Source organism: Entelurus aequoreus, unplaced genomic scaffold, assembly GCF_033978785.1.
Source record: "Entelurus aequoreus isolate RoL-2023_Sb unplaced genomic scaffold, RoL_Eaeq_v1.1 HiC_scaffold_35, whole genome shotgun sequence".
Lineage (NCBI taxonomy): Eukaryota > Metazoa > Chordata > Actinopteri > Syngnathiformes > Syngnathidae > Entelurus > Entelurus aequoreus.
In genome coordinates this window covers 294,647-438,825 of record NW_026907967.1, presented here as the reverse complement: position 1 = coordinate 438,825, position 144,179 = coordinate 294,647, and the positions used below count along the sequence as shown (strand labels likewise).

The following is a 144,179-nucleotide window of genomic DNA, read 5'->3' as shown; positions in this document are numbered from 1 at the left end:
AGCAAGTCGGTTTTTTGGCATTTTTACGACAGGGTCCCCCCTTACGACATTTTAGCAAAAAATGTTTTTCTTAAAAAATGCATTTTCTTACATTTTCTTACATTTACGGGTTTAGTCGGGACTCCTGATGACGTTTTGAGACATCTCCTACAACTACAGCACCACAATTGTGCTGCTGAAGCAAGTCTGTTTTTTGAATTTTTTTTTGTAAAAAAAAAGTTTTCCCAAAAAAAGCATTTTATGCCATTTTTAGGTTTTGTAGGGACTCCTGATGACGTTTTGAGACATCTCCTACAACTACAGCACCAGAATTGTGCTGCTGAAGCAAGTCATTTTTTTGGAATTTTTACGACAGGGTCCCCCCTTACGACATTTTAGCAAAAAAATTTTTTCGTAAAAAATGCATTTTCTTACATTTTCTTACATTTACGGGTTTAGTCGGGACTCCTGATGACGTTTTGAGACATCTCCTACAACTACAGCACCAGAATTGTGCTGCTGAAGCAAGTCCGTTTTTTGGAATTTTTTTTTGTAAAAAAAAAGTTTTCCCAAAAAAAGCATTTTATGCCATTTTTAGGTTTTGTAGGGACTCCTGATGACGTTTTGAGACATCTCCTACAACTACAGCACCAGAATTGTACTGCTGAAGCAAGTCGGTTTTTTGGCATTTTTACGACAGGGTCCCCCCTTACGACATTTTAGCAAAAAATGTTTTTCTTAAAAAATGCATTTTCTTACATTTACGGGTTTAGTCGGGACTCCTGATGACGTTTTGAGACATCTCCTACAACTACAGCACCAGAATTGTGCTGCTGAAGCAAGTCTGTTTTTTGAATTTTTTTTTGTAAAAAAAAAGTTTTCCCAAAAAAAGCATTTTATGCCATTTTTAGGTTTTGTAGGGACTCCTGATGACGTTTTGAGACATCTCCTACAACTACAGCACCAGAATTGTGCTGCTGAAGCAAGTCTGTTTTTTGAATTTTTTTTTGTAAAAAAAAAGTTTTCCCAAAAAAAGCATTTTATGCCATTTTTAGGTTTTGTAGGGACTCCTGATGACGTTTTGAGACATCTCCTACAACTACAGCACCAGAATTGTGCTGCTGAAGCAAGTCAGTTTTTTGGAATTTTTACGACAGGGTCCCCCCTTACGACATTTTAGCAAAAAAAAATGTTCGTAAAAAATGCATTTTCTTACATTTTCTTACATTTACGGGTTTAGTCGGGACTCCTGATGACGTTTTGAGACATCTCCTACAACTACAGCACCAGAATTGTACTGCTGAAGCAAGTCGGTTTTTTGGCATTTTTACGACAGGGTCCCCCCTTACGACATTTTAGCAAAAAATGTTTTTCTTAAAAAATGCATTTTCTTACATTTTCTTACATTTACAGGTTTAGTCGGGACTCCTGATGACGTTTTGAGACATCTCCTACAACTACAGCACCAGAATTGTGCTGCTGAAGCAAGTCTGTTTTTTGAATTTTTTTTTGTAAAAAAAAAGTTTTCCCAAAAAAAGCATTTTATGCCATTTTTAGGTTTTGTAGGGACTCCTGATGACGTTTTGAGACATCTCCTACAACTACAGCACCAGAATTGTGCTGCTGAAGCAAGTCAGTTTTTTGGAATTTTTACGACAGGGTCCCCCCTTACGACATTTTAGCAAAAAAATTTTTTCGTAAAAAATGCATTTTCTTACATTTTCTTACATTTACGGGTTTAGTCGGGACTCCTGATGACGTTTTGAGACATCTCCTACAACTACAGCACCAGAATTGTGCTGCTGAAGCAAGTCCGTTTTTTGGAATTTTTTTTTGTAAAAAAAAAGTTTTCCCAAAAAAAGCATTTTATGCCATTTTTAGGTTTTGTAGGGACTCCTGATGACGTTTTGAGACATCTCCTACAACTACAGCACCAGAATTGTACTGCTGAAGCAAGTCGGTTTTTTGGCATTTTTACGACAGGGTCCCCCCTTACGACATTTTAGCAAAAAATGTTTTTCTTAAAAAATGCATTTTCTTACATTTTCTTACATTTACGGGTTTAGTCGGGACTCCTGATGACGTTTTGAGACATCTCCTACAACTACAGCACCAGAATTGTGCTGCTGAAGCAAGTCTGTTTTTTGAATTTTTTTTTGTAAAAAAAAAGTTTTCCCAAAAAAAGCATTTTATGCCATTTTTAGGTTTTGTAGGGACTCCTGATGACGTTTTGAGACATCTCCTACAACTACAGCACCAGAATTGTACTGCTGAAGCAAGTCGGTTTTTTGGCATTTTTTCGACAGGGTCCCCCCTTACGACATTTTAGCAAAAAATGTTTTTCTTAAAAAATGCATTTTCTTACATTTACGGGTTTAGTCGGGACTCCTGATGACGTTTTGAGACATCTCCTACAACTACAGCACCAGAATTGTGCTGCTGAACAAAGTCCGTTTTTTGTAATTTTTTTTTGTAAAAAAAAAGTTTTCCCAAAAAAAGCATTTTCTGCCATTTTTAGGTTTTGTAGGGACTCCTGATGACGTTTTGAGACATCTCCTACAACTACAGCACCAGAATTGTACTGCTGAAGCAAGTCCGTTTTTTGGCATTTTTACGACAGGGTCCCCCCTTACGACATTTTAGCAAAAAATGTTTTTCGTAAAAAATGCATTTTCTTACATTTTCTTACATTTACGGGTTTAGTCGGGGCTCCTGATGACGTTTTGAGACATCTCCTACAACTACAGCACCAGAATTGTGCTGCTGAAGCAAGTCCGTTTTTTGGAATTTTTTTTTGTAAAAAAAAAGTTTTCCCAAAAAAAGCATTTTATGCCATTTTTAGGTTTTGTACGGACTCCTGATGACGTTTTGAGACATCTCCTACAACTACAGCACCAGAATTGTACTGCTGAAGCAAGTCGGTTTTTTGGCATTTTTACGACAGGGTCCCCCCTTACGACATTTTAGCAAAAAATGTTTTTCTTAAAAAATGCATTTTCTTACATTTTCTTACATTTACGGGTTTAGTCGGGACTCCTGATGACGTTTTGAGACATCTCCTACAACTACAGCACCACAATTGTGCTGCTGAAGCAAGTCTGTTTTTTGAATTTTTTTTTGTAAAAAAAAAGTTTTCCCAAAAAAAGCATTTTATGCCATTTTTAGGTTTTGTAGGGACTCCTGATGACGTTTTGAGACATCTCCTACAACTACAGCACCAGAATTGTACTGCTGAAGCAAGTCGGTTTTTTGGCATTTTTACGACATTTTAGCAAAAAATGTTTTTCTTAAAAAATGCATTTTCTTACATTTTCTTACATTTACGGGTTTAGTCGGGACTCCTGATGACGTTTTGAGACATCTCCTACAACTACAGCACCAGAATTGTGCTGCTGAAGCAAGTCTGTTTTTTGAATTTTTTTTTGTAAAAAAAAAGTTTTCCCAAAAAAAGCATTTTATTCCATTTTTAGGTTTTGTAAGGACTCCTGATGACGTTTTGAGACATCTCCTACAACTACAGCACCAGAATTGTACTGCTGAAGCAAGTCGGTTTTTTGGCATTTTTACGACAGGGTCCCCCCTTACGACATTTTAGCAAAAAATGTTTTTCTTAAAAAATGCATTTTCTTACATTTACGGGTTTAGTCGGGACTCCTGATGACGTTTTGAGACATCTCCTACAACTACAGCACCAGAATTGTGCTGCTGAACAAAGTCCGTTTTTTGTAATTTTTTTTTGTAAAAAAAAAGTTTTCCCAAAAAAAGCATTTTCTGCCATTTTTAGGTTTTGTAGGGACTCCTGATGACGTTTTGAGACATCTCCTACAACTACAGCACCAGAATTGTACTGCTGAAGCAAGTCCGTTTTTTGGCATTTTTACGACAGGGTCCCCCCTTACGACATTTTAGCAAAAAATGTTTTTTGTAAAAAATGCATTTTCTTACATTTTCTTACATTTACGGGTTTAGTCGGGGCTCCTGATGACGTTTTGAGACATCTCCTACAACTACAGCACCAGAATTGTGCTGCTGAAGCAAGTCTGTTTTTTGAATTTTTTTTTGTAAAAAAAAAGTTTTCCCAAAAAAAGCATTTTATGCCATTTTTAGGTTTTGTAGGGACTCCTGATGACGTTTTAAGACATCTCCTACAACTACAGCACCAGAATTGTGCTGCTGAAGCAAGTCAGTTTTTTGGAATTTTTACGACAGGGTCGTAAATTTTAGCAAAAAATGTTTTTCGTAAAAAATGCATTTTCTTACATTTACGGGTTTAGTCGGGACTCCTGATGACGTTTTGAGACATCTCCTACAACTACAGCACCAGAATTGTGCTGCTGAAGCAAGTCTGTTTTTTGAATTTTTTTTGTAAAAAAAAAGTTTTCCCAAAAAAAGCATTTTATACCATTTTTAGGTTTTGTAGGGACTCCTGATGACGTTTTGAGACATCTCCTACAACTACAGCACCAGAATTGTACTGCTGAAGCAAGTCGCTTTTTTGGCATTTTTACGACAGGGTCCCCCCTTACGACATTTTAGCAAAAAATTTTTTTCTTTAAAAATGCATTTTCTTACATTTTCTTACATTTACGGGTTTAGTCGGGACTCCTGATGACGTTTTGAGACATCTCCTACAACTACAGCACCAGAATTGTGCTGCTGAAGCAAGTCTGTTTTTTGAATTTTTTTTTGTAAAAAAAAAGTTTTCCCAAAAAAAGCATTTTATGCCATTTTTAGGTTTTGTAGGGACTCCTGATGACGTTTTGAGACATCTCCTACAACTACAGCACCAGAATTGTGCAGCTGAAGCAAGTCAGTTTTTTGGAATTTTTACGACAGGGTCCCCCCTTACGACATTTTAGCAAAAAATGTTTTTCGTAAAAAATGCATTTTCTTACATTTTCTTACATTTACGGGTTTAGTCGGGACTCCTGATGACGTTTTGAGACATCTCCTACAACTACAGCACCAGAATTGTGCTGCTGAAGCAAGTCCGTTTTTTGGAATTTTTTTTTGTAAAAAAAAAGTTTTCCCAAAAAAAGCATTTTATGCCATTTTTAGGTTTTGTAGGGACTCCTGATGACGTTTTGAGACATCTCCTACAACTACAGCACCAGAATTGTACTGCTGAAGCAAGTCAGTTTTTTGGAATTTTTACGACAGGGTCCCCCCTTACGACATTTTAGCAAAAAATGTTTTTCTTAAAAAATGCATTTTCTTACATTTTCTTACATTTACGGGTTTAGTCGGGACTCCTGATGACGTTTTGAGACATCTCCTACAACTACAGCACCAGAATTGTGCTGCTGAAGCAAGTCTGTTTTTTGAATTTTTTTTTGTAAAAAAAAAGTTTTCCCAAAAAAAGCATTTTATGCCATTTTTAGGTTTTGTAGGGACTCCTGATGACGTTTTGAGACATCTCCTACAACTACAGCACCAGAATTGTGCTGCTGAAGCAAGTCAGTTTTTTGGAATTTTTACGACAGGGTCCCCCCTTACGACATTTTAGCAAAAAAATTTTTTCGTAAAAAATGCATTTTCTTACATTTTCTTACATTTACGGGTTTAGTCGGGACTCCTGATGACGTTTTGAGACATCTCCTACAACTACAGCACCAGAATTGTGCTGCTGAAGCAAGTCTGTTTTTTGAATTTTTTTTTGTAAAAAAAAAGTTTTCCCAAAAAAAGCATTTTATGCCATTTTTAGGTTTTGTAGGGACTCCTGATGACGTTTTGAGACATCTCCTACAACTACAGCACCAGAATTGTGCAGCTGAAGCAAGTCAGTTTTTTGGAATTTTTACGACAGGGTCCCCCCTTACGACATTTTAGCAAAAAATGTTTTTCGTAAAAAATGCATTTTCTTACATTTTCTTACATTTACGGGTTTAGTCGGGACTCCTGATGACGTTTTGAGACATCTCCTACAACTACAGCACCAGAATTGTGCTGCTGAAGCAAGTCCGTTTTTTGGAATTTTTTTTTGTAAAAAAAAAGTTTTCCCAAAAAAAGCATTTTATGCCATTTTTAGGTTTTGTAGGGACTCCTGATGACGTTTTGAGACATCTCCTACAACTACAGCACCAGAATTGTACTGCTGAAGCAAGTCGGTTTTTTGGCATTTTTACGACAGGGTCCCCCCTTACGACATTTTAGCAAAAAATGTTTTTCTTAAAAAATGCATTTTCTTACATTTTCTTACATTTACGGGTTTAGTCGGGACTCCTGATGACGTTTTGAGACATCTCCTACAACTACAGCACCAGAATTGTGCTGCTGAAGCAAGTCTGTTTTTTGAATTTTTTTTTGTAAAAAAAAAGTTTTCCCAAAAAAAGCATTTTATGCCATTTTTAGGTTTTGTAGGGACTCCTGATGACGTTTTGAGACATCTCCTACAACTACAGCACCAGAATTGTACTGCTGAAGCAAGTCGGTTTTTTGGCATTTTTACGACAGGGTCCCCCCTTACGACATTTTAGCAAAAAATGTTTTTCTTAAAAAATGCATTTTCTTACATTTTCTTACATTTACGGGTTTAGTCGGGACTCCTGATGACGTTTTGAGACATCTCCTACAACTACAGCACCAGAATTGTGCTGCTGAACAAAGTCCGTTTTTTGTAATTTTTTTTTGTAAAAAAAAAGTTTTCCCAAAAAAAGCATTTTCTGCCATTTTTAGGTTTTGTAGGGACTCCTGATGACGTTTTGAGACATCTCCTACAACTACAGCACCAGAATTGTACTGCTGAAGCAAGTCCGTTTTTTGGCATTTTTACGACAGGGTCCCCCCTTACGACATTTTAGCAAAAAATGTTTTTTGTAAAAAATGCATTTTCTTACATTTTCTTACATTTACGGGTTTAGTCGGGGCTCCTGATGACGTTTTGAGACATCTCCTACAACTACAGCACCAGAATTGTGCTGCTGAAGCAAGTCTGTTTTTTGAATTTTTTTTTGTAAAAAAAAAGTTTTCCCAAAAAAAGCATTTTATGCCATTTTTAGGTTTTGTAGGGACTCCTGATGACGTTTTAAGACATCTCCTACAACTACAGCACCAGAATTGTGCTGCTGAAGCAAGTCAGTTTTTTGGAATTTTTACGACAGGGTCGTAAATTTTAGCAAAAAATGTTTTTCGTAAAAAATGCATTTTCTTACATTTTCTTACATTTACGGGTTTAGTCGGGACTCCTGATGACGTTTTGAGACATCTCCTACAACTACAGCACCAGAATTGTACTGCTGAAGCAAGTCGTTTTTTTGGCATTTTTACGACAGGGTCCCCCCTTACGACATTTTAGCAAAAAATGTTTTTCGTAAAAAATGCATTTTCTGACATTTTCTTACATTTACGGGTTTAGTCGGGACTCCTGATGACGTTTTGAGACATCTCCTACAACTACAGCACCAGAATTGTGCTGCTGAAGCAAGTCTGTTTTTTGAGGGTTTTTTTGTAAAAAAAAAGTTTTCCCAAAAAAAGCATTTTATGCCATTTTTAGGTTTTGTAGGGACTCCTGATGACGTTTTGAGACATCTCCTACAACTACAGCACCAGAATTGTGCAGCTGAAGCAAGTCAGTTTTTTGGAATTTTTACGACAGGGTCCCCCCTTACGACATTTTAGCAAAAAATGTTTTTCGTAAAAAATGCATTTTCTTACATTTTCTTACATTTACGGGTTTAGTCGGGACTCCTGATGACGTTTTTAGACATCTCCTACAACTACAGCACCAGAATTGTGCTGCTGAAGCAAGTCCGTTTTTTGGAATTTTTTTTTGTAAAAAAAAAGTTTTCCCAAAAAAAGCATTTTATGCCATTTTTAGGTTTTGTACGGACTCCTGATGACGTTTTGAGACATCTCCTACAACTACAGCACCAGAATTGTACTGCTGAAGCAAGTCGGTTTTTTGGCATTTTTACGACAGGGTCCCCCCTTACGACATTTTAGCAAAAAATGTTTTTCTTAAAAAATGCATTTTCTTACATTTACGGGTTTAGTCGGGACTCCTGATGACGTTTTGAGACATCTCCTACAACTACAGCACCAGAATTGTGCTGCTGAAGCAAGTCAGTTTTTTGGAATTTTTACGACAGGGTCCCCCCTTACGACATTTTAGCAAAAAATGTTTTTCTTAAAAAATATATTTTCTTACATTTTCTTACATTTACGGATTTAGTCGGGACTCCTGATGACGTTTTGAGACATCTCCTACAACTACAGCACCAGAATTGTGCTGCTGAAGCAAGTCTGTTTTTTGAATTTTTTTTGTAAAAAAAAAGTTTTCCCAAAAAAAGCATTTTATACCATTTTTAGGTTTTGTAGGGACTCCTGATGACGTTTTGAGACATCTCCTACAACTACAGCACCAGAATTGTACTGCTGAAGCAAGTCGTTTTTTTGGCATTTTTACGACAGGGTCCCCCCTTACGACATTTTAGCAAAAAATTTTTTTCTTTAAAAATGCATTTTCTTACATTTTCTTACATTTACGGGTTTAGTCGGGACTCCTGATGACGTTTTGAGACATCTCCTACAACTACAGCACCAGAATTGTGCTGCTGAAGCAAGTCTGTTTTTTGAATTTTTTTTTGTAAAAAAAAAGTTTTCCCAAAAAAAGCATTTTATGCCATTTTTAGGTTTTGTAGGGACTCCTGATGACGTTTTGAGACATCTCCTACAACTACAGCACCAGAATTGTGCAGCTGAAGCAAGTCAGTTTTTTGGAATTTTTACGACAGGGTCCCCCCTTACGACATTTTAGCAAAAAATGTTTTTCGTAAAAAATGCATTTTCTTACATTTTCTTACATTTACGGGTTTAGTCGGGACTCCTGATGACGTTTTGAGACATCTCCTACAACTACAGCACCAGAATTGTGCTGCTGAAGCAAGTCCGTTTTTTGGAATTTTTTTTTGTAAAAAAAAAGTTTTCCCAAAAAAAGCATTTTATGCCATTTTTAGGTTTTGTAGGGACTCCTGATGACGTTTTGAGACATCTCCTACAACTACAGCACCAGAATTGTACTGCTGAAGCAAGTCAGTTTTTTGGAATTTTTACGACAGGGTCCCCCCTTACGACATTTTAGCAAAAAATGTTTTTCTTAAAAAATGCATTTTCTTACATTTTCTTACATTTACGGGTTTAGTCGGGACTCCTGATGACGTTTTGAGACATCTCCTACAACTACAGCACCAGAATTGTGCTGCTGAAGCAAGTCTGTTTTTTGAATTTTTTTTTGTAAAAAAAAAGTTTTCCCAAAAAAAGCATTTTATGCCATTTTTAGGTTTTGTAGGGACTCCTGATGACGTTTTGAGACATCTCCTACAACTACAGCACCAGAATTGTGCTGCTGAAGCAAGTCAGTTTTTTGGAATTTTTACGACAGGGTCCCCCCTTACGACATTTTAGCAAAAAAATTTTTTCGTAAAAAATGCATTTTCTTACATTTTCTTACATTTACGGGTTTAGTCGGGACTCCTGATGACGTTTTGAGACATCTCCTACAACTACAGCACCAGAATTGTGCTGCTGAAGCAAGTCTGTTTTTTGAATTTTTTTTTGTAAAAAAAAAGTTTTCCCAAAAAAAGCATTTTATGCCATTTTTAGGTTTTGTAGGGACTCCTGATGACGTTTTGAGACATCTCCTACAACTACAGCACCAGAATTGTGCAGCTGAAGCAAGTCAGTTTTTTGGAATTTTTACGACAGGGTCCCCCCTTACGACATTTTAGCAAAAAATGTTTTTCGTAAAAAATGCATTTTCTTACATTTTCTTACATTTACGGGTTTAGTCGGGACTCCTGATGACGTTTTGAGACATCTCCTACAACTACAGCACCAGAATTGTGCTGCTGAAGCAAGTCCGTTTTTTGGAATTTTTTTTTGTAAAAAAAAAGTTTTCCCAAAAAAAGCATTTTATGCCATTTTTAGGTTTTGTAGGGACTCCTGATGACGTTTTGAGACATCTCCTACAACTACAGCACCAGAATTGTACTGCTGAAGCAAGTCGGTTTTTTGGCATTTTTACGACAGGGTCCCCCCTTACGACATTTTAGCAAAAAATGTTTTTCTTAAAAAATGCATTTTCTTACATTTTCTTACATTTACGGGTTTAGTCGGGACTCCTGATGACGTTTTGAGACATCTCCTACAACTACAGCACCAGAATTGTGCTGCTGAAGCAAGTCTGTTTTTTGAATTTTTTTTTGTAAAAAAAAAGTTTTCCCAAAAAAAGCATTTTATGCCATTTTTAGGTTTTGTAGGGACTCCTGATGACGTTTTGAGACATCTCCTACAACTACAGCACCAGAATTGTACTGCTGAAGCAAGTCGGTTTTTTGGCATTTTTACGACAGGGTCCCCCCTTACGACATTTTAGCAAAAAATGTTTTTCTTAAAAAATGCATTTTCTTACATTTTCTTACATTTACGGGTTTAGTCGGGACTCCTGATGACGTTTTGAGACATCTCCTACAACTACAGCACCAGAATTGTGCTGCTGAACAAAGTCCGTTTTTTGTAATTTTTTTTTGTAAAAAAAAAGTTTTCCCAAAAAAAGCATTTTCTGCCATTTTTAGGTTTTGTAGGGACTCCTGATGACGTTTTGAGACATCTCCTACAACTACAGCACCAGAATTGTACTGCTGAAGCAAGTCCGTTTTTTGGCATTTTTACGACAGGGTCCCCCCTTACGACATTTTAGCAAAAAATGTTTTTTGTAAAAAATGCATTTTCTTACATTTTCTTACATTTACGGGTTTAGTCGGGGCTCCTGATGACGTTTTGAGACATCTCCTACAACTACAGCACCAGAATTGTGCTGCTGAAGCAAGTCTGTTTTTTGAATTTTTTTTTGTAAAAAAAAAGTTTTCCCAAAAAAAGCATTTTATGCCATTTTTAGGTTTTGTAGGGACTCCTGATGACGTTTTAAGACATCTCCTACAACTACAGCACCAGAATTGTGCTGCTGAAGCAAGTCAGTTTTTTGGAATTTTTACGACAGGGTCGTAAATTTTAGCAAAAAATGTTTTTCGTAAAAAATGCATTTTCTTACATTTTCTTACATTTACGGGTTTAGTCGGGACTCCTGATGACGTTTTGAGACATCTCCTACAACTACAGCACCAGAATTGTACTGCTGAAGCAAGTCGTTTTTTTGGCATTTTTACGACAGGGTCCCCCCTTACGACATTTTAGCAAAAAATGTTTTTCGTAAAAAATGCATTTTCTGACATTTTCTTACATTTACGGGTTTAGTCGGGACTCCTGATGACGTTTTGAGACATCTCCTACAACTACAGCACCAGAATTGTGCTGCTGAAGCAAGTCTGTTTTTTGAGGGTTTTTTTGTAAAAAAAAAGTTTTCCCAAAAAAAGCATTTTATGCCATTTTTAGGTTTTGTAGGGACTCCTGATGACGTTTTGAGACATCTCCTACAACTACAGCACCAGAATTGTGCAGCTGAAGCAAGTCAGTTTTTTGGAATTTTTACGACAGGGTCCCCCCTTACGACATTTTAGCAAAAAATGTTTTTCGTAAAAAATGCATTTTCTTACATTTTCTTACATTTACGGGTTTAGTCGGGACTCCTGATGACGTTTTTAGACATCTCCTACAACTACAGCACCAGAATTGTGCTGCTGAAGCAAGTCCGTTTTTTGGAATTTTTTTTTGTAAAAAAAAAGTTTTCCCAAAAAAAGCATTTTATGCCATTTTTAGGTTTTGTACGGACTCCTGATGACGTTTTGAGACATCTCCTACAACTACAGCACCAGAATTGTACTGCTGAAGCAAGTCGGTTTTTTGGCATTTTTACGACAGGGTCCCCCCTTACGACATTTTAGCAAAAAATGTTTTTCTTAAAAAATGCATTTTCTTACATTTACGGGTTTAGTCGGGACTCCTGATGACGTTTTGAGACATCTCCTACAACTACAGCACCAGAATTGTGCTGCTGAAGCAAGTCAGTTTTTTGGAATTTTTACGACAGGGTCCCCCCTTACGACATTTTAGCAAAAAATGTTTTTCTTAAAAAATATATTTTCTTACATTTTCTTACATTTACGGATTTAGTCGGGACTCCTGATGACGTTTTGAGACATCTCCTACAACTACAGCACCAGAATTGTGCTGCTGAAGCAAGTCTGTTTTTTGAATTTTTTTTGTAAAAAAAAAGTTTTCCCAAAAAAAGCATTTTATACCATTTTTAGGTTTTGTAGGGACTCCTGATGACGTTTTGAGACATCTCCTACAACTACAGCACCAGAATTGTACTGCTGAAGCAAGTCGTTTTTTTGGCATTTTTACGACAGGGTCCCCCCTTACGACATTTTAGCAAAAAATGTTTTTCGTAAAAAATGCATTTTCTGACATTTTCTTACATTTACGGGTTTAGTCGGGACTCCTGATGACGTTTTGAGACATCTCCTACAACTACAGCACCAGAATTGTGCTGCTGAAGCAAGTCTGTTTTTTGAGGGTTTTTTTGTAAAAAAAAAAGTCTTCCCAAAAAAAGCATTTTATGCCATTTTTAGGTTTTGTAGGGACTCCTGATGACGTTTTGAGACATCTCCTACAACTACAGCACCAGAATTGTGCAGCTGAAGCAAGTCAGTTTTTTGGAATTTTTACGACAGGGTCCCCCCTTACGACATTTTAGCAAAAAATGTTTTTCGTAAAAAATGCATTTTCTTACATTTTCTTACATTTACGGGTTTAGTCGGGACTCCTGATGACGTTTTGAGACATCTCCTACAACTACAGCACCAGAATTGTGCTGCTGAAGCAAGTCCGTTTTTTGGAATTTTTTTTGTAAAAAAAAAGTTTTCCAAAAAAAGCATTTTATGCCATTTTTAGGTTTTGTACGGACTCCTGATGACGTTTTGAGACATCTCCTACAACTACAGCACCAGAATTGTACTGCTGAAGCAAGTCGGTTTTTTGGCATTTTTACGACAGGGTCCCCCCTTACGACATTTTAGCAAAAAATGTTTTTCTTAAAAAATGCATTTTCTTACATTTTCTTACATTTACGGGTTTAGTCGGGACTCCTGATGACGTTTTGAGACATCTCCTACAACTACAGCACCACAATTGTGCTGCTGAAGCAAGTCTGTTTTTTGAATTTTTTTTTGTAAAAAAAAAGTTTTCCCAAAAAAAGCATTTTATGCCATTTTTAGGTTTTTTAGGGACTCCTGATGACGTTTTGAGACATCTCCTACAACTACAGCACCAGAATTGTACTGCTGAAGCAAGTCGGTTTTTTGGCATTTTTACGACAGGGTCCCCCCTTACGACATTTTAGCAAAAAATGTTTTTCTTAAAAAATGCATTTTCTTACATTTTCTTACATTTACGGGTTTAGTCGGGACTCCTGATGACGTTTTGAGACATCTCCTACAACTACAGCACCAGAATTGTGCTGCTGAAGCAAGTCTGTTTTTTGAATTTTTTTTTGTAAAAAAAAAGTTTTCCCAAAAAAAGCATTTTATTCCATTTTTAGGTTTTGTAAGGACTCCTGATGACGTTTTGAGACATCTCCTACAACTACAGCACCAGAATTGTGCTGCTGAAGCAAGTCAGTTTTTTGGAATTTTTACGACAGGGTCCCCCCTTACGACATTTTAGCAAAAAATTTTTTTCTTTAAAAATGCATTTTCTTACATTTTCTTACATTTACGGGTTTAGTCGGGACTCCTGATGACGTTTTGAGACATCTCCTACAACTACAGCACCAGAATTGTGCTGCTGAAGCAAGTCTGTTTTTTGAATTTTTTTTTGTAAAAAAAAAGTTTTCCCAAAAAAAGCATTTTATGCCATTTTTAGGTTTTGTAGGGACTCCTGATGACGTTTTGAGACATCTCCTACAACTACAGCACCAGAATTGTGCAGCTGAAGCAAGTCAGTTTTTTGGAATTTTTACGACAGGGCCCCTTACGACATTTTAGCAAAAAATGTTTTTCGTAAAAAATGCATTTTCTTACATTTTCTTACATTTACGGGTTTAGTCGGGACTCCTGATGACGTTTTGAGACATCTCCTACAACTACAGCACCAGAATTGTGCTGCTGAAGCAAGTCCGTTTTTTGGAATTTTTTTTTGTAAAAAAAAAGTTTTCCCAAAAAAAGCATTTTATGCCATTTTTAGGTTTTGTAGGGACTCCTGATGACGTTTTGAGACATCTCCTACAACTACAGCACCAGAATTGTACTGCTGAAGCAAGTCGGTTTTTTGGCATTTTTACGACAGGGTCCCCCCTTACGACATTTTAGCAAAAAATGTTTTTCTTAAAAAATGCATTTTCTTACATTTTCTTACATTTACGGGTTTAGTCGGGACTCCTGATGACGTTTTGAGACATCTCCTACAACTACAGCACCAGAATTGTGCTGCTGAAGCAAGTCTGTTTTTTGAATTTTTTTTTGTAAAAAAAAAGTTTTCCCAAAAAAAGCATTTTATGCCATTTTTAGGTTTTGTAGGGACTCCTGATGACGTTTTGAGACATCTCCTACAACTACAGCACCAGAATTGTACTGCTGAAGCAAGTCGTTTTTTTGGCATTTTTACGACAGGGTCCCCCCTTACGACATTTTAGCAAAAAATGTTTTTCTTAAAAAATGCATTTTCTTACATTTTCTTACATTTACGGGTTTAGTCGGGACTCCTGATGACGTTTTGAGACATCTCCTACAACTACAGCACCAGAATTGTGCTGCTGAACAAAGTCCGTTTTTTGTAAATTTTTTTTGTAAAAAAAAAGTTTTCCCAAAAAAAGCATTTTCTGCCATTTTTAGGTTTTGTAGGGACTCCTGATGACGTTTTGAGACATCTCCTACAACTACAGCACCAGAATTGTACTGCTGAAGCAAGTCCGTTTTTTGGCATTTTTACGACAGGGTCCCCCCTTACGACATTTTAGCAAAAAATGTTTTTTGTAAAAAATGCATTTTCTTACATTTTCTTACATTTACGGGTTTAGTCGGGGCTCCTGATGACGTTTTGAGACATCTCCTACAACTACAGCACCAGAATTGTGCTGCTGAAGCAAGTCTGTTTTTTGAATTTTTTTTTGTAAAAAAAAAGTTTTCCCAAAAAAAGCATTTTATGCCATTTTTAGGTTTTGTAGGGACTCCTGATGACGTTTTAAGACATCTCCTACAACTACAGCACCAGAATTGTGCTGCTGAAGCAAGTCAGTTTTTTGGAATTTTTACGACAGGGTCGTAAATTTTAGCAAAAAATGTTTTTCGTAAAAAATGCATTTTCTTACATTTTCTTACATTTACGGGTTTAGTCGGGACTCCTGATGACGTTTTGAGACATCTCCTACAACTACAGCACCAGAATTGTGCTGCTGAAGCAAGTCTGTTTTTTGAATTTTTTTTGTAAAAAAAAAGTTTTCCCAAAAAAAGCATTTTATACCATTTTTAGGTTTTGTAGGGACTCCTGATGACGTTTTGAGACATCTCCTACAACTACAGCACCAGAATTGTACTGCTGAAGCAAGTCGGTTTTTTGGCATTTTTACGACAGGGTCCCCCCTTACGACATTTTAGCAAAAAATGTTTTTCGTAAAAAATGCATTTTCTGACATTTTCTTACATTTACGGGTTTAGTCGGGACTCCTGATGACGTTTTGAGACATCTCCTACAACTACAGCACCAGAATTGTGCTGCTGAAGCAAGTCTGTTTTTTGAGGTTTTTTTTGTAAAAAAAAAGTTTTCCCAAAAAAAGCATTTTATGCCATTTTTAGGTTTTGTAGGGACTCCTGATGACGTTTTGAGACATCTCCTACAACTACAGCACCAGAATTGTGCAGCTGAAGCAAGTCAGTTTTTTGGCATTTTTACGACAGGGTCCCCCCTTACGACATTTTAGCAAAAAAAAATTTTCTTAAAAAATGCATTTTCTTACATTTTCTTACATTTACGGGTTTAGTCGGGACTCCTGATGACGTTTTGAGACATCTCCTACAACTACAGCACCAGAATTGTGCTGCTGAAGCAAGTCTGTTTTTTGAATTTTTTTTTGTAAAAAAAAAGTTTTCCCAAAAAAAGCATTTTATGCCATTTTTAGGTTTTGTAAGGACTCCTGATGACGTTTTGAGACATCTCCTACAACTACAGCACCAGAATTGTGCTGCTGAAGCAAGTCAGTTTTTTGGAATTTTTACGACAGGGTCCCCCCTTACGACATTTTAGCAAAAAATGTTTTTCTTAAAAAATGCATTTTCTTACATTTTCTTACATTTACGGGTTTAGTCGGGACTCCTGATGACGTTTTGAGACATCTCCTACAACTACAGCACCAGAATTGTGCTGCTGAAGCAGGTCTGTTTTTTGAATTTTTTTTTGTAAAAAAAAAGTTTTCCCAAAAAAAGCATTTTATACCATTTTTAGGTTTTGTAGGGACTCCTGATGACGTTTTGAGACATCTCCTACAACTACAGCACCAGAAGTGTACTGCTGAAGCAAGTCGGTTTTTTGGCATTTTTACGACAGGGTCCCCCCTTACGACATTTTAGCAAAAAATGCTTTTCGTAAAAAATGCATTTTCTTACATTTTCTTACATTTACGGGTTTAGTCGGGACTCCTGATGACGTTTTGAGACATCTCCTATAACTACAGCACCAGAATTGTGCTGCTGAAGCAAGTCTGTTTTTTGAATTTTTTTTTGTAAAAAAAAAGTTTTCCCAAAAAAAGCATTTTATGCCATTTTTAGGTTTTGTAGGGACTCCTGATGACGTTTTGAGACATCTCCTACAACTACAGCACCAGAATTGTACTGCTGAAGCAAGTCGGTTTTTTGGCATTTTTACGACAGGGTCCCCCCTTACGACATTTTAGCAAAAAATGTTTTTCGTAAAAAATGCATTTTCTGACATTTTCTTACATTTACGGGTTTAGTCGGGACTCCTGATGACGTTTTGAGACATCTCCTACAACTACAGCACCAGAATTGTGCTGCTGAAGCAAGTCTGTTTTTTGAATTTTTTTTTGTAAAAAAAAAGTTTTCCCAAAAAAAGCATTTTATGCCATTTTTAGGTTTTGTAGGGACTCCTGATGACGTTTTGAGACATCTCCTACAACTACAGCACCAGAATTGTGCTGCTGAAGCAAGTCTGTTTTTTGAATTTTTTTTGTAATAAAAAAGTTTTCCCAAAAAAAGCATTTTATACCATTTTTAGGTTTTGTAGGGACTCCTGATGACGTTTTGAGACATCTCCTACAACTACAGCACCAGAATTGTACTGCTGAAGCAAGTCGTTTTTTTGGCATTTTTACGACAGGGTCCCCCCTTACGACATTTTAGCAAAAAATGTTTTTCGTAAAAAATGCATTTTCTGACATTTTCTTACATTTACGGGTTTAGTCGGGACTCCTGATGACGTTTTGAGACATCTCCTACAACTACAGCACCAGAATTGTGCTGCTGAAGCAAGTCTGTTTTTTGAGGGTTTTTTTGTAAAAAAAAAGTTTTCCCAAAAAAAGCATTTTATGCCATTTTTAGGTTTTGTAGGGACTCCTGATGACGTTTTGAGACATCTCCTACAACTACAGCACCAGAATTGTGCAGCTGAAGCAAGTCAGTTTTTTGGAATTTTTACGACAGGGTCCCCCCTTACGACATTTTAGCAAAAAATGTTTTTCGTAAAAAATGCATTCTCTTACATTTTCTTACATTTACGGGTTTAGTCGGGACTCCTGATGACGTTTTGAGACATCTCCTACAACTACAGCACCAGAATTGTGCTGCTGAAGCAAGTCCGTTTTTTGGAATTTTTTTTTGTAAAAAAAAAGTTTTCCCAAAAAAAGCATTTTATGCCATTTTTAGGTTTTGTACGGACTCCTGATGACGTTTTGAGACATCTCCTACAACTACAGCACCAGAATTGTACTGCTGAAGCAAGTCGGTTTTTTGGCATTTTTACGACAGGGTCCCCCCTTACGACATTTTAGCAAAAAATGTTTTTCTTAAAAAATGCATTTTCTTACATTTTCTTACATTTACGGGTTTAGTCGGGACTCCTGATGACGTTTTGAGACATGTCCTACAACTACAGCACCACAATTGTGCTGCTGAAGCAAGTCTGTTTTTTGAATTTTTTTTTGTAAAAAAAAAGTTTTCCCAAAAAAAGCATTTTATGCCATTTTTAGGTTTTGTAGGGACTCCTGGTGACGTTTTGAGACATCTCCTACAACTACAGCACCAGAATTGTGCAGCTGAAGCAAGTCAGTTTTTTGGAATTTTTACGACAGGGTCCCCCCTTACGACATTTTAGCAAAAAATGTTTTTCGTAAAAAATGCATTTTCTTACATTTTCTTACATTTACGGGTTTAGTCGGGACTCCTGATGACGTTTTGAGACATCTCCTACAACTACAGCACCAGAATTGTGCTGCTGAAGCAAGTCCGTTTTTTGGAATTTTTTTTTGTAAAAAAAAAGTTTTCCCAAAAAAAGCATTTTATGCCATTTTTAGGTTTTGTACGGACTCCTGATGACGTTTTGAGACATCTCCTACAACTACAGCACCAGAATTGTACTGCTGAAGCAAGTCGGTTTTTTGGCATTTTTACGACAGGGTCCCCCCTTACGACATTTTAGCAAAAAATGCTTTTCGTAAAAAATGCATTTTCTTACATTTACGGGTTTAGTCGGGACTCCTGATGACGTTTTGAGACATCTCCTATAACTACAGCACCAGAATTGTGCTGCTGAAGCAAGTCTGTTTTTTGAATTTTTTTTTGTAAAAAAAAAGTTTTCCCAAAAAAAGCATTTTATGCCATTTTTAGGTTTTGTAGGGACTCCTGATGACGTTTTGAGACATCTCCTACAACTACAGCACCAGAATTGTACTGCTGAAGCAAGTCGGTTTTTTGGCATTTTTACGACAGGGTCCCCCCTTACGACATTTTAGCAAAAAATGTTTTTCGTAAAAAATGCATTTTCTGACATTTTCTTACATTTACGAGTTTAGTCGGGACTCCTGATGACGTTTTGAGACATCTCCTACAACTACAGCACCAGAATTGTGCTGCTGAAGCAAGTCTGTTTTTTGAGGTTTTTTTTGTAAAAAAAAAGTTTTCCCAAAAAAAGCATTTTATGCCATTTTTAGGTTTTGTAGGGACTCCTGATGACGTTTTGAGACATCTCCTACAACTACAGCACCAGAATTGTACTGCTGAAGCAAGTCAGTTTTTTGGCATTTTTACGACAGGGTCCCCCCTTACGACATTTTAGCAAAAAATGTTTTTCTTAAAAAATGCATTTTCTTACATTTTCTTACATTTACGGGTTTAGTCGGGACTCCTGATGACGTTTTGAGACATCTCCTACAACTACAGCACCAGAATTGTGCTGCTGAAGCAAGTCTGTTTTTTGAAATTTTTTTTGTAAAAAAAAAGTTTTCCCAAAAAAAGCATTTTATGCCATTTTTAGGTTTTGTAGGGACTCCTGATGACGTTTTGAGACATCTCCTACAACTACAGCACCAGAATTGTACTGCTGAAGCAAGTCGGTTTTTTGGCATTTTTACGACAGGGTCCCCCCTTACGACATTTTAGCAAAAAATGTTTTTCGTAAAAAATGCATTTTCTGACATTTTCTTACATTTACGGGTTTAGTCGGGACTCCTGATGACGTTTTGAGACATCTCCTACAACTACAGCACCAGAATTGTGCTGCTGAAGCAAGTCTGTTTTTTGAGGTTTTTTTTGTAAAAAAAAAGTTTTCCCAAAAAAAGCATTTTATGCCATTTTTAGGTTTTGTAGGGACTCCTGATGACGTTTTGAGACATCTCCTACAACTACAGCACCAGAATTGTGCAGCTGAAGCAAGTCAGTTTTTTGGAATTTTTACGACAGGGTCCCCCCTTACGACATTTTAGCAAAAAATGTTTTTCGTAAAAAATGCATTTTCTTACATTTTCTTACATTTACGGGTTTAGTCGGGACTCCTGATGACGTTTTGAGACATCTCCTACAACTACAGCACCAGAATTGTGCTGCTGAAGCAAGTCCGTTTTTTGGAATTTTTTTTTGTAAAAAAAAAGTTTTCCCAAAAAAAGCATTTTATGCCATTTTTAGGTTTTGTAGGGACTCCTGATGACGTTTTGAGACATCTCCTACAACTACAGCACCAGAATTGTACTGCTGAAGCAAGTCAGTTTTTTGGCATTTTTACGACAGGGTCCCCCCTTACGACATTTTAGCAAAAAATGTTTTTCTTAAAAAATGCATTTTCTTACATTTACGGGTTTAGTCGGGACTCCTGATGACGTTTTGAGACATCTCCTACAACTACAGCACCAGAATTGTGCTGCTGAAGCAAGTCTGTTTTTTGAATTTTTTTTTGTAAAAAAAAAGTTTTCCCAAAAAAAGCATTTTATGCCATTTTTAGGTTTTGTAGGGACTCCTGATGACGTTTTGATACATCTCCTACAACTACAGCACCAGAATTGTACTGCTGAAGCAAGTCGGTTTTTTGGCATTTTTACGACAGGGTCCCCCCTTACGACATTTTAGCAAAAAATGTTTTTCTTAAAAAATGCATTTTCTTACATTTTCTTACATTTACGGGTTTAGTCGGGACTCCTGATGACGTTTTGAGACATCTCCTACAACTACAGCACCAGAATTGTGCTGCTGAAGCAAGTCTGTTTTTTGAATTTTTTTTTGTAAAAAAAAAGTTTTCCCAAAAAAAGCATTTTATGCCATTTTTAGGTTTTGTAGGGACTCCTGATGACGTTTTGAGACATCTCCTACAACTACAGCACCAGAATTGTGCTGCTGAAGCAAGTCAGTTTTTTGGAATTTTTACGACAGGGTCCCCCCTTACGACATTTTAGCAAAAAAATTTTTTCGTAAAAAATGCATTTTCTTACATTTTCTTACATTTACGGGTTTAGTCGGGACTCCTGATGACGTTTTGAGACATCTCCTACAACTACAGCACCAGAATTGTGCTGCTGAAGCAAGTCTGTTTTTTGAATTTTTTTTTGTAAAAAAAAAGTTTTCCCAAAAAAAGCATTTTATGCCATTTTTAGGTTTTGTAGGGACTCCTGATGACGTTTTGAGACATCTCCTACAACTACAGCACCAGAATTGTGCAGCTGAAGCAAGTCAGTTTTTTGGAATTTTTACGACAGGGTCCCCCCTTACGACATTTTAGCAAAAAATGTTTTTCGTAAAAAATGCATTTTCTTACATTTTCTTACATTTACGGGTTTAGTCGGGACTCCTGATGACGTTTTGAGACATCTCCTACAACTACAGCACCAGAATTGTGCTGCTGAAGCAAGTCCGTTTTTTGGAATTTTTTTTTGTAAAAAAAAAGTTTTCCCAAAAAAAGCATTTTATGCCATTTTTAGGTTTTGTACGGACTCCTGATGACGTTTTGAGACATCTCCTACAACTACAGCACCAGAATTGTACTGCTGAAGCAAGTCGGTTTTTTGGCATTTTTACGACAGGGTCCCCCCTTACGACATTTTAGCAAAAAATGTTTTTCTTAAAAAATGCATTTTCTTACATTTTCTTACATTTACGGGTTTAGTCGGGACTCCTGATGACGTTTTGAGACATCTCCTACAACTACAGCACCACAATTGTGCTGCTGAAGCAAGTCTGTTTTTTGAATTTTTTTTTGTAAAAAAAAAGTTTTCCCAAAAAAAGCATTTTATGCCATTTTTAGGTTTTGTAGGGACTCCTGATGACGTTTTGAGACATATCCTACAACTACAGCACCAGAATTGTACTGCTGAAGCAAGTCGGTTTTTTGGCATTTTTACGACAGGGTCCCCCCTTACGACATTTTAGCAAAAAATGTTTTTCTTAAAAAATGCATTTTCTTACATTTTCTTACATTTACGGGTTTAGTCGGGACTCCTGATGACGTTTTGAGACATCTCCTACAACTACAGCACCAGAATTGTGCTGCTGAAGCAAGTCTGTTTTTTGAATTTTTTTTTGTAAAAAAAAAGTTTTCCCAAAAAAAGCATTTTATTCCATTTTTAGGTTTTGTAAGGACTCCTGATGACGTTTTGAGACATCTCCTACAACTACAGCACCAGAATTGTGCTGCTGAAGCAAGTCAGTTTTTTGGAATTTTTACGACAGGGTCCCCCCTTACGACATTTTAGCAAAAAATGTTTTTCTTTAAAAATGCATTTTCTTACATTTTCTTACATTTACGGGTTTAGTCGGGACTCCTGATGACGTTTTGAGACATCTCCTAAAACTACAGCACCAGAATTGTGCTGCTGAAGCAAGTCTGTTTTTTGAATTTTTTTTTGTAAAAAAAAAGTTTTCCCAAAAAAAGCATTTTATGCCATTTTTAGGTTTTGTAGGGACTCCTGATGACGTTTTGAGACATCTCCTACAACTACAGCACCAGAATTGTGCAGCTGAAGCAAGTCAGTTTTTTGGAATTTTTACGACAGGGTCCCCCCTTACGACATTTTAGCAAAAAATGTTTTTCGTAAAAAATGCATTTTCTTACATTTTCTTACATTTACGGGTTTAGTCGGGACTCCTGATGACGTTTTGAGACATCTCCTACAACTACAGCACCAGAATTGTGCTGCTGAAGCAAGTCCATTTTTTGGAATTTTTTTTTGTAAAAAAAAAGTTTTCCCAAAAAAAGCATTTTATGCCATTTTTAGGTTTTGTAGGGACTCCTGATGACGTTTTGAGACATCTCCCACAACTACAGCACCAGAATTGTACTGCTGAAGCAAGTCAGTTTTTTGGCATTTTTACGACAGGGTCCCCCCTCACGACATTTTAGCAAAAAATGTTTTTCTTAAAAAATGCATTTTCTTACATTTTCTTACATTTACGGGTTTAGTCGGGACTCCTGATGACGTTTTGAGACATCTCCTACAACTACAGCACCAAAATTGTGCTGCTGAAGCAAGTCTGTTTTTTGAATTTTTTTTTGTAAAAAAAAAGTTTTCCCAAAAAAAGCATTTTATGCCATTTTTAGGTTTTGTAGGGACTCCTGATGACGTTTTGAGACATCTCCTACAACTACAGCACCAGAATTGTACTGCTGAAGCAAGTTGGTTTTTGGCATTTTTACGACAGGGTCCCCCCTTACGACATTTTAGCAAAAAATGTTTTTCTTAAAAAATGCATTTTCTTACATTTTCTTACATTTACGGGTTTAGTCGGGACTCCTGATGACGTTTTGAGACATCTCCTACAACTACAGCACCAGAATTGTGCTGCTGAAGCAAGTCTGTTTTTTGAATTTTTTTTGTAAAAAAAAAGTTTTCCCAAAAAAAGCATTTTATACCATTTTTAGGTTTTGTAGGGACTCCTGATGACGTTTTGAGACATCTCCTACAACTACAGCACCAGAATTGTACTGCTGAAGCAAGTCGTTTTTTTGGCATTTTTACGACAGGGTCCCCCCTTACGACATTTTAGCAAAAAATGTTTTTCGTAAAAAATGCATTTTCTGACATTTTCTTACATTTACGGGTTTAGTCGGGACTCCTGATGACGTTTTGAGACATCTCCTACAACTACAGCACCAGAATTGTGCTGCTGAAGCAAGTCTGTTTTTTGAGGTTTTTTTTGTAAAAAAAAAGTTTTCCCAAAAAAAGCATTTTATGCCATTTTTAGGTTTTGTAGGGACTCCTGATGACGTTTTGAGACATCTCCTACAACTACAGCACCAGAATTGTGCAGCTGAAGCAAGTCAGTTTTTTGGAATTTTTACGACAGGGTCCCCCCTTACGACATTTTAGCAAAAAATGTTTTTCGTAAAAAATGCATTTTCTTACATTTTCTTACATTTACGGGTTTAGTCGGGACTCCTGATGACGTTTTGAGACATCTCCTACAACTACAGCACCAGAATTGTGCTGCTGAAGCAAGTCCGTTTTTTGGAATTTTTTTTTGTAAAAAAAAAGTTTTCCCAAAAAAAGCATTTTATGCCATTTTTAGGTTTTGTACGGACTCCTGATGACGTTTTGAGACATCTCCTACAACTACAGCACCAGAATTGTACTGCTGAAGCAAGTCGGTTTTTTGGCATTTTTACGACAGGGTCCCCCCTTACGACATTTTAGCAAAAAATGTTTTTCTTAAAAAATGCATTTTCTTACATTTTCTTACATTTACGGGTTTAGTCGGGACTCCTGATGACGTTTTGAGACATCTCCTACAACTACAGCACCACAATTGTGCTGCTGAAGCAAGTCTGTTTTTTGAATTTTTTTTTGTAAAAAAAAAGTTTTCCCAAAAAAAGCATTTTATGCCATTTTTAGGTTTTGTAGGGACTCCTGATGACGTTTTGAGACATCTCCTACAACTACAGCACCAGAATTGTACTGCTGAAGCAAGTCGGTTTTTTGGCATTTTTACGACAGGGTCCCCCCTTACGACATTTTAGCAAAAAATGTTTTTCTTAAAAAATGCATTTTCTTACATTTTCTTACATTTACGGGTTTAGTCGGGACTCCTGATGACGTTTTGAGACATCTCCTACAACTACAGCACCAGAATTGTGCTGCTGAAGCAAGTCTGTTTTTTGAATTTTTTTTGTAAAAAAAAAGTTTTCCCAAAAAAAGCATTTTATGCCATTTTTAGGTTTTGTAAGGACTCCTGATGACGTTTTGAGACATCTCCTACAACTACAGCACCAGAATTGTGCTGCTGAAGCAAGTCAGTTTTTTGGAATTTTTACGACAGGGTCCCCCCTTACGACATTTTAGCAAAAAATGTTTTTCTTAAAAAATGCATTTTCTTACATTTTCTTACATTTACGGGTTTAGTCGGGACTCCTGATGACGTTTTGAGACATCTCCTACAACTACAGCACCAGAATTGTGCTGCTGAAGCAAGTCTGTTTTTTGAATTTTTTTTTGTAAAAAAAAAGTTTTCCCAAAAAAAGCATTTTATACCATTTTTAGGTTTTGTAGGGACTCCTGATGACGTTTTGAGACATCTCCTACAACTACAGCACCAGAATTGTACTGCTGAAGCAAGTCGGTTTTTTGGCATTTTTACGACAGGGTCCCCCCTTACGACATTTTAGCAAAAAATGTTTTTCTTAAAAAATGCATTTTCTTACATTTTCTTACATTTACGGGTTTAGTCGGGACTCCTGATGACGTTTTGAGACATCTCCTACAACTACAGCACCAGAATTGTGCTGCTGAACAAAGTCCGTTTTTTGTAATTTTTTTTTGTAAAAAAAAAGTTTTCCCAAAAAAAGCATTTTCTGCCATTTTTAGGTTTTGTAGGGACTCCTGATGACGTTTTGAGACATCTCCTACAACTACAGCACCAGAATTGTACTGCTGAAGCAAGTCCGTTTTTTGGCATTTTTACGACAGGGTCCCCCCTTACGACATTTTAGCAAAAAATGTTTTTTTTAAAAAATGCATTTTCTTACATTTTCTTACATTTACGGGTTTAGTCGGGACTCCTGATGACGTTTTGAGACATCTCCTACAACTACAGCACCAGAATTGTGCTGCTGAAGCAAGTCCGTTTTTTGGAAAAATTTTTTGTAAAAAAAAAGTTTTCCCAAAAAAAGCATTTTATGCCATTTTTAGGTTTTGTAGGGACTCCTGATGACGTTTTGAGACATCTCCTACAACTACAGCACCAGAATTGTACTGCTGAAGCAAGTCAGTTTTTTGGCATTTTTACGACAGGGTCCCCCCTTACGACATTTTAGCAAAAAATGTTTTTCTTAAAAAATGCATTTTCTTACATTTTCTTACATTTACGGGTTTAGTCGGGACTCCTGATGACGTTTTGAGACATCTCCTACAACTACAGCACCAGAATTGTGCTGCTGAAGCAATTCTGTTTTTTGAATTTTTTTTTGTAAAAAAAAAGTTTTCCCAAAAAAAGCATTTTATGCCATTTTTAGGTTTTGTAGGGACTCCTGATGACGTTTTGAGACATCTCCTACAACTACAGCACCAGAATTGTGCAGCTGAAGCAAGTCAGTTTTTTGGAATTTTTACGACAGGGTCCCCCCTTACGACATTTTAGCAAAAAATGTTTTTCGTAAAAAATGCATTTTCTTACATTTACGGGTTTAGTCGGGACTCCTGATGACGTTTTGAGACATCTCCTACAACTACAGCACCAGAATTGTGCTGCTGAAGCAAGTCTGTTTTTTGAAATTTTTTTTGTAAAAAAAGTTTTCACAAAAAAAGCATTTTATGCCATTTTTAGGTTTTGTAGGGACTCCTGATGACGTTTTGAGACATCTCCTACAACTACAGCACCAGAATTGTGCTGCTGAAGCAAGTCAGTTTTTTGGAATTTTTACGACAGGGTCCCCCCTTACGACATTTTAGCAAAAAATGTTTTTCGTAAAAAATGCATTTTCTTACATTTTCTTATATTTACGGGTTTAGTCGGGACTCCTGATGACGTTTTGAGACATCTCCTACAACTACAGCACCAGAATTGTGCTGCTGAAGCAAGTCTGTTTTTTGGAAAAAAAATTTGTAAAAAAAAAGTTTTCCCAAAAAAAGCATTTTATGCCATTTTTAGGTTTTGTAGGGACTCCTGATGACGTTTTGAGACATCTCCTACAACTACAGCACCAGAATTGTACTGCTGAAGCAAGTCCGTTTTTTGGCGTTTTTACGACAGGGTCCCCCCTTACGACATTTTAGCAAAAAATGTTTTTCTTAAAAAATGCATTTTCTTACATTTTCTTACATTTACGGGTTTAGTCGGGACTCCTGATGACGTTTTGAGACATCTCCTACAACTACAGCACCAGAATTGTGCTGCTGAACAAAGTCCGTTTTTTGTAATTTTTTTTTGTAAAAAAAAAGTTTTCCCAAAAAAAGCATTTTCTGCCATTTTTAGGTTTTGTAGGGACTCCTGATGACGTTTTGAGACATCTCCTACAACTACAGCACCAGAATTGTGCTGCTGAAGCAAGTCAGTTTTTTGGAATTTTTACGACAGGGTCCCCCCTTACGACATTTTAGCAAAAATTTTTTTTCGTAAAAAATGCATTTTCTTACATTTTCTTACATTTACGGGTTTAGTCGGGACTCCTGATGACGTTTTGAGACATCTCCTACAACTACAGCACCAGAATTGTGCTGCTGAAGCAAGTCTGTTTTTTGAAAAAATTTTTGTAAAAAAAAAGTTTTCCCAAAAAAAGCATTTTATGCCATTTTTAGGTTTTGTAGGGACTCCTGATGACTTTTTGAGACATCTCCTACAACTACAACACCAGAATTGTACTGCTGAAGCAAGTCCGTTTTTTGGCATTTTTACGACAGGGTCCCCCCTTACGACATTTTAGCAAAAAAATGTTTTCTTAAAAAATGCATTTTCTTACATTTTCTTACATTTTCTTACATTTTCTTACATTTACGGGTTTAGTCGGGACTCCTGATGACGTTTTGAGACATCTCCTACAACTACAGCACCAGAATTGTGCTGCTGAAGCAAGTCTGTTTTTTGAAATTTTTTTTGTAAAAAAAGTTTTCCCAAAAAAAGCATTTTATGCCATTTTTAGGTTTTGTAGGGACTCCTGATGACGTTTTGAGACATCTCCTACAACTACAGCACCAGAATTGTGCTGCTGAAGCAAGTCAGTTTTTTGGAATTTTTACGACAGGGTCCCCCCTTACGACATTTTAGCAAAAAAATTTTTTCGTAAAAAATGCATTTTCTTACATTTTCTTACATTTACGGGTTTAGTCGGGACTCCTGATGACGTTTTGAGACATCTCCTACAACTACAGCACCAGAATTGTGCTGCTGAAGCAAGTCTGTTTTTTGAATTTTTTGTTGTAAAAAAAAAGTTTTCCCAAAAAAGCATTTTATGCCATTTTTAGGTTTTGTAGGGACTCCTGATGACTTTTTGAGACATCTCCTACAACTACAGCACCAGAATTGTACTGCTGAAGCAAGTCCGTTTTTTTGCATTTTTACGACAGGGTCCCCCCTTACGACATTTTAGCAAAAAAAAATTTTCTTAAAAAATGCATTTTCTTACATTTTCTTACATTTACGGGATTAGTCGGGACTCCTGATGACGTTTTGAGACATCTCCTACAACTACAGCACCAGAATTGTGCTGCTGAAGCAAGTCTGTTTTTTGAAATTTTTTTTGTAAAAAAAGTTTTCCCAAAAAAAGCATTTTATGCCATTTTTAGGTTTTGTAGGGACTCCTGATGACTTTTTGAGACATCTCCTACAACTACAGCACCAGAATTGTACTGCTGAAGCAAGTCCGTTTTTTGGCATTTTTACGACAGGGTCCCCCCTTACGACATTTTAGCAAAAAAATTTTTTCTTAAAAAATGCATTTTCTTACATTTTCTTACATTTTCTTACATTTACGGATTTAGTCGGGACTCCTGATGACGTTTTGAGACATCTCCTACAACTACAGCACCAGAATTGTGCTGCTGAAGTAAGTCTGTTTTTTGAAATTTTTTTTGTAAAAAAAAAGTTTTCCCAAAAAAAGCATTTTATGCCATTTTTAGGTTTTGTAAGGACTCCTGATGACGTTTTGAGACATCTCCTACAACTACAGCACCAGAATTGTGCTGCTGAAGCAAGTCTGTTTTTTGAATTTTTTTTTGTAAAAAAAAAGTTTTCCCAAAAAAAGCATTTTATGCTATTTTTAGGTTTTGTAAGGACTCCTGATGACGTTTTGAGACATCTCCTACAACTACAGCACCAGAATTGTGCTGCTGAAGCAAGTCAGTTTTTTGGAATTTTTACGACAGGGTCCCCCCTTACGACATTTTAGCAAAAAAATTTTTTCTTTAAAAATGCATTTTCTTACATTTTCTTACATTTACGGGTTTAGTCGGGACTCCTGATGACGTTTTGAGACATCTCCTACAACTACAGCACCAGAATTGTGCTGCTGAAGCAAGTCTGTTTTTTGAATTTTTTTTTGTAAAAAAAAAGTTTTCCCAAAAAAAGCATTTTATGCCATTTTTAGGTTTTGTAAGGACTCCTGATGACGTTTTGAGACATCTCCTACAACTACAGCACCAGAATTGTGCTGCTGAAGCAAGTCAGTTTTTTGGAATTTTTACGACAGGGTCCCCCCTTACGACATTTTAGCAAAAAATGTTTTTCTTAAAAAATGCATTTTCTTACATTTTCTTACATTTACGGGTTTAGTCGGGACTCCTGATGACGTTTTGAGACATCTCCTACAACTACAGCACCAGAATTGTGCTGCTGAAGCAAGTCTGTTTTTTGAATTTTTTTTTGTAAAAAAAAAGTTTTCCCAAAAAAAGCATTTTATACCATTTTTAGGTTTTGTAGGGACTCCTGATGACGTTTTGAGACATCTCCTACAACTACAGCACCAGAATTGTACTGCTGAAGCAAGTCGGTTTTTTGGCATTTTTACGACAGGGTCCCCCCTTACGACATTTTAGCAAAAAATGTTTTTTGTAAAAAATGCATTTTCTTACATTTTCTTACATTTACGGGTTTAGTCGGGACTCCTGATGACGTTTTGAGACATCTCCTACAACTACAGCACCAGAATTGTGCTGCTGAAGCAAGTCTGTTTTTTGAATTTTTTTTTGTAAAAAAAAAGTTTTCCCAAAAAAAGCATTTTATGCCATTTTTAGGTTTTGTAGGGACTCCTGATGACGTTTTGAGACATCTCCTACAACTACAGCACCAGAATTGTGCAGCTGAAGCAAGTCAGTTTTTTGGAATTTTTACGACAGGGTCCCCCCTTACGACATTTTAGCAAAAAATGTTTTTCGTAAAAAATGCATTTTCTTACATTTTCTTACATTTACGGGTTTAGTCGGGACTCCTGATGACGTTTTGAGACATCTCCTACAACTACAGCACCAGAATTGTGCTGCTGAAGCAAGTCCGTTTTTTGGAATTTTTTTTTGTAAAAAAAAAGTTTTCCCAAAAAAAGCATTTTATGCCATTTTTAGGTTTTGTAGGGACTCCTGATGACGTTTTGAGACATCTCCTACAACTACAGCACCAGAATTGTACTGCTGAAGCAAGTCAGTTTTTTGGCATTTTTACGACAGGGTCCCCCCTTACGACATTTTAGCAAAAAATGTTTTTCTTAAAAAATGCATTTTCTTACATTTTCTTACATTTACGGGTTTAGTCGGGACTCCTGATGACGTTTTGAGACATCTCCTACAACTACAGCACCAGAATTGTGCTGCTGAAGCAAGTCTGTTTTTTGAATTTTTTTTTGTAAAAAAAAGTTTTCCCAAAAAAAGCATTTTATGCCATTTTTAGGTTTTGTAGGGACTCCTGATGACGTTTTGAGACATCTCCTACAACTACAGCACCAGAATTGTACTGCTGAAGCAAGTCCGTTTTTTGGCGTTTTTACGACAGGGTCCCCCCTTACGACATTTTAGCAAAAAATGTTTTTCTTAAAAAATGCATTTTCTTACATTTTCTTACATTTACGGGTTTAGTCGGGACTCCTGATGACGTTTTGAGACATCTCCTACAACTACAGCACCAGAATTGTGCTGCTGAACAAAGTCCGTTTTTTGTAATTTTTTTTTGTAAAAAAAAAGTTTTCCCAAAAAAAGCATTTTCTGCCATTTTTAGGTTTTGTAGGGACTCCTGATGACGTTTTGAGACATCTCCTACAACTACAGCACCAGAATTGTGCTGCTGAAGCAAGTCAGTTTTTTGGAATTTTTACGACAGGGTCCCCCCTTACGACATTTTAGCAAAATTTTTTTTTCGTAAAAAATGCATTTTCTTACATTTTCTTACATTTACGGGTTTAGTCGGGACTCCTGATGACGTTTTGAGACATCTCCTACAACTACAGCACCAGAATTGTGCTGCTGAAGCAAGTCTGTTTTTTGAAATTTTTTTTGTAAAAAAAAAGTTTTCCCAAAAAAAGCATTTTATGCCATTTTTAGGTTTTGTAGGGACTCCTGATGACTTTTTGAGACATCTCCTACAACTACAACACCAGAATTGTACTGCTGAAGCAAGTCCGTTTTTTGGCATTTTTACGACAGGGTCCCCCCTTACGACATTTTAGCAAAAAAAAATTTTCTTAAAAAATGCATTTTCTTACATTTTCTTACATTTACGGGTTTAGTCGGGACTCCTGATGACGTTTTGAGACATCTCCTACAACTACAGCACCAGAATTGTGCTGCTGAAGCAAGTCTGTTTTTTGAAATTTTTTTTGTAAAAAAAGTTTTCCCAAAAAAAGCATTTTATGCCATTTTTAGGTTTTGTAGGGACTCCTGATGACTTTTTGAGACATCTCCTACAACTACAGCACCAGAATTGTACTGCTGAAGCAAGTCCGTTTTTTGGCATTTTTACGACAGGGTCCCCCCTTACGACATTTTAGCAAAAAAAATTTTTCTTAAAAAATGCATTTTCTTACATTTTCTTACATTTTCTTACATTTACGGATTTAGTCGGGACTCCTGATGACGTTTTGAGACATCTCCTACAACTACAGCACCAGAATTGTGCTGCTGAAGCAAGTCTGTTTTTTGAAATTTTTTTTGTAAAAAAAGTTTTCCCAAAAAAAGCATTTTATGCCATTTTTAGGTTTTGTAGGGACTCCTGATGACGTTTTGAGACATCTCCTACAACTACAGCACCAGAATTGTGCTGCTGAAGCAAGTCAGTTTTTTGGAATTTTTACGACAGGGTCCCCCCTTACGACATTTTAGCAAAAAAATGTTTTCGTAAAAAATGCATTTTCTTACATTTACGGGTTTAGTCGGGACTCCTGATGACGTTTTGAGACATCTCCTACAACTACAGCACCAGAATTGTGCTGCTGAAGCAAGTCTGTTTTTTGAATTTTTTTTTGTAAAAAAAAAGTTTTCCCAAAAAAGCATTTTATGCCATTTTTAGGTTTTGTAGGGACTCCTGATGACTTTTTGAGACATCTCCTACAACTACAGCACCAGAATTGTACTGCTGAAGCAAGTCCGTTTTTTTGCATTTTTACGACAGGGTCCCCCTTACGACATTTTAGCAAAAAAAATTTTTCTTAAAAAATGCATTTTCTTACATTTACGGGTTTAGTCGGGACTCCTGATGACGTTTTGAGACATCTCCTACAACTACAGCACCAGAATTGTGCTGCTGAAGCAAGTCTGTTTTTTGAAAAATTTTTTGTAAAAAAAGTTTTCACAAAAAAAGCATTTTATGCCATTTTTAGGTTTTGTAGGGACTCCTGATGACGTTTTGAGACATCTCCTACAACTACAGCACCAGAATTGTGCTGCTGAAGCAAGTCAGTTTTTTGGAATTTTTACGACAGGGTCCCCCCTTACGACATTTTAGCAAAAAATGTTTTTCGTAAAAAATGCATTTTCTTACATTTTCTTATATTTACGGGTTTAGTCGGGACTCCTGATGACGTTTTGAGACATCTCCTACAACTACAGCACCAGAATTGTGCTGCTGAAGCAAGTCCGTTTTTTGGAAAAAAATTTTGGAAAAAAAAAGTTTTCCCAAAAAAAGCATTTTATGCCATTTTTAGGTTTTGTAGGGACTCCTGATGACGTTTTGAGACATCTCCTACAACTACAGCACCAGAATTGTACTGCTGAAGCAAGTCCGTTTTTTGGCATTTTTACGACAGGGTCCCCCCTTACGACATTTTAGCAAAAAATGTTTTTTGTAAAAAATGCATTTTCTTACATTTTCTTACATTTACGGGTTTAGTCGGGACTCCTGATGACGTTTTGAGACATCTCCTACAACTACAGCACCAGAATTGTGCTGCTGAAGCAAGTCTGTTTTTTGAATTTTTTTTTGTAAAAAAAAAGTTTTCCCAAAAAAAGCATTTTATGCCATTTTTAGGTTTTGTAGGGACTCCTGATGACGTTTTAAGACATCTCCTACAACTACAGCACCAGAATTGTGCTGCTGAAGCAAGTCAGTTTTTTGGAATTTTTACGACAGGGTCCCCCCTTACGACATTTTAGCAAAAAATGTTTTTCGTAAAAAATGCATTTTCTTACATTTTCTTACATTTACGGGTTTAGTCGGGACTCCTGATGACGTTTTGAGACATCTCCTACAACTACAGCACCAGAATTGTGCTGCTGAAGCAAGTCTGTTTTTTGAATTTTTTTTGTAAAAAAAAAGTTTTCCCAAAAAAAGCATTTTATGCCATTTTTAGGTTTTGTAGGGACTCCTGATGACGTTTTGAGACATCTCCTACAACTACAGCACCAGAATTGTACTGCTGAAGCAAGTCGGTTTTTTGGCATTTTTACGACAGGGTCCCCCCTTACGACATTTTAGCAAAAAATGTTTTTCGTAAAAAATGCATTTTCTGACATTTTCTTACATTTACGGGTTTAGTCGGGACTCCTGATGACGTTTTGAGACATCTCCTACAACTACAGCACCAGAATTGTGCTGCTGAAGCAAGTCTGTTTTTTGAGGTTTTTTTTGTAAAAAAAAAGTTTTCCCAAAAAAAGCATTTTATGCCATTTTTAGGTTTTGTAGGGACTCCTGATGACGTTTTGAGACATCTCCTACAACTACAGCACCAGAATTGTGCAGCTGAAGCAAGTCAGTTTTTTGGAATTTTTACGACAGGGTCCCCCCTTACGACATTTTAGCAAAAAATGTTTTTCGTAAAAAATGCATTTTCTTACATTTTCTTACATTTACGGGTTTAGTCGGGACTCCTGATGACGTTTTGAGACATCTCCTACAACTACAGCACCAGAATTGTGCTGCTGAAGCAAGTCCGTTTTTTGGAATTTTTTTTTGTAAAAAAAAAGTTTTCCCAAAAAAAGCATTTTATGCCATTTTTAGGTTTTGTACGGACTCCTGATGACGTTTTGAGACATCTCCTACAACTACAGCACCAGAATTGTACTGCTGAAGCAAGTCGGTTTTTTGGCATTTTTACGACAGGGTCCCCCCTTACGACATTTTAGCAAAAAATGTTTTTCTTAAAAAATGCATTTTCTTACATTTTCTTACATTTACGGGTTTAGTCGGGACTCCTGATGACGTTTTGAGACATCTCCTACAACTACAGCACCAGAATTGTGCTGCTGAAGCAAGTCTGTTTTTTGAATTTTTTTTTGTAAAAAAAAAGTTTTCCCAAAAAAAGCATTTTATGCCATTTTTAGGTTTTGTAGGGACTCCTGATGACATTTTGAGACATCTCCTACAACTACAGCACCAGAATTGTACTGCTGAAGCAAGTCGTTTTTTTGGCATTTTTACGACAGGGTCCCCCCTTACGACATTTTAGCAAAAAATGTTTTTCTTAAAAAATGCATTTTCTTACATTTTCGGGTTTAGTCGGGACTCCTGATGACGTTTTGAGACATCTCCTACAACTACAGCACCAGAATTGTGCTGCTGAAGCAAGTCTGTTTTTTGAATTTTTTTTTGTAAAAAAAAAGTTTTCCCAAAAAAAGCATTTTATGCCATTTTTAGGTTTTGTACGGACTCCTGATGACGTTTTGAGACATCTCCTACAACTACAGCACCAGAATTGTACTGCTGAAGCAAGTCGGTTTTTTGGCATTTTTACGACAGGGTCCCCCCTTACGACATTTTAGCAAAAAATGTTTTTCGTAAAAAATGCATTTTCTTACATTTTCTTACATTTACGGGTTTAGTCGGGACTCCTGATGACGTTTTGAGACATCTCCTACAACTACAGCACCAGAATTGTGCTGCTGAACAAAGTCCGTTTTTTGTAATTTTTTTTTGTAAAAAAAAAGTTTTCCCAAAAAAAGCATTTTCTGCCATTTTTAGGTTTTGTAGGGACTCCTGATGACGTTTTGAGACATCTCCTACAACTACAGCACCAGAATTGTACTGCTGAAGCAAGTCCGTTTTTTGGCATTTTTACGACAGGGTCCCCCCTTACGACATTTTAGCAAAAAATGTTTTTTGTAAAAAATGCATTTTCTTACATTTTCTTACATTTACGGGTTTAGTCGGGACTCCTGATGACGTTTTGAGACATCTCCTACAACTACAGCACCAGAATTGTGCTGCTGAAGCAAGTCTGTTTTTTGAATTTTTTTTTGTAAAAAAAAAGTTTTCCCAAAAAAAGCATTTTATGCCATTTTTAGGTTTTGTAGGGACTCCTGATGACGTTTTAAGACATCTCCTACAACTACAGCACCAGAATTGTGCTGCTGAAGCAAGTCAGTTTTTTGGAATTTTTACGACAGGGTCCCCCCTTACGACATTTTAGCAAAAAATGTTTTTCGTAAAAAATGCATTTTCTTACATTTTCTTACATTTACGGGTTTAGTCGGGACTCCTGATGACGTTTTGAGACATCTCCTACAACTACAGCACCAGAATTGTGCTGCTGAAGCAAGTCTGTTTTTTGAATTTTTTTTGTAAAAAAAAAGTTTTCCCAAAAAAAGCATTTTATACCATTTTTAGGTTTTGTAGGGACTCCTGATGACGTTTTGAGACATCTCCTACAACTACAGCACCAGAATTGTACTGCTGAAGCAAGTCGTTTTTTTGGCATTTTTACGACAGGGTCCCCCCTTACGACATTTTAGCAAAAAATGTTTTTAGTAAAAAATGCATTTTCTGACATTTTCTTACATTTACGGGTTTAGTCGGGACTCCTGATGACGTTTTGAGACATCTCCTACAACTACAGCACCAGAATTGTGCTGCTGAAGCAAGTCTGTTTTTTGAGGTTTTTTTTGTAAAAAAAAAGTTTTCCCAAAAAAAGCATTTCATGCCATTTTTAGGTTTTGTAGGGACTCCTGATGACGTTTTGAGACATCTCCTACAACTACAGCACCAGAATTGTGCAGCTGAAGCAAGTCAGTTTTTTGGAATTTTTACGACAGGGTCCCCCCTTACGACATTTTAGCAAAAAATGTTTTTCGTAAAAAATGCATTTTCTTACATTTACGGGTTTAGTCGGGACTCCTGATGACGTTTTGAGACATCTCCTACAACTACAGCACCAGAATTGTGCTGCTGAAGCAAGTCCGTTTTTTGGAATTTTTTTTTGTAAAAAAAAAGTTTTCCCAAAAAAAGCATTTTATGCCATTTTTAGGTTTTGTACGGACTCCTGATGACGTTTTGAGACATCTCCTACAACTACAGCACCAGAATTGTACTGCTGAAGCAAGTCGGTTTTTTGGCATTTTTACGACAGGGTCCCCCCTTACGACATTTTAGCAAAAAATGTTTTTCGTAAAAAATGCATTTTCTTACATTTTCTTACATTTACGGGTTTAGTCGGGACTCCTGATGACGTTTTGAGACATCTCCTACAACTACAGCACCAGAATTGTGCTGCTGAAGCAAGTCTGTTTTTTGAATTTTTTTTTGTAAAAAAAAAGTTTTCCCAAAAAAAGCATTTTATGCCATTTTTAGGTTTTGTAGGGACTCCTGATGACGTTTTGAGACATCTCCTACAACTACAGCACCAGAATTGTACTGCTGAAGCAAGTCGGTTTTTTGGCATTTTTACGACAGGGTCCACCCTTACGACATTTTAGCAAAAAATGTTTTTCGTAAAAAATGCATTTTCTGACATTTTCTTACATTTACGGGTTTAGTCGGGACTCCTGATGACGTTTTGAGACATCTCCTACAACTACAGCACCAGAATTGTGCTGCTGAAGCAAGTCTGTTTTTTGAGGTTTTTTTTGTAAAAAAAAAGTTTTCCCAAAAAAAGCATTTTATGCCATTTTTAGGTTTTGTAGGGACTCCTGATGACGTTTTGAGACATCTCCTACAACTACAGCACCAGAATTGTGCAGCTGAAGCAAGTCAGTTTTTTGGAATTTTTACGACAGGGTCCCCCCTTACGACATTTTAGCAAAAAATGTTTTTCGTAAAAAATGCATTTTCTTACATTTTCTTACATTTACGGGTTTAGTCGGGACTCCTGATGACGTTTTGAGACATCTCCTACAACTACAGCACCAGAATTGTGCTGCTGAAGCAAGTCCGTTTTTTGGAATTTTTTTTTGTAAAAAAAAAGTTTTCCCAAAAAAAGCATTTTATGCCATTTTTAGGTTTTGTACGGACTCCTGATGACGTTTTGAGACATCTCCTACAACTACAGCACCAGAATTGTACTGCTGAAGCAAGTCGGTTTTTTGGCATTTTTACGACAGGGTCCCCCCTTACGACATTTTAGCAAAAAATGTTTTTCTTAAAAAATGCATTTTCTTACATTTTCGGGTTTAGTCGGGACTCCTGATGACGTTTTGAGACATCTCCTACAACTACAGCACCAGAATTGTGCTGCTGAAGCAAGTCTGTTTTTTGAATTTTTTTTTGTAAAAAAAAAGTTTTCCCAAAAAAAGCATTTTATGCCATTTTTAGGTTTTGTAAGGACTCCTGATGACGTTTTGAGACATCTCCTACAACTACAGCACCAGAATTGTGCTGCTGAAGCAAGTCAGTTTTTTGGAATTTTTACGACAGGGTCCCCCCTTACGACATTTTAGCAAAAAATTTTTTTCTTTAAAAATGCATTTTCTTACATTTTCTTACATTTACGGGTTTAGTCGGGACTCCTGATGACGTTTTGAGACATCTCCTACAACTACAGCACCAGAATTGTGCTGCTGAAGCAAGTCTGTTTTTTGAATTTTTTTTGGTAAAAAAAAAGTTTTCCCAAAAAAAGCATTTTATGCCATTTTTAGGTTTTGTAAGGACTCCTGATGACGTTTTGAGACATCTCCTACAACTACAGCACCAGAATTGTGCTGCTGAAGCAAGTCGGTTTTTTGGAATTTTTACGACAGGGTCCTCCCCCCTTACGACATTTTAGCAAAAAATGTTTTTCTTAAAAAATGCATTTTCTTACATTTTCTTACATTTACGGGTTTAGTCGGGACTCCTGATGACGTTTTGAGACATCTCCTACAACTACAGCACCAGAATTGTGCTGCTGAAGCAAGTCTGTTTTTTGAATTTTTTTTTGTAAAAAAAAAGTTTTCCCAAAAAAAGCATTTTATGCCATTTTTAGGTTTTGTAAGGACTCCTGATGACGTTTTGAGACATCTCCTACAACTACAGCACCAGAATTGTGCTGCTGAAGCAAGTCAGTTTTTTGGAATTTTTACGACAGGGTCCCCCCTTACGACATTTTAGCAAAAAATTTTTTTCTTTAAAAATGCATTTTCTTACATTTTCTTACATTTACGGGTTTAGTCGGGACTCCTGATGACGTTTTGAGACATCTCCTACAACTACAGCACCAGAATTGTGCTGCTGAAGCAAGTCTGTTTTTTGAATTTTTTTTGGTAAAAAAAAAGTTTTCCCAAAAAAAGCATTTTATGCCATTTTTAGGTTTTGTAAGGACTCCTGATGACGTTTTGAGACATCTCCTACAACTACAGCACCAGAATTGTGCTGCTGAAGCAAGTCGGTTTTTTGGAATTTTTACGACAGGGTCCCCCCTTACGACATTTTAGCAAAAAATGTTTTTCTTAAAAAATGCATTTTCTTACATTTTCTTACATTTACGGGTTTAGTCGGGACTCCTGATGACGTTTTGAGACATCTCCTACAACTACAGCACCAGAATTGTGCTGCTGAAGCAAGTCTGTTTTTTGAATTTTTTTTTGTAAAAAAAAAGTTTTCCCAAAAAAAGCATTTTATACCATTTTTAGGTTTTGTAGGGACTCCTGATGACGTTTTGAGACATCTCCTACAACTACAGCACCAGAATTGTACTGCTGAAGCAAGTCGGTTTTTTGGCATTTTTACGACAGGGTCCCCCCTTACGACATTTTAGCAAAAAATGTTTTTCGTAAAAAATGCATTTTCTTACATTTTCTTACATTTACGGGTTTAGTCGGGACTCCTGATGACGTTTTGAGACATCTCCTACAACTACAGCACCAGAATTGTGCTGCTGAACAAAGTCCGTTTTTTGTAATTTTTTTTTGTAAAAAAAAAGTTTTCCCAAAAAAAGCATTTTCTGCCATTTTTAGGTTTTGTAGGGACTCCTGATGACGTTTTGAGACATCTCCTACAACTACAGCACCAGAATTGTACTGCTGAAGCAAGTCCGTTTTTTGGCATTTTTACGACAGGGTCCCCCCTTACGACATTTTAGCAAAAAATGTTTTTTGTAAAAAATGCATTTTCTTACATTTTCTTACATTTACGGGTTTAGTCGGGACTCCTGATGACGTTTTGAGACATCTCCTACAACTACAGCACCATGTGGTAACTTGTGCTCTTTTTCAAGGACCACTGGAAAAGGTTCTTAGCCGAAATACACTTTATTAAAGTACTGCAGAGTTACTATTAATACAGACACGGAGCCGACGTAACATTGCTGTCTATCGGAGGATCACGTACACAACCCAGTGTCCTAGGGACATCACATAGTAAACAGCACATGCGAAAATCATCCATTCCTTATCCTACAGCGACACCAAGTGGGCACTTGGCTATATTGCCGTTGTTCTAATGAGTGCAACTTAATAATGCTTTCATGAATGTTCACATTATAACACTTCTCCCCCTTTAGATTCCAACATTCCCAAAAATATAAATGGACTTTGAGAAAACCCAAAACGGTGGTTATCATTAGCTGGCGTACACATAAACTTAAAGTACTGTCTCAGCAACTGTTTAGCAATATAAACCTGAAAACATGAAAACATGGCAGATTTAAACTTTCAGTCACACATTCAGTCTGTCTGGAGGTTTGCGAGTGCGATGCGACCTTCGCACTACCTCTGGTGACCCAGCAGACACCGCTGGTGTGGGTGACTTCGGTGGATCTGGTGTAGGGAGACTGGGAGAGGTCTGGATGTCAGTGTGAGAGTGTCCATCCTCTCCAGAGGAAACAGAAGCCTCTGTCCTTGTCTCAGACTCTGGCGAACCCACCCCTACTGCTGTTGGTCCAGCCCCTGGAAACTCAGTGGAACTGTCTGTCTCTGAGCCTGTATCCTGCCGCAGGCGCACATGGTCCTGATGTCTGCGGAAGATACGTCCATCAGTCAGCTTAACAACGTAGGAAACTGGCCCACTCCTCTTGAGAATAATCCCAGGTAGCCACTGCTGGTTGTTGTTGCTGCTGAAGTTTCTCACATAGACACAGTCATCTGGTTTCAACTGTCTCTCACGTGCATGTTGATCATGTCTTTCTTTCTGTTTTTCCTGCTTTCCCTGCACTTTTGCCTTCATGTCCGGACGCAGCAGGTCCAGTCTTGACTTGGGCCGACGCCCCATCAGCATCTCTGCTGGCGTGCGCCCCGTTGTAGTCTGTGGCGTGAGGCGGTATTTAAACAGGAATCGTGAAAGCTGAGTGCTGAGTGAGTCACCTGTCATTCGCTTCAGGCCCTCCTTCACTGTCTGAACAGCCCGCTCCGCCAGTCCATTTGAGGCTGGGTGGAAAGGAGCTGTTCTTATGTGATGAATGCCGTTCTGTTGCATGAACTCACTGAACAACTCGCTGGTGAAAGTCGGACCATTATCAGTGACTAGTGTGTCAGGCAAGCCGTGTACTGCAAACACTTGCCTGAGTTTGTCGATGGTTGTGGGGGCTGTGATGTTGCTCATGATGTGGGCCTCAATCCATTTAGAATGCGCATCCACCATTAGGAGAAACATCTGCCCCTTAAAAGGGCCCGCAAAGTCCATATGTAGCCTAGACCAGGGACGGTCTGGCCACTCCCATGGGTGCAAAGGAGCAGGTGGAGGCATGTTCTGATTAATCTGACACTGCGTGCATCCTTTCACTTTGTCCTCCAGATCCTTATCCAGTCCTGGCCACCAGACATAGGATCTTGCGAGGCTTTTCATCCGCGATGCACCTGGATGAGTCTCATGTATTTCCTCCACAATCTGTGAACGGCCTGGGGGAGGTACAATGACCCTCGCACCCCAAAAGATGCAGCCATCTTGCAGACTCAGTTCAGTTTTACGTTTAGTATAAGGCCTCAACTCCTCTCCTTCTATCACACTGGGCCAGCCTTGTAAAAGGAAAGTTTTTACTTGGGACATGACTGGGTCCCTCTCTGTCCACTGTTTGATCCGGGATGCTTTCACAGGTGTCTCTTCCAGCTTTTCCAGTGAGAAAACAGTCTCTGGAGGCACATAAGTAACAGCAGGCGTGTCAGGTAAAGGCAGCCGACTCAGTGCATCGGCATTTGCGTTATCCTTACCTGCTCTGTACTCTATGGCGTACTGGTAGGCTGACAGTGTGAGCGCCCAACGTTGTATCCTGGCTGAGGCCAGCGGTGGGATACATTTGGTCTCACTGAACAGGCTCATCAGTGGCTTATGGTCTGTGTAGATCTTGAATGCGCGACCATAGAGATACTGATGAAAGCGCTTGACAGCGAACACGATGGCCAGACCTTCTTTGTCTAGCTGTGAGTATCCCTGCTCCGCTTTTGTCAGGGTACGTGAAGCAAAGCCAACCGGCTTCTCTGATCCGTCCTCCATTACATGCGAAAGAACTGCCCCGACTCCATAGGGCGAGGCGTCGCATGAAAGTGTTATCTGTTTATCCGGGTCATAGTGAACCAGGAGCGTTGCTGAATGGAGGAGCTCTTTCACTTCCTTGAAAGCTGCCTCCTGCTCCTCACACCACTGCCATTTCGTGTCATTGTGAAGCAACTTGTACAGTGGGGCCAAAACTTTTGAGAGGTCGGGCAGAAACTTGCCATAATAGTTCACCATGCCTAAGAACGATCTGAGTTCAGTGATGCATTTGGGGTTTGGAGCTTCCTTAATAGCTCTCACTTTGTCTTCCACTGGGCAGAGTCCCTGTGCTGTGATCCTGTGTCCCAGATAGGTCACACTTGGTGCTAGAAACACACATTTGCTGCGCTTTAATCGCAGCCCTGCTTCTGAGAGTCTCTTCAGCACCTCTTCCAAGTTAGCCAGATGCTCCACCTCCGTGGCCCCTGTGACCAAAATATCATCTAAGTACACTGCTACATGCGGAATCCCCTGCAGCAGAGTGTCCATTGTTCTTTGGAAAATGGCAGGACTGGATGCCACTCCAAACACCAGGCGATTGTATTTGAATAAACCTTTGTGTGTGTTGATCGTGACGTACTCTTTTGAATCCTCGTCGAGCAGTAGCTGTTGGTAGGCCTGGCTCATGTCCAGCTTTGTGAACAGCTTACCCCCTGCCAGGGTCGCAAACAGGTCGTCTATGCGTGGCAATGGATACTCCTCCAGCTTAGAGACCTGATTCACTGTGACTTTGTAGTCCCCGCATATCCGTGCAGTTTTGTCCTCCTTTAACACTGGAACAATGGGTGCTGCCCACCTTGAAAACTGGACGGGCTTGATGATGCCCAGCTTCTGTAATCGTTCCAGTTCCTCTTCAACTTTGCCTTTCATGGCATAGGGCACTGCTCTGGGCTTGAAAAACCTAGGTGTGGCTTCAGGGTCAACATGGAGCTTTACTGTCATGCCCTTAAGTGTTCCCAGCTCATCCTTGAACACATCACTGTATCGCTGCAGAGTGACCTCTGTTGTGCTTGCATATTTTATTTCATGCCAGTTGAGTCGGATTTTTCTAAGCACATCGCGGCCCAAAAGACTGGGCCCTCTGCCTTTAGCGATCACCAGCCTGCCTTTAGCTTTTTGACCCTCTGCTAAAATGTCCACATAAACCACTCCCAAATGAGGAATGGGCTGCCCTGTATAGGTCCTAAGTTTGAGCTTTGATGGGCGGATGGGAGGCTGGTTAAACCCCCACGTCCTCCTGTAAGTGTCTTCACTGATAACGGAGGCTGTAGCTCCTGAATCAATCTCAAACTTAATGTCCTGCCCTCCTACAGTGACTGTTGCATAGTAAGGCTCAGGTGGTTCTTCATCCGTTTCCACACCAAACATGTTAAAAGAACACACAGCCTCTTTATCTTCTTCATCTAGGTGATGTGTGGCTGCCTGAGCCTGCTGCATTTTTCCCAGCCCCGGCTTGCCCTTCCCCTTTGAGCTTCTGCACTTTTTGGCTAAATGTCCCTTTTTGTTACAAGCATGACAAACAACGTCTTTAAATTTACAGTCATTTGCATAGTGTCCCCCTCCACAACGAAAACACTCCACTTTTCTTTCATGCTTACCAGTCTCTCTCCTGACATGGTGCACTGCTGCTGTTTGTGCTCCTCCATGTCCTTTCTGGATATCCTTGGCATTATTAGCAGCCATCTCCATGCCTTGGGAGATTTCCAGAGCTTTCTTGAACGTCAGTGGTGGAGTTTCCCCCAGCAGGCGGCGTTGTGTGGCGTCATTATTAATGCCGCACACTAATCTGTCACGTAGCATATCATCTAACACTGCCCCGAAATCACAATGTTCTGACAGCTGCCGTAACTCGGCTACAAAGTTAGCCACAGACTGACCTTGCCTCCTGAAGTAGCTGTGAAACTTGAATCTTTGGACTATCACAGAAGGTTTTGGATTGTGGTGGTTTCCCACGAGCGTGACAAGATCATCATATGGGATCTCTCCCGGTTTCCGCGGTGTGGCCAAGTTCCTTATCAACTTATAAGTCTTTGCTCCACACGCACTCAGGAGAATAGAGCGCTTTTTATCCTCTTCTGTAATCCCATTAGCAGAGAAAAAGTGTCCCAACCTTTCTTCATACTCCGTCCAGTCCTCGTGTCCCTCCACAAATTCACCGACAGTCCCATATGTAGCCATCCTAGCTTGAGGCTCCCTCTCCACGCAGCTCTTCTGTAGCTCCGGGTGCCTTTTTTATTTCCTCTTCAAGCTGCTCCTCTGCAGCCGCCGACACACACTGCCGTCCTCCGTTCTGCTTCACTGCTGCGAACTGCGTCTCTCCTCTGTGTTTTTCCTCGGCGCCGTCGGTCACGCACGGCCGCCTAGCTTACCTAGCACACTTAGCTTAGCTTACAAAACAACAAACCGGAGACACACGAAAAAAACAAAAACCAGTTCACCTCGTCGCCAAAAATATGTGGTAACTTGTGCTCTTTTTCAAGGACCACTGGAAAAGGTTCTTAGCCGAAATACACTTTATTAAAGTACTGCAGAGTTACTATTAATACAGACACGGAGCCGACGTAACATTGCTGTCTATCGGAGGATCACGTACACAACCCAGTGTCCTAGGGACATCACATAGTAAACAGCACATGCGAAAATCATCCATTCCTTATCCTACAGCGACACCAAGTGGGCACTTGGCTATATTGCCGTTGTTCTAATGAGTGCAACTTAATAATGCTTTCATGAATGTTCACATTATAACACACCAGAATTGTGCTGCTGAAGCAAGTCTGTTTTTTGAATTTTTTTTTGTAAAAAAAAAGTTTTCCCAAAAAAAGCATTTTATGCCATTTTTAGGTTTTGTAGGGACTCCTGATGACGTTTTAAGACATCTCCTACAACTACAGCACCAGAATTGTACTGCTGAAGCAAGTCGGTTTTTTGGCATTTTTACGACATTTTAGCAAAAAATGTTTTTCTTAAAAAATGCATTTTCTTACATTTTCTTACATTTACGGGTTTAGTCGGGACTCCTGATGACGTTTTGAGACATCTCCTACAACTACAGCACCAGAATTGTGCTGCTGAAGCAAGTCTGTTTTTTGAATTTTTTTTTGTAAAAAAAAAGTTTTCCCAAAAAAAGCATTTTATGCCATTTTTAGGTTTTGTAGGGACTCCTGATGACGTTTTGAGACATCTCCTACAACTACAGCACCAGAATTGTACTGCTGAAGCAAGTCGGTTTTTTGGCATTTTTACGACAGGGTCCCCCTTACGACATTTTAGCAAAAAATGTTTTTCTTAAAAAATGCATTTTCTTACATTTTCGGGTTTAGTCGGGACTCCTGATGACGTTTTGAGACATCTCCTACAACTACAGCACCAGAATTGTGCTGCTGAAGCAAGTCCGTTTTTTGGAATTTTTTTTTGTAAAAAAAAAGTTTTCCCAAAAAAAGCATTTTATGCCATTTTTAGGTTTTGTACGGACTCCTGATGACGTTTTGAGACATCTCCTACAACTACAGCACCAGAATTGTACTGCTGAAGCAAGTCGGTTTTTTGGCATTTTTACGACAGGGTCCCCCCTTACGACATTTTAGCAAAAAATGTTTTTCTTAAAAAATGCATTTTCTTACATTTTCTTACATTTACGGGTTTAGTCGGGACTCCTGATGACGTTTTGAGACATCTCCTACAACTACAGCACCAGAATTGTGCTGCTGAAGCAAGTCTGTTTTTTGAATTTTTTTTTGTAAAAAAAAAGTTTTCCCAAAAAAAGCATTTTATGCCATTTTTAGGTTTTGTAGGGACTCCTGATGACGTTTTGAGACATCTCCTACAACTACAGCACCAGAATTGTACTGCTGAAGCAAGTCGGTTTTTTGGCATTTTTACGACAGGGTCCCCCTTTCGACATTTTAGCAAAAAATGTTTTTCTTAAAAAATGCATTTTCTTACATTTTCGGGTTTAGTCGGGACTCCTGATGACGTTTTGAGACATCTCCTACAACTACAGCACCAGAATTGTGCTGCTGAAGCAAGTCTGTTTTTTGAATTTTTTTTTGTAAAAAAAAAGTTTTCCCAAAAAAAGCATTTTATGCCATTTTTAGGTTTTGTAAGGACTCCTGATGACGTTTTGAGACATCTCCTACAACTACAGCACCAGAATTGTGCTGCTGAAGCAAGTCAGTTTTTTGGAATTTTTACGACAGGGTCCCCCCTTACGACATTTTAGCAAAAAATTTTTTTCTTTAAAAATGCATTTTCTTACATTTTCTTACATTTACGGGTTTAGTCGGGACTCCTGATGACGTTTTGAGACATCTCCTACAACTACAGCACCAGAATTGTGCTGCTGAAGCAAGTCTGTTTTTTGAATTTTTTTTGGTAAAAAAAAAGTTTTCCCAAAAAAAGCATTTTATGCCATTTTTAGGTTTTGTAAGGACTCCTGATGACGTTTTGAGACATCTCCTACAACTACAGCACCAGAATTGTGCTGCTGAAGCAAGTCGGTTTTTTGGAATTTTTACGACAGGGTCCCCCCTTACGACATTTTAGCAAAAAATGTTTTTCTTAAAAAATGCATTTTCTTACATTTACGGGTTTAGTCGGGACTCCTGATGACGTTTTGAGACATCTCCTACAACTACAGCACCAGAATTGTGCTGCTGAAGCAAGTCTGTTTTTTGAATTTTTTTTTGTAAAAAAAAAGTTTTCCCAAAAAAAGCATTTTATGCCATTTTTAGGTTTTGTAAGGACTCCTGATGACGTTTTGAGACATCTCCTACAACTACAGCACCAGAATTGTGCTGCTGAAGCAAGTCAGTTTTTTGGAATTTTTACGACAGGGTCCCCCCTTACGACATTTTAGCAAAAAATTTTTTTCTTTAAAAATGCATTTTCTTACATTTTCTTACATTTACGGGTTTAGTCGGGACTCCTGATGACGTTTTGAGACATCTCCTACAACTACAGCACCAGAATTGTGCTGCTGAAGCAAGTCTGTTTTTTGAATTTTTTTTGGTAAAAAAAAAGTTTTCCCAAAAAAAGCATTTTATGCCATTTTTAGGTTTTGTAAGGACTCCTGATGACGTTTTGAGACATCTCCTACAACTACAGCACCAGAATTGTGCTGCTGAAGCAAGTCGGTTTTTTGGAATTTTTACGACAGGGTCCCCCCTTACGACATTTTAGCAAAAAATGTTTTTCTTAAAAAATGCATTTTCTTACATTTTCTTACATTTACGGGTTTAGTCGGGACTCCTGATGACGTTTTGAGACATCTCCTACAACTACAGCACCAGAATTGTGCTGCTGAAGCAAGTCTGTTTTTTGAATTTTTTTTTGTAAAAAAAAAGTTTTCCCAAAAAAAGCATTTTATACCATTTTTAGGTTTTGTAGGGACTCCTGATGACGTTTTGAGACATCTCCTACAACTACAGCACCAGAATTGTACTGCTGAAGCAAGTCGGTTTTTTGGCATTTTTACGACAGGGTCCCCCCTTACGACATTTTAGCAAAAAATGTTTTTCGTAAAAAATGCATTTTCTTACATTTTCTTACATTTACGGGTTTAGTCGGGACTCCTGATGACGTTTTGAGACATCTCCTACAACTACAGCACCAGAATTGTGCTGCTGAACAAAGTCCGTTTTTTGTAATTTTTTTTTGTAAAAAAAAAGTTTTCCCAAAAAAAGCATTTTCTGCCATTTTTAGGTTTTGTAGGGACTCCTGATGACGTTTTGAGACATCTCCTACAACTACAGCACCAGAATTGTACTGCTGAAGCAAGTCCGTTTTTTGGCATTTTTACGACAGGGTCCCCCCTTACGACATTTTAGCAAAAAATGTTTTTTGTAAAAAATGCATTTTCTTACATTTTCTTACATTTACGGGTTTAGTCGGGACTCCTGATGACGTTTTGAGACATCTCCTACAACTACAGCACCAGAATTGTGCTGCTGAAGCAAGTCTGTTTTTTGAATTTTTTTTTGTAAAAAAAAAGTTTTCCCAAAAAAAGCATTTTATGCCATTTTTAGGTTTTGTAGGGACTCCTGATGACGTTTTAAGACATCTCCTACAACTACAGCACCAGAATTGTACTGCTGAAGCAAGTCGGTTTTTTGGCATTTTTACGACATTTTAGCAAAAAATGTTTTTCTTAAAAAATGCATTTTCTTACATTTTCTTACATTTACGGGTTTAGTCGGGACTCCTGATGACGTTTTGAGACATCTCCTACAACTACAGCACCAGAATTGTGCTGCTGAAGCAAGTCTGTTTTTTGAATTTTTTTTTGTAAAAAAAAAGTTTTCCCAAAAAAAGCATTTTATGCCATTTTTAGGTTTTGTAGGGACTCCTGATGACGTTTTGAGACATCTCCTACAACTACAGCACCAGAATTGTACTGCTGAAGCAAGTCGGTTTTTTGGCATTTTTACGACAGGGTCCCCCTTACGACATTTTAGCAAAAAATGTTTTTCTTAAAAAATGCATTTTCTTACATTTTCGGGTTTAGTCGGGACTCCTGATGACGTTTTGAGACATCTCCTACAACTACAGCACCAGAATTGTGCTGCTGAAGCAAGTCCGTTTTTTGGAATTTTTTTTTGTAAAAAAAAAGTTTTCCCCAAAAAAAGCATTTTATGCCATTTTTAGGTTTTGTACGGACTCCTGATGACGTTTTGAGACATCTCCTACAACTACAGCACCAGAATTGTACTGCTGAAGCAAGTCGGTTTTTTGGCATTTTTACGACAGGGTCCCCCCTTACGACATTTTAGCAAAAAATGTTTTTCTTAAAAAATGCATTTTCTTACATTTTCTTACATTTACGGGTTTAGTCGGGACTCCTGATGACGTTTTGAGACATCTCCTACAACTACAGCACCAGAATTGTGCTGCTGAAGCAAGTCTGTTTTTTGAATTTTTTTTTTGTAAAAAAAAAGTTTTCCCAAAAAAAGCATTTTATGCCATTTTTAGGTTTTGTAGGGACTCCTGATGACGTTTTGAGACATCTCCTACAACTACAGCACCAGAATTGTACTGCTGAAGCAAGTCGGTTTTTTGGCATTTTTACGACAGGGTCCCCCTTTCGACATTTTAGCAAAAAATGTTTTTCTTAAAAAATGCATTTTCTTACATTTTCGGGTTTAGTCGGGACTCCTGATGACGTTTTGAGACATCTCCTACAACTACAGCACCAGAATTGTGCTGCTGAAGCAAGTCTGTTTTTTGAATTTTTTTTTGTAAAAAAAAAGTTTTCCCAAAAAAAGCATTTTATGCCATTTTTAGGTTTTGTAAGGACTCCTGATGACGTTTTGAGACATCTCCTACAACTACAGCACCAGAATTGTGCTGCTGAAGCAAGTCAGTTTTTTGGAATTTTTACGACAGGGTCCCCCCTTACGACATTTTAGCAAAAAATTTTTTTCTTTAAAAATGCATTTTCTTACATTTTCTTACATTTACGGGTTTAGTCGGGACTCCTGATGACGTTTTGAGACATCTCCTACAACTACAGCACCAGAATTGTGCTGCTGAAGCAAGTCTGTTTTTTGAATTTTTTTTGGTAAAAAAAAAGTTTTCCCAAAAAAAGCATTTTATGCCATTTTTAGGTTTTGTAAGGACTCCTGATGACGTTTTGAGACATCTCCTACAACTACAGCACCAGAATTGTGCTGCTGAAGCAAGTCGGTTTTTTGGAATTTTTACGACAGGGTCCCCCCTTACGACATTTTAGCAAAAAATGTTTTTCGTAAAAAATGCATTTTCTTACATTTTCTTACATTTACGGGTTTAGTCGGGACTCCTGATGACGTTTTGAGACATCTCCTACAACTACAGCACCAGAATTGTGCTGCTGAACAAAGTCCGTTTTTTGGAATTTTTTTTTGTAAAAAAAAAGTTTTCCCAAAAAAAGCATTTTCTGCCATTTTTAGGTTTTGTAGGGACTCCTGATGACGTTTTGAGACATCTCCTACAACTACAGCACCAGAATTGTACTGCTGAAGCAAGTCCGTTTTTTGGCATTTTTACGACAATTTTAGCAAAAAATGTTTTTTGTAAAAAATGCATTTTCTTACATTTTCTTACATTTACGGGTTTAGTCGGGACTCCTGATGACGTTTTGAGACATCTCCTACAACTACAGCACCAGAATTGTGCTGCTGAAGCAAGTCTGTTTTTTGAATTTTTTTTTGTAAAAAAAAAGTTTTCCCAAAAAAAGCATTTTATGCCATTTTTAGGTTTTGTAGGGACTCCTGATGACGTTTTAAGACATCTCCTACAACTACAGCACCAGAATTGTACTGCTGAAGCAAGTCGGTTTTTTGGCATTTTTACGACATTTTAGCAAAAAATGTTTTTCTTAAAAAATGCATTTTCTTACATTTTCTTACATTTACGGGTTTAGTCGGGACTCCTGATGACGTTTTGAGACATCTCCTACAACTACAGCACCAGAATTGTGCTGCTGAAGCAAGTCCGTTTTTTGGAAAATTTTTTTGTAAAAAAAAAGTTTTCCCAAAAAAAGCATTTTATGCCATTTTTAGGTTTTGTACGGACTCCTGATGACGTTTTGAGACATCTCCTACAACTACAGCACCAGAATTGTACTGCTGAAGCAAGTCGGTTTTTTGGCATTTTTACGACAGGGTCCCCCCTTACGACATTTTAGCAAAAAATGTTTTTCTTAAAAAATGCATTTTCTTACATTTTCTTACATTTACGGGTTTAGTCGGGACTCCTGATGACGTTTTGAGACATCTCCTACAACTACAGCACCAGAATTGTGCTGCTGAAGCAAGTCTGTTTTTTGAATTTTTTTTTGTAAAAAAAAAGTTTTCCCAAAAAAAGCATTTTATGCCATTTTTAGGTTTTGTAGGGACTCCTGATGACGTTTTGAGACATCTCCTACAACTACAGCACCAGAATTGTACTGCTGAAGCAAGTCGGTTTTTTGGCATTTTTACGACAGGGTCCCCCTTACGACATTTTAGCAAAAAATGTTTTTCTTAAAAAATGCATTTTCTTACATTTTCGGGTTTAGTCGGGACTCCTGATGACGTTTTGAGACATCTCCTACAACTACAGCACCAGAATTGTGCTGCTGAAGCAAGTCTGTTTTTTGTAATTTTTTTTTGTAAAAAAAAAGTTTTCCCAAAAAAAGCATTTTCTGCCATTTTTAGGTTTTGTACGGACTCCTGATGACGTTTTGAGACATCTCCTACAACTACAGCACCAGAATTGTACTGCTGAAGCAAGTCCGTTTTTTGGCATTTTTACGACAGGGTCCCCCCTTACGACATTTTAGCAAAAAATGTTTTTTGTAAAAAATGCATTTTCTTACATTTTCTTACATTTACGGGTTTAGTCGGGACTCCTGATGACGTTTTGAGACATCTCCTACAACTACAGCACCAGAATTGTGCTGCTGAAGCAAGTCTGTTTTTTGAATTTTTTTTTGTAAAAAAAAAGTTTTCCCAAAAAAAGCATTTTATGCCATTTTTAGGTTTTGTAGGGACTCCTGATGACGTTTTAAGACATCTCCTACAACTACAGCACCAGAATTGTGCTGCTGAAGCAAGTCAGTTTTTTGGAATTTTTACGACAGGGTCCCCCCTTACGACATTTTAGCAAAAAATGTTTTTCGTAAAAAATGCATTTTCTTACATTTTCTTACATTTACGGGTTTAGTCGGGACTCCTGATGACGTTTTGAGACATCTCCTACAACTACAGCACCAGAATTGTGCTGCTGAAGCAAGTCTGTTTTTTGAATTTTTTTTGTAAAAAAAAAGTTTTCCCAAAAAAAGCATTTTATACCATTTTTAGGTTTTGTAGGGACTCCTGATGACGTTTTGAGACATCTCCTACAACTACAGCACCAGAATTGTACTGCTGAAGCAAGTCGTTTTTTTGGCATTTTTACGACAGGGTCCCCCCTTACGACATTTTAGCAAAAAATGTTTTTCTTAAAAAATGCATTTTCTTACATTTTCTTACATTTACGGGTTTAGTCGGGACTCCTGATGACGTTTTGAGACATCTCCTACAACTACAGCACCAGAATTGTGCTGCTGAAGCAAGTCTGTTTTTTGAATTTTTTTTTGTAAAAAAAAAGTTTTCCCAAAAAAAGCATTTTATGCCATTTTTAGGTTTTGTAGGGACTCCTGATGACGTTTTGAGACATCTCCTACAACTACAGCACCAGAATTGTACTGCTGAAGCAAGTCGGTTTTTTGGCATTTTTACGACAGGGTCCCCCTTACGACATTTTAGCAAAAAATGTTTTTCTTAAAAAATGCATTTTCTTACATTTTCGGGTTTAGTCGGGACTCCTGATGACGTTTTGAGACATCTCCTACAACTACAGCACCAGAATTGTGCTGCTGAAGCAAGTCTGTTTTTTGTAATTTTTTTTTGTAAAAAAAAAGTTTTCCCAAAAAAAGCATTTTCTGCCATTTTTAGGTTTTGTACGGACTCCTGATGACGTTTTGAGACATCTCCTACAACTACAGCACCAGAATTGTACTGCTGAAGCAAGTCCGTTTTTTGGCATTTTTACGACAGGGTCCCCCCTTACGACATTTTAGCAAAAAATGTTTTTTGTAAAAAATGCATTTTCTTACATTTTCTTACATTTACGGGTTTAGTCGGGACTCCTGATGACGTTTTGAGACATCTCCTACAACTACAGCACCAGAATTGTGCTGCTGAAGCAAGTCTGTTTTTTGAATTTTTTTTTGTAAAAAAAAAGTTTTCCCAAAAAAAGCATTTTATGCCATTTTTAGGTTTTGTAGGGACTCCTGATGACGTTTTAAGACATCTCCTACAACTACAGCACCAGAATTGTGCTGCTGAAGCAAGTCAGTTTTTTGGAATTTTTACGACAGGGTCCCCCCTTACGACATTTTAGCAAAAAATGTTTTTCGTAAAAAATGCATTTTCTTACATTTTCTTACATTTACGGGTTTAGTCGGGACTCCTGATGACGTTTTGAGACATCTCCTACAACTACAGCACCAGAATTGTGCTGCTGAAGCAAGTCTGTTTTTTGAATTTTTTTTGTAAAAAAAAAGTTTTCCCAAAAAAAGCATTTTATACCATTTTTAGGTTTTGTAGGGACTCCTGATGACGTTTTGAGACATCTCCTACAACTACAGCACCAGAATTGTACTGCTGAAGCAAGTCGTTTTTTTGGCATTTTTACGACAGGGTCCCCCCTTACGACATTTTAGCAAAAAATGTTTTTCGTAAAAAATGCATTTTCTGACATTTTCTTACATTTACGGGTTTAGTCGGGACTCCTGATGACGTTTTGAGACATCTCCTACAACTACAGCACCAGAATTGTGCTGCTGAAGCAAGTCTGTTTTTTGAGGTTTTTTTTGTAAAAAAAAAGTTTTCCCAAAAAAAGCATTTTATGCCATTTTTAGGTTTTGTAGGGACTCCTGATGACGTTTTGAGACATCTCCTACAACTACAGCACCAGAATTGTGCAGCTGAAGCAAGTCAGTTTTTTGGACTTTTTACGACAGGGTCCCCCCTTACGACATTTTAGCAAAAAATGTTTTTCGTAAAAAATGCATTTTCTTACATTTTCTTACATTTACGGGTTTAGTCGGGACTCCTGATGACGTTTTGAGACATCTCCTACAACTACAGCACCAGAATTGTGCTGCTGAAGCAAGTCCGTTTTTTGGAATTTTTTTTTGTAAAAAAAAAGTTTTCCCAAAAAAAGCATTTTATGCCATTTTTAGGTTTTGTACGGACTCCTGATGACGTTTTGAGACATCTCCTACAACTACAGCACCAGAATTGTACTGCTGAAGCAAGTCGGTTTTTTGGCATTTTTACGACAGGGTCCCCCCTTACGACATTTGAGCAAAAAATGTTTTTCGTAAAAAATGCATTTTCTTACATTTTCTTACATTTACGGGTTTAGTCGGGACTCCTGATGACGTTTTGAGACATCTCCTACAACTACAGCACCAGAATTGTGCTGCTGAAGCAAGTCTGTTTTTTGAATTTTTTTTTGTAAAAAAAAAGTTTTCCCAAAAAAAGCATTTTATGCCATTTTTAGGTTTTGTAGGGACTCCTGATGACGTTTTGAGACATCTCCTACAACTACAGCACCAGAATTGTACTGCTGAAGCAAGTCGGTTTTTTGGCATTTTTACGACAGGGTCCCCCCTTACGACATTTTAGCAAAAAATGTTTTTCTTAAAAAATGCATTTTCTTACATTTTCGGGTTTAGTCGGGACTCCTGATGACGTTTTGAGACATCTCCTACAACTACAGCACCAGAATTGTGCTGCTGAAGCAAGTCTGTTTTTTGTAATTTTTTTTTGTAAAAAAAAAGTTTTCCCAAAAAAAGCATTTTCTGCCATTTTTAGGTTTTGTACGGACTCCTGATGACGTTTTGAGACATCTCCTACAACTACAGCACCAGAATTGTACTGCTGAAGCAAGTCCGTTTTTTGGCATTTTTACGACAGGGTCCCCCCTTACGACATTTTAGCAAAAAATGTTTTTTGTAAAAAATGCATTTTCTTACATTTTCTTACATTTACGGGTTTAGTCGGGACTCCTGATGACGTTTTGAGACATCTCCTACAACTACAGCACCAGAATTGTGCTGCTGAAGCAAGTCTGTTTTTTGAATTTTTTTTTGTAAAAAAAAAGTTTTCCCAAAAAAAGCATTTTATGCCATTTTTAGGTTTTGTAGGGACTCCTGATGACGTTTTGAGACATCTCCTACAACTACAGCACCAGAATTGTGCTGCTGAAGCAAGTCAGTTTTTTGGAATTTTTACGACAGGGTCCCCCCTTACGACATTTTAGCAAAAAATGTTTTTCGTAAAAAATGCATTTTCTTACATTTTCTTACATTTACGGGTTTAGTCGGGACTCCTGATGACGTTTTGAGACATCTCCTACAACTACAGCACCAGAATTGTGCTGCTGAAGCAAGTCTGTTTTTTGAATTTTTTTTGTAAAAAAAAAGTTTTCCCAAAAAAAGCATTTTATACCATTTTTAGGTTTTGTAGGGACTCCTGATGACGTTTTGAGACATCTCCTACAACTACAGCACCAGAATTGTACTGCTGAAGCAAGTCGTTTTTTTGGCATTTTTACGACAGGGTCCCCCCTTACGACATTTTAGCAAAAAATGTTTTTCGTAAAAAATGCATTTTCTGACATTTTCTTACATTTACGGGTTTAGTCGGGACTCCTGATGACGTTTTGAGACATCTCCTACAACTACAGCACCAGAATTGTGCTGCTGAAGCAAGTCTGTTTTTTGAGGGTTTTTTTGTAAAAAAAAAGTTTTCCCAAAAAAAGCATTTTATGCCATTTTTAGGTTTTGTAGGGACTCCTGATGACGTTTTGAGACATCTCCTACAACTACAGCACCAGAATTGTGCAGCTGAAGCAAGTCAGTTTTTTGGAATTTTTACGACAGGGTCCCCCCTTACGACATTTTAGCAAAAAATGTTTTTCGTAAAAAATGCATTTTCTTACATTTTCTTACATTTACGGGTTTAGTCGGGACTCCTGATGACGTTTTGAGACATCTCCTACAACTACAGCACCAGAATTGTGCTGCTGAAGCAAGTCCGTTTTTTGGAAATTTTTTTTGTAAAAAAAAAGTTTTCCCAAAAAAAGCATTTTATGCCATTTTTAGGTTTTGTACGGACTCCTGATGACGTTTTGAGACATCTCCTACAACTACAGCACCAGAATTGTACTGCTGAAGCAAGTCGTTTTTTTGGCATTTTTACGACAGGGTCCCCCCTTACGACATTTTAGCAAAAAATGTTTTTCGTAAAAAATGCATTTTCTTACATTTTCTTACATTTACGGGTTTAGTCGGGACTCCTGATGACGTTTTGAGACATCTCCTACAACTACAGCACCAGAATTGTGCTGCTGAAGCAAGTCTGTTTTTTGAATTTTTTTTTGTAAAAAAAAAGTTTTCCCAAAAAAAGCATTTTATGCCATTTTTAGGTTTTGTAGGGACTCCTGATGACGTTTTGAGACATCTCCTACAACTACAGCACCAGAATTGTACTGCTGAAGCAAGTCGGTTTTTTGGCATTTTTACGACAGGGTCCCCCCTTACGACATTTTAGCAAAAAATGTTTTTCGTAAAAAATGCATTTTCTGACATTTTCTTACATTTACGGGTTTAGTCGGGACTCCTGATGACGTTTTGAGACATCTCCTACAACTACAGCACCAGAATTGTGCTGCTGAAGCAAGTCTGTTTTTTGAGGTTTTTTTTGTAAAAAAAAAGTTTTCCCAAAAAAAGCATTTTATGCCATTTTTAGGTTTTGTAGGGACTCCTGATGACGTTTTGAGACATCTCCTACAACTACAGCACCAGAATTGTGCAGCTGAAGCAAGTCAGTTTTTTGGAATTTTTACGACAGGGTCCCCCCTTACGACATTTTAGCAAAAAATGTTTTTCGTAAAAAATGCATTTTCTTACATTTTCTTACATTTACGGGTTTAGTCGGGACTCCTGATGACGTTTTGAGACATCTCCTACAACTACAGCACCAGAATTGTGCTGCTGAAGCAAGTCCGTTTTTTGGAATTTTTTTTTGTAAAAAAAAAGTTTTCCCAAAAAAAGCATTTTATGCCATTTTTAGGTTTTGTACGGACTCCTGATGACGTTTTGAGACATCTCCTACAACTACAGCACCAGAATTGTACTGCTGAAGCAAGTCGGTTTTTTGGCATTTTTACGACAGGGTCCCCCCTTACGACATTTTAGCAAAAAATGTTTTTCTTAAAAAATGCATTTTCTTACATTTTCTTACATTTACGGGTTTAGTCGGGACTCCTGATGACGTTTTGAGACATCTCCTACAACTACAGCACCAGAATTGTGCTGCTGAAGCAAGTCTGTTTTTTGAATTTTTTTTTGTAAAAAAAAAGTTTTCCCAAAAAAAGCATTTTATGCCATTTTTAGGTTTTGTAGGGACTCCTGATGACGTTTTGAGACATCTCCTACAACTACAGCACCAGAATTGTACTGCTGAAGCAAGTCGGTTTTTTGGCATTTTTACGACAGGGTCCCCCTTACGACATTTTAGCAAAAAATGTTTTTCTTAAAAAATGCATTTTCTTACATTTTCGGGTTTAGTCGGGACTCCTGATGACGTTTTGAGACATCTCCTACAACTACAGCACCAGAATTGTGCTGCTGAAGCAAGTCTGTTTTTTGAATTTTTTTTTGTAAAAAAAAAGTTTTCCCAAAAAAAGCTTTTTATGCCATTTTTAGGTTTTGTAAGGACTCCTGATGACGTTTTGAGACATCTCCTACAACTACAGCACCAGAATTGTGCTGCTGAAGCAAGTCAGTTTTTTGGAATTTTAACGACAGGGTCCCCCCTTACGACATTTTAGCAAAAAAATTTTTTCTTTAAAAATGCATTTTCTTACATTTTCTTACATTTACGGGTTTAGTCGGGACTCCTGATGACGTTTTGAGACATCTCCTACAACTACAGCACCAGAATTGTGCTGCTGAAGCAAGTCTGTTTTTTGAATTTTTTTTGGTAAAAAAAAAGTTTTCCCAAAAAAAGCATTTTATGCCATTTTTAGGTTTTGTAAGGACTCCTGATGACGTTTTGAGACATCTCCTACAACTACAGCACCAGAATTGTGCTGCTGAAGCAAGTCGGTTTTTTGGAATTTTTACGACAGGGTCCCCCCTTACGACATTTTAGCAAAAAATGTTTTTCTTAAAAAATGCATTTTCTTACATTTTCTTACATTTACGGGTTTAGTCGGGACTCCTGATGACGTTTTGAGACATCTCCTACAACTACAGCACCAGAATTGTGCTGCTGAAGCAAGTCTGTTTTTTGAATTTTTTTTTGTAAAAAAAAAGTTTTCCCAAAAAAAGCATTTTATACCATTTTTAGGTTTTGTAGGGACTCCTGATGACGTTTTGAGACATCTCCTACAACTACAGCACCAGAATTGTACTGCTGAAGCAAGTCGGTTTTTTGGCATTTTTACGACAGGGTCCCCCCTTACGACATTTTAGCAAAAAATGTTTTTCGTAAAAAATGCATTTTCTTACATTTTCTTACATTTACGGGTTTAGTCGGGACTCCTGATGACGTTTTGAGACATCTCCTACAACTACAGCACCAGAATTGTGCTGCTGAACAAAGTCCGTTTTTTGTAATTTTTTTTTGTAAAAAAAAAGTTTTCCCAAAAAAAGCATTTTATGCCATTTTTAGGTTTTGTAAGGACTCCTGATGACGTTTTGAGACATCTCCTACAACTACAGCACCAGAATTGTGCTGCTGAAGCAAGTCAGTTTTTTGGAATTTTTACGACAGGGTCCCCCCTTACGACATTTTAGCAAAAAATTTTTTTCTTTAAAAATGCATTTTCTTACATTTTCTTACATTTACGGGTTTAGTCGGGACTCCTGATGACGTTTTGAGACATCTCCTACAACTACAGCACCAGAATTGTGCTGCTGAAGCAAGTCTGTTTTTTGAATTTTTTTTGGTAAAAAAAAAGTTTTCCCAAAAAAAGCATTTTATGCCATTTTTAGGTTTTGTAAGGACTCCTGATGACGTTTTGAGACATCTCCTACAACTACAGCACCAGAATTGTGCTGCTGAAGCAAGTCGGTTTTTTGGAATTTTTACGACAGGGTCCCCCCTTACGACATTTTAGCAAAAAATGTTTTTCTTAAAAAATGCATTTTCTTACATTTACGGGTTTAGTCGGGACTCCTGATGACGTTTTGAGACATCTCCTACAACTACAGCACCAGAATTGTGCTGCTGAAGCAAGTCTGTTTTTTGAATTTTTTTTTGTAAAAAAAAAGTTTTCCCAAAAAAAGCATTTTATACCATTTTTAGGTTTTGTAGGGACTCCTGATGACGTTTTGAGACATCTCCTACAACTACAGCACCAGAATTGTACTGCTGAAGCAAGTCGGTTTTTTGGCATTTTTACGACAGGGTCCCCCCTTACGACATTTTAGCAAAAAATGTTTTTCGTAAAAAATGCATTTTCTTACATTTTCTTACATTTACGGGTTTAGTCGGGACTCCTGATGACGTTTTGAGACATCTCCTACAACTACAGCACCAGAATTGTACTGCTGAAGCAAGTCCGTTTTTTGGCATTTTTACGACAGGGTCCCCCTTACGACATTTTAGCAAAAAATGTTTTTTGTAAAAAATGCATTTTCTTACATTTTCTTACATTTACGGGTTTAGTCGGGACTCCTGATGACGTTTTGAGACATCTCCTACAACTACAGCACCAGAATTGTGCTGCTGAAGCAAGTCTGTTTTTTGAATTTTTTTTTGTAAAAAAAAAGTTTTCCCAAAAAAAGCATTTTATGCCATTTTTAGGTTTTGTAGGGACTCCTGATGACGTTTTAAGACATCTCCTACAACTACAGCACCAGAATTGTACTGCTGAAGCAAGTCGGTTTTTTGGCATTTTTACGACAGGGTCCCCCCTTACGACATTTTAGCAAAAAATGTTTTCTTAAAAAATGCATTTTCTTACATTTTCTTACATTTACGGGTTTAGTCGGGACTCCTGATGACGTTTTGAGACATCTCCTACAACTACAGCACCAGAATTGTGCTGCTGAAGCAAGTCCGTTTTTTGGAAAAAATTTTTGTAAAAAAAAAGTTTTCCCAAAAAAAGCATTTTATGCCATTTTTAGGTTTTGTACGGACTCCTGATGACGTTTTGAGACATCTCCTACAACTACAGCACCAGAATTGTACTGCTGAAGCAAGTCGGTTTTTTGGCATTTTTACGACAGGGTCCCCCCTTACGACATTTTAGCAAAAAATGTTTTTCTTAAAAATGCATTTTCTTACATTTTCTTACATTTACGGGTTTAGTCGGGACTCCTGATGACGTTTTGAGACATCTCCTACAACTACAGCACCAGAATTGTGCTGCTGAAGCAAGTCTGTTTTTTGAATTTTTTTTTGTAAAAAAAAAGTTTTCCCAAAAAAAGCATTTTATGCCATTTTTAGGTTTTGTAGGGACTCCTGATGACGTTTTGAGACATCTCCTACAACTACAGCACCAGAATTGTACTGCTGAAGCAAGTCGGTTTTTTGGCATTTTTACGACAGGGTCCCCCTTACGACATTTTAGCAAAAAATGTTTTTCTTAAAAAATGCATTTTCTTACATTTTCGGGTTTAGTCGGGACTCCTGATGACGTTTTGAGACATCTCCTACAACTACAGCACCAGAATTGTGCTGCTGAAGCAAGTCTGTTTTTTGAATTTTTTTTTGTAAAAAAAAAGTTTTCCCAAAAAAAAGCATTTTATGCCATTTTTAGGTTTTGTAAGGACTCCTGATGACGTTTTGAGACATCTCCTACAACTACAGCACCAGAATTGTGCTGCTGAAGCAAGTCAGTTTTTTGGAATTTTTACGACAGGGTCCCCCCTTACGACATTTTAGCAAAAAAATTTTTCTTTAAAAATGCATTTTCTTACATTTTCTTACATTTACGGGTTTAGTCGGGACTCCTGATGACGTTTTGAGACATCTCCTACAACTACAGCACCAGAATTGTGCTGCTGAAGCAAGTCTGTTTTTTGAATTTTTTTTGGTAAAAAAAAAGTTTTCCCAAAAAAAGCATTTTATGCCATTTTTAGGTTTTGTAGGGACTCCTGATGACGTTTTAAGACATCTCCTACAACTACAGCACCAGAATTGTACTGCTGAAGCAAGTCGGTTTTTTGGCATTTTTACGACAGGGTCCCCCCTTACGACATTTTAGCAAAAAATGTTTTTCTTAAAAAATGCATTTTCTTACATTTTCTTACATTTACGGGTTTAGTCGGGACTCCTGATGACGTTTTGAGACATCTCCTACAACTACAGCACCAGAATTGTGCTGCTGAAGCAAGTCCGTTTTTTGGAAAATTTTTTTGTAAAAAAAAAGGTTTCCCAAAAAAAGCATTTTATGCCATTTTTAGGTTTTGTACGGACTCCTGATGACGTTTTGAGACATCTCCTACAACTACAGCACCAGAATTGTACTGCTGAAGCAAGTCGGTTTTTTGGCATTTTTACGACAGGGTCCCCCCTTACGACATTTTAGCAAAAAATGTTTTTCTTAAAAAATGCATTTTCTTACATTTTCTTACATTTACGGGTTTAGTCGGGACTCCTGATGACGTTTTGAGACATCTCCTACAACTACAGCACCAGAATTGTGCTGCTGAAGCAAGTCTGTTTTTTGAATTTTTTTTTGTAAAAAAAAGTTTTCCCAAAAAAAGCATTCTATGCCATTTTTAGGTTTTGTAAGGACTCCTGATGACGTTTTGAGACATCTCCTACAACTACAGCACCAGAATTGTGCTGCTGAAGCAAGTCAGTTTTTTGGAATTTTTACGACAGGGTCCCCCCTTACGACATTTTAGCAAAAAAATTTTTTCTTTAAAAATGCATTTTCTTACATTTTCTTACATTTACGGGTTTAGTCGGGACTCCTGATGACGTTTTGAGACATCTCCTACAACAACAGCACCAGAATTGTGCTGCTGAAGCAAGTCTGTTTTTTGAATTTTTTTTTGTAAAAAAAAAGTTTTCCCAAAAAAAGCATTTTATGCCATTTTTAGGTTTTGTAAGGACTCCTGATGACGTTTTGTGACATCTCCTACAACTACAGCACCAGAATTGTGCTGCTGAAGCAAGTCAGTTTTTTGGAATTTTTACGACAGGGTCCCCCCTTACGACATTTTAGCAAAAAATGTTTTTCTTAAAAAATGCATTTTCTTACATTTTCTTACATTTACGGGTTTAGTCGGGACTCCTGATGACGTTTTGAGACATCTCCTACAACTACAGCACCAGAATTGTGCTGCTGAAGCAAGTCTGTTTTTTGAATTTTTTTTTGTAAAAAAAAAGTTTTCCCAAAAAAAGCATTTTATACCATTTTTAGGTTTTGTAGGGACTCCAGATGACGTTTTGAGACATCTCCTACAACTACAGCACCAGAATTGTACTGCTGAAGCAAGTCGGTTTTTTGGCATTTTTACGACAGGGTCCCCCCTTACGACATTTTAGCAAAAAATGTTTTTTGTAAAAAATGCATTTTCTTACATTTTCTTACATTTACGGGTTTAGTCGGGACTCCTGATGACGTTTTGAGACATCTCCTACAACTACAGCACCAGAATTGTGCTGCTGAAGCAAGTCTGTTTTTTGAATTTTTTTTTGTAAAAAAAAAGTTTTCCCAAAAAAAGCATTTTATGCCATTTTTAGGTTTTGTAGGGACTCCTGATGACGTTTTAAGACATCTCCTACAACTACAGCACCAGAATTGTGCTGCTGAAGCAAGTCAGTTTTTTGGAATTTTTACGACAGGGTCCCCCCTTACGACATTTTAGCAAAAAATGTTTTTCGTAAAAAATGCATTTTCTTACATTTTCTTACATTTACGGGTTTAGTCGGGACTCCTGATGACGTTTTGAGACATCTCCTACAACTACAGCACCAGAATTGTGCTGCTGAAGCAAGTGTGTTTTTTGAATTTTTTTTGTAAAAAAAAAGTTTTCCCAAAAAAAGCATTTTATACCATTTTTAGGTTTTGTAGGGACTCCTGATGACGTTTTGAGACATCTCCTACAACTACAGCACCAGAATTGTACTGCTGAAGCAAGTCGTTTTTTTGGCATTTTTACGACAGGGTCCCCCCTTACGACATTTTAGCAAAAAATGTTTTTCGTAAAAAATGCATTTTCTGACATTTTCTTACATTTACGGGTTTAGTCGGGACTCCTGATGACGTTTTGAGACATCTCCTACAACTACAGCACCAGAATTGTGCTGCTGAAGCAAGTCTGTTTTTTGAGGTTTTTTTTGTAAAAAAAAAGTTTTCCCAAAAAAAGCATTTTATGCCATTTTTAGGTTTTGTAGGGACTCCTGATGACGTTTTGAGACATCTCCTACAACTACAGCACCAGAATTGTGCAGCTGAAGCAAGTCAGTTTTTTGGAATTTTTACGACAGGGTCCCCCCTTACGACATTTTAGCAAAAAATGTTTTTCGTAAAAAATGCATTTTCTTACATTTACGGGTTTAGTCGGGACTCCTGATGACGTTTTGAGACATCTCCTACAACTACAGCACCAGAATTGTGCTGCTGAAGCAAGTCCGTTTTTTGGAATTTTTTTTTGTAAAAAAAAAGTTTTCCCAAAAAAAGCATTTTATGCCATTTTTAGGTTTTGTACGGACTCCTGATGACGTTTGAGACATCTCCTACAACTACAGCACCAGAATTGTACTGCTGAAGCAAGTCGTTTTTTGGCATTTTACGACAGGGTCCCCCTTACGACATTTTAGCAAAAAATTTTTCTTAAAATGCATTTTCTTACATTTTCTTACATTTACGGGTTTAGGTCGGGACAACCTGATGACGTTTTGAGACATCTCCTACAACTACACACCAGAATTGTGCTGCTGAAGCAAGTCTGTTTTTTGAATTTTTTTTTGTAAAAAAAAAGTTTTCCCAAAAAAAGCATTTTATGCCATTTTTAGGTTTTGTAGGGACTCCTGATGACGTTTTGAGACATCTCCTACAACTACAGCACCAGAATTGTACTGCTGAAGCAAGTCGGTTTTTTGGCATTTTTACGACAGGGTCCCCCCTTACGACATTTTAGCAAAAAATGTTTTTCTTAAAAAATGCATTTTCTTACATTTTCTTACATTTACGGGTTTAGTCGGGACTCCTGATGACGTTTTGAGACATCTCCTACAACTACAGCACCAGAATTGTGCTGCTGAAGCAAGTCTGTTTTTTGAATTTTTTTTTGTAAAAAAAAAGTTTTCCCAAAAAAAGCATTTTATGCCATTTTTAGGTTTTGTAAGGACTCCTGATGACGTTTTGAGACATCTCCTACAACTACAGCACCAGAATTGTGCTGCTGAAGCAAGTCAGTTTTTTGGAATTTTTACGACAGGGTCCCCCCTTACGACATTTTAGCAAAAAAATTTTTTCTTTAAAAATGCATTTTCTTACATTTTCTTACATTTACGGGTTTAGTCGGGACTCCTGATGACGTTTTGAGACATCTCCTACAACTACAGCACCAGAATTGTGCTGCTGAAGCAAGTCTGTTTTTTGAATTTTTTTTTGTAAAAAAAAAGTTTTCCCAAAAAAAGCATTTTATGCCATTTTTAGGTTTTGTAAGGACTCCTGATGACGTTTTGAGACATCTCCTACATCTACAGCACCAGAATTGTGCTGCTGAAGCAAGTCAGTTTTTTTGGAATTTTTACGACAGGGTCCCCCCTTACGACATTTTAGCAAAAAATGTTTTTCTTAAAAAATGCATTTTCTTACATTTTCTTACATTTACGGGTTTAGTCGGGACTCCTGATGACGTTTTGAGACATCTCCTACAACTACAGCACCAGAATTGTGCTGCTGAAGCAAGTCTGTTTTTGAATTTTTTTTGTAAAAAAAAAGTTTTCCCAAAAAAAGCATTTTATATACCATTTTTAGGTTTTGTAGGGACTTCCTGATGACGTTTTTGAGACATCTCCTACAACTACAGCACCAGAATTGTACTGCTGAAGCAAGTCGGTTTTTTGCATTTTTACGACAGGGTCCCCCTTACGACATTTTAGCAAAAATGTTTTCTTAAAAAATGCATTTCTTACATTTTCTTACATTTACGGGTTTAGTCCGGGACTCACCTGATGACGTTTGAGACATCTCCTACAACTACAGCACCAGAATTGTGCTGCTGAACAAAGTCCGTTTTTTTGTAATTTTTATTTGTAAAAAAAAGTTTTCCCAAAAAAGCATTTTCTGCCATTTTTAGGTTTTGTAGGACTCCTGATGACGTTTTGAGACATCTCCTACAACTACAGCACCAGAATTGTACTGCTGAAGCAAGTCCGTTTTTGCATTTACGACAGGGTCCCCCCTTAACGACATTTTAGCAAAAAAGTTTTTTGTAAAAAATGCATTTTTCTTACATTTTCTTACATTTACGGGTTTAGTCGGGACTCCTGATGACGTTTTGAGACTTCTCCTACAACTACAGCACCAGAATTGTGCTGCTGAAGCAAGTCTGTTTTTGACTTTTTTTTTTGTAATAAAAAAGTTTTCCCAAAAAAAGCATTTTATGCCATTTTAGTTTTGTAGGACTCCTGATGACGTTTTAAGACATCCCTACAACTACAGCACCAGAATTGTGCTGCTGAAGGCAAGTCAGTTTTTTGGAATTTTTACGACAGGGTCCCCCTTACGACATTTTAGCAAAAAATGTTTTCGTAAAAAATGCATTTTCTTACATTTTCTTACATTTACGGGTTTAGTGCGGGACTCCTGATGAACGTTTTGAGACATCTCCTACAACTACAGCACCAGAATTGTGCTGCTGAAGCAAGTCCTGTTTTTTGAAATTTTTTTTTGTAAAAAAAAAGTTTTCCCAAAAAAAGCATTTTATACCATTTTTAGGTTTGTAGGGACTCCTGATGACGTTTTGAGACATCTCCTACAACTACAGCACCAGAATTGTGCTGCTGAAGCAAGTCCGTTTTTTGGAATTTTTTTTTGTAAAAAAAAAGTTTTCCCAAAAAAAGCATTTTATGCCATTTTTAGGTTTTGTAGGGACTCCTGATGACGTTTTGAGACATCTCGTACAACTACAGCACCAGAATTGTACTGCTGAAGCAAGTCGGTTTTTTGGCATTTTTACGACAGGGTCCCCCCTTACGACATTTTAGCAAAAAATGTTTTTCTTAAAAAATGCATTTTCTTACATTTTCTTACATTTACGGGTTTAGTCGGGACTCCTGATGACGTTTTGAGACATCTCCTACAACTACAGCACCAGAATTGTGCTGCTGAAGCAAGTCTGTTTTTTGAATTTTTTTTTGTAAAAAAAAAAGTTTTCCCAAAAAAAAGCATTTTATGCCATTTTTAGGTTTTGTAGGGACTCCTGATGACGTTTTGAGACATCTCCTACAACTACAGCACCAGAATTGTACTGCTGAAGCAAGTCGGTTTTTTGGCATTTTTACGACAGGGTCCCCCCTTACGACATTTTAGCAAAAAATGTTTTTCTTAAAAAATGCATTTTCTTACATTTTCTTACATTTACGGGTTTAGTCGGGACTCCTGATGACGTTTTGAGACATCTCCTACAACTACAGCACCAGAATTGTGCTGCTGAAGCAAGTCTGTTTTTTGAATTTTTTTTTGTAAAAAAAAAGTTTTCCCAAAAAAAGCATTTTATGCCATTTTTAGGTTTTGTAAGGACTCCTGATGACGTTTTGAGACATCTCCTACAACTACAGCACCAGAATTGTGCTGCTGAAGCAAGTCAGTTTTTTGGAATTTTTACGACAGGGTCCCCCCTTACGACATTTTAGCAAAAAATGTTTTTCTTAAAAAATGCATTTTCTTACATTTTCTTACATTTACGGGTTTAGTCGGGACTCCTGATGACGTTTTGAGACATCTCCTACAACTACAGCACCAGAATTGTGCTGCTGAAGCAAGTCTGTTTTTTGAATTTTTTTTTGTAAAAAAAAAGTTTTCCCAAAAAAAGCATTTTATACCATTTTTAGGTTTTGTAGGGACTCCTGATGACGTTCTGAGACATCTCCTACAACTACAGCACCAGAATTGTACTGCTGAAGCAAGTCGGTTTTTTGGCATTTTTACGACAGGGTCCCCCCTTACGACATTTTAGCAAAAAATGTTTTTCGTAAAAAATGCATTTTCTTACATTTTCTTACATTTACGGGTTTAGTCGGGACTCCTGATGACGTTTTGAGACATCTCCTATAACTACAACACCAGAATTGTGCTGCTGAAGCAAGTCTGTTTTTTGAATTTTTTTTTGTAAAAAAAAAGTTTTCCCAAAAAAAGCATTTTATGCCACTTTTAGGTTTTGTAGGGACTCCTGATGACGTTTTGAGACATCTCCTACAACTACAGCACCAGAATTGTACTGCTGAAGCAAGTCAGTTTTTTGGCATTTTTACGACAGGGTCCCCCCTTACGACATTTTAGCAAAAAATGTTTTTCTTAAAAAATGCATTTTCTTACATTTACGGGTTTAGTCGGGACTCCTGATGACGTTTTGAGACATCTCCTACAACTACAGCACCAGAATTGTGCTGCTGAAGCAAGTCTGTTTTTTGAATTTTTTTTTGTAAAAAAAAAGTTTTCCCAAAAAAAGCATTTTATGCCATTTTTAGGTTTTGTAGGGACTCCTGATGACGTTTTGAGACATCTCCTACAACTACAGCACCAGAATTGTACTGCTGAAGCAAGTCAGTTTTTTGGCATTTTTACGACAGGGTCCCCCCTTACGACATTTTAGCAAAAAATGTTTTTCTTAAAAAATGCATTTTCTTACATTTTCTTACATTTACGGGTTTAGTCGGGACTCCTGATGACGTTTTGAGACATCTCCTACAACTACAGCACCAGAATTGTGCTGCTGAAGCAAGTCTGTTTTTTGAATTTTTTTTTGTAAAAAAAAAGTTTTCCCAAAAAAAGCATTTTATACCATTTTTAGGTTTTGTAGGGACTCCTGATGACGTTTTGAGACATCTCCTACAACTACAGCACCAGAATTGTACTGCTGAAGCAAGTCGGTTTTTTGGCATTTTTACGACAGGGTCCCCCCTTACGACATTTTAGCAAAAAATGTTTTTCTTAAAAAATGCATTTCTTACATTTTCTTCCATTTACGGGTTTAGTCGGGACTCCTGATGACGTTTTGAGACATCTCCTACAACTACAGCACCAGAATTGTGCTGCTGAACAAAGTCCGTTTTTTGTAATTTTTTTTTGTAAAAAAAAGTTTTCCCAAAAAAAGCATTTTCTGCCATTTTTAGGTTTTGTAGGGACTCCTGATGACGTTTTGAGACATCTCCTACAACTACAGCACCAGAATTGTACTGCTGAAGCAAGTCCGTTTTTTGGCATTTTTACGACAGGGTCCCCCCTTACGACATTTTAGCAAAAAATGTTTTTTGTAAAAATGCATTTTCTTACATTTTCTTACATTTACGGGTTTAGTCGGGACTCCTGATGACGTTTTGAGACATCTCCTACAACTACAGCACCAGAATTGTGCTGCTGAAGCAAGTCTGTTTTTTGACTTTTTTTTTGTAATAAAAAAGTTTTCCCAAAAAAAGCATTTTATGCCATTTTTAGGTTTTGTAGGGACTCCTGATGACGTTTTGAGACATCTCCTACAACTACAGCACCAGAATTGTACTGCTGAAGCAAGTCCGTTTTTTGGCATTTTTACGACAGGGTCCCCCCTTACGACATTTTAGCAAAAAATGTTTTTTGTAAAAATGCATTTTCTTACATTTACGGGTTTAGTCGGACTCCTGATGACGTTTTGTTTTGAGACATCTCCTACAACTACAGCACCAGAATTGTGCTGCTGAAGCAAGTCTGTTTTTTGACTTTTTTTTTGTAATAAAAAAGTTTTCCCAAAAAAAGCATTTTATGCCATTTTTAGGTTTTGTAGGGACTCCTGATGACGTTTTAAGACATCTCCTACAACTACAGCACCAGAATTGTGCTGCTGAAGCAAGTCAGTTTTTTGGAATTTTTACGACAGGGTCCCCCCTTACGACATTTTAGCAAAAAATGTTTTTCTTAAAAAATGCATTTTCTTACATTTTCTTACATTTACGGGTTTAGTCGGGACTCCTGATGACGTTTTGAGACATCTCCTACAACTACAGCACCAGAATTGTACTGCTGAAGCAAGTCGGTTTTTTGGCATTTTTACGACAGGGTCCCCCCTTACGACATTTTAGCAAAAAATGTTTTTCTTAAAAAATGCATTTTCTTACATTTTCTTACATTTACGGGTTTAGTCGGGACTCCTGATGACGTTTTGAGACATCTCCTACAACTACAGCACCAGAATTGTGCTGCTGAAGCAAGTCTGTTTTTTGAATTTTTTTTTGTAAAAAAAAAGTTTTCCCAAAAAAAGCATTTTATGCCATTTTTAGGTTTTGTAGGGACTCCTGATGACGTTTTGAGACATCTCCTACAACTACAGCACCAGAATTGTACTGCTGAAGCAAGTCGGTTTTTTGGCATTTTTACGACAGGGTCCCCCCTTACGACATTTTAGCAAAAAATGTTTTTCTTAAAAAATGCATTTTCTTACATTTTCTTACATTTACGGGTTTAGTCGGGACTCCTGATGACGTTTTGAGACATCTCCTACAACTACAGCACCAGAATTGTGCTGCTGAAGCAAGTCTGTTTTTTGAATTTTTTTTTGTAAAAAAAAAGTTTTCCCAAAAAAAGCATTTTATGCCATTTTTAGGTTTTGTAAGGACTCCTGATGACGTTTTGAGACATCTCCTACAACTACAGCACCAGAATTGTGCTGCTGAAGCAAGTCAGTTTTTGGAATTTTTACGACAGGGTCCCCCCTTACGACATTTTAGCAAAAAATGTTTTTCTTAAAAAATGCATTTTCTTACATTTTCTTACATTTACGGGTTTAGTCGGGACTCCTGATGACGTTTTGAGACATCTCCTACAACTACAGCACCAGAATTGTGCTACTGAAGCAAGTCTGTTTTTTGAATTTTTTTTTGTAAAAAAAAAGTTTTCCCAAAAAAAGCATTTTATACCATTTTTAGGTTTTGTAGGGACTCCTGATGACGTTCTGAGACATCTCCTACAACTACAGCACCAGAATTGTACTGCTGAAGCAAGTCGGTTTTTTGGCATTTTTACGACAGGGTCCCCCCTTACGACATTTTAGCAAAAAATGTTTTTCGTAAAAAATGCGTTTTCTTACATTTTCTTACATTTACGGGTTTAGTCGGGACTCCTGATGACGTTTTGAGACATCTCCTATAACTACAACACCAGAATTGTGCTGCTGAAGCAAGTCTGTTTTTTGAATTTTTTTTTGTAAAAAAAAAGTTTTCCCAAAAAAAGCATTTTATGCCATTTTTAGGTTTTGTAGGGACTCCTGATGACGTTTTGAGACATCTCCTACAACTACAGCACCAGAATTGTACTGCTGAAGCAAGTCAGTTTTTTGGCATTTTTACGACAGGGTCCCCCCTTACGACATTTTAGCAAAAAATGTTTTTCGTAAAAAATGCATTTTCTGACATTTTCTTACATTTACGGGTTTAGTCGGGACTCCTGATGACGTTTTGAGACATCTCCTACAACTACAGCACCAGAATTGTGCTGCTGAAGCAAGTCTGTTTTTTGAGGGTTTTTTTGTAAAAAAAAAGTTTTCCCAAAAAAAGCATTTTATGCCATTTTTAGGTTTTGTAGGGACTCCTGATGACGTTTTGAGACATCTCCTACAACTACAGCACCAGAATTGTGCAGCTGAAGCAAGTCAGTTTTTTGGAATTTTTACGACAGGGTCCCCCCTTACGACATTTTAGCAAAAAATGTTTTTCGTAAAAAATGCATTTTCTTACATTTTCTTACATTTACGGGTTTAGTCGGGACTCCTGATGACGTTTTGAGACATCTCCTACAACTACAGCACCAGAATTGTGCTGCTGAAGCAAGTCCGTTTTTTGGAAAAAATTTTTGTAAAAAAAAAGTTTTCCCAAAAAAAGCATTTTATGCCACTTTTAGGTTTTGTAGGGACTCCTGATGACGTTTTGAGACATCTCCTACAACTACAGCACCAGAATTGTACTGCTGAAGCAAGTCAGTTTTTTGGCATTTTTACGACAGGGTCCCCCCTTACGACATTTTAGCAAAAAATGTTTTTCGTAAAAAATGCATTTTCTTACATTTACGGGTTTAGTCGGGACTCCTGATGACGTTTTGAGACATCTCCTACAACTACAGCACCAGAATTGTGCTGCTGAAGCAAGTCAGTTTTTTGGAATTTTTACGACAGGGTCCCCCATTACGACATTTTGGCAAAAAATGTTTTTCGTAAAAAATGCATTTTCTTACATTTACGGGTTAAGTCGGGACTCCTGATGACGTTTTGAGACATCTCCTACAACTACAGCACCAGAATTGTGCTGCTGAAGCAAGTCCGTTTTTTGGAAAAAAATTTTGTAAAAAAAAAGTTTTCCCAAAAAAAGCATTTTATGCCATTTTTAGGTTTTGTAGGGACTCCTGATGACGTTTTGAGACATCTCCTACAACTACAGCGCCAGAATGTACTGCTGAAGCAAGTCCGTTTTTTGGCATTTTTACGACAGGGTCCCCCCTTACGACATTTTAGCAAAAAATGTTTTTCTTAAAAAATGCATTTTCTTACATTTACGGGTTTAGTCGGGACTCCTGATGACGTTTTGAGACATCTCCTACAACTACAGCACCAGAATTGTGCTGCTGAAGCAAGTCTGTTTTTTGAATTTTTTTTTGTAAAAAAAAAGTTTTCCCAAAAAAAGCATTTTATGCCATTTTTAGGTTTTGTAGGGACTCCTGATGACGTTTTGAGACATCTCCTACAACTACAGCACCAGAATTGTACTGCTGAAGCAAGTCAGTTTTTTGGCATTTTTACGACAGGGTCCCCCCTTACGACATTTTAGCAAAAAATGTTTTTCGTAAAAAATGCATTTTCTTACATTTACGGGTTTAGTCGGGACTCCTGATGACGTTTTGAGACATCTCCTACAACTACAGCACCAGAATTGTGCTGCTGAAGCAAGTCAGTTTTTTGGAATTTTTACGACAGGGTCCCCCATTACGACATTTTGGCAAAAAATGTTTTTCGTAAAAAATGCATTTTCTTACATTTACGGGTTAAGTCGGGACTCCTGATGACGTTTTGAGACATCTCCTACAACTACAGCACCAGAATTGTGCTGCTGAAGCAAGTCCGTTTTTTGGAAAAAAAATTTGTAAAAAAAAAGTTTTCCCAAAAAAAGCATTTTATGCCATTTTTAGGTTTTGTAGGGACTCCTGATGACGTTTTGAGACATCTCCTACAACTACAGCGCCAGAATGTACTGCTGAAGCAAGTCCGTTTTTTGGCATTTTTACGACAGGGTCCCCCCTTACGACATTTTAGCAAAAAATGTTTTTCTTAAAAAATGCATTTTCTTACATTTTCTTACATTTACGGGTTTAGTCGGGACTCCTGATGACGTTTTGAGACATCTCCTACAACTACAGCACCAGAATTGTGCTGCTGAAGCAAGTCTGTTTTTTGAATTTTTTTTTGTAAAATAAAAGTTTTCCCAAAAAAAGCATTTTATGCCATTTTTAGGTTTTGTAGGGACTCCTGATGACGTTTTGAGACATCTCCTACAACTACAGCACCAGAATTGTACTGCTGAAGCAAGTCGGTTTTTTGGCATTTTTACGACAGGGTCCCCCCTTACGACATTTTAGCAAAAAATGTTTTTCTTAAAAAATGCATTTTCTTACATTTTCTTACATTTACGGGTTTAGTCGGGACTCCTGATGACGTTTTGAGACATCTCCTACAACTACAGCACCAGAATTGTGCTGCTGAAGCAAGTCTGTTTTTTGAATTTTTTTTTGTAAAAAAAAAGTTTTCCCAAAAAAAGCATTTTATACCATTTTTAGGTTTTGTAGGGACTCCTGATGACGTTCTGAGACATCTCCTACAACTACAGCACCAGAATTGTACTGCTGAAGCAAGTCGGTTTTTTGGCATTTTTACGACAGGGTCCCCCCTTACGACATTTTAGCAAAAAATGTTTTTCGTAAAAAATGCATTTTCTTACATTTTCTTACATTTACGGGTTTAGTCGGGACTCCTGATGACGTTTTGAGACATCTCCTATAACTACAACACCAGAATTGTGCTGCTGAAGCAAGTCTGTTTTTTGAATTTTTTTTTGTAAAAAAAAAGTTTTCCCAAAAAAAGCATTTTATGCCACTTTTAGGTTTTGTAGGGACTCCTGATGACGTTTTGAGACATCTCCTACAACTACAGCACCAGAATTGTACTGCTGAAGCAAGTCAGTTTTTTGGCATTTTTACGACAGGGTCCCCCCTTACGACATTTTAGCAAAAAATGTTTTTCTTAAAAAATGCATTTTCTTACATTTACGGGTTTAGTCGGGACTCCTGATGACGTTTTGAGACATCTCCTACAACTACAGCACCAGAATTGTGCTGCTGAAGCAAGTCTGTTTTTTGAATTTTTTTTTGTAAAAAAAAAGTTTTCCCAAAAAAAGCATTTTATGCCATTTTTAGGTTTTGTAGGGACTCCTGATGACGTTTTGAGACATCTCCTACAACTACAGCACCAGAATTGTACTGCTGAAGCAAGTCAGTTTTTTGGCATTTTTACGACAGGGTCCCCCCTTACGACATTTTAGCAAAAAATGTTTTTCTTAAAAAATGCATTTTCTTACATTTTCTTACATTTACGGGTTTAGTCGGGACTCCTGATGACGTTTTGAGACATCTCCTACAACTACAGCACCAGAATTGTGCTGCTGAAGCAAGTCTGTTTTTTGAATTTTTTTTTGTAAAAAAAAAGTTTTCCCAAAAAAAGCATTTTATACCATTTTTAGGTTTTGTAGGGACTCCTGATGACGTTTTGAGACATCTCCTACAACTACAGCACCAGAATTGTACTGCTGAAGCAAGTCGGTTTTTTGGCATTTTTACGACAGGGTCCCCCCTTACGACATTTTAGCAAAAAATGTTTTTCTTAAAAAATGCATTTTCTTACATTTTCTTACATTTACGGGTTTAGTCGGGACTCCTGATGACGTTTTGAGACATCTCCTACAACTACAGCACCAGAATTGTGCTGCTGAACAAAGTCCGTTTTTTGTAATTTTTTTTTGTAAAAAAAAAGTTTTCCCAAAAAAAGCATTTTCTGCCATTTTTAGGTTTTGTAGGGACTCCTGATGACGTTTTGAGACATCTCCTACAACTACAGCACCAGAATTGTACTGCTGAAGCAAGTCCGTTTTTTGGCATTTTTACGACAGGGTCCCCCCTTACGACATTTTAGCAAAAAATGTTTTTTGTAAAAAATGCATTTTCTTACATTTTCTTACATTTACGGGTTTAGTCGGGACTCCTGATGACGTTTTGAGACATCTCCTACAACTACAGCACCAGAATTGTGCTGCTGAAGCAAGTCTGTTTTTTGACTTTTTTTTTGTAATAAAAAAGTTTTCCCAAAAAAAGCATTTTATGCCATTTTTAGGTTTTGTAGGGACTCCTGATGACGTTTTGAGACATCTCCTACAACTACAGCACCAGAATTGTACTGCTGAAGCAAGTCCGTTTTTTGGCATTTTTACGACAGGGTCCCCCCTTACGACATTTTAGCAAAAAATGTTTTTTGTAAAAAATGCATTTTCTTACATTTACGGGTTTAGTCGGGACTCCTGATGACGTTTTGAGACATCTCCTACAACTACAGCACCAGAATTGTGCTGCTGAAGCAAGTCTGTTTTTTGACTTTTTTTTTGTAATAAAAAAGTTTTCCCAAAAAAAGCATTTTATGCCATTTTTAGGTTTTGTAGGGACTCCTGATGACGTTTTAAGACATCTCCTACAACTACAGCACCAGAATTGTGCTGCTGAAGCAAGTCAGTTTTTTGGAATTTTTACGACAGGGTCCCCCCTTACGACATTTTAGCAAAAAATGTTTTTCTTAAAAAATGCATTTTCTTACATTTTCTTACATTTACGGGTTTAGTCGGGACTCCTGATGACGTTTTGAGACATCTCCTACAACTACAGCACCAGAATTGTACTGCTGAAGCAAGTCGGTTTTTTGGCATTTTTACGACAGGGTCCCCCCTTACGACATTTTAGCAAAAAATGTTTTTCTTAAAAAATGCATTTTCTTACATTTTCTTACATTTACGGGTTTAGTCGGGACTCCTGATGACGTTTTGAGACATCTCCTACAACTACAGCACCAGAATTGTGCTGCTGAAGCAAGTCTGTTTTTTGAATTTTTTTTTGTAAAAAAAAAGTTTTCCCAAAAAAAGCATTTTATGCCATTTTTAGGTTTTGTAGGGACTCCTGATGACGTTTTGAGACATCTCCTACAACTACAGCACCAGAATTGTACTGCTGAAGCAAGTCGGTTTTTTGGCATTTTTACGACAGGGTCCCCCCTTACGACATTTTAGCAAAAAATGTTTTTCTTAAAAAATGCATTTTCTTACATTTTCTTACATTTACGGGTTTAGTCGGGACTCCTGATGACGTTTTGAGACATCTCCTACAACTACAGCACCAGAATTGTGCTGCTGAAGCAAGTCTGTTTTTTGAATTTTTTTTTGTAAAAAAAAAGTTTTCCCAAAAAAAGCATTTTATGCCATTTTTAGGTTTTGTAAGGACTCCTGATGACGTTTTGAGACATCTCCTACAACTACAGCACCAGAATTGTGCTGCTGAAGCAAGTCAGTTTTTTGGAATTTTTACGACAGGGTCCCCCCTTACGACATTTTAGCAAAAAATGTTTTTCTTAAAAAATGCATTTTCTTACATTTTCTTACATTTACGGGTTTAGTCGGGACTCCTGATGACGTTTTGAGACATCTCCTACAACTACAGCACCAGAATTGTGCTACTGAAGCAAGTCTGTTTTTTGAATTTTTTTTTGTAAAAAAAAAGTTTTCCCAAAAAAAGCATTTTATACCATTTTTAGGTTTTGTAGGGACTCCTGATGACGTTCTGAGACATCTCCTACAACTACAGCACCAGAATTGTACTGCTGAAGCAAGTCGGTTTTTTGGCATTTTTACGACAGGGTCCCCCCTTACGACATTTTAGCAAAAAATGTTTTTCGTAAAAAATGCGTTTTCTTACATTTTCTTACATTTACGGGTTTAGTCGGGACTCCTGATGACGTTTTGAGACATCTCCTATAACTACAACACCAGAATTGTGCTGCTGAAGCAAGTCTGTTTTTTGAATTTTTTTTTGTAAAAAAAAAGTTTTCCCAAAAAAAGCATTTTATGCCATTTTTAGGTTTTGTAGGGACTCCTGATGACGTTTTGAGACATCTCCTACAACTACAGCACCAGAATTGTACTGCTGAAGCAAGTCAGTTTTTTGGCATTTTTACGACAGGGTCCCCCCTTACGACATTTTAGCAAAAAATGTTTTTCGTAAAAAATGCATTTTCTGACATTTTCTTACATTTACGGGTTTAGTCGGGACTCCTGATGACGTTTTGAGACATCTCCTACAACTACAGCACCAGAATTGTGCTGCTGAAGCAAGTCTGTTTTTTGAGGGTTTTTTTGTAAAAAAAAAGTTTTCCCAAAAAAAGCATTTTATGCCATTTTTAGGTTTTGTAGGGACTCCTGATGACGTTTTGAGACATCTCCTACAACTACAGCACCAGAATTGTGCAGCTGAAGCAAGTCAGTTTTTTGGAATTTTTACGACAGGGTCCCCCCTTACGACATTTTAGCAAAAAATGTTTTTCGTAAAAAATGCATTTTCTTACATTTTCTTACATTTACGGGTTTAGTCGGGACTCCTGATGACGTTTTGAGACATCTCCTACAACTACAGCACCAGAATTGTGCTGCTGAAGCAAGTCCGTTTTTTGGAAAAAATTTTTGTAAAAAAAAAGTTTTCCCAAAAAAAGCATTTTATGCCACTTTTAGGTTTTGTAGGGACTCCTGATGACGTTTTGAGACATCTCCTACAACTACAGCACCAGAATTGTACTGCTGAAGCAAGTCAGTTTTTTGGCATTTTTACGACAGGGTCCCCCCTTACGACATTTTAGCAAAAAATGTTTTTCGTAAAAAATGCATTTTCTTACATTTACGGGTTTAGTCGGGACTCCTGATGACGTTTTGAGACATCTCCTACAACTACAGCACCAGAATTGTGCTGCTGAAGCAAGTCAGTTTTTTGGAATTTTTACGACAGGGTCCCCCATTACGACATTTTGGCAAAAAATGTTTTTCGTAAAAAATGCATTTTCTTACATTTACGGGTTAAGTCGGGACTCCTGATGACGTTTTGAGACATCTCCTACAACTACAGCACCAGAATTGTGCTGCTGAAGCAAGTCCGTTTTTTGGAAAAAAATTTTGTAAAAAAAAAGTTTTCCCAAAAAAAGCATTTTATGCCATTTTTAGGTTTTGTAGGGACTCCTGATGACGTTTTGAGACATCTCCTACAACTACAGCGCCAGAATGTACTGCTGAAGCAAGTCCGTTTTTTGGCATTTTTACGACAGGGTCCCCCCTTACGACATTTTAGCAAAAAATGTTTTTCTTAAAAAATGCATTTTCTTACATTTACGGGTTTAGTCGGGACTCCTGATGACGTTTTGAGACATCTCCTACAACTACAGCACCAGAATTGTGCTGCTGAAGCAAGTCTGTTTTTTGAATTTTTTTTTGTAAAAAAAAAGTTTTCCCAAAAAAAGCATTTTATGCCATTTTTAGGTTTTGTAGGGACTCCTGATGACGTTTTGAGACATCTCCTACAACTACAGCACCAGAATTGTACTGCTGAAGCAAGTCAGTTTTTTGGCATTTTTACGACAGGGTCCCCCCTTACGACATTTTAGCAAAAAATGTTTTTCGTAAAAAATGCATTTTCTTACATTTACGGGTTTAGTCGGGACTCCTGATGACGTTTTGAGACATCTCCTACAACTACAGCACCAGAATTGTGCTGCTGAAGCAAGTCAGTTTTTTGGAATTTTTACGACAGGGTCCCCCATTACGACATTTGGCAAAAAATGTTTTTCGTAAAAAATGCATTTTCTTACATTTACGGGTTAAGTCGGGACTCCTGATGACGTTTTGAGACATCTCCTACAACTACAGCACCAGAATTGTGCTGCTGAAGCAAGTCCGTTTTTTGGAAAAAAAATTTGTAAAAAAAAAGTTTTCCCAAAAAAAGCATTTTATGCCATTTTTAGGTTTTGTAGGGACTCCTGATGACGTTTTGAGACATCTCCTACAACTACAGCGCCAGAATGTACTGCTGAAGCAAGTCCGTTTTTTGGCATTTTTACGACAGGGTCCCCCCTTACGACATTTTAGCAAAAAATGTTTTTCTTAAAAAATGCATTTTCTTACATTTTCTTACATTTACGGTTTAGTCGGGACTCCTGATGACGTTTTGTGAGACATCTCCTACAACTACAGCACCAGAATTGTGCTGCTGAAGCAAGTCTGTTTTTTGAATTTTTTTTTGTAAAATAAAAGTTTTCCCAAAAAAAGCATTTTATGCCATTTTTAGGTTTTGTAGGGACTCCTGATGACGTTTTGAGACATCTCCTACAACTACAGCACCAGAATTGTACTGCTGAAGCAAGTCGGTTTTTTGGCATTTTTACGACAGGGTCCCCCCTTACGACATTTTAGCAAAAAATGTTTTTCTTAAAAAATGCATTTTCTTACATTTTCTTACATTTACGGGTTTAGTCGGGACTCCTGATGACGTTTTGAGACATCTCCTACAACTACAGCACCAGAATTGTGCTGCTGAAGCAAGTCCGTTTTTTGGAAAAAATTTTTGTAAAAAAAAAGTTTTCCCAAAAAAAGCATTTTATGCCATTTTTAGGTTTTGTAGGGACTCCTGATGACGTTTTGAGACATCTCCTACAACTACAGCACCAGAATTGTACTGCTGAAGCAAGTCGGTTTTTTGGCATTTTTACGACAGGGTCCCCCCTTACGACATTTTAGCAAAAAATGTTTTTCTTAAAAAATGCATTTTCTTACATTTTCTTACATTTACGGGTTTAGTCGGGACTCCTGATGACGTTTTGAGACATCTCCTACAACTACAGCACCAGAATTGTGCTGCTGAAGCAAGTCTGTTTTTTGAGGGTTTTTTTTGTAAAAAAAAAGTTTTCCCAAAAAAAGCATTTTATACCATTTTTAGGTTTTGTAGGGACTCCTGATGACGTTCTGAGACATCTCCTACAACTACAGCACCAGAATTGTACTGCTGAAGCAAGTCGGTTTTTTGGCATTTTTACGACAGGGTCCCCCCTTACGACATTTTAGCAAAAAATGTTTTTCGTAAAAAATGCATTTTCTTACATTTTCTTACATTTACGGGTTTAGTCGGGACTCCTGATGACGTTTTGAGACATCTCCTATAACTACAACACCAGAATTGTGCTGCTGAAGCAAGTCTGTTTTTTGAATTTTTTTTTGTAAAAAAAAAGTTTTCCCAAAAAAAGCATTTTATGCCATTTTTAGGTTTTGTAGGGACTCCTGATGACGTTTTGAGACATCTCCTACAACTACAGCACCAGAATTGTACTGCTGAAGCAAGTCGTTTTTTTGGCATTTTTACGACAGGGTCCCCCCTTACGACATTTTAGCAAAAAATGTTTTTCGTAAAAAATGCATTTTCTGACATTTTCTTACATTTACGGGTTTAGTCGGGACTCCTGATGACGTTTTGAGACATCTCCTACAACTACAGCACCAGAATTGTGCTGCTGAAGCAAGTCTGTTTTTTGAGGTTTTTTTTGTAAAAAAAAAGTTTTCCCAAAAAAAGCATTTTATGCCATTTTTAGGTTTTGTAGGGACTCCTGATGACGTTTTGAGACATCTCCTACAACTACAGCACCAGAATTGTGCAGCTGAAGCAAGTCAGTTTTTTGGAATTTTTACGACAGGGTCCCCCCTTACGACATTTTAGCAAAAAATGTTTTTCGTAAAAAATGCATTTTCTTACATTTTCTTACATTTACGGGTTTAGTCGGGACTCCTGATGACGTTTTGAGACATCTCCTACAACTACAGCACCAGAATTGTGCTGCTGAAGCAAGTCCGTTTTTTGGAAAAATTTTTTGTAAAAAAAAAGTTTTCCCAAAAAAAGCATTTTATGCCACTTTTAGGTTTTGTAGGGACTCCTGATGACGTTTTGAGACATCTCCTACAACTACAGCACCAGAATTGTACTGCTGAAGCAAGTCAGTTTTTTGGCATTTTTACGACAGGGTCCCCCCTTACGACATTTTAGCAAAAAATGTTTTTCTTAAAAAATGCATTTTCTTACATTTACGGGTTTAGTCGGGACTCCTGATGACGTTTTGAGACATCTCCTACAACTACAGCACCAGAATTGTGCTGCTGAAGCAAGTCTGTTTTTTGAATTTTTTTTTGTAAAAAAAAAGTTTTCCCAAAAAAAGCATTTTATGCCATTTTTAGGTTTTGTAGGGACTCCTGATGACGTTTTGAGACATCTCCTACAACTACAGCACCAGAATTGTACTGCTGAAGCAAGTCAGTTTTTTGGCATTTTTACGACAGGGTCCCCCCTTACGACATTTTAGCAAAAAATGTTTTTCTTAAAAAATGCATTTTCTTACATTTTCTTACATTTACGGGTTTAGTCGGGACTCCTGATGACGTTTTGAGACATCTCCTACAACTACAGCACCAGAATTGTGCTGCTGAAGCAAGTCTGTTTTTTGAATTTTTTTTTGTAAAAAAAAAGTTTTCCCAAAAAAAGCATTTTATACCATTTTTAGGTTTTGTAGGGACTCCTGATGACGTTTTGAGACATCTCCTACAACTACAGCACCAGAATTGTACTGCTGAAGCAAGTCGGTTTTTTGGCATTTTTACGACAGGGTCCCCCCTTACGACATTTTAGCAAAAAATGTTTTTCTTAAAAAATGCATTTTCTTACATTTTCTTACATTTACGGGTTTAGTCGGGACTCCTGATGACGTTTTGAGACATCTCCTACAACTACAGCACCAGAATTGTGCTGCTGAACAAAGTCCGTTTTTTGTAATTTTTTTTTGTAAAAAAAAAGTTTTCCCAAAAAAAGCATTTTCTGCCATTTTTAGGTTTTGTAGGGACTCCTGATGACGTTTTGAGACATCTCCTACAACTACAGCACCAGAATTGTACTGCTGAAGCAAGTCCGTTTTTTGGCATTTTTACGACAGGGTCCCCCCTTACGACATTTTAGCAAAAAATGTTTTTTGTAAAAAATGCATTTTCTTACATTTTCTTACATTTACGGGTTTAGTCGGGACTCCTGATGACGTTTTGAGACATCTCCTACAACTACAGCACCAGAATTGTGCTGCTGAAGCAAGTCTGTTTTTTGACTTTTTTTTTGTAATAAAAAAGTTTTCCCAAAAAAAGCATTTTATGCCATTTTTAGGTTTTGTAGGGACTCCTGATGACGTTTTGAGACATCTCCTACAACTACAGCACCAGAATTGTACTGCTGAAGCAAGTCCGTTTTTTGGCATTTTTACGACAGGGTCCCCCCTTACGACATTTTAGCAAAAAATGTTTTTTGTAAAAAATGCATTTTCTTACATTTTCTTACATTTACGGGTTTAGTCGGGACTCCTGATGACGTTTTGAGACATCTCCTACAACTACAGCACCAGAATTGTGCTGCTGAAGCAAGTCTGTTTTTTGACTTTTTTTTTGTAATAAAAAAGTTTTCCCAAAAAAAGCATTTTATGCCATTTTTAGGTTTTGTAGGGACTCCTGATGACGTTTTAAGACATCTCCTACAACTACAGCACCAGAATTGTGCTGCTGAAGCAAGTCAGTTTTTTGGAATTTTTACGACAGGGTCCCCCCTTACGACATTTTAGCAAAAAATGTTTTTCTTAAAAAATGCATTTTCTTACATTTTCTTACATTTACGGGTTTAGTCGGGACTCCTGATGACGTTTTGAGACATCTCCTACAACTACAGCACCAGAATTGTACTGCTGAAGCAAGTCGGTTTTTTGGCATTTTTACGACAGGGTCCCCCCTTACGACATTTTAGCAAAAAATGTTTTTCTTAAAAAATGCATTTTCTTACATTTTCTTACATTTACGGGTTTAGTCGGGACTCCTGATGACGTTTTGAGACATCTCCTACAACTACAGCACCAGAATTGTGCTGCTGAAGCAAGTCTGTTTTTTGAATTTTTTTTTGTAAAAAAAAAGTTTTCCCAAAAAAAGCATTTTATGCCATTTTTAGGTTTTGTAGGGACTCCTGATGACGTTTTGAGACATCTCCTACAACTACAGCACCAGAATTGTACTGCTGAAGCAAGTCGGTTTTTTGGCATTTTTACGACAGGGTCCCCCCTTACGACATTTTAGCAAAAAATGTTTTTCTTAAAAAATGCATTTTCTTACATTTTCTTACATTTACGGGTTTAGTCGGGACTCCTGATGACGTTTTGAGACATCTCCTACAACTACAGCACCAGAATTGTGCTGCTGAAGCAAGTCTGTTTTTTGAATTTTTTTTTGTAAAAAAAAAGTTTTCCCCAAAAAAGCATTTTATGCCATTTTTAGGTTTTGTAAGGACTCCTGATGACGTTTTGAGACATCTCCTACAACTACAGCACCAGAATTGTGCTGCTGAAGCAAGTCAGTTTTTTGGAATTTTTACGACAGGGTCCCCCCTTACGACATTTTAGCAAAAAATGTTTTTCTTAAAAAATGCATTTTCTTACATTTTCTTACATTTACGGGTTTAGTCGGGACTCCTGATGACGTTTTGAGACATCTCCTACAACTACAGCACCAGAATTGTGCTGCTGAAGCAAGTCTGTTTTTTGAATTTTTTTTTGTAAAAAAAAAGTTTTCCCAAAAAAAGCATTTTATACCATTTTTAGGTTTTGTAGGGACTCCTGATGACGTTCTGAGACATCTCCTACAACTACAGCACCAGAATTGTACTGCTGAAGCAAGTCGGTTTTTTGGCATTTTTACGACAGGGTCCCCCCTTACGACATTTTAGCAAAAAATGTTTTTCGTAAAAAATGCGTTTTCTTACATTTTCTTACATTTACGGGTTTAGTCGGGACTCCTGATGACGTTTTGAGACATCTCCTATAACTACAACACCAGAATTGTGCTGCTGAAGCAAGTCTGTTTTTTGAATTTTTTTTTGTAAAAAAAAAGTTTTCCCAAAAAAAGCATTTTATGCCATTTTTAGGTTTTGTAGGGACTCCTGATGACGTTTTGAGACATCTCCTACAACTACAGCACCAGAATTGTACTGCTGAAGCAAGTCAGTTTTTTGGCATTTTTACGACAGGGTCCCCCCTTACGACATTTTAGCAAAAAATGTTTTTCGTAAAAAATGCATTTTCTGACATTTTCTTACATTTACGGGTTTAGTCGGGACTCCTGATGACGTTTTGAGACATCTCCTACAACTACAGCACCAGAATTGTGCTGCTGAAGCAAGTCTGTTTTTTGAGGGTTTTTTTGTAAAAAAAAAGTTTTCCCAAAAAAAGCATTTTATGCCATTTTTAGGTTTTGTAGGGACTCCTGATGACGTTTTGAGACATCTCCTACAACTACAGCACCAGAATTGTGCAGCTGAAGCAAGTCAGTTTTTTGGAATTTTTACGACAGGGTCCCCCCTTACGACATTTTAGCAAAAAATGTTTTTCGTAAAAAATGCATTTTCTTACATTTTCTTACATTTACGGGTTTAGTCGGGACTCCTGATGACGTTTTGAGACATCTCCTACAACTACAGCACCAGAATTGTGCTGCTGAAGCAAGTCCGTTTTTTGGAAAAAATTTTTGTAAAAAAAAAGTTTTCCCAAAAAAAGCATTTTATGCCACTTTTAGGTTTTGTAGGGACTCCTGATGACGTTTTGAGACATCTCCTACAACTACAGCACCAGAATTGTACTGCTGAAGCAAGTCAGTTTTTTGGCATTTTTACGACAGGGTCCCCCCTTACGACATTTTAGCAAAAAATGTTTTTCGTAAAAAATGCATTTTCTTACATTTACGGGTTTAGTCGGGACTCCTGATGACGTTTTGAGACATCTCCTACAACTACAGCACCAGAATTGTGCTGCTGAAGCAAGTCAGTTTTTTGGAATTTTTACGACAGGGTCCCCCATTACGACATTTTGGCAAAAAATGTTTTTCGTAAAAAATGCATTTTCTTACATTTACGGGTTAAGTCGGGACTCCTGATGACGTTTTGAGACATCTCCTACAACTACAGCACCAGAATTGTGCTGCTGAAGCAAGTCCGTTTTTTGGAAAAAAATTTTGTAAAAAAAAAGTTTTCCCAAAAAAAGCATTTTATGCCATTTTTAGGTTTTGTAGGGACTCCTGATGACGTTTTGAGACATCTCCTACAACTACAGCGCCAGAATGTACTGCTGAAGCAAGTCCGTTTTTTGGCATTTTTACGACAGGGTCCCCCCTTACGACATTTTAGCAAAAAATGTTTTTCTTAAAAAATGCATTTTCTTACATTTACGGGTTTAGTCGGGACTCCTGATGACGTTTTGAGACATCTCCTACAACTACAGCACCAGAATTGTGCTGCTGAAGCAAGTCTGTTTTTTGAATTTTTTTTTGTAAAAAAAAAGTTTTCCCAAAAAAAGCATTTTATGCCATTTTTAGGTTTTGTAGGGACTCCTGATGACGTTTTGAGACATCTCCTACAACTACAGCACCAGAATTGTACTGCTGAAGCAAGTCAGTTTTTTGGCATTTTTACGACAGGGTCCCCCCTTACGACATTTTAGCAAAAAATGTTTTTCGTAAAAAATGCATTTTCTTACATTTACGGGTTTAGTCGGGACTCCTGATGACGTTTTGAGACATCTCCTACAACTACAGCACCAGAATTGTGCTGCTGAAGCAAGTCAGTTTTTTGGAATTTTTACGACAGGGTCCCCCATTACGACATTTTGGCAAAAAATGTTTTTCGTAAAAAATGCATTTTCTTACATTTACGGGTTAAGTCGGGACTCCTGATGACGTTTTGAGACATCTCCTACAACTACAGCACCAGAATTGTGCTGCTGAAGCAAGTCCGTTTTTTGGAAAAAAATTTTGTAAAAAAAAAGTTTTCCCAAAAAAAGCATTTTATGCCATTTTTAGGTTTTGTAGGGACTCCTGATGACGTTTTGAGACATCTCCTACAACTACAGCGCCAGAATGTACTGCTGAAGCAAGTCCGTTTTTTGGCATTTTTACGACAGGGTCCCCCCTTACGACATTTTAGCAAAAAATGTTTTTCTTAAAAAATGCATTTTCTTACATTTTCTTACATTTACGGGTTTAGTCGGGACTCCTGATGACGTTTTGAGACATCTCCTACAACTACAGCACCAGAATTGTGCTGCTGAAGCAAGTCTGTTTTTTGAATTTTTTTTTGTAAAATAAAAGTTTTCCCAAAAAAAGCATTTTATGCCATTTTTAGGTTTTGTAGGGACTCCTGATGACGTTTTGAGACATCTCCTACAACTACAGCACCAGAATTGTACTGCTGAAGCAAGTCGGTTTTTTGGCATTTTTACGACAGGGTCCCCCCTTACGACATTTTAGCAAAAAATGTTTTTCTTAAAAAATGCATTTTCTTACATTTTCTTACATTTACGGGTTTAGTCGGGACTCCTGATGACGTTTTGAGACATCTCCTACAACTACAGCACCAGAATTGTGCTGCTGAAGCAAGTCCGTTTTTTGGAAAAAATTTTTGTAAAAAAAAAGTTTTCCCAAAAAAAGCATTTTATGCCATTTTTAGGTTTTGTAGGGACTCCTGATGACGTTTTGAGACATCTCCTACAACTACAGCACCAGAATTGTACTGCTGAAGCAAGTCGGTTTTTTGGCATTTTTACGACAGGGTCCCCCCTTACGACATTTTAGCAAAAAATGTTTTTCTTAAAAAATGCATTTTCTTACATTTTCTTACATTTACGGGTTTAGTCGGGACTCCTGATGACGTTTTGAGACATCTCCTACAACTACAGCACCAGAATTGTGCTGCTGAAGCAAGTCTGTTTTTTGAGGTTTTTTTTTGTAAAAAAAAAGTTTTCCCAAAAAAAGCATTTTATACCATTTTTAGGTTTTGTAGGGACTCCTGATGACGTTCTGAGACATCTCCTACAACTACAGCACCAGAATTGTACTGCTGAAGCAAGTCGGTTTTTTGGCATTTTTACGACAGGGTCCCCCCTTACGACATTTTAGCAAAAAATGTTTTTCGTAAAAAATGCATTTTCTTACATTTTCTTACATTTACGGGTTTAGTCGGGACTCCTGATGACGTTTTGAGACATCTCCTATAACTACAACACCAGAATTGTGCTGCTGAAGCAAGTCTGTTTTTTGAATTTTTTTTTGTAAAAAAAAAGTTTTCCCAAAAAAAGCATTTTATGCCATTTTTAGGTTTTGTAGGGACTCCTGATGACGTTTTGAGACATCTCCTACAACTACAGCACCAGAATTGTACTGCTGAAGCAAGTCAGTTTTTTGGCATTTTTACGACAGGGTCCCCCCTTACGACATTTTAGCAAAAAATGTTTTTCGTAAAAAATGCATTTTCTGACATTTTCTTACATTTACGGGTTTAGTCGGGACTCCTGATGACGTTTTGAGACATCTCCTACAACTACAGCACCAGAATTGTGCTGCTGAAGCAAGTCTGTTTTTTGAGGTTTTTTTTGTAAAAAAAAAAGTTTTCCCAAAAAAAGCATTTTATGCCATTTTTAGGTTTTGTAGGGACTCCTGATGACGTTTTGAGACATCTCCTACAACTACAGCACCAGAATTGTGCAGCTGAAGCAAGTCAGTTTTTTGGAATTTTTACGACAGGGTCCCCCCTTACGACATTTTAGCAAAAAATGTTTTTCGTAAAAAATGCATTTTCTTACATTTTCTTACATTTACGGGTTTAGTCGGGACTCCTGATGACGTTTTGAGACATCTCCTACAACTACAGCACCAGAATTGTGCTGCTGAAGCAAGTCCGTTTTTTGGAAAAAATTTTTGTAAAAAAAAAGTTTTCCCAAAAAAAGCATTTTATGCCACTTTTAGGTTTTGTAGGGACTCCTGATGACGTTTTGAGACATCTCCTACAACTACAGCACCAGAATTGTACTGCTGAAGCAAGTCAGTTTTTTGGCATTTTTACGACAGGGTCCCCCCTTACGACATTTTAGCAAAAAATGTTTTTCTTAAAAAATGCATTTTCTTACATTTACGGGTTTAGTCGGGACTCCTGATGACGTTTTGAGACATCTCCTACAACTACAGCACCAGAATTGTGCTGCTGAAGCAAGTCTGTTTTTTGAATTTTTTTTTGTAAAAAAAAAGTTTTCCCAAAAAAAGCATTTTATGCCATTTTTAGGTTTTGTAGGGACTCCTGATGACGTTTTGAGACATCTCCTACAACTACAGCACCAGAATTGTACTGCTGAAGCAAGTCAGTTTTTTGGCATTTTTACGACAGGGTCCCCCCTTACGACATTTTAGCAAAAAATGTTTTTCGTAAAAAATGCATTTTCTTACATTTACGGGTTTAGTCGGGACTCCTGATGACGTTTTGAGACATCTCCTACAACTACAGCACCAGAATTGTGCTGCTGAAGCAAGTCCGTTTTTTGGAAAAAATTTTTGTAAAAAAAAAGTTTTCCCAAAAAAAGCATTTTATGCCATTTTTAGGTTTTGTAGGGACTCCTGATGACGTTTTGAGACATCTCCTACAACTACAGCACCAGAATTGTACTGCTGAAGCAAGTCGGTTTTTTGGCATTTTTACGACAGGGTCCCCCCTTACGACATTTTAGCAAAAAATGTTTTTCTTAAAAAATGCATTTTCTTACATTTTCTTACATTTACGGGTTTAGTCGGGACTCCTGATGACGTTTTGAGACATCTCCTACAACTACAGCACCAGAATTGTGCTGCTGAAGCAAGTCCGTTTTTTGGAAAAAAAATTTGTAAAAAAAAAGTTTTCCCAAAAAAAGCATTTTATGCCATTTTTAGGTTTTGTAGGGACTCCTGATGACGTTTTGAGACATCTCCTACAACTACAGCACCAGAATTGTACTGCTGAAGCAAGTCGGTTTTTTGGCATTTTTACGACAGGGTCCCCCCTTACGACATTTTAGCAAAAAATGTTTTTCTTAAAAAATGCATTTTCTTACATTTTCTTACATTTACGGGTTTAGTCGGGACTCCTGATGACGTTTTGAGACATCTCCTACAACTACAGCACCAGAATTGTGCTGCTGAAGCAAGTCTGTTTTTTGAATTTTTTTTTGTAAAAAAAAAAGTTTTCCCAAAAAAAGCATTTTATGCCATTTTTAGGTTTTGTAGGGACTCCTGATGACGTTTTGAGACATCTCCTACAACTACACTACCAGAATTGTACTGCTGAAGCAAGTCCGTTTTTTGGCATTTTTACGACAGGGTCCCCCCTTACGACATTTTAGCAAAAAATGTTTTTCGTAAAAAATGCATTTTCTGACATTTTCTTACATTTACGGGTTTAGTCGGGACTCCTGATGACGTTTTGAGACATCTCCTACAACTACAGCACCAGAATTGTGCTGCTGAAGCAAGTCTGTTTTTTGAGGTTTTTTTTGTAAAAAAAAAGTTTTCCCAAAAAAAGCATTTTATGCCATTTTTAGGTTTTGTAGGGACTCCTGATGACGTTTTGAGACATCTCCTACAACTACAGCACCAGAATTGTGCAGCTGAAGCAAGTCAGTTTTTAGGAATTTTTACGACAGGGTCCCCCCTTACGACATTTTAGCAAAAAATGTTTTTCGTAAAAAATGCATTTTCTTACATTTTCTTACATTTACGGGTTTAGTCGGGACTCCTGATGACGTTTTGAGACATCTCCTACAACTACAGCACCAGAATTGTGCTGCTGAAGCAAGTCCGTTTTTTGGAAAAAATTTTTGTAAAAAAAAAGTTTTCCCAAAAAAAGCATTTTATGCCATTTTTAGGTTTTGTAGGGACTCCTGATGACGTTTTGAGACATCTCCTACAACTACAGCACCAGAATTGTACTGCTGAAGCAAGTCAGTTTTTTGGCATTTTTACGACAGGGTCCCCCCTTACGACATTTTAGCAAAAAATGTTTTTCTTAAAAAATGCATTTTCTTACATTTTCTTACATTTACGGGTTTAGTCGGGACTCCTGATGACGTTTTGAGACATCTCCTACAACTACAGCACCAGAATTGTGCTGCTGAAGCAAGTCTGTTTTTTGAATTTTTTTTTGTAAAAAAAAAGTTTTCCCAAAAAAAGCATTTTATGCCATTTTTAGGTTTTGTAGGGACTCCTGATGACGTTTTGAGACATCTCCTACAACTACAGCACCAGAATTGTACTGCTGAAGCAAGTCGGTTTTTTGGCATTTTTACGACAGGGTCCCCCCTTACGACATTTTAGCAAAAAATGTTTTTCTTAAAAAATGCATTTTCTTACATTTTCTTACATTTACGGGTTTAGTCGGGACTCCTGATGACGTTTTGAGACATCTCCTACAACTACAGCACCAGAATTGTGCTGCTGAAGCAAGTCTGTTTTTTGAATTTTTTTTTGTAAAAAAAAAGTTTTCCCAAAAAAAGCATTTTATGCCATTTTTAGGTTTTGTAGGGACTCCTGATGACGTTTTGAGACATCTCCTACAACTACAGCACCAGAATTGTGCAGCTGAAGCAAGTCAGTTTTTTGGAATTTTTACGACAGGGTCCCCCCTTACGACATTTTAGCAAAAAATGTTTTTCGTAAAAAATGCATTTTCTTACATTTTCTTACATTTACGGGTTTAGTCGGGACTCCTGATGACGTTTTGAGACATCTCCTACAACTACAGCACCAGAATTGTGCTGCTGAAGCAAGTCCGTTTTTTGGAATTTTTTTTTGTAAAAAAAAAGTTTTCCCAAAAAAAGCATTTTATGCCATTTTTAGGTTTTGTAGGGACTCCTGATGACGTTTTGAGACATCTCCTACAACTACAGCACCAGAATTGTACTGCTGAAGCAAGTCGTTTTTTTGGCATTTTTACGACAGGGTCCCCCCTTACGACATTTTAGCAAAAAATGTTTTTCTTAAAAAATGCATTTTCTTACATTTACGGGTTTAGTCGGGACTCCTGATGACGTTTTGAGACATCTCCTACAACTACAGCACCAGAATTGTGCTGCTGAAGCAAGTCTGTTTTTTGAATTTTTTTTTGTAAAAAAAAAGTTTTCCCAAAAAAAGCATTTTATGCCATTTTTAGGTTTTGTAGGGACTCCTGATGACGTTTTGAGACATCTCCTACAACTACAGCACCAGAATTGTACTGCTGAAGCAAGTCGATTTTTTGGCATTTTTACGACATTTTAGCAAAAAATGTTTTTCTTAAAAAATGCATTTTCTTACATTTTCTTACATTTACGGGTTTAGTCGGGACTCCTGATGACGTTTTGAGACATCTCCTACAACTACAGCACCAGAATTGTGCTGCTGAAGCAAGTCTGTTTTTTGGCATTTTTACGACAGGGTCCCCCCTTACGACATTTTAGCAAAAAAATTTTTTCTTAAAAAATGCATTTTCTTACATTTTCTTACATTTACGGGTTTAGTCGGGACTCCTGATGACGTTTTGAGACATCTCCTACAACTACAGCACCAGAATTGTGCTGCTGAAGCAAGTCTGTTTTTTGAAATTTTTTTTGTAAAAAAAGTTTTCCCAAAAAAAGCATTTTATGCCATTTTTAGGTTTTGTAGGGACTCCTGATGACGTTTTGAGACATCTCCTACAACTACAGCACCAGAATTGTGCTGCTGAAGCAAGTCAGTTTTTTGGAATTTTTACGACAGGGTCCCCCCTTACGACATTTTAGCAAAAAAAATTTTTCGTAAAAAATGCATTTTCTTACATTTTCTTACATTTACGGGTTTAGTCGGGACTCCTGATGACGTTTTGAGACATCTCCTACAACTACAGCACCAGAATTGTGCTGCTGAAGCAAGTCCGTTTTTTGGAATTTTTTTTTGTAAAAAAAAAGTTTTCCCAAAAAAAGCATTTTATGCCATTTTTAGGTTTTGTAGGGACTCCTGATGACGTTTTGAGACATCTCCTACAACTACAGCACCAGAATTGTACTGCTGAAGCAAGTCGGTTTTTTGGCATTTTTACGACAGGGTCCCCCCTTACGACATTTTAGTAAAAAATGTTTTTCTTAAAAAATGCATTTTCTTACATTTACGGGTTTAGTCGGGACTCCTGATGACGTTTTGAGACATCTCCTACAACTACAGCACCAGAATTGTGCTGCTGAAGCAAGTCTGTTTTTTGAATTTTTTTTTGTAAAAAAAAAGTTTTCCCAAAAAAAGCATTTTATGCCATTTTTAGGTTTTGTAGGGACTCCTGATGACGTTTTGAGACATCTCCTACAACTACAGCACCAGAATTGTACTGCTGAAGCAAGTCGATTTTTTGGCATTTTTACGACAGGGTCCCCCCTTACGACATTTTAGCAAAAAATGTTTTTCTTAAAAAATGCATTTTCTTACATTTTCTTACATTTACGGGTTTAGTCGGGACTCCTGATGACGTTTTGAGACATCTCCTACAACTACAGCACCAGAATTGTGCTGCGGAAGCAAGTCTGTTTTTTGAATTTTTTTTTGTAAAAAAAAAGTTTTCCCAAAAAAAGCATTTTATGCCATTTTTAGGTTTTGTAGGGACTCCTGATGACTTTTTGAGACATCTCCTACAACTACAGCACCAGAATTGTACTGCTGAAGCAAGTCCGTTTTTTGGCATACGACAGGGTCCCCCCTTACGACATTTTAGCAAAAAAAATTTTTCTTAAAATATGCATTTTCTTACATTTTCTTACATTTACGGGTTTAGTCGGGACTCCTGATGACGTTTTGAGACATCTCCTACAACTACAGCACCAGAATTGTGCTGCTGAAGCAAGTCTGTTTTTTGAAAATTTTTTTGTAAAAAAAGTTTTCCCAAAAAAAGCATTTTATGCCATTTTTAGGTTTTGTAGGGACTCCTGATGACGTTTTGAGACATCTCCTACAACTACAGCACCAGAATTGTGCTGCTGAAGCAAGTCAGTTTTTTGGAATTTTTACGACAGGGTCCCCCCTTATGACATTTTAGCAAAAAATGTTTTTCGTAAAAAATGCATTTTCTTACATTTTCTTATATTTACGGGTTTAGTCGGGACTCCTGATGACGTTTTGAGACATCTCCTACAACTACAGCACCAGAATTGTGCTGCTGAAGCAAGTCCGTTTTTTGGAAAAAAAATTTGGAAAAAAAAAGTTTTCCCAAAAAAAGCATTTTATGCCATTTTTAGGTTTTGTAGGGACTCCTGATGACGTTTTGAGACATCTCCTACAACTACAGCACCAGAATTGTACTGCTGAAGCAAGTCCGTTTTTTGGCGTTTTTACGACAGGGTCCCCCCTTACGACATTTTAGCAAAAAATGTTTTTCGTAAAAAATGCATTTTCTTACATTTTCTTACATTTACGGGTTTAGTCGGGACTCCTGATGACGTTTTGAGACATCTCCTACAACTACAGCACCAGAATTGTGCTGCTGAAGCAAGTCCGTTTTTTGGAATTTTTTTTTGTAAAAAAAAAGTTTTCCCAAAAAAAGCATTTTATGCCATTTTTAGGTTTTGTAGGGACTCCTGATGACGTTTTGAGACATCTCCTACAACTACAGCACCAGAATTGTACTGCTGAAGCAAGTCGGTTTTTTGGCATTTTTACGACAGGGTCCCCCCTTACGACATTTTAGCAAAAAATGTTTTTCTTAAAAAATGCATTTTCTTACATTTACGGGTTTAGTCGGGACTCCTGATGACGTTTTGAGACATCTCCTACAACTACAGCACCAGAATTGTGCTGCTGAAGCAAGTCTGTTTTTTGAATTTTTTTTTGTAAAAAAAAAGTTTTCCCAAAAAAAGCATTTTATGCCATTTTTAGGTTTTGTAGGGACTCCTGATGACGTTTTGAGACATCTCCTACAACTACAGCACCAGAATTGTACTGCTGAAGCAAGTCGATTTTTTGGCATTTTTACGACAGGGTCCCCCCTTACGACATTTTAGCAAAAAATGTTTTTCTTAAAAAATGCATTTTCTTACATTTTCTTACATTTACGGGTTTAGTCGGGACTCCTGATGACGTTTTGAGACATCTCCTACAACTACAGCACCAGAATTGTGCTGCGGAAGCAAGTCTGTTTTTTGAATTTTTTTTTGTAAAAAAAAAGTTTTCCCAAAAAAAGCATTTTATGCCATTTTTAGGTTTTGTAGGGACTCCTGATGACTTTTTGAGACATCTCCTACAACTACAGCACCAGAATTGTACTGCTGAAGCAAGTCGGTTTTTTGGCATTTTTACGACAGGGTCCCCCCTTACGACATTTTAGCAAAAAAAATTTTTCTTAAAATATGCATTTTCTTACATTTTCTTACATTTACGGGTTTAGTCGGGACTCCTGATGACGTTTTGAGACATCTCCTACAACTACAGCACCAGAATTGTGCTGCTGAAGCAAGTCTGTTTTTTGAAAATTTTTTTGTAAAAAAAGTTTTCCCAAAAAAAGCATTTTATGCCATTTTTAGGTTTTGTAGGGACTCCTGATGACGTTTTGAGACATCTCCTACAACTACAGCACCAGAATTGTGCTGCTGAAGCAAGTCAGTTTTTTGGAATTTTTACGACAGGGTCCCCCCTTATGACATTTTAGCAAAAAATGTTTTTCGTAAAAAATGCATTTTCTTACATTTTCTTATATTTACGGGTTTAGTCGGGACTCCTGATGACGTTTTGAGACATCTCCTACAACTACAGCACCAGAATTGTGCTGCTGAAGCAAGTCCGTTTTTTGGAAAAAAAATTTGGAAAAAAAAAGTTTTCCCAAAAAAAGCATTTTATGCCATTTTTAGGTTTTGTAGGGACTCCTGATGACGTTTTGAGACATCTCCTACAACTACAGCACCAGAATTGTACTGCTGAAGCAAGTCCGTTTTTTGGCGTTTTTACGACAGGGTCCCCCCTTACGACATTTTAGCAAAAAATGTTTTTCTTAAAAAATGCATTTTCTTACATTTTCTTACATTTACGGGTTTAGTCGGGACTCCTGATGACGTTTTGAGACATCTCCTACAACTACAGCACCAGAATTGTGCTGCTGAAGCAAGTCTGTTTTTTGAATTTTTTTTTGTAAAAAAAAAAGTTTTCCCAAAAAAAGCATTTTATGCCATTTTTAGGTTTTGTAGGGACTCCTGATGACGTTTTGAGACATCTCCTACAACTACACTACCAGAATTGTACTGCTGAAGCAAGTCCGTTTTTTGGCATTTTTACGACAGGGTCCCCCCTTACGACATTTTAGCAAAAAATGTTTTTCGTAAAAAATGCATTTTCTGACATTTTCTTACATTTACGGGTTTAGTCGGGACTCCTGATGACGTTTTGAGACATCTCCTACAACTACAGCACCAGAATTGTGCTGCTGAAGCAAGTCTGTTTTTTGAGGTTTTTTTTGTAAAAAAAAAGTTTTCCCAAAAAAAGCATTTTATGCCATTTTTAGGTTTTGTAGGGACTCCTGATGACGTTTTGAGACATCTCCTACAACTACAGCACCAGAATTGTGCAGCTGAAGCAAGTCAGTTTTTTGGAATTTTTACGACAGGGTCCCCCCTTACGACATTTTAGCAAAAAATGTTTTTCGTAAAAAATGCATTTTCTTACATTTTCTTACATTTACGGGTTTAGTCGGGACTCCTGATGACGTTTTGAGACATCTCCTACAACTACAGCACCAGAATTGTGCTGCTGAAGCAAGTCCGTTTTTTGGAAAAAATTTTTGTAAAAAAAAAGTTTTCCCAAAAAAAGCATTTTATGCCATTTTTAGGTTTTGTAGGGACTCCTGATGACGTTTTGAGACATCTCCTACAACTACAGCACCAGAATTGTACTGCTGAAGCAAGTCAGTTTTTTGGCATTTTTACGACAGGGTCCCCCCTTACGACATTTTAGCAAAAAATGTTTTTCTTAAAAAATGCATTTTCTTACATTTTCTTACATTTACGGGTTTAGTCGGGACTCCTGATGACGTTTTGAGACATCTCCTACAACTACAGCACCAGAATTGTGCTGCTGAAGCAAGTCTGTTTTTTGAATTTTTTTTTGTAAAAAAAAAGTTTTCCCAAAAAAAGCATTTTATGCCATTTTTAGGTTTTGTAGGGACTCCTGATGACGTTTTGAGACATCTCCTACAACTACAGCACCAGAATTGTACTGCTGAAGCAAGTCGGTTTTTTGGCATTTTTACGACAGGGTCCCCCCTTACGACATTTTAGCAAAAAATGTTTTTCTTAAAAAATGCATTTTCTTACATTTTCTTACATTTACGGGTTTAGTCGGGACTCCTGATGACGTTTTGAGACATCTCCTACAACTACAGCACCAGAATTGTGCTGCTGAAGCAAGTCTGTTTTTTGAATTTTTTTTTGTAAAAAAAAAGTTTTCCCAAAAAAAGCATTTTATGCCATTTTTAGGTTTTGTAGGGACTCCTGATGACGTTTTGAGACATCTCCTACAACTACAGCACCAGAATTGTGCAGCTGAAGCAAGTCAGTTTTTTGGAATTTTTACGACAGGGTCCCCCCTTACGACATTTTAGCAAAAAATGTTTTTCGTAAAAAATGCATTTTCTTACATTTTCTTACATTTACGGGTTTAGTCGGGACTCCTGATGACGTTTTGAGACATCTCCTACAACTACAGCACCAGAATTGTGCTGCTGAAGCAAGTCCGTTTTTTGGAATTTTTTTTTGTAAAAAAAAAGTTTTCCCAAAAAAAGCATTTTATGCCATTTTTAGGTTTTGTAGGGACTCCTGATGACGTTTTGAGACATCTCCTACAACTACAGCACCAGAATTGTACTGCTGAAGCAAGTCGTTTTTTTGGCATTTTTACGACAGGGTCCCCCCTTACGACATTTTAGCAAAAAATGTTTTTCTTAAAAAATGCATTTTCTTACATTTACGGGTTTAGTCGGGACTCCTGATGACGTTTTGAGACATCTCCTACAACTACAGCACCAGAATTGTGCTGCTGAAGCAAGTCTGTTTTTTGAATTTTTTTTTGTAAAAAAAAAGTTTTCCCAAAAAAAGCATTTTATGCCATTTTTAGGTTTTGTAGGGACTCCTGATGACGTTTTGAGACATCTCCTACAACTACAGCACCAGAATTGTACTGCTGAAGCAAGTCGATTTTTTGGCATTTTTACGACATTTTAGCAAAAAATGTTTTTCTTAAAAAATGCATTTTCTTACATTTTCTTACATTTACGGGTTTAGTCGGGACTCCTGATGACGTTTTGAGACATCTCCTACAACTACAGCACCAGAATTGTGCTGCTGAAGCAAGTCTGTTTTTTGGCATTTTTACGACAGGGTCCCCCCTTACGACATTTTAGCAAAAAAATTTTTTCTTAAAAAATGCATTTTCTTACATTTTCTTACATTTACGGGTTTAGTCGGGACTCCTGATGACGTTTTGAGACATCTCCTACAACTACAGCACCAGAATTGTGCTGCTGAAGCAAGTCTGTTTTTTGAAATTTTTTTTGTAAAAAAAGTTTTCCCAAAAAAAGCATTTTATGCCATTTTTAGGTTTTGTAGGGACTCCTGATGACGTTTTGAGACATCTCCTACAACTACAGCACCAGAATTGTGCTGCTGAAGCAAGTCAGTTTTTTGGAATTTTTACGACAGGGTCCTCCCTTACGACATTTTAGCAAAAAAAATTTTTCGTAAAAAATGCATTTTCTTACATTTTCTTACATTTACGGGTTTAGTCGGGACTCCTGATGACGTTTTGAGACATCTCCTACAACTACAGCACCAGAATTGTGCTGCTGAAGCAAGTCCGTTTTTTGGAATTTTTTTTTGTAAAAAAAAAGTTTTCCCAAAAAAAGCATTTTATGCCATTTTTAGGTTTTGTAGGGACTCCTGATGACGTTTTGAGACATCTCCTACAACTACAGCACCAGAATTGTACTGCTGAAGCAAGTCGGTTTTTTGGCATTTTTACGACAGGGTCCCCCCTTACGACATTTTAGCAAAAAATGTTTTTCTTAAAAAATGCATTTTCTTACATTTACGGGTTTATTCGGGACTCCTGATGACGTTTTGAGACATCTCCTACAACTACAGCACCAGAATTGTGCTGCTGAAGCAAGTCTGTTTTTTGAATTTTTTTTTGTAAAAAAAAAGTTTTCCCAAAAAAAGCATTTTATGCCATTTTTAGGTTTTGTAGGGACTCCTGATGACGTTTTGAGACATCTCCTACAACTACAGCACCAGAATTGTACTGCTGAAGCAAGTCGATTTTTTGGCATTTTTACGACAGGGTCCCCCCTTACGACATTTTAGCAAAAAATGTTTTTCTTAAAAAATGCATTTTCTTACATTTACGGGTTTAGTCGGGACTCCTGATGACGTTTTGAGACATCTCCTACAACTACAGCACCAGAATTGTGCTGCGGAAGCAAGTCTGTTTTTTGAATTTTTTTTTGTAAAAAAAAAGTTTTCCCAAAAAAAGCATTTTATGCCATTTTTAGGTTTTGTAGGGACTCCTGATGACTTTTTGAGACATCTCCTACAACTACAGCACCAGAATTGTACTGCTGAAGCAAGTCCGTTTTTTGGCATTTTTACGACAGGGTCCCCCCTTACGACATTTTAGCAAAAAAAATTTTTCTTAAAATATGCATTTTCTTACATTTTCTTACATTTACGGGTTTAGTCGGGACTCCTGATGACGTTTTGAGACATCTCCTACAACTACAGCACCAGAATTGTGCTGCTGAAGCAAGTCTGTTTTTTGAAATTTTTTTGGTAAAAAAAGTTTTCCCAAAAAAAGCATTTTATGCCATTTTTAGGTTTTGTAGGGACTCCTGATGACGTTTTGAGACATCTCCTACAACTACAGCACCAGAATTGTGCTGCTGAAGCAAGTCAGTTTTTTGGAATTTTTACGACAGGGTCCCCCCTTACGACATTTTAGCAAAAAAATTTTTCCGTAAAAAATGCATTTTCTTACATTTTCTTACATTTACGGGTTTAGTCGGGACTCCTGATGACGTTTTGAGACATCTCCTACAACTACAGCACCAGAATTGTGCTGCTGAAGCAAGTCTGTTTTTTGAATTTTTTTTTGTAAAAAAAAAGTTTTCCCAAAAAAGCATTTTATGCCATTTTTAGGTTTTGTAGGGACTCCTGATGACTTTTTGAGACATCTCCTACAACTACAGCACCAGAATTGTACTGCTGAAGCAAGTCCGTTTTTTTGCATTTTTACGACAGGGTCCCCCCTTACGACATTTTAGCAAAAAATTTTTTTCTTAAAAAATGCATTTTCTTACATTTTCTTACATTTACGGGTTTAGTCGGGACTCCTGATGACGTTTTGAGACATCTCCTACAACTACAGCACCAGAATTGTGCTGCTGAAGCAAGTCTGTTTTTTGAAAATTTTTTTGTAAAAAAAGTTTTCCCAAAAAAAGCATTTTATGCCATTTTTAGGTTTTGTAGGGACTCCTGATGACGTTTTGAGACATCTCCTACAACTACAGCACCAGAATTGTGCTGCTGAAGCAAGTCAGTTTTTTGGAATTTTTACGACAGGGTCCCCCCTTATGACATTTTAGCAAAAAATGTTTTTCGTAAAAAATGCATTTTTTTACATTTTCTTATATTTACGGGTTTAGTCGGGACTCCTGATGACGTTTTGAGACATCTCCTACAACTACAGCACCAGAATTGTGCTGCTGAAGCAAGTCCGTTTTTTGGAAAAAAAATTTGGAAAAAAAAAGTTTTCCCAAAAAAAGCATTTTATGCCATTTTTAGGTTTTGTAGGGACTCCTGATGACGTTTTGAGACATCTCCTACAACTACAGCACCAGAATTGTACTGCTGAAGCAAGTCCGTTTTTTGGCGTTTTTACGACAGGGTCCCCCCTTACGACATTTTAGCAAAAAATGTTTTTCTTAAAAAATGCATTTTCTTACATTTTCTTACATTTACGGGTTTAGTCGGGACTCCTGATGACGTTTTGAGACATCTCCTACAACTACAGCACCAGAATTGTGCTGCTGAACAAAGTCCGTTTTTTGGAATTTTTTTTTGTAAAAAAAAAGTTTTCCCAAAAAAAGCATTTTCTGCCATTTTTAGGTTTTGTAGGGACTCCTGATGACGTTTTGAGACATCTCCTACAACTACAGCACCAGAATTGTACTGCTGAAGCAAGTCCGTTTTTTGGCATTTTTACGACAGGGTCCCCCCTTACGACATTTTAGCAAAAAATGTTTTTTGTAAAAAATGCATTTTCTTACATTTTCTTACATTTACGGGTTTAGTCGGGACTCCTGATGACGTTTTGAGACATCTCCTACAACTACAGCACCAGAATTGTGCTGCTGAAGCAAGTCTGTTTTTTGAATTTTTTTTTGTAAAAAAAAAGTTTTCCCAAAAAAAGCATTTTATGCCATTTTTAGGTTTTGTAGGGACTCCTGATGACGTTTTAAGACATCTCCTACAACTACAGCACCAGAATTGTGCTGCTGAAGCAAGTCTGTTTTTTGAAAAATTTTTTGTAAAAAAAGTTTTCCCAAAAAAAGCATTTTATGCCATTTTTAGGTTTTGTAGGGACTCCTGATGACGTTTTGAGACATCTCCTACAACTACAGCACCAGAATTGTGCTGCTGAAGCAAGTCAGTTTTTTGGAATTTTTACGACAGGGTCCCCCCTTATGACATTTTAGCAAAAAATGTTTTTCGTAAAAAATGCATTTTTTTACATTTTCTTATATTTACGGGTTTAGTCGGGACTCCTGATGACGTTTTGAGACATCTCCTACAACTACAGCACCAGAATTGTGCTGCTGAAGCAAGTCCGTTTTTTGGAAAAAAAATTTGGAAAAAAAAAGTTTTCCAAAAAAAAGCATTTTATGCCATTTTTAGGTTTTGTAGGGACTCCTGATGACGTTTTGAGACATCTCCTACAACTACAGCACCAGAATTGTACTGCTGAAGCAAGTCCGTTTTTTGGCGTTTTTACGACAGGGTCCCCCCTTACGACATTTTAGCAAAAAATGTTTTTCTTAAAAAATGCATTTTCTTACATTTTCTTACATTTACGGGTTTAGTCGGGACTCCTGATGACGTTTTGAGACATCTCCTACAACTACAGCACCAGAATTGTGCTGCTGAACAAAGTCCGTTTTTTGGAATTTTTTTTTGTAAAAAAAAAGTTTTCCCAAAAAAAGCATTTTCTGCCATTTTTAGGTTTTGTAGGGACTCCTGATGACGTTTTGAGACATCTCCTACAACTACAGCACCAGAATTGTACTGCTGAAGCAAGTCCGTTTTTTGGCATTTTTACGACAGGGTCCCCCCTTACGACATTTTAGCAAAAAATGTTTTTTGTAAAAAATGCATTTTCTTACATTTTCTTACATTTACGGGTTTAGTCGGGACTCCTGATGACGTTTTGAGACATCTCCTACAACTACAGCACCAGAATTGTGCTGCTGAAGCAAGTCTGTTTTTTGAATTTTTTTTTGTAAAAAAAAAGTTTTCCCAAAAAAAGCATTTTATGCCATTTTTAGGTTTTGTAGGGACTCCTGATGACGTTTTAAGACATCTCCTACAACTACAGCACCAGAATTGTGCTGCTGAAGCAAGTCAGTTTTTTGGAATTTTTACGACAGGGTCCCCCCTTACGACATTTTAGCAAAAAATGTTTTTCGTAAAAAATGCATTTTCTTACATTTTCTTACATTTACGGGTTTAGTCGGGACTCCTGATGACGTTTTGAGACATCTCCTATAACTACAGCACCAGAATTGTGCTGCTGAAGCAAGTCTGTTTTTTGAATTTTTTTTTGTAAAAAAAAAGTTTTCCCAAAAAAAGCATTTTATGCCATTTTTAGGTTTTGTAGGGACTCCTGATGACGTTTTGAGACATCTCCTACAACTACAGCACCAGAATTGTACTGCTGAAGCAAGTCGGTTTTTTGGCATTTTTACGACAGGGTCCCCCCTTACGACATTTTAGCAAAAAATGTTTTTCGTAAAAAATGCATTTTCTGACATTTTCTTACATTTACGGGTTTAGTCGGGACTCCTGATGACGTTTTGAGACATCTCCTACAACTACAGCAACAGAATTGTGCTGCTGAAGCAAGTCTGTTTTTTGAGGTTTTTTTTGTAAAAAAAAAGTTTTCCCAAAAAAAGCATTTTATGCCATTTTGAGGTTTTGTAGGGACTCCTGATGACGTTTTGAGACATCTCCTACAACTACAGCACCAGAATTGTGCAGCTGAAGCAAGTCAGTTTTTTGGAATTTTTACGACAGGGTCCCCCCTTACGACATTTTAGCAAAAAATGTTTTTCGTAAAAAATGCATTTTCTTACATTTTCTTACATTTACGGGTTTAGTCGGGACTCCTGATGACGTTTTGAGACATCTCCTACAACTACAGCACCAGAATTGTGCTGCTGAAGCAAGTCTGTTTTTTGAATTTTTTTTTGTAAAAAAAAAGTTTTCCCAAAAAAAGCATTTTATGCCATTTTTAGGTTTTGTAGGGACTCCTGATGACGTTTTGAGACATCTCCTACAACTACAGCACCAGAATTGTACTGCTGAAGCAAGTCGATTTTTTGGCATTTTTACGACAGGGTCCCCCCTTACGACATTTTAGCAAAAAATGTTTTTCTTAAAAAATGCATTTTCTTACATTTTCTTACATTTACGGGTTTAGTCGGGACTCCTGATGACGTTTTGAGACATCTCCTACAACTACAGCACCAGAATTGTGCTGCTGAAGCAAGTCTGTTTTATGAATTTTTTTTTGTAAAAAAAAAGTTTTCCCAAAAAAAGCATTTTATGCCATTTTTAGGTTTTGTAGGGACTCCTGATGACGTTTTGAGACATCTCCTACAACTACAGCACCAGAATTGTGCTGCTGAAGCAAGTCAGTTTTTTGGAATTTTTACAACAGGGTCCCCCCTTACGACATTTTAGCAAAAAAATTTTTTCGTAAAAAATGCATTTTCTTACATTTTCTTACATTTACGGGTTTAGTCGGGACTCCTGATGACGTTTTGAGACATCTCCTACAACTACAGCACCAGAATTGTGCTGCTGAAGCAAGTCTGTTTTTTGAAAAATTTTTTGTAAAAAAAAAGTTTTCCCAAAAAAAGCATTTTATGCCATTTTTAGGTTTTGTAGGGACTCCTGATGACTTTTTGAGACATCTCCTACAACTACAGCACCAGAATTGTACTGCTGAAGCAAGTCGGTTTTTTGGCATTTTTACGACAGGGTCCCCCCTTACGACATTTTAGCAAAAAATTTTTTTCTTAAAAAATGCATTTTCTTACATTTTCTTACATTTTCTTACATTTTCTTACATTTACGGGTTTAGTCGGGACTCCTGATGACGTTTTGAGACATCTCCTACAACTACAGCACCAGAATTGTGCTGCTGAAGCAAGTCTGTTTTTTGAAATTTTTTTTGTAAAAAAAGTTTTCCCAAAAAAAGCATTTTATGCCATTTTTAGGTTTTGTAGGGACTCCTGATGACGTTTTGAGACATCTCCTACAACTACAGCACCAGAATTGTGCTGCTGAAGCAAGTCAGTTTTTTGGAATTTTTACGACAGGGTCCCCCCTTACGACATTTTAGCAAAAAAAATTTTTCGTAAAAAATGCATTTTCTTACATTTTCTTACATTTACGGGTTTAGTCGGGACTCCTGATGACGTTTTGAGACATCTCCTACAACTACAGCACCAGAATTGTGCTGCTGAAGCAAGTCTGTTTTTTGAATTTTTTTTTGTAAAAAAAAAGTTTTCCCAAAAAAGCATTTTATGCCATTTTTAGGTTTAGTCGGGACTCCTGATGACGTTTTGAGACATCTCCTACAACTACAGCACCAGAATTGTGCTGCTGAAGCAAGTCCGTTTTTTTGAATTTTTTTTTACGACATTTTGCAAAATATTTTTTTTCCGTGAAATATGCATTTTCTTCTAATTTCTTCCATTTTCGGGTTTAGTCGGGACGCCTGATGACGTTTTGAGACATCTCCTACAACTACAGCACCAGAATTGTGCTGCTGAAGCAAGTCCGTTTTTTGGAATTTTTACGACAGGGCCCGTACGACATTTTAGGAAAAAATGTTTTTCTTAAAAAATGCATTTTCTTACATTTTCTTACATTCACGGGTTTAGTCGGGACTCCTGATGACGTTTTGAGACATCTCCTACAACTACAGCACCAGAATTGTGCTGCTGAAGCAAGTCAGTTTTTTGGAATTTTTACGACAGGGTCCCCCCTTACGACATTTTAGCAAAAAATGTTTTTTGTAAAAAATGCATTTTCTTACATTTTCTTACATTTAGGGGTTTAGTCGGGACTCCTGATGACGTTTTGAGACATCTCCTACAACTACAGCACCAGAATTGTGCTGCTGAAGCAAGTCTGTTTTTTGAAAAATTTTTTGTAAAAAAAAAGTTTTCCCAAAAAAAGCATTTTATGCCATTTTTAGGTTTTGTAGGGACTCCTGATGACTTTTTGAGACATCTCCTACAACTACAGCACCAGAATTGTACTGCTGAAGCAAGTCGGTTTTTTGGCATTTTTACGACAGGGTCCCCCCTTACGACATTTTAGCAAAAAATTTTTTTCTTAAAAAATGCATTTTCTTACATTTTCTTACATTTTCTTACATTTTCTTACATTTACGGGTTTAGTCGGGACTCCTGATGACGTTTTGAGACATCTCCTACAACTACAGCACCAGAATTGTGCTGCTGAAGCAAGTCTGTTTTTTGAAATTTTTTTTGTAAAAAAAGTTTTCCCAAAAAAAGCATTTTATGCCATTTTTAGGTTTTGTAGGGACTCCTGATGACGTTTTGAGACATCTCCTACAACTACAGCACCAGAATTGTGCTGCTGAAGCAAGTCAGTTTTTTGGAATTTTTACGACAGGGTCCCCCCTTACGACATTTTAGCAAAAAAAATTTTTCGTAAAAAATGCATTTTCTTACATTTTCTTACATTTACGGGTTTAGTCGGGACTCCTGATGACGTTTTGAGACATCTCCTACAACTACAGCACCAGAATTGTGCTGCTGAAGCAAGTCTGTTTTTTGAATTTTTTTTTGTAAAAAAAAAGTTTTCCCAAAAAAGCATTTTATGCCATTTTTAGGTTTAGTCGGGACTCCTGATGACGTTTTGAGACATCTCCTACAACTACAGCACCAGAATTGTGCTGCTGAAGCAAGTCCGTTTTTTTGAATTTTTTTTTACGACATTTTGCAAAATATTTTTTTTCCGTGAAATATGCATTTTCTTCTAATTTCTTCCATTTTCGGGTTTAGTCGGGACGCCTGATGACGTTTTGAGACATCTCCTACAACTACAGCACCAGAATTGTGCTGCTGAAGCAAGTCCGTTTTTTGGAATTTTTACGACAGGGCCCGTACGACATTTTAGGAAAAAATGTTTTTCTTAAAAAATGCATTTTCTTACATTTTCTTACATTCACGGGTTTAGTCGGGACTCCTGATGACGTTTTGAGACATCTCCTACAACTACAGCACCAGAATTGTGCTGCTGAAGCAAGTCAGTTTTTTGGAATTTTTACGACAGGGTCCCCCCTTACGACATTTTAGCAAAAAATGTTTTTTGTAAAAAATGCATTTTCTTACATTTTCTTACATTTAGGGGTTTAGTCGGGACTCCTGATGACGTTTTGAGACATCTCCTACAACTACAGCACCAGAATTGTGCTGCTGAAGCAAGTCTGTTTTTTGAATTTTTTTTTGTAAACATTTTTTTTCCCAAAAAAAGCATTTTATGCCATTTTTAGGTTTTGTAGGGACTCCTGATGACGTTTTGAGACATCTCCTACAACTACAGCACCAGAATTGTGCTGCTGAAGCAAGTCCGTTTTTTTGAATTTTTTTTACGACATTTTGCAAAATATTTTTTTTCCGTAATATATGCATTTTCTTCTCATTTCTTCCATTATCGGGTTTAGTCGGGACTCCTGATGACGTTTTGAGACATCTCCTACAACTACAGCACCAGAATTGTGCTGCTGAAGCAAGTCCGTTTTTTGGAATTTTTACGACAGGGTCCCCCCTTACGACATTTTAGCAAAAATGTTTTTCTTAAAAAATGCATTTTCTTACATTTACGGGTTTAGTCGGGACTCCTGATGACGTTTTGAGACATCTCCTACAACTACAGCACCAGAATTGTGCTGCTGAAGCAAGTCCGTTTTTTGGAATTTTTACGACAGGGTCCCCCCTTACGACATTTTAGCAAAAAATGTTTTTCGTAAAATATGCGTTTTCTTACATTTTCTTACATTTACGGGTTTAGTCGGGACTCCTGATGACGTTTTGAGACATCTCCTACAACTACAGCACCAGAATTGTGCTGCTGAAGCAAGTCGGTTTTTTGAATTTTTTTTTGTAAATAAAAAGTTTTCCCAAAAAAAGTATTTTATGCAATTTTTAGGTTTTGTAGGGACTCCTGATTACGTTTTGAGACATCTCCTACAAAAAAAGCAAGTCCGTTTTTTGGAATTTTTTGTAAGGGTCCCCCCTTACGACATTTTAGCAAAAAAATTGTTTCGTAAAATATGCATTTTATTCCATTTTCGGGTTGTGTCGGGACTCCTGATGACGTTTTGAGACATCTCCTATAACTACAGCACCAGAATTGTGCTGCTGAAGCAAGTCCGTTTTTTTGAATTTTTTTACGACATTTTAGCAAAAAAAAAATTCCGTAAAATATGCTTTTTTTTACGATTTCTTACATTTACGGGTTTAGTCGGGACTCCTGATGACGTTTTGAGACATCTCTTACAGTTGCGCCTAATGTAATGAACAAGTTTGGTTGAGCTTACCCACCTCGAGGCTATTTTATTTGGTACATGGTGTAATTATAAGTGTGAGCAGTAGATGGCAGTCAAACATAAGAGATACGTGTAGCCTGCACTATGATGGGTTTTAAGTAAACAACAGCAACATTTTAAATGTTCCGTTGAAAATATAGAACATTAGACACGGCGCTCAAAAATCTATCAAAATGTTTTAGCACGACTTTGGTCAGCTATGAAGCCGCACCGCTTGAAGGATTGTCGGCGCATTAAACATACGACTATTATAATGGAGTGTGTATAAGGTAAGACATTATCTGGCGTTTTGTTTCGCAATATTATGCAACTTTTCTTAACTTCTGGTACCTGCTGATCTGTACTTGGGATCTGCATGAGTCCTGAAAAATTGTGTGTCCGCCTTTGTAGTTAATAAGCTTCTTCTTTTTCTCTATCTTCTTGTTATGTGACATTCATCCTCCGCTGTTGCCATTTCTAATATAAAGTAGTGTCAAGTTCTCACTTATATCTGTCAGTAAACTTGCCATGAAAGCGCTAAAACATACCGGTGTAGTGAGTTTACATTATTCACCCAAGGAAGTTTAGTTATTAGAGAGTTCCGGTTGAACGGTTTTTCACGGGACACATTTCCGGTGTGGTTGTTTCCGGATGAGGAGATGCTGCTCCATTATTGATTTGATTTTATTTCGTGTAGACCGCAATATGACTCAAGTAAACAACACCAACATTGTATATGCTCCATTGAAAATATAGAACATTACACACGGCGCTCAAAAATCTATCAAAACGTTTTAGTAGGACTTTGGTCAGCTATGAAACTGCACCGCTTGATGGATTGTACTGTGCTTCAACATAGGAGTATTATTATGGTGTGTGTATAAGGTAAGACATATTTTCTGGTGTTTTGTTTTGCAATATTATGCAAAAGAAACTTTTCTTACCTTCTGGTACCTGAAAATTTGTGCAGGTCCGCCTTTGTAGTCCGTGCAGACACCGTAGTCGATAAGCTTCTTCTTTTTCTCCACCTTCTTGTTATGGGACATCCATCCTCTGCTGTTGCCATTTGTAATAAAAAGCAGTGTAAAGTTATTACTTATTTCAGTCAGTAAACTCGCCATGAAAGCCCTAAAACATACCGGTGTAGTGAGTTACCATTATTCACCCAAGGAACTTTAGTTATTAGAGTTCTGGTCGGACGGTTTTTCACGGGACACATTTCTGGTGTTGTTGTTTCTGGATGAGCAGATGCTGCTCTGTTATTGATTGAAGTAAAGTCTGAATGTCATTAAAACAGTTAGCTCCATCTTTTGACACTTCACAACAAAGATGACGGGGAGAAGACGCTGCCGAAGGTGAGCCACGTAAATAAGACCGCCCACAAAACGGCGCACCCGGAAGCGGCTTGAAGATGATGTGTAAAACATCATCTATGCAACATTTTGAGCAAAGAACCACCATTACATGTTATGTAGACCCCAAGGAAGTCTTTTACATTTAGAAAAAAATATATATATTATGACTCCTTTAATGCGCCTTATAATCCGGTGCGCCTTATATATGAAAAAAAGATCAAAAATAGACCATTCATCGGCAGTGCTCCTTATAATCCGGTGTGCCCTATGGTCCGGAAAATACGGTTATGCTTTATATCAATATTTGTGAGGATGTTTACCAATTTATCTAGGCCAGAGGTGTCAAACCGATCGGGGGCCACATTGAGAAAAATCTACTCCCAAGTGGGCCGGACTGGTAAAATCGCGGCACGATAACTTAAAAATAAAGACAACTTCAGATTGTTTTCTTTGTTTAAAAATAGAATTTCTCAAAAATAAACAAATCATGTTGTTTTTTTACACTTACATGTTGCAGTTAATAGTGTTCTACCTTTAATTGTCGTTATTTATACTTTCTGAATAAATGACGTGATAATGTTCATCAGTCAACTCATTGGTGTTCATTTTCAATCTAACAAGATTTTTAAAAAAATATCAAAATCAAATTACAGGATGTTATTTATGCAGTTTGCTAATTTTCTTCGACTGTTGCACTAACATCATGTGTTTTATTTTTTTTGTACATACTGTATGTAGCATCATCTACAAAGATACAAAGAATTGCCATTGCCACATCTAGTGGACACATTCAAAACAGCAGTTTCTTTCATACAAAAATTTCAGCTAATTTGTATACTTAGCAAATTCATCCGGATAGAACCTGTTCACGGGCCTGATCCATTTCATCCCAGCGATCGTATTTGTCACGTTTCATGTGTCAGGTAAAGTGCAATGAATGACTCCGCTTCCTAGTGTAAGAGTGAGCTTTTAGAAGTGTGCCATGACAGCAGACTCTCTAATCGGTGATTAAAACAGCTGAAAAAAAATCAAGTCTTCCAGAGATGGGCACAGTCTACACTACCTGCTGTCTGAGGCGAGTGCACAGCATCCTGCGTGACCAACAACACCCTGCTCCTCACCTGCGGCCCTCAGGTAGAAGGAACAGGTCTATACGTGCCAGGACAACTTGCCAACAGCTCGTCTGTATCCTCAGGCAGTGACCCTCTCTCACATCCCACCCATGAACTGCAACGTCTAATTATCACTTCTATTGATCTGCCCTTTATACTGTACACTGCATCCGGAAAGTATTCACAGCGCTTCATTTTTTGCCACATTTTGCTATGTTACAGCCTTATTCTAAAATGGTATCAATTCATTTTCGTCCTCAAAACTCTGCGTTTCTGGGTGTTGTTGATAAATGCAACAACACCCAGAAACGCCGCTGGCTTCGCTCGGCCCGAGCTCATCTAAGATGGACTGATTGGTTGGAATCTGCGCTTTTGCATGATATACTAGTTACTACGGTAATCTTCTCAGAAAGCACGTAGTCTCAAAGTTGTATTTGTGTTGGTACTGCATCAAAAAGCGACATCAGTGTGTAAAGGATATCACCACATGGACTCAGGAACACTTCAGAAAACCACTGTCAGTAACTACAGTTCGTCGCTACATCTGTAAGTGCAAGTTAAAACTCCACAATGCAAAGCGAATGCCATTTATCAACAACACCCAGAAACGCCGCCGGCTTCGCTCGGCCCGAGCTCATCTAAGATGTACTGATGCAAACTGGAAAAGTGTTCTGTGGTCTGACAAGTCCACATTTCAAATTGTTTTTGGAAACTGTGGACGTCGTGTCCTCCGGTCCAAAGAGGAAAAGAACCATCCGGATTGTTCTAGGCGCAAAGTTGAAAACCCAGCGTCTGTAATTGTATGGAAAACTTGTTTTGTTTTGTTTTTAATGTATGTTTTTATTGTTTTGTTTTTTAATGTATTATATTCTGTTTTTATATGTTTAAATGGATCTGAAGGTCTGCAATAAAGATTGATGATATGGGGGTGTATTAGTGGGTAACTTACACGTTTGTGAAGGCACCATTAATGCTGAAAGGTACATACAGGTTTTGGAGCAACAAAAGTTGCCATCCAAGCGACGTCTTTTTCATGGCCGCCCCTTCTTATTTCAGTAAGATATCGCCGAGCCACATTCTGCACGTGTTACAACAGCGTGGCTTCGTAGTAAAAGAGTGCGGGTACTAGACTGGCCTGCCTGTAGTACGAACTGTGCTCTGTAAATAAACTCGCCTTGCCGACCGTTTTCTGTCGTGGACAACGACAATTTCAATAAACTACAAGTTAAAAAAAAGGCATGAACATTTCCCTCTTTTGGGTATTGAAAAAATGTATCGAACGGCGCCGCTCAAGTACCGATCCATACCAGACTGTGAATTTTGTGCATCGTTCGTGGCACCCTTTGTGTTTACGCGTTTCATGGGTCAGGATTGCACCACCTAACGCATTTTTGATACATGGTTACTATGCAGTGTGTGTGTTATTCACTATGACAATGACAATAAATGCATTGAACTGAATAAAAATCATGTTCGAGTAAATGAATACTTCTCTGATTTGAGGGCGAAGGCTTGTTCATGTGTCCTGTGATGAACTGGCGGCCAGTCTAGGGTGTAGGCCGGGGGTCAGCAACCCGCGTCTCTTTAGCACCGCCCTCGTGGCTCCCTGGACCTCTTTCAGAGATGTGTGAAGATGGAAAAAGATGAAGAACATTTTTATTTGAATATATTTTCTGTAGGAGAACAAACATGACACAAACCTTCCTAATTGTTAGAAGTCCCACTGTTTATGTTAAACATGCTTCACTGATGAGAGGATTTAGCAAGCACTGTTTTGTCCTACTAATTTCAGCGATCCTTGAACTCATTGTTGTTTGTTTACATGTACAACTTTCTCCGACGCTGCCACAGAAAGACGTGTTTTATGCCACTTCTTCTTTGTCTCATTTTGTCCACCAAACGTTCTACGCTGTGCGCGAATGCACAAAAGGTGAGCTTTGTTGATGTTATTGACTTGTTGGAGTGCTAATCGGGCATGTTTGGTCAGAGCATGACTGCAAGCTAATCAATGCTAACATGCTATTTAAGCTAGCTGTATGTACATATTGCATCATTATGACTCGTTTTTAGGAATATTTGAGCTCATTTAATTTCCTTTACTTATGTCCTCTGTGCATTTCATTTATATTTGCATGTCTCATGACACATTATCTGTACGTAATATTGGCTGCATTTCTGATAGTTGTTTGTGCGCCATGTTGTTCCAGACCACAGCAAACGTTACCCAGCTTGTAAAGATTGTAATAAATCCATTAGAAGAAGACAGCCTGCCCTTTCCTTTAACTTGGACACACACATTTATACCTTTGACCCTTATGAGCCAGTCATTTCCAGAAGTTATCTCATCATGTGAGAAGCCTCCATTTAAATAACATATTATTCTTGTATCTTAATAGATTAAAAATGAACACCAATGAGTTGACTGATGAACATTATCACATCATTTCATCAGAAAGTATACATATCGACAAATAAAGGTAGAATACTATTAACCGCAACATGTAAGTGTAAAAAAAACAACAACATTATGATTTGTACATTTTCAGAATGTGCTTGCTCTATTTTTAACAAAGAAAAAAACAAATAATCTGAAGTTGTCTTTATTTTTAAGTTATCGTGCCTTGATTTTACCAGTCCGGCCCACTTGGGAGTAGATTTTTGTCCATGTGGCCCCCGATCTAAAATGAGTTTGACACCTCTACATTAGAACTTACGAATAATGGATTGGTAGGTTCATCGTAGCCAGCCTTGTGTATTATTCTAATGACCCTTTTTTCAAGTTGAATTATTGAGCCTGTGTTTGTTCTATAAACATTTCCCCAAAGTTCAACACAGTATGTTAGATATGGAAAAATAAAAGAATAATATAACTACAGATGCAGCTATCGAATATTTTAGTAATCGAGTATTCTATCGAATATCCCGATCGATTAATCGAATAAATCATCATTTTGTTTAATTATACACGTTAAGATGTGCCCTCAATTATTGTGGTTGGCCTAATCGTCTTATTTCCTAAAACGCCTGTTTTCATTATTGAAGGCTGACACGCACAGCTAAAAATGTGTATGTGCTAATAAAAACAGGTGCGCTCACAGCCCTATGTGCTGTGTGGTGTGACCGCATAAACAAAGTTCTTGTCTCTCGTGCGTTTTTGATGATTATCATACGGTGCCGTTTAAACGTTTTCTAAACTGGAGCGTACTTAAAAGAGCGGTGTCGTGCAGTGCAAGGGGGGGATGATCTGTGACGTAAACACGCTGTGCAACACCTCAACAGTCTGTGCGAAACGTGAGCTTTGACTACTGTTTAGTGAACCAGGCAAAATGCCGTAAAAAAATATATATACGACACCTCGAGGCAGCAACAATTCCTCGAATGTATTTTGTAATCGAATTACTCAAGGAATCATGTGCAGATATTTCTTATTCAGCATGTGTCTTACTTTATATAAAGAATAGCAATGGATTTGGATGTTTTTAGAATAGAATAGAAAGTACTTTATTGATCCCTCGGGGAAATTCAGCACCACAGTTCGCTCACAATAAAAATAAACACTAAGGTATTTTTTACATGTGAATAATATAAATACAGTCTATTATACAGCATTATTCACTTGTGAATAATATAAATACAGTCTATTATACACAGTGTTGGGTTAGTTACTGAAAACCAGTAACTAGTTACAGTTACTAGTTACTTTATTTCAAAAGCAACTCAGTTACTAACTCAGTTACTTACACCAAAAAGTAATGCGTTATTGTGAAAAGTAACTATTTAGTTACTTGTTTTTTTCTTCTTCTTTTTTTAAAGCTACCATTAATGCCCTTTAAGCCTTCATTTAAGTACTGTTATTGCACTGGAGAATAATACAATCTGTTGATCAGCGCTAGGAATTTTCAAAATGGGGTCCCAGGGACCCCATCAAGTCATAAAAATGGGGTCCTACAGTAAATTTTTTGGGTCCCACTTTTTGGTAAGCGTTTTGACAACAAAAAAGATAAACGTATGCATTATCCTGTTATATCTCACATTATATATTGTGTTTTGGAAAAAGGTTGTCATAAACGTTACTTAATTCATAAAAAAAAATAAAGAAAGAAAACAAATTTGTATACATATGTAAATGTATTCAGTTATAAACATTCATTCACTTTCTTCTTTCCTTCATGGATCTAAACTTTACCGCTGCTGGTAGTTTTTTCTATGTTTTTATTGAATAAGTTGTAGGTGTATTTATTTCAGTATAAAAGTGTAAAAAGTGTTTTGCTTGGGTCATGAAATGATGATAATGGTGTGCCAGGGCATACAAACATTTTATATTTAACGCTTAAATCTCTGGAGTCTACATCAACTTCAGATCTATCCCTCATTTGAAAATGTTTTAGTTATGTTGTTTTTTTGTCTGTTTTCCGCCCTTTTTTGTCAAACAAAACTATGTTTTTAATGGCAAACACACAAAATATGCAAAATCTTCCACCAAAAATATTTTTCAAAGTGGAATATTGGATGTGAAGTAATGGGAACCTTGGATAGGTCAATAATTCATAATAACATTGATTTTGATTCAATATTATGTTTTGAGCAATGACAGTTTGAAATAAATTGATTAACGTGGACCCCGATTTAAACAAGTTGAAAAACTTATTCGGGTGTTACCATTTAGTGGTCAATTGTACGGAATATGTACTGTACTGTGCAATCTATTAATAAAAGTCTCAATCAATCAATCCCCTCCCTCGCTCTCTCTGTCCCTCCCTCACGAATGCTGCTGCGTGTGCACAATTAGTTTGGTTTTTAACCCCATCTTAACCCTGAACGTACATTGAAAATATACGCAACCCTGCCGGACATTTGAGGCATTTAAGAAACTCCGCCCGGACAGCCCCGCAAAAGAAGACACATGGTCAGTCTAGAATATCTCCATGTTAAGAAACTCGGCTTCAGCTCCACCATGATGTCTTGTAAGTAAACACAGACACGCCCCCCCCGCCCCCCACCCCTCTCCACACCCACACACACACACACACACACAGACACACACACACACACACACACACACACACACACACACACACACACAGCGCCTCTTCTCTTGTCCCCGTTGTGACACAGGAAGAATTAAGTTAAGTTCAAGTTAAAGTACCAATGATTGTCACACACACACACTAGGTGTGGTGAAATTTGTCCTCTGCATTTGACCCATCCCCTTGGGGAGCAGTGGGCAGCAGCGGCGCCGCGCCCGGGAATCATTCAGAAGGACGACACTGCAACTCTCCAATAAAACACACTCAGATCTTCTGTTTTTAGCCGATACTACATAAGAAATGACATCAAATAACGCAGTAACGCATCATGTAGTAACGGTAACACTGAATATAAAAAATAACGCGTTAGACTACTAGTTACTTTGTAAGGCGTTAGTCCCAACACTGATTATACAGCATTATTCACATGTCAATAACATAAATACAGTCTATTATACAGCATCATTCACATTTGAATAATATAAATACATTTAAGCACAGTTAAGTACTGTTTTCCCTTTAACATCACAAATGAGTTTGACATTTGAAGTTAATTGCTGACATGAATGGACTTTTCCAGCATATTATGTGTGTATGACTTTCACCTGTGTAATAGAATGACTTCATGCAACTTTTCTCGGAGGACAATTGAACACTCACCTACCGAAAATGCAAACTTCGTCGCTGCTCGGTGACCTTCGTCTAGCGGCAGAATGTCTCTCTCGTCGTGTTGATCTAAATGAGAAGGAATGAATGACATTGGAACAAATAACAGCGCTGACATGATAGGAGGCGTGTTAGCTAGCAACCTGTTGTATTCTGATGACGTGCTAGCGTCACTTCCGCTGGGACGAGACCAGAGCGGTTACAAAACGTGACTTTCATTTATAATAATTGAATGGTGTGTGTTCAAATAACCCTCCTCGGCCTTATAATTGTTACAAGTCGCGCTGTTGACATCTTTTCTTGGGAAATGGAGTCGACTCCAGGGGGTCTTTCCGCGGGCTCTGCCATTTTGAAATATGACGTCACGACGCGACGTCATCACCACCCGGAAGTGTGGATCTTCTTCTTCTTTTGTTTTTATAGCTGGTTGGCAAGCAACCTTCTGGTGTGCATTACCGCCACCTACTGACATGGAGTGTGGACCACTTCTAGAGATCACCTTAGCACAGACCTGGGCAGATGAACGTCCGGGGGCCACATGCGGCCCCTTAAGCTTTTCAATCTGAATAATATGAATAACATCATTAAAAGTTCAGTTAAAGTGCCAATGATTGTCATCAAATTATTCTCTGCATTTGAACCATCACCCTTGATCACCCCCAGGGAGGTGAGGGGAGCAGTGAGCAGCAGCGGTGACCGCGCCCGGGAATCATTTTGGTGATTCAACCCCCAATTCCAACCCTTGATGCTGAGTGCCAAGCAGGGAGGTAATGGCTCCCATTTTTATATAATAAAATACATGAATAAATCTTATTCATACACTCTTATTCATACACTCTTATTCATACACTCTTATTCATATACTCTTATTCATACACTCTTATTCATACACTCTTATTCATACACTCTTATTCATACACTCTTATTCATATACTCTTATTCATACACTCTTATTCATACACTCTTATTCATACACTCTTATTCATATACTCTTATTCATACACTCTTATTCATACACTCTTAGTCATACACTCTTATTCATACACTCTTATTCATACACTGTTATTCATATAATCTTATTCATACACTCTTATTCATTCACTCTTAGTCATGCATTCTTATTCATATACTCTTATTCATACACTCTTATTCATACACTCTTAGTCATCCACTCTTATTCATATACTCTTATTCATACACTCTTATTCATATACTCTTATTCATACACTCTTATTCATACACTCTTAGTCATCCACTCTTATTCATATACTCTTATTCATATACTCTTATTCATACACTCTTATTCATACACTCTTATTCATACACTCTTAGTCATACACTCTTATTCATACACTCTTATTCATGCACTCTTATTCATATACTCTTATTCATACACTCTTATTCATATACTCTTAGTCATCCACTCTTATTCATATAATCTTATTCATACACTCTTATTCATACACTGTTATTCATATAATCTTATTCATACACTCTTATTCATATACTCTTAGTCATCCACTCTTATTCATACACTCTTAGTCATCCACTCTTATTCATATACTCTTATTCATCCACTCTTATCCATACACTCTTAGTCATACACTCTTATTCATACACTCTTATTCATACACTCTTAGTCATCCACTCTTATTCATACACTCTTATTCATACACTCTTAGTCATCCACTCTTATCCATACACTCTTATTCATACACTCTTATTCATACACTCTTAGTCATCCACTCTTATTCATACACTCTTATTCATACACTCTTAGTCATCCACTCTTATCCATACACTCTTATTCATACACTCTTAGTCATCCACTCTTATTCATACACTCTTAGTCATCCACTCTTAGTCATACACTCTTATTCATACACTCTTAGTCATCCACTCTTATTCATACACTCTTAGTCATCCACTCTTATTCATATACTCTTATTCATACACTCTTATTCATACACTCTTAGTCATACACTCTTATTCATACACTCTTATTCATATACTCTTATTCATATACTCTTATTCATACACTGTTATTCATATACTCTTATTCATACACTCTTATTCATACACTCTTATTCATATACTCTTAGTCATCCACTCTTATTCATATAATCTTATTCATACACTCTTATTCATACACTGTTATTCATATAATCTTATTCATACACTCTTATTCATATACTCTTAGTCATCCACTCTTAGTCATCCACTCTTAGTCATCCACTCTTATTCATATACTCTTATTCATCCACTCTTATCCATACACTCTTAGTCATACACTCTTATTCATACACTCTTAGTCATCCACTCTTATCCATACACTCTTATTCATACACTCTTAGTCATCCACTCTTATTCATACACTCTTATTCATACACTCTTAGTCATCCACTCTTATCCATACACTCTTATTCATACACTCTTATTCATATACTTTTATTCATATACTTTTATTCATACACTGTTATTCATACATTCTTATTCATATAATCTTATTCATACACTCTTATTCATATACTCTTATTCATACATTCTTATTCATACACTCTTAGTCATACACTCTTAGTCATCCACTCTTATTCATACACTCTTATTCATATACTCTTAGTCATCCACTCTTATTCATACACTCTTATTCATATACTCTTATTCATCCACTCTTATTCATACACTCTTATTCATCCACTCTTAGTCATCCACTGTTAGTCATACACTCTTATTCATACACTCTTAGTCATCCACTCTTATTCATACACTCTTATTCATCCACTCTTAGTCATCCACTCTTAGTCATCCACTCTTATTCATACACTCTTATTCATACACTCACACATTATCTCAATTAACTCAATTGTAATTATCTCAATTGCAATTACATGACAGACATGTTTTTTTTAATCTTATTTTTTTATTATCCAATTATTTATTTTTTTTATTTTATCAATTGCAGTTTTTTTATTTTCTCAACAGCAATTAGTCAGATTGGTCAACACTCACAATGAATTAATTATCTATCTTTCTATTCCCGCCCATCCCAGCCAACTTTAGCCTCGGCAAGGAGGAGGAGCTAACCCCCGAGGTTACCCTTGACTTTTGGACTATAGACTATTTGTTATTATTATTACTCATACTTACCTTTTTAACTATAAGTTAATTAACAAGCTACCACTTGACTTTAATCTGTGTTGGGGAGGTGATACACCCCCACATAACGCTACTCCCCTCCCTTGCTTGGACCTTGGACTGGGATTGAACCCATGAACCCTTTGTTGGGAGCTAGATGTTTAACCATTCAGCTATCCTCGGCCATACAATTGCCAGATTTCCGGGCCCCAATGACATACATAATTGAGAACTGTCTCAGTAAACTTTCATTTAAAAGATTAATTGCTCTGAGTGGATATTTAGTAGTTGTAGAGTGACCAGACTGGGATTGAACCCAGAACCCTTTGATTGTAAGCTAGCTGTTTAACCATTCAGCCATTCTTGTTCTTTTTAGTACCAGATTTCCGGGCCCCAATGACATATATATTTGAGAACTGTCTCAGTAAACTTTCATTTAAAAGACTAATTGCTCCGAGTGGATATTTAGTAGTTGTAGAGTGACCTGACTGGGATTGAACCCAGAACCCTTTGATTGAGAGGTAGCTGTTTAACCATTCAGCCATCCTTGCTCTATCTGTTACCAGATTTCCGGGCCCCAATGACATATATAATTGAGAACTGTCTCAGTAAACTTTCATTTAAAAGACTAATTGCTCTGACTCGATATTTACTAGTTGTAGAGTGACCTGACTGGGATTGAACCCAGAACCCTTTGATTGGGAGGTAGCTGTTTAACCCTTCAGCTATCTTTGGTCTTCTAGAACAAAGTTTTCGGGCCCCAATGAAACATTTAATTGAGAACCTGTCTCAGTAAACTATGATATAAAACTGTAAGTGGGACTTGAACCCAGTACCCCTTGGTTAACAGTATTGATGTAACCCACTGAGCTACCTTGGGTTTTCTTAAGACCAGATGTAATGGTGAACCTGTGTCTGTAAACTATGATAGAGATGTGATAAAACACTGTCCACAACACTTTCTCCCATGACTCCTCTGGATCATCCAAATGGTCATTGGCAAACTTAAGACGGGCCTTAACATGTTCTGGTTTAAGCAGGGGAACCTTCCGTGCCATGCATGATTTCAAACCATGACGTTATTACCAACAGTGACCATGGAAACAGTGGTCCCAGCTCTTTTCAGGTCATTGACCAAGTCCTGCCGTGTAGTCCTGGGCTGATTCCTCACCTTTCTTAGCATCATTGAGACCCCACCAGGTGATATCTTGCATGGGGCTCCACTCCCATTGAGATTGACCGTCATGTTTAGCTTCTTCCATTTTCTAATGATTCCTCCAACAGTGGACCTTTTTTCACCAAGCTGCTTGGCAATTTCTCCGTAGCCCTTTCCATCCTTGTGGAGTTGTACCATTTTGTCTCTGGTGTCTTTGGACAGCTCTTTGCTCTTAGCCATGCTGAATGTTTGGCTCTTACTGATTGTATGGGGTGGACAGGTGTCTTTATGCAGCTAACGACCTCACACAGGTGCATCTGATTCAGGATAATACAGTGGAGTGCTCCTGTCACAGAACACTAATCAAAGATCTTGTTTGACGGGAGCACTGTACTGTGGAAAAATGCAGGTCAAAGATCCTTTCTAAGACAGGAGAACTCTGTTGTTTTAAATACATGTTACAAAACACAAATCAAAGATCATTGATCTGACTGGGATTGAACGCAGAACCCTATGATTGGAAGCTAGCTGTTTAACCATTCAGCTATCCTTAGTCTTTTTGTTACTAGATTTTGGGCCCCAATAACATATATAATTGAGAACCTTTAAACTATCACACAAAAGATTTATTTCTCTGACTAGATCTTTACTACCTTCAGAGTGACCTGACTGGGATTTGAACCCAGAACCCTTTGATTGGGAGCTAGCTGCTATAACCATTCAGCTATCTGTGGTCTTCTTGACAGGAGATTTCCGTCCCCAATGACATATTTAGTTGAGAACCTGTCTCAGTAAACTATGATATAAAGGAGTAATTTCTCTGACTGGATCTTTCCTAGTCACCAAACGATCTGACTGGGATTCGAACCCAGTCCCATTTGATTGGGCACTAGCTGCTTTGACCACTAAGCTATTCCTGGTCTTCTTGAAGCTAGATTTCGGGCCCCAATGACATATTTAATTGAGAACCTGTCTCACAAAATCACAATGATAGTGAAACAAAACACTAACTCCCTACTGGGATTTGAACCCAGTAACCCTTGCTTGGTGGCCAACAGTGTTAACCACTCAGCTATCCCAGGTCTTGCAGAGCTAGATTCCAGGCCCTAATGACAAATATAATCGAGGACCCGTCTTAGTGAACTACGATGGAGGTGAACCAAAACTTTGGAGCTTTGTTAAGTTACTGATCAAGCAAATAGTCAATCATGACATTGCTGGTTTTACTGCTGTTGGGCAGCACACACACACAGAGTACTTACAAGCAGACACAGTGTGTAGACAGAAAAGGCAGAATGGACGCATTTTGGTGTAAAAAGTCAAGATAAAGGTGAAGTTATAACACTGAAACACCCTCAGGAAGAGCTGCTTTAAGACATGGCTAACTAGCTCGCAGCTAACACACATCCACAGTGTTTCAGCTACTTCTAAATCACTAATCCTGGCCTCCATGGCGACAAATAAAGTACGTTTTTTACAAGTAGCATTATCACTGGAGGATGAGGAATACCTAAACATGCTTCACTACACACCGTAGGAGGATAAAATATCTCACCGCCATCACAATGTAAACAAATGCCATGGGTGGATCTACACCTGACATCTACTGTAATGATACCAAGTACAAGAGTGTATCTAGTCGATACTACTATGATTACATCGATATTTTTTATCGTCACAAAATCTTTTTTCCTTTTTTTAAAATGTATATTATGTTTATAAAGTCAGTAAATATGTCCCTGGACACATGAGGACTTTGAAAATGACCAATGCATGATCCTGTAACTACTTGGTATCAGATCGATACCTAAATGTGTGGTATCATCCAAAACTAATGTAAAGTATCAAAGAAGAGAAGAATGAGTGATTATTACATTTGAACAAAAGTGTAGATAGAAAATGTTGAAACAGAAAATAAGCAGATTTTAACAGCAAATGAACAAGTAGATTAATAATCAATTTTTGCAGTTTGTCCCTCATAATGTGTACAAAATAATAGGTGTATAAATGACACAATATGTTAATGCATACGTCAGCAGACTAATTAGGAGTCTTTGTTTGTTTACTTATTACTAAAAGACAAGTTGTCTAGTATGTTCACTATTTTATTTAAGGACTAAATGACAATAATAAACATATGTTTCATGTACACTAAGATGTTTTGTTCAAATAAAGCTAATAATGCAATTTTTTGTGGTACCCTTTTTTTTTAGAAAAGTATCAAAATACATTTTACGTAAGACGAAGGGGGAAGGAGACGGTACGACAGCAGGAGGTCTAGCTCAACGGGTTTTATTTGAGCTTGATGATTACGTCGGGTGTGTATGCTACTATGTGTGTGGATGCAGGGCTATGTGTAGAAGTTAACAAATATAAGTTACCAGAGGTTATTGTAAGTGTGTGTTGGTTGTGGCAGCAAAGAAGTCCAGAGGGGCAAAGCAAAAGAGGTTCGTGATCCGAGCGAGGTCCGTGGGGGCAGGAGAGAGGCGTCCAGAAGTCCAGGTCCGAGTGCGGGGGTCGAGGAAGGCAGTCAGAGTCCAGGGGGAAGATCGGCAGGTGAGGCGCACGGCTCACTGCGGAGACACGGAGGTACTGTGGGAACAGGAGATGCCATTTTTAGGTTTTGTAGGGACTCCTGATGACGTTTTGAGACATCTCCTACAACTACAGCACCAGAATTGTGCTGCTGAAACAAGTCCGTTTTTTGGAATTTTTACGACATTTTGCAAAATATTTTTTTTCCGTAAAATATGCATTTTCTTCTAATTTCTTCCATTTTCGGGTTTAGTCGGGACTCCTGATGACGTTTTGAGACATCTCCTACAACAGGGGTCGGCAACCCAAAATGTTGAAAGAGCCATATTGGACCAAAAATACAAAAACAAATCTGTCTGGAGCCGCAAAAAATTAAAAGCCATATTACATGAGATATAAATGTAATTAAGAGGACTTAAAGGAAACTAAATGAGCTCAAATATAGCTACAAATGAGGCATATGCAATATGTACATATAGCTAGCCTAAATAGCATGTTAGCATCGATTAGCTTGCAGTCATGCAGTGACCAAGTATGTCTGATTAGCACTCCACACAAGTCAATAACATCAACAAAACTCACCTTTGTGCACTCATGCCCAACGTTAAAAGTGTGGTGGACAAAATGAGATAGAAAAAGTGGCATAAAACACGTCCTAGAAAGTCGGAGAAAGTTATACATGGAAACAAACTATACGGCGAGTTCAAGGACCGCCAAAATTAGTAGGACAAAACGGCGCTCGCCAAATACTCGAATCAGTGAAGCATGTTTAATATAAACAGTGTGATTTATAACAATTAGCGAGGTTTATGTCATGTTTGTCCTCCCACAGAAAACATTCTGAAACAAAAAAATTGATTTTTTTTCCCCTCATCTTTTTCCATTCTTCATACATTTTTGAAAAATCTCCAGAGAGCCACTAGGGCGGCGCTAAAGAGCCGCATGCGGCTCTAGAGCCGCGGGTTGCCGACCCCCGTCCTACAACTACAGCACCAGAATTGTGCTGCTGAAGCAAGTCTGTTTTTTGAATTTTTTTTTGTAAAAAAAAAGTTTTCCCAAAAAAAGCATTTTATGCCATTTTTAGGTTTTGTAGGGACTCCTGATGACGTTTTGAGACATCTCCTACAACTACAGCACCAGAATTGTACTGCTGAAGCAAGTCCGTTTTTTGGCATTTTTACGACATTTTAGCAAAAAATGTTTTTCTTAAAAAATACATTTTCTTACATTTTCTTACATTTACGGGTTTAGTCGGGACTCCTGATGACGTTTTGAGACATCTCCTACAACTACAGCACCAGAATTGTACTGCTGAAGCAAGTCCGTTTTTTGGCATTTTTACGACATTTTAGCAAAAAATGTTTTTCTTAAAAAATACATTTTCTTACATTTTCTTACATTTACGGGTTTAGTCGGGACTCCTGATGACGTTTTGAGACATCTCCTACAACTACAGCACCAGAATTGTGCTGCTGAAGCAAGTCTGTATTTTGAAATTTCTTTTGTAAAAAAAAAGTTTTCCCAAAAAAAGCATTTTATGCCATTTTTAGGTTTTGTAGGGACTCCTGATGACGTTTTGAGACATCTCCTACAACTACAGCACCAGAATTGTACTGCTGAAGCAAGTCCGTTTTTTGGCATTTTTACGACATTTTAGCAAAAAATGTTTTTCTTAAAAAATGCATTTTCTTACATTTACGGGTTTAGTCGGGACTCCTGATGACGTTTTGAGACATCTCCTACAACTACAGCACCAGAATTGTGCTGCTGAAGCAAGTCCGTTTTTTGGAATTTTTTTTTGTAAAAAAAAAGTTTTCCCAAAAAAAGCATTTTATGCCATTTTTAGGTTTTGTAGGGACTCCTGATGACGTTTTGAGACATCTCCTACAACTACAGCACCAGAATTGTACTGCTGAAGCAAGTCGTTTTTTTGGCATTTTTACGACAGGGTCCCCCCTTACGAAATTTAAGCAAAAAATGTTTTTCTTAAAAAATGCATTTTCTTACATTTTCTTACATTTACGGGTTTAGTCGGGACTCCTGATGACGTTTTGAGACATCTCCTACAACTACAGCACCAGAATTGTGCTGCTGAAGCAAATCTGTATTTTGAAATTTTTTTTGTAAAAAAAAAGTTTTCCCAAAAAAAGCATTTTATGCCATTTTTAGGTTTTGTAGGGACTCCTGATGACGTTTTGAGACATCTCCTACAACTACAGCACCAGAATTGTACTGCTGAAGCAAGTCCGTTTTTTGGCATTTTTACGACATTTTAGCAAAAAATGTTTTTCTTAAAAAATACATTTTCTTACATTTTCTTACATTTACGGGTTTAGTCGGGACTCCTGATGACGTTTTGAGACATCTCCTACAACTACAGCACCAGAATTGTGCTGCTGAAGCAAGTCTGTATTTTGAAATTTCTTTTGTAAAAAAAAAGTTTTCCCAAAAAAAGCATTTTATGCCATTTTTAGGTTTTGTAGGGACTCCTGATGACGTTTTGAGACATCTCCTACAACTACAGCACCAGAATTGTACTGCTGAAGCAAGTCCGTTTTTTGGCATTTTTACGACATTTTAGCAAAAAATGTTTTTCTTAAAAAATGCATTTTCTTACATTTTCTTACATTTACGGGTTTAGTCGGGACTCCTGATGACGTTTTGAGACATCTCCTACAACTACAGCACCAGAATTGTGCTGCTGAAGCAAGTCCGTTTTTTGGAATTTTTTTTTGTAAAAAAAAAGTTTTCCCAAAAAAAGCATTTTATGCCATTTTTAGGTTTTGTAGGGACTCCTGATGACGTTTTGAGACATCTCCTACAACTACAGCACCAGAATTGTACTGCTGAAGCAAGTCGTTTTTTTGGCATTTTTACGACAGGGTCCCCCCTTACGAAATTTAAGCAAAAAATGTTTTTCTTAAAAAATGCATTTTCTTACATTTTCTTACATTTACGGGTTTAGTCGGGACTCCTGATGACGTTTTGAGACATCTCCTACAACTACAGCACCAGAATTGTGCTGCTGAAGCAAATCTGTATTTTGAAATTTTTTTTGTAAAAAAAAAGTTTTCCCAAAAAAAGCATTTTATGCCATTTTTAGGTTTTGTAGGGACTCCTGATGACGTTTTGAGACATCTCCTACAACTACAGCACCAGAATTGTACTGCTGAAGCAAGTCCGTTTTTTGGCATTTTTACGACATTTTAGCAAAAAATGTTTTTCTTAAAAAATACATTTTCTTACATTTTCTTACATTTACGGGTTTAGTCGGGACTCCTGATGACGTTTTGAGACATCTCCTACAACTACAGCACCAGAATTGTGCTGCTGAAGCAAGTCTGTATTTTGAAATTTCTTTTGTAAAAAAAAAGTTTTCCCAAAAAAAGCATTTTATGCCATTTTTAGGTTTTGTAGGGACTCCTGATGACGTTTTGAGACATCTCCTACAACTACAGCACCAGAATTGTACTGCTGAAGCAAGTCCGTTTTTTGGCATTTTTACGACATTTTAGCAAAAAATGTTTTTCTTAAAAAATGCATTTTCTTACATTTTCTTACATTTACGGGTTTAGTCGGGACTCCTGATGACGTTTTGAGACATCTCCTACAACTACAGCACCAGAATTGTGCTGCTGAAGCAAGTCCGTTTTTTGGAATTTTTTTTTGTAAAAAAAAAGTTTTCCCAAAAAAAGCATTTTATGCCATTTTTAGGTTTTGTAGGGACTCCTGATGACGTTTTGAGACATCTCCTACAACTACAGCACCAGAATTGTACTGCTGAAGCAAGTCGTTTTTTTGGCATTTTTACGACAGGGTCCCCCCTTACGAAATTTAAGCAAAAAATGTTTTTCTTAAAAAATGCATTTTCTTACATTTTCTTACATTTACGGGTTTAGTCGGGACTCCTGATGACGTTTTGAGACATCTCCTACAACTACAGCACCAGAATTGTGCTGCTGAAGCAAATCTGTATTTTGAAATTTTTTTTGTAAAAAAAAAGTTTTCCCAAAAAAAGCATTTTATGCCATTTTTAGGTTTTGTAGGGACTCCTGATGACGTTTTGAGACATCTCCTACAACTACAGCACCAGGATTGTGCTGCTGAAGCAAGTCAGTTTTTTGGAATTTTTACGACATTTTAGCAAAAAATGTTTTTCGTAAAAAATGCATTTTCTTACATTTACGGGTTTAGTCGGGACTCCTGATGACGTTTTGAGACATCTCCTACAACTACAGCACCAGAATTGTGCTGCTGAAGCAAGTCTGTTTTTTGAATTATTTTTTGTAAAAAAAAAAGTTTTCCCAAAAAAAGCATTTTATGCCATTTTTAGGTTTTGTAGGGACTCCTGATGACGTTTTGAGACATCTCCTACAACTACAGCACCAGAATTGTACTGCTGAAGCAAGTCGGTTTTTTGGCATTTTTACGACAGGGTCCCCCCTTACGACATTTTAGCAAAAAATGTTTTTCTTAAAAAATGCATTTTCTTACATTTTCTTACATTTACGGGTTTAGTCGGGACTCCTGATGACGTTTTGAGACATCTCCTACAACTACAGCACCAGAATTGTGCTGCTGAAGCAAGTCTGTTTTTTGAATTTTTTTTTGTAAAAAAAAAGTTTTCCCAAAAAAAGCATTTTATGCCATTTTTAGGTTTTGTAGGGACTCCTGATGACGTTTTGAGACATCTACAACTACAGCACCAGAATTGTACTGCTGAAGCAAGTACCTTTTTTGGCATTTTTACGACAGGGTCCCCCCTTACGACATTTTAGCAAAAAATGTTTTTCGTAAAAAATGCATTTTCTTACATTTTCTTACATTTACGGGTTTAGTCGGGTCTCCTGATGACGTTTTGAGACATCTCCTACAACAACAGCACCAGAATTGTGCTGCTGAAGCAAGTCTGTTTTTTGAATTTTTTTTTGTAAAAAAAAAAGTTTTCCCAAAAAAAGCATTTTATGCCATTTTTAGGTTTTGTAGGGACTCCTGATGACGTTTTGAGACATCTCCTACAACTACAGCACCAGAATTGTGCTGCTGAAGCAAGTCTGTTTTTTGAATTTTTTTTTGTAAAAAAAAAGTTTTCCCAAAAGAAGCATTTTATGCCATTTTTAGGTTTTGTAGGGACTCCTGATGACGTTTTGAGACATCTCCTACGACTACAGCACCAGAATTGTACTGCTGAAGCAAGTCGTTTTTTTGGCATTTTTACGACAGGGTCCCCCCTTACGACATTTTAGCAAAAAATGTTTTTTGTAAAAAATGCATTTTCTTACATTTTCTTACATTTACGGGTTTAGTCGGGACTCCTGATGACGTTTTGAGACATCTCCTACAACTACAGCACCAGAATTGTGCTGCTGAAGCAAGTCTGTTTTTTGAATTTTTTTTTGTAAAAAAAAAGTTTTCCCAAAAAAAGCATTTTATGCCATTTTTAGGTTTTGTAGGGACTCCTGATGACGTTTTGAGACATCTCCTTCAACTACAGCACCAGAATTGTACTGCTGAAGCAAGTCGGTTTTTTGGCATTTTTACGACAGGGTCCCCCCTTACGACATTTTAGCAAAAAATGTTTTTCTTAAAAAATGCATTTTCTTACATTTTCTTACATTTACGGGTTTAGTCGGGACTCCTGATGACGTTTGGAGACATATCCTACAACTACAGCACCAGAATTGTGCTGCTGAAGCAAGTCTGTTTTTTGAATTTTTTTTTTGTAAAAAAAAAGTTTTCCCAAAAAAAGCATTTCATGCCATTTTTAGGTTTTGTAGGGACTCCTGATGACGTTTTGAGACATCTCCTACAACTACAGCACCAGAATTGTACTGCTGAAGCAAGTCAGTTTTTTGGCATTTTTACGACAGGGTCCCCCCTTACGACATTTTAGCAAAAAATGTTTTTCTTAAAAAATGCATTTTCTTACATTTTCTTACATTTACGGGTTTAGTCGGGACTCCTGATGACGTTTTGAGACATCTCCTACAACTACAGCACCAGAATTGTGCTGCTGAAGCAGGTCTGTTTTTTGAATTTTTTTTTGTAAAAAAAAAGTTTTCCCAAAAAAAGCATTTTATGCCATTTTTAGGTTTTGTAGGGACTCCTGATGACGTTTTGAGACATCTCCTACAACTACAGCACCAGAATTGTGCTGCTGAAGCAAGTCAGTTTTTTGGAATTTTTACGACAGGGTCCCCCCTTACGACATTTTAGCAAAAAATGTTTTTCTTAAAAAATGCATTTTCTTACATTTTCTTACATTTACGGGTTTAGTCGGGACTCCTGATGACGTTTTGAGACATCTCCTACAACTACAGCACCAGAATTGTGCTGCTGAAGCAAGTCTGTTTTTTGAATTTTTTTTTGTAAAAAAAAAGTTTTCCCAAAAGAAGCATTTTATGCCATTTTTAGGTTTTGTAGGGACTCCTGATGACGTTTTGAGACATCTCCTACAACTACAGCACCAGAATTGTACTGCTGAAGCAAGTCGGTTTTTTGGCATTTTTACGACAGGGTCCCCCCTTACGACATTTAGCAAAAAATGTTTTTTGTAAAAAATGCATTTTCTTACATTTTCTTACATTTATGGGTTTAGTCGGGACTCCTGATGACGTTTTGAGACATCTCCTACAACTACAGCACCAGAATTGTGCTGCTGAAGCAAGTCTGTTTTTTGAATTTTTTTTTGTAAAAAAAAAGTTTTCCCAAAAAAAGCATTTTATGCCATTTTTAGGTTTTGTAGGGACTCCTGATGACGTTTTGAGACATCTCCTACAACTACAGCACCAGAATTGTACTGCTGAAGCAAGTCGGTTTTTTGGCATTTTTACGACAGGGTCCCCCCTTACGACATTTTAGCAAAAAATGTTTTTCTTAAAAAATGCATTTTCTTACATTTTCTTACATTTACGGGTTTAGTCGGGACTCCTGATGACGTTTTGAGACATCTCCTACAACTACAGCACCAGAATTGTGCTGCTGAAGCAAGTCCGTTTTTTGGAATTTTTTTTTGTAAAAAAAAAGTTTTCCCAAAAAAAGCATTTTATGCCATTTTTAGGTTTTGTAGGGACTCCTAATGACGTTTTGAGACATCTACAACTACAGCACCAGAATTGTACTGCTGAAGCAAGTCGGTTTTTTGGCATTTTTACGACAGGGTCCCCCCTTACGACATTTTAGCAAAAAATGTTTTTCTTAAAAAATGCATTTTCTTACATTTTCTTACATTTACGGGTTTAATCGGGACTCCTGATGACGTTTTGAGACATCTCCTACAACTACAGCACCAGAATTGTACTGCTGAAGCAAGTCGGTTTTTTGGCATTTTTACGACAGGGTCCCCCCTTACGACATTTTAGCAAAAAATGTTTTTCTTAAAAAAATGCATTTTCTTACATTTTCTTACATTTACGGGTTTAGTCGGGACTCCTGATGACGTTTTGAGACATCTCCTACAACTACAGCACCAGAATTGTGCTGCTGAAGCAAGTCTGTTTTTTGAATTTTTTTTTGTAAAAAAAAAGTTTTCCCAAAAAAAGCATTTCATGCCATTTTTAGGTTTTGTAAGGACTCCTGATGACGTTTTGAGACATCTCCTACAACTACAGCACCAGAATTGTACTGCTGAAGCAAGTCAGTTTTTTGGCATTTTTACGACAGGGTCCCCCCTTACGACATTTTAGCAAAAAATGTTTTTCTTAAAAAATGCATTTTCTTACATTTTCTTACATTTACGGGTTTAGTCGGGACTCCTGATGACGTTTTGAGACATCTCCTACAACTACAGCACCAGAATTGTGCTGCTGAAGCAAGTCCGTTTTTTGGAATTTTTTTTTGTAAAAAAAAAGTTTCCCAAAAAAAGCATTTTAAGCCATTTTTAGGTTTTGTAGGGACTCCTGATGACGTTTTGAGACATCTCCTACAATTGATTGATTGAGATTTTTATTAGTAGGTTGCACAGTGAAGTACATATTCCGTACAATTGACCACTAAATGGTAACACCCGAATAAGTTTTTCAACTTGTTTAAGTCGGGGTCCACTTAAATTGATTCATGATACAGATATATACTATCATATATACTATCATCATAATACAGTCATCACACAAGATAATCACATTGAATTATTTACATTATTTACAATCAGGAGTGTGGAGGGGGGGTGGGGTGGGGGGGGGGGGGGGTATGGACATCAAGTAGTGGACATAGAGAGAGAGAGAGAGAGAGAGAGAGAGAGAGATCAGAAGGCATAAGAAAAAGAATCTGCATTTGATTGTTTACATTTGATTATTAGCAATCCGGGGAGGGTGTTAGTTTAGGGTTGTAGCTGCCTGGAGGTGAACTTTTATAGCGGTTTTGAAGGAGGATAGAGATGCCCTTTCTTTTATACCTGTTGGGAGCGCATTCCACATTGATGTGGCATAGAAAGAGAATGAGTTAAGACCTTTGTTAGTTCGGAATCTGGGTTTAACGTGGTTAGTGGAGCACCCCCTGGTGTTGTGGTTATGGCGGTCATTTACGTTAAGGAAGTAGTTTGACATGTACTTCGGTATCAGGGAGGTGTAGCGGATTTTATAGACTAGGCTCAGTGCAAGTTGTTTAACTCTGTCCTCCACCTTGAGCCAGCCCACTTTAGAGAAGTGGGTAGGAGTGAGGTGGGATCTGGGGAGGAGGTCTAGAAGTAACCTGACTAGCTTGTTCTGAGATGTTTGGAGTTTAGATTTGAGGGTTTTGGAGGTGCTAGGGTACCAGGAGGTGCATGCGTAATCGAAAAAGGGTTGAACGAGAGTTCCCGCCAGAATCCTCAAGGTGCTTTTGTTGACCAGAGAGGAAATTCTGTAGAGAAATCTCGTTCGTTGGTTAACCTTTTTGATTACCTTGGTTGCCATTTTATCACAGGAAAGGTTAGCCTCTAGAATGGAACCTAGGTAGGTGACCTCATCTTTCCTGGTGATGACACTGTCACCTACTTTTATGGTGAAGTGATTGACTCTCTTAAGTTTGATGTGGGACCCAAACAGGATGGATTCTGTTTTACCCAAGTGGATGGATAGCTTGTTGTCAGCGAGCCAGGTGCAAATTCTACAGAGCTCAGCACTGAGGATTTTCTCCACCTGTGACTTGTCCTTGCCGGATACCAGCAGGGCAGAGTCATCCGCAAACAAAAACAATTCACAGTCACATGCCGATGACATGTCGTTTATGTATATTAGGAACAGTAAAGGTCCCAATATACTGCCTTGGGGGACTCCACAGCTCACCGAGAGGGGGGGGGACACGGTGCCGTTCACCTCTACCACCTGCTCCCTCCCCTCCAAGTAAGACTGCATCCAGCTCCAAGAGGTTTTGTTAAATCCGATTGCTCTGAGCTTATCCAACAGTATAGCGTGGTTAACGGTGTCAAAGGCCTTCTGAAGGTCCAGCATGACCATGCCGCAGTATTTGCCCGCGTCCACCTCATGTTTGATGTGGTCGGTCAGATAGAGAAGGCATGTGTCAGTGGAGTGGTTAGTTCTGAAGCCGGATTGGAATTTGTACATGAGTTTATTAGTGGCAAGGTAACTATCGACCTGTTCATAAACTATTTTCTCCATTACTTTCGAAATGGAGCTGAGAATAGAAACAGGTCGGTAGTTGCCAGGTTCCAATTTGCTTCCTTTTTTAAAGAGGGGAGTTACTCTTGCTATCTTAAAATCTTTTGGTACTTGGCCTTGTGTAATTGATAGGTTTATTATGTGCGTGATGATCGGGGCAATGATGGAGGCAGAGTCCCTGAGGAATCTGGAGGGAATATTATCAAGGCCGGTGGCCTTGTTAGGGTGGAGCGCGCTCAATTTTTTAAACACCTCATCAGCTGTGACCATTTCTAATTTGAAATCATTGTTGGATACTCCTAGCTTTCTGTAGAAGGCTTTAATGTGTTCTACACCAAAGCGACCAGAGTGGTGGGACAGCTTGTTGACAAGAGTTGCAGCTATGCTGGTGAAAAAGGCGTTAAGTCTGCTAGCTACCTCCATTTTGTCTGTAATGAGGGAGTCACCCTCCTTGATGCTGATGTTGGTGAGTCTTGTTTTAAGTTTCTGGCTGCAACCAGGAAGCTGGTTGTTGAGAATTTTCCAGAGCTCACGTGGCTTATTCGTGTTTTCCTCTATTTTGTCGTTAATGTAATTTTTTTTTAAGGATTTAGTCAGGTTGGTTGACTTATTTCTTAATTTATTGCATTGCTTTTTGAGAGTTGAAAGGAGTAATTTGAGGTTGATATTATTGGGTTGTTTATCTACTTCTGTTTTACATTTTTGGTATTCAGAGTATTTCCTGTCTCTGTCTTTTATGGCAGCTAATACAGCTAACTACAGCACCAGAATTGTACTGCTGAAGCAAGTCCGTTTTTTTGGCATTTTTACGACAGGGTCCCCCCTTACGACATTTTAGCAAAAAATGTTTTTCTTAAAAAATGCATTTTCTTACATTTTCTTACATTTACGGGTTTAGTCGGGACTCCTGATGACGTTTTGAGACATCTCCTACAACTACAGCACCAGAATTGTGCTGCTGAAGCAAGTCTGTTTTTTGAATTTTTTTTTGTAAAAAAAAAAGTTTTCCCAAAAAAAGCATTTTATGCCATTTTTAGGTTTTGTAGGGACTCCTGATGACGTTTTGAGACATCTCCTACAACTACAGCACCAGAATTGTACTGCTGAAGCAAGTCGTTTTTTTGGCATTTTTACGACAGGGTCCCCCCTTACGACATTTTAGCAAAAAATGTTTTTCTTAAAAAATGCATTTTCTTACATTTTCTTACATTTACGGGTTTAGTCGGGACTCCTGATGACGTTTTGAGACATCTCCTACAACTACAGCACCAGAATTGTGCTGCTGAAGCAAATCTGTTTTTTGAATTTTTTTTTGTAAAAAAAAAGTTTTCCCAAAAAAAGCATTTTATGCCATTTTTAGGTTTTGTAGGGACTCCTGATGACGTTTTGAGACATCTCCTACAACTACAGCACCAGGATTGTGCTGCTGAAGCAAGTCAGTTTTTTGGAATTTTTACGACATTTTAGCAAAAAATGTTTTTCGTAAAAAATGCATTTTCTTACATTTTCTTACATTTACGGGTTTAGTCGGGACTCCTGATGACGTTTTGAGACATCTCCTACAACTACAGCACCAGAATTGTGCTGCTGAAGCAAGTCTGTTTTTTGAATTTTTTTTTGTAAAAAAAAAGTTTTCCCAAAAAAAGCATTTCATGCCATTTTTAGGTTTTGTAAGGACTCCTGATGACGTTTTGAGACATCTCCTACAACTACAGCACCAGAATTGTACTGCTGAAGCAAGTCAGTTTTTTGGCATTTTTACGACAGGGTCCCCCCTTACGACATTTTAGCAAAAAATGTTTTTCTTAAAAAATGCATTTTCTTACATTTTCTTACATTTACGGGTTTAGTCGGGACTCCTGATGACGTTTTGAGACATCTCCTACAACTACAGCACCAGAATTGTGCTGCTGAAGCAAGTCCGTTTTTTGGAATTTTTTTTTGTAAAAAAAAAGTTTTCCCAAAAAAAGCATTTTAAGCCATTTTTAGGTTTTGTAGGGACTCCTGATGACGTTTTGAGACATCTCCTACAACTACAGCACCAGAATTGTACTGCTGAAGCAAGTCCGTTTTTTGGCATTTTTACGACAGGGTCCCCCCTTACGACATTTTAGCAAAAAATGTTTTTTTATATAAAATGTTTTTCTTAAAAAATGCATTTTCTTACATTTTCTTACATTTACGGGTTTAGTCGGGACTCCTGATGACGTTTTGAGACATCTCCTACAACTACAGCACCAGAATTGTGCTGCTGAAGCAAGTCTGTTTTTTGAATTTACGACATTTTAGCAAAAAATGTTCTTCTTAAAAAATGCATTTTCTTACATTTTCTTACATTTACGGGTTTAGTCGGGACTCCTGATGACGTTTTGAGACATCTCCTACAACTACAGCACCAGAATTGTGCTGCTGAAGCAAATCTGTTTTTTGAATTTTTTTTTGTAAAAAAAAAGTTTTCCCAAAAAAAGCATTTTATGCCATTTTTAGGTTTTGTAGGGACTCCTGATGACGTTTTGAGACATCTCCTACAACTACAGCACCAGGATTGTGCTGCTGAAGCATCTCAGTTTTTTGGAATTTTTACGACATTTTAGCAAAAAATGTTTTTCGTAAAAAATGCATTTTCTTACATTTTCTTACATTTACGGGTTTAGTCGGGACTCCTGATGACGTTTTGAGACATCTCCTACAACTACAGCACCAGAATTGTGCTGCTGAAGCAAATCTGTTTTTTGAATTTTTTTTTGTAAAAAAAAAGTTTTCCCAAAAAAAGCATTTTATGCCATTTTTAGGTTTTGTAGGGACTCCTGATGACGTTTTGAGACATCTCCTACAACTACAGCACCAGGATTGTGCTGCTGAAGCAAGTCAGTTTTTTGGAATTTTTACGACATTTTAGCAAAAAATGTTTTTCGTAAAAAATGCATTTTCTTACATTTTCTTACATTTACGGGTTTAGTCGGGACTCCTGATGACGTTTTGAGACATCTCCTACAACTACAGCACCAGAATTGTACTGCTGAAGCAAGTCAGTTTTTTGGCATTTTTACGACAGGGTCCCCCCTTACGACATTTTAGCAAAAAATGTTTTTCTTAAAAAATGCATTTTCTTACATTTTCTTACATTTACGGGTTTAGTCGGGACTCCTGATGACGTTTTGAGACATCTCCTACAACTACAGCACCAGAATTGTGCTGCTGAAGCAAGTCTGTTTTTTGAATTTTTTTTTGTAAAAAAAAAAGTTTTCCCAAAAAAAGCATTTTATGCCATTTTTAGGTTTTGTAGGGACTCCTGATGACGTTTTGAGGCATCTCCTACAACTACAGCACCAGAATTGTGCTGCTGAAGCAAGTCAGTTTTTTGGAATTTTTACGACAGGGTCCCCCCTTACGACATTTTAGCAAAAAATGTTTTTCTTAAAAAATGCATTTTCTTACATTTTCTTACATTTACGGGTTTAGTCGGGACTCCTGATGACGTTTTGAGACATCTCCTACAACTACAGCACCAGAATTGTGCTGCTGAAGCAAGTCTGTTTTTTGAATTTTTTTTTGTAAAAAAAAAGTTTTCCCAAAAAAAGCATTTTATGCCATTTTTAGGTTTTGTAGGGACTCCTGATGACGTTTTGAGACATCTCCTACAACTACAGCACCAGAATTGTGCTGCTGAAGCAAGTCAGTTTTTTGGAATTTTTACGACAGGGTCCCCCCCCTTACGACATTTTAGCAAAAAATGTTTTTCGTAAAAAATGCATTTTCTTACATTTTCTTATATTTACGGGTTTAGTCGGGACTCCTGATGACGTTTTGAGACATGTCCTACAACTACAGCACCAGAATTGTGCTGCTGAAGCAAGTCTGTTTTTTGAATTTTTTTTTGTAAAAAAAAAGTTTTCCCAAAAAAAGCATTTTATGCCATTTTTAGGTTTTGTAGGGACTCCTGATGACGTTTTGAGGCATCTCCTACAACTACAGCACCAGAATTGTGCTGCTGAAGCAAGTCAGTTTTTTGGAATTTTTACGACAGGGTCCCCCCTTACGACATTTTAGCAAAAAATGTTTTTCTTAAAAAATGCATTTTCTTACATTTTCTTACATTTACGGGTTTAGTCGGGACTCCTGATGACGTTTTGAGACATCTCCTACAACTACAGCACCAGAATTGTGCTGCTGAAGCAAGTCTGTTTTTTGAATTTTTTTTTGTAAAAAAAAAAGTTTTCCCAAAAAAAGCATTTTATGCCATTTTTAGGTTTTGTAGGGACTCCTGATGACGTTTTGAGACATCTCCTACAACTACAGCACCAGAATTGTACTTCTGAAGCAAGTCGTTTTTTTGGCATTTTTACGACAGGGTCCCCCCTTACGACATTTTAGCAAAAAATGTTTTTCTTAAAAAATGCATTTTCTTACATTTTCTTACATTTATGGGTTTAGTCGGGACTCCTGATGACGTTTTGAGACATCTCCTACAACTACAGCACCAGAATTGTACTGCTGAAGCAAGTCAGTTTTTTGGCATTTTTACGACAGGGTCCCCCCTTACGACATTTTAGCAAAAAATGTTTTTCTTAAAAAATGCATTTTCTTACATTTTCTTACATTTACGGGTTTAGTCGGGACTCCTGATGACGTTTTGAGACATCTCCTACAACTACAGCACCAGAATTGTGCTGCTGAAGCAAGTCTGTTTTTTGAATTTTTTTTTGTAAAAAAAAAAGTTTTCCCAAAAAAAGCATTTTATGCCATTTTTAGGTTTTGTAGGGACTCCTGATGACGTTTTGAGGCATCTCCTACAACTACAGCACCAGAATTGTGCTGCTGAAGCAAGTCAGTTTTTTGGAATTTTTACGACAGGGTCCCCCCTTACGACATTTTAGCAAAAAATGTTTTTCTTCAAAAATGCATTTTCTTACATTTTCTTACATTTACGGGTTTAGTCGGGACTCCTGATGACGTTTTGAGACATCTCCTACAACTACAGCACCAGAATTGTGCTGCTGAAGCAAGTCTGTTTTTTGAATTTTTTTTTGTAAAAAAAAAGTTTTCCCAAAAAAAGCATTTTATGCCATTTTTAGGTTTTGTAGGGACTCCTGATGACGTTTTGAGACATCTCCTACAACTACAGCACCAGAATTGTGCTGCTGAAGCAAGTCAGTTTTTTGGAATTTGTACGACAGGGTCCCCCCCCTTACGACATTTTAGCAAAAAATGTTTTTCGTAAAAAATGCATTTTTTTACATTTTCTTATATTTACGGGTTTAGTCGGGACTCCTGATGACGTTTTGAGACATGTCCTACAACTACAGCACCAGAATTGTGCTGCTGAAGCAAGTCTGTTTTTTGAATTTTTTTTTGTAAAAAAAAAAGTTTTCCCAAAAAAAGCATTTTATGCCATTTTTAGGTTTTGTAGGAATCCTGATGACGTTTTGAGACATCTCCTACAACTACAGCACCAGAATTGTACTGCTGAAGCAAGTCCGTTTTTTGGCATTTTTACGACAGGATCCCCCCTTACGACATTTTAGCAAAAAATTGTTTTCTTAAAAAATGCATTTTCTTACATTTTCTTACATTTACGGGTTTAGTCGGGACTCCTGATGACGTTTTGAGACATCTCCTACAACTACAGCACCAGAATTGTGCTGCTGAAGCAAGTCCGTTTTTTGGAATTTTTTTTTGTAAAAAAAAAGTTTTCCCATAAAAAGCATTTTATGCCATTTTTAGGTTTTGTAGGGACTCCTGATGACATTTTGAGACATCTCCTACAACTACAGCACCAGAATTGTACTGCTGAAGCAAGTCGGTTTTTTGGCATTTTTACGACAGGGTCCCCCCTTACGACATTTTAGCAAAAAATGTTTTTCTTAAAAAATGCATTTTCTTACATTTTCTTACATTTACGGGTTTAGTCGGGACTCCTGATGACGTTTTGAGACATCTCCTACAACTACAGCACCAGAATTGTGCTGCTGAAGCAAGTCTGTTTTTTGAATTTTTTTTTGTAAAAAAAAAAGTTTTCCCAAAAAAAGCATTTTATGCCATTTTTAGGTTTTGTAGGGACTCCTGATGACGTTTTGAGACATCTCCTACAACTACAGCACCAGAATTGTACTGCTGAAGCAAGTCGGTTTTTTGGCATTTTTACGACAGGGTCCCCCCTTACGACATTTTAGCAAAAAATGTTTTTCTTAAAAAATGCATTTTCTTACATTTTCTTACATTTACGGGTTTAGTCGGGACTCCTGATGACGTTTTGAGACATCTCCTACAACTACAGCACCAGAATTGTACTGCTGAAGCAAGTCGGTTTTTTGGCATTTTTACGACAGGGTCCCCCCTTACGACATTTTAGCAAAAAATGTTTTTCTTAAAAAATGCATTTTCTTACATTTTCTTACATTTACGGGTTTAGTCGGGACTCCTGATGACGTTTTGAGACATCTCCTACAACTACAGCACCAGAATTATACTGCTGAAGCAAGTCGGTTTTTTGGCATTTTTACGACAGGGTCCCCCCTTACGACATTTTAGCAAAAAATGTTTTTCTTAAAAAATGCATTTTCTTACATTTTCTTACATTTACGGGTTTAGTCGGGACTCCTGATGACGTTTTGAGACATCTCCTACAACTACAGCACCAGAATTGTGCTGCTGAAGCAAGTCTGTTTTTTGAATTTTTTTTTGTAAAAAAAAAAGTTTTCCCAAAAAAAGCATTTTATGCCATTTTTAGGTTTTGTAGGGACTCCTAATGACGTTTTGAGACATCTCCTACAACTACAGCACCAGAATTGTACTGCTGAAGCAAGTCGGTTTTTTGGCATTTTTACGACAGGGTCCCCCCTTACGACATTTTAGCAAAAAATGTTTTTCTTAAAAAATGCATTTTCTTACATTTTCTTACATTTACGGGTTTAGTCGGGACTCCTGATGACGTTTTGAGACATCTCCTACAACTACAGCACCAGAATTGTACTGCTGAAGCAAGTCGGTTTTTTGGCATTTTTACGACAGGGTCCCCCCTTACGACATTTTAGCAAAAAATGTTTTTCTTAAAAAATGCATTTTCTTACATTTTCTTACATTTACGGGTTTAGTCGGGACTCCTGATGACGTTTTGAGACATCTCCTACAACTACAGCACCAGAATTGTGCTGCTGAAGCAAGTCTGTTTTTTGAATTTTTTTTTGTAAAAAAAAAGTTTTCCCAAAAAAAGCATTTCATGCCATTTTTAGGTTTTGTAAGGACTCCTGATGACGTTTTGAGACATCTCCTACAACTACAGCACCAGAATTGTACTGCTGAAGCAAGTCGGTTTTTTGGCATTTTTACGACAGGGTCCCCCCTTACGACATTTTAGCAAAAAATGTTTTTCTTAAAAAATGCATTTTCTTACATTTACAGGTTTAGTCGGGACTCCTGATGACGTTTTGAGACATCTCCTACAACTACAGCACCAGAATTGTGCTGCTGAAGCAAGTCCGTTTTTTGGAATTTTTTTTTGTAAAAAAAAAGTTTTCCCAAAAAAAGCATTTTAAGCCATTTTTAGGTTTTGTAGGGACTCCTGATGACTTTTTGAGACATCTCCTACAACTACAGCACCAGAATTGTACTGCTGAAGCAAGTCCGTTTTTTGGCATTTTTACGACAGGGTCCCCCCTTACGACATTTTAGCAAAAAATGTTTTTCTTAAAAAATGCATTTTCTTACATTTTCTTACATTTACGGGTTTAGTCGGGACTCCTGATGACGTTTTGAGACATCTCCTACAACTACAGCACCAGAATTGTGCTGCTGAAGCAAGTCCGTTTTTTGGAAAAAATTTTTGTAAAAAAAAAGTTTTCCCAAAAAAAGCATTTTATGCCATTTTTAGGTTTTGTAGGGACTCCTAATGACGTTTTGAGACATCTCCTACAACTACAGCACCAGAATTGTACTGCTGAAGCAAGTCGGTTTTTTGGCATTTTTACGACAGGGTCCCCCCTTACGACATTTTAGCAAAAAATGTTTTTCTTAAAAAATGCATTTTCTTACATTTTCTTACATTTACGGGTTTAGTCGGGACTCCTGATGACGTTTTGAGACATCTCCTACAACTACAGCACCAGAATTGTACTGCTGAAGCAAGTCGGTTTTTTGGCATTTTTACGACAGGGTCCCCCCTTACGACATTTTAGCAAAAAATGTTTTTCTTAAAAAATGCATTTTCTTACATTTTCTTACATTTACGGGTTTAGTCGGGACTCCTGATGACGTTTTGAGACATCTCCTACAACTACAGCACCAGAATTGTGCTGCTGAAGCAAGTCTGTTTTTTGAATTTTTTTTTGTAAAAAAAAAGTTTTCCCAAAAAAAGCATTTCATGCCATTTTTAGGTTTTGTAAGGACTCCTGATGACGTTTTGAGACATCTCCTACAACTACAGCACCAGAATTGTACTGCTGAAGCAAGTCGGTTTTTTGGCATTTTTACGACAGGGTCCCCCCTTACGACATTTTAGCAAAAAATGTTTTTCTTAAAAAATGCATTTTCTTACATTTACGGGTTTAGTCGGGACTCCTGATGACGTTTTGAGACATCTCCTACAACTACAGCACCAGAATTGTGCTGCTGAAGCAAGTCCGTTTTTTGGAATTTTTTTTTGTAAAAAAAAAGTTTTCCCAAAAAAAGCATTTTATGCCATTTTTAGGTTTTGTAGGGACTCCTAATGACGTTTTGAGACATCTCCTACAACTACAGTACCAGAATTGGACTGCTGAAGCAAGTCGTTTTTTTGGCATTTTTACGACAGGGTCCCCCCTTACGACATTTTAGCAAAAAATGTTTTTCTTAAAAAATGCATTTTCTTACATTTTCTTACATTTACGGGTTTAGTCGGGACTCCTGATGACGTTTTGAGACATCTCCTACAACTACAGCACCAGAATTGTGCTGCTGAAGCAAATCTGTTTTTTGAATTTTTTTTTGTAAAAAAAAAGTTTTCCCAAAAAAAGCATTTTATGCCATTTTTAGGTTTTGTAGGGACTCCTGATGACGTTTTGAGACATCTCCTACAACTACAGCACCAGGATTGTGCTGCTGAAGCAAGTCAGTTTTTTGGAATTTTTACGACATTTTAGCAAAAAATGTTTTTCGTAAAAAATGCATTTTCTTACATTTTCTTACATTTACGGGTTTAGTCGGGACTCCTGATGACGTTTGGAGACATCTCCTACAACTACAGCACCAGAATTGTGCTGCTGAAGCAAGTCTGTTTTTTGAATTTTTTTTTGTAAAAAAAAAAGTTTTCCCAAAAAAAGCATTTTATGCCATTTTTAGGTTTTGTAGGGACTCCTAATGACGTTTTGAGACATCTCCTACAACTACAGTACCAGAATTGGACTGCTGAAGCAAGTCGGTTTTTTGGCATTTTTACGACAGGGTCCCCCCTTACGACATTTTAGCAAAAAATGTTTTTCTTAAAAAATGCATTTTCTTACATTTTCTTACATTTACGGGTTTAGTCGGGACTCCTGATGACGTTTTGAGACATCTCCTACAACTACAGCACCAGAATTGTGCTGCTGAAGCAAATCTGTTTTTTGAATTTTTTTTTGTAAAAAAAAAGTTTTCCCAAAAAAAGCATTTTATGCAATTTTTAGGTTTTGTAGGGACTCCTGATGACGTTTTGAGACATCTCCTACAACTACAGCACCAGGATTGTGCTGCTGAAGCAAGTCAGTTTTTTGGAATTTTTACGACATTTTAGCAAAAAATGTTTTTCGTAAAAAATGCATTTTCTTACATTTTCTTACATTTACGGGTTTAGTCGGGACTCCTGATGACGTTTTGAGACATCTCCTACAACTACAGCACCAGAATTGTGCTGCTGAAGCAAGTCAGTTTTTTGGAATTTTTACGACAGGGTCCCCCCTTACGACATTTTAGCAAAAAATGTTTTTCTTAAAAAATGCATTTTCTTACATTTTCTTACATTTACGGGTTTAGTCGGGACTCCTGATGACGTTTTGAGACATCTCCTACAACTACAGCACCAGAATTGTGCTGCTGAAGCAAGTCTGTTTTTTGAATTTTTTTTTGTAAAAAAAAAGTTTTCCCAAAAAAAGCATTTTATGCCATTTTTAGGTTTTGTAGGGACTCCTGATGACGTTTTGAGACATCTCCTACAACTACAGCACCAGAATTGTGCTGCTGAAGCAAGTCAGTTTTTTGGAATTTTTACGACAGGGTCCCCCCCCTTACGACATTTTAGCAAAAAATGTTTTTCGTAAAAAATGCATTTTTTTACATTTTCTTATATTTACGGGTTTAGTCGGGACTCCTGATGACGTTTTGAGACATGTCCTACAACTACAGCACCAGAATTGTGCTGCTGAAGCAAGTCTGTTTTTTGAATTTTTTTTTGTAAAAAAAAAAGTTTTCCCAAAAAAAAGCATTTTATGCCATTTTTAGGTTTTGTAGGAATCCTGATGACGTTTTGAGACATCTCCTACAACTACAGCACCAGAATTGTACTGCTGAAGCAAGTCCGTTTTTTGGCATTTTTACGACAGGATCCCCCCTTACGACATTTTAGCAAAAAATTTTTTTCTTAAAAAATGCATTTTCTTACATTTTCTTACATTTACGGGTTTAGTCGGGACTCCTGATGACGTTTTGAGACATCTCCTACAACTACAGCACCAGAATTGTGCTGCTGAAGCAAGTCCGTTTTTTGGAATTTTTTTTTGTAAAAAAAAAGTTTTCCCATAAAAAGCATTTTATGCCATTTTTAGGTTTTGTAGGGACTCCTGATGACATTTTGAGACATCTCCTACAACTACAGCACCAGAATTGTACTGCTGAAGCAAGTCGGTTTTTTGGCATTTTTACGACAGGGTCCCCCCTTACGACATTTTAGCAAAAAATGTTTTTCTTAAAAAATGCATTTTCTTACATTTTCTTACATTTACGGGTTTAGTCGGGACTCCTGATGACGTTTTGAGACATCTCCTACAACTACAGCACCAGAATTGTGCTGCTGAAGCAAGTCTGTTTTTTGAATTTTTTTTTGTAAAAAAAAAAAGTTTTCCCAAAAAAAGCATTTTATGCCATTTTTAGGTTTTGTAGGGACTCCTGATGACGTTTTGAGACATCTCCTACAACTACAGCACCAGAATTGTACTGCTGAAGCAAGTCGGTTTTTTGGCATTTTTACGACAGGGTCCCCCCTTACGACATTTTAGCAAAAAATGTTTTTCTTAAAAAATGCATTTTCTTACATTTTCTTACATTTACGGGTTTAGTCGGGACTCCTGATGACGTTTTGAGACATCTCCTACAACTACAGCACCAGAATTATACTGCTGAAGCAAGTCGGTTTTTTGGCATTTTTACGACAGGGTCCCCCCTTACGACATTTTAGCAAAAAATGTTTTTCTTAAAAAATGCATTTTCTTACATTTTCTTACATTTACGGGTTTAGTCGGGACTCCTGATGACGTTTTGAGACATCTCCTACAACTACAGCACCAGAATTGTGCTGCTGAAGCAAGTCTGTTTTTTGAATTTTTTTTTGTAAAAAAAAAAGTTTTCCCAAAAAAAGCATTTTATGCCATTTTTAGGTTTTGTAGGGACTCCTGATGACGTTTTGAGACATCTCCTACAACTACAGCACCAGAATTGTACTGCTGAAGCAAGTCGTTTTTTTGGCATTTTTACGACAGGGTCCCCCCTTACGACATTTTAGCAAAAAATGTTTTTCTTAAAAAATGCATTTTCTTACATTTTCTTACATTTACGGGTTTAGTCGGGACTCCTGATGGCGTTTTGAGACATCTCCTACAACTACAGCACCAGAATTGTGCTGCTGAAGCAAATCTGTTTTTTGAATTTTTTTTTGTAAAAAAAAAGTTTTCCCAAAAAAAGCATTTTATGCCATTTTTAGGTTTTGTAGGGACTCCTGATGACGTTTTGAGACATCTCCTACAACTACAGCACCAGGATTGTGCTGCTGAAGCAAGTCAGTTTTTTGGAATTTTTACGACATTTTAGCAAAAAATGTTTTTCGTAAAAAATGCATTTTCTTACATTTTCTTACATTTACGGGTTTAGTCGGGACTCCTGATGACGTTTTGAGACATCTCCTACAACTACAGCACCAGAATTGTACTGCTGAAGCAAGTCAGTTTTTTGGCATTTTTACGACAGGGTCCCCCCTTACGACATTTTAGCAAAAAATGTTTTTCTTAAAAAATGCATTTTCTTACATTTTCTTACATTTACGGGTTTAGTCGGGACTCCTGATGACGTTTTGAGACATCTCCTACAACTACAGCACCAGAATTGTTCTGCTGAAGCAAGTCTGTTTTTTGAATTTTTTTTTGTAAAAAAAAAAGTTTTCCCAAAAAAAGCATTTTATGCCATTTTTAGGGACTCCTGATGACGTTTTGAGGCATCTCCTACAACTACAGCACCAGAATTGTGCTGCTGAAGCAAGTCAGTTTTTTGGAATTTTTACGACAGGGTCCCCCCTTACGACATTTTAGCAAAAAATGTTTTTCTTAAAAAATGCATTTTCTTACATTTTCTTACATTTACGGGTTTAGTCGGGACTCCTGATGACGTTTTGAGACATCTCCTACAACTACAGCACCAGAATTGTGCTGCTGAAGCAAGTCTGTTTTTTGAATTTTTTTTTGTAAAAAAAAAGTTTTCCCAAAAAAAGCATTTTATGCCATTTTTAGGTTTTGTAGGGAATCCTGATGACGTTTTGAGACATCTCCTACAACTACAGCACCAGAATTGTACTGCTGAAGCAAGTCCGTTTTTTGGCATTTTTACGACAGGATCCCCCCTTACGACATTTTAGCAAAAAATGTTTTTCTTAAAAAATGCATTTTCTTACATTTTCTTACATTTACGGGTTTAGTCGGGACTCCTGATGACGTTTTGAGACATCTCCTACAACTACAGCACCAGAATTGTGCTGCTGAAGCAAGTCTGTTTTTTGAATTTTTTTTTTGTAAAAAAAAAAGTTTTCCCAAAAAAAGCATTTTATGCCATTTTTAGGTTTTGTAGGGACTCCTGATGACGTTTTGAGACATCTCCTACAACTACAGCACCAGAATTGTACTGCTGAAGCAAGTCGTTTTTTTGGCATTTTTACGACAGGGTCCCCCCTTACGACATTTTAGCAAAAAAATTTTTTCTTAAAAAATGCATTTTCTTACATTTTCTTACATTTATGGGTTTAGTCGGGACTCCTGATGACGTTTTGAGACATCTCCTACAACTACAGCACCAGAATTGTACTGCTGAAGCAAGTCAGTTTTTTGGCATTTTTACGACAGGGTCCCCCCTTACGACATTTTAGCAAAAAATGTTTTTCTTAAAAAATGCATTTTCTTACATTTTCTTACATTTACGGGTTTAGTCGGGACTCCTGATGACGTTTTGAGACATCTCCTACAACTACAGCACCAGAATTGTGCTGCTGAAGCAAGTCTGTTTTTTGAATTTTTTTTTGTAAAAAAAAAGTTTTCCCAAAAAAAGCATTTTATGCCATTTTTAGGTTTTGTAGGGACTCCTGATGACGTTTTGAGACATCTCCTACAACTACAGCACCAGAATTGTACTGCTGAAGCAAGTCTGTTTTTTGAATTTTTTTTTGTAAAAAAAAAGTTTTCCCAAAAAAAGCATTTTATGCCATTTTTAGGTTTTGTAGGAATCCTGATGACGTTTTGAGACATCTCCTACAACTACAGCACCAGAATTGTACTGCTGAAGCAAGTCCGTTTTTTGGCATTTTTACGACAGGATCCCCCCTTACGACATTTTAGCAAAAAATGTTTTTCTTAAAAAATGCATTTTCTTACATTTTCTTACATTTACGGGTTTAGTCGGGACTCCTGATGACGTTTTGAGACATCTCCTACAACTACAGCACCAGAATTGTGCTGCTGAAGCAAGTCCGTTTTTTGGAAAAAATTTTTGTAAAAAAAAAGTTTTCCCAAAAAAAGCATTTTATGCCATTTTTAGGTTTTGTAGGGACTCCTAATGACGTTTTGAGACATCTCCTACAACTACAGCACCAGAATTGTACTGCTGAAGCAAGTCGGTTTTTTTGGCATTTTTACGACAGGGTCCCCCCTTACGACATTTAGCAAAAAATGTTTTTCTTAAAAAATGCATTTTCTTACATTTTCTTACATTTACGGGTTTAGTCGGGACTCCTGATGACGTTTTGAGACATCTCCTACAACTACAGCACCAGAATTGTGCTGCTGAAGCAAGTCTGTTTTTTGAATTTTTTTTTGTAAAAAAAAAGTTTTCCCAAAAAAAGCATTTCATGCCATTTTTAGGTTTTGTAAGGACTCCTGATGACGTTTTGAGACATCTCCTACAACTACAGCACCAGAATTGTACTGCTGAAGCAAGTCGGTTTTTTGGCATTTTTACGACAGGGTCCCCCCTTACGACATTTTAGCAAAAATGTTTTTCTTAAAAAATG

The 144,179-nt window shown here is 37.3% G+C and overlaps 1 protein-coding gene across 6 annotated transcripts; it reads right to left on the bottom strand.

Annotated features, from left to right (window-relative positions):
• Window positions 1-39,342: 39,342 nt before the first annotated feature.
• Window positions 39,343-113,644, bottom strand: LOC133645299 (uncharacterized protein K02A2.6-like). 6 transcript variants are annotated; one of them, XM_062040184.1, is made up of 7 exons: window positions 113,413-113,644; window positions 113,264-113,338; window positions 109,066-109,190; window positions 106,249-106,345; window positions 106,054-106,165; window positions 41,093-43,783; window positions 39,343-41,014 (listed from the first exon to the last, which is right to left on the bottom strand). In XM_062040184.1, exons 6-7 carry the CDS (start codon window positions 43,590-43,592, stop codon window positions 39,606-39,608), a joined length of 3,909 nt encoding a protein of 1,302 aa, XP_061896168.1. In that variant the 5' UTR covers window positions 43,593-43,783; window positions 106,054-106,165; window positions 106,249-106,345; window positions 109,066-109,190; window positions 113,264-113,338; window positions 113,413-113,644; the 3' UTR covers window positions 39,343-39,605. The 6 variants fall into 6 exon arrangements, 5 of the variants coding, with proteins under 5 accessions (XP_061896168.1, XP_061896165.1, XP_061896164.1 ...); XM_062040181.1 differs by having other exon boundaries at window positions 39,343-43,783; window positions 106,249-106,365; XM_062040180.1 differs by having other exon boundaries at window positions 39,343-43,783.
• Window positions 113,645-144,179: the final 30,535 nt, after the last annotated feature.

What these genes read in the sequence shown, in the direction of transcription:
- LOC133645299 (XM_062040181.1), bottom strand. Translation starts at nt 43,592, where the DNA reads ATGGCTACATATGGGACTGTCGGTGAATTTGTGGAGGGACACGAGGAC.